This window comes from Manis javanica, chromosome 12 (genome assembly GCF_040802235.1).
Source record: "Manis javanica isolate MJ-LG chromosome 12, MJ_LKY, whole genome shotgun sequence".
NCBI classification, from domain to species: Eukaryota; Metazoa; Chordata; class Mammalia; order Pholidota; family Manidae; genus Manis; species Manis javanica.
In genome coordinates, this window is record NC_133167.1 from 26535227 (window position 1) to 26679405 (window position 144179).

Genomic DNA, 144179 nt, shown 5'->3' on the forward strand with positions numbered 1-144179 from the left:
TTACATGAAATTTCACAGGAGTTTTACATCAAAGAAGGTTTATGACACCTTACAGAAGCCTTTGGTGTGGCCTACATGGTATTTTAAAAACGTTTAAATTGGTGTGTCTGACATTCACATATTCATAGTTTTTATATAAAAATGTGGATTTTTTATTCCCTGTTCCCACATGACAATCATTTGGTAGCTGGGGAGTGACCGCCTTTGTTCAGAGAGTGGCTCTATTCATTTGTGTTATCTGCATGGTTCTGTAGGGATTGGGTTGCCAGGACTGGTCACACTTTTCATTCTCTAGGGCTCTGCTCATACATATGTGTATTCGTAAGTTAGATATTTGTAATGTAGGGAATGCCTGCATTATATATTTATATCACAGTCCTTTTGTGGACTTCTCATTACCCTAAAATGCATACTCTTCAATTTAAAAGTGACCCAGATCCATACTAAACAGGTCATAGGTAAGTGAGATAAATTAATCCCAGAAATAGAAAAAGAAATAATGAGTTTTATGGGCAAATCAAACATTACTCTCTTAATTATCACAGTTAGATGCTTAAGGAAGATCTGTTGATCACCTTTGAATAGTATTTTAGTGCATTCTTTTAAATTTATTTGATTGCTGTGGTTCTTGTGGAAAGACAAGTGTATATAATGTCAATGTAATTTTATTAGCTGCCTCCCACATAATTGCTTTAAAATAAGCTAATTCTTCATTGCTACACCTTGAGGTTCTATTATTATTATAAACATAAACAGAACATAAAACCTTTCATTTTGTATGACAGTTAACTAATTATTTTTACCATTGATCATATTACTGAGATGAAATCAATACACGCTTACATATTAGTTTTTTATTTTTCAACCAGGATAAATACTCCTTTATATTTATCTAGAAAATAAAACTGATACTAGGCTACTCTCAATATAATTATTATATCTAAAAAGTTTGCTTTGGAATTTGGCATTTTTTAATATCTGATTCTCACGGTATGTAATTTCCCCCACCCCCAAACACACAAACACTGCCCAGTTGAATAAATAATTAAAACTCTTGTTTCTGTGTTTGGCCATGGAAGGGTTTGTGTTATGTTTAAGCCTTATTTAAACAGTTCAGCATATTCCTTGATTTGTATTTAATGGATGTTCACTGCATCAAATTCACTCTATCCTGTTTCAACAACAATTGACAGCCTTGGTTTAAAGCCAGTAAGTTAAAGGCAGATTGTCTGAAGTTTAGCCACCATTCCCTATCAAGATGTGAATGGTCTATAGAAGATACACAATCCACAACCCTACAGCTTTTCAAACAGATAGTGGTAAGAGATCATAAAAATATAAATAGATGAAAACATTAATAGAATAGGTTCTTTTTGCCTTATGATTTACTTGGTTAAAAGATTATCAACACCAAATTTAGCATGAGATAATTACGTGAATTATAACTGAATTTTTACAAGACACTGTTAATTTAATATCCTACCAGACCTGGAAGCTCAATTTACTGTTCCTTTTGGTATTCTTGCTAATTAGGGGTGTTTTCAGGGTCATAATTATTCAACTCATTTTTTTCCTGCTCTCCAGCCACTCAAGTGTTATATAGATAAACATTTTTATGGATTTTAGTTGTTGATTCTCTAGCCAGTCAAAGGCCTTGTGATTTTCTATCTTCCTATCTTTCTGATATCACAGTGTATTTCCATGGAAAATAAAGTGATGTCAGAAGTAGAAGATCAAGTATATTTCCCAGAAAGGAATATCTCATACTTGCAAGCATCATCTACTCTATCTACTGCTTTTGTTGTCTCAGGACATCTTTACACGTGTTTCTTTTTAGCTTCTATCTCTGAGTTCTTGAGTCAATACCAAACTACATTAGATAAACTTCTCTTCCCTCAACAGATGCTTATTTTTCATTTTCCAAGGCTCCAGATTTTCATGATTTTAATAAGAAATTCTACTGTCATCTTTGGTAATTTTATTCATGATTATTAAATAAGTTATTGAATAGATACATGAATTGCCTCTATTTTTACCTGTAAAAATATTTCAAAAAATCATTTTCAAGGATTTTGCAGTTCAGAACCTGTAAGTGTGCATGCATGCTGCTCAGTACTGCAAATCTTCATGGCCCCAGAGACACAGCCAGCTTTGTCAGCAAGTGTGAAATAACAGGCTTCTCACATGCTCCCCTCTTTGGAAAGAGCACATAGACTGAGGGTTCAGAGAGCTGTCCTGACCTTTAGAATATAAATATTTAGTCCCCCACCTCTTACCACAAATGGTTTGGGACTATTTACAACAATATTGAAACAATAATAAAGCCACAAATGGAAGTAATAAGCTAGCACCAACAAAAGAGCTAGGAGTATGCCAAGCCTAGGGTCAACAGAGATGCAGTGGTTGAGCCTGAATCAGGACCAGGGTGCAGTCCAGGATTTGTTCCTAATCTATTGATGACCTTGAGGAAGGTGCTACATCTCTCTGGGCTGTGCCTTTTTCAGCTGGAAAGCGCAGGGATGGCATTATTAGATGATTTCTGAAATAGCATTCAGTTTTAAAATTCCAGGTTCCTAGGATTTGTGGCTTTCCTGGTTTTAGGGCTGAGGGAGTATCTTGCAAGTCTAGCCAGTTGTCTCGCAGAGGTAGGGGATACTGTTGATTGGGATGCAGACAGTGCAAGAGAATCCAGAAATGTGCAATCTGTCTCCACCGGGGAGGAGTGGAGCAGTGGGAAGGAGGCACAAAGGAAGGAGGCACAAAATTGACCAGGTCTTCATTTCCATGGGAATAACATATGCAGTTAACTCCAAGAGAACAGTTATCTTCTGCTTTGCTCTGATCTGCAAAGCCTCCTTCCAATATTACATGCAGCCAATTTTGCAGATGTATTTATTCACATACTTAGATATGAATATCTGATTTATTTCTTTTAAGGGAAATTTACTTCATAGTTTTTATACAATATACATTTTTATATTACAAAGATATTTGAAGCAATATAGAAGAATAAAGATAGAAAGTAAAAACAAAATAAAAACAGACAAGCAAAGAAAAATCACATTAAATCCTACAACCCAGGGATCCTCATCATTGATTGCTCAGGTAAAGCTACTTTAAGAGAGAATAGGTAACTGGAAATGTTTTTATAATAATACAGGGTGAATTATACTTCATATTTTAAATTGTAAGGATCTGTTTGATTTTAATTTAATTCAGATTTAAACAACAAAAAAATAAAGTTTCACTGAAGTGAAACAAAAGGAATTTCAAACTGAGTTTAAAATAAATGCTTGCTACCGAAAATCTATTGTGGGGAAGAGACCTTTGCCCTAGTTTATCCCACACACTCATGTTCACTTAGAAAGAGGTACACAGACTAAAAAATTTGATACTGACTCGTTCTCATCACTTTATTATTTTCTTTCACTGTGATACTTAAGTGTGACATACGACTATACCTTAGACTGTAATTCCAGCTCAGTGTGAGTATTTAGACCAATGGTACCATGGGGATAGGTAACCCTGCCTAACCAAAAGAAAAGAAAAAAAAGTCCATATGGTTGTGTTTAATGTCTGATCCTCAGGAAGTTTCTAGGGAGATGACACTGTGTCCCTGAGTGTCAGCAGTGCATGGCATGTGCTTCTTTGTACACACAAAATTACTTTTTAAAACTGGAGAGAGGCAGGATGATCAAATAGGTGCACTGAAGGGAATGCCCCCCACTCGCATACCCCACTCAGTAATTCAGTGGGTTCCAAAGCAGAGAGAACACAGGGTAATCCATGCAAAGAAAATCAAAATCTCTATTTTTTGGTGTATGCTTTGTAAGGTACTTAATATATTACTGCGGTGGCAGAAGTGTATCACTTACAAAGAAATGAATTAAAAGATAAACTTTGAGGGAGCAGGTTTAAAATTTTGGTAGAGGTAGGAGTGGCCACTTAAGACTTAGAGATCTGCCTTAAATGGGGGAAGCAGAGCCAGTTTTTCTTTGCACTTTTGTCTCTCCATTTGTAAAGTGAAGCTCCCCTCCCCTCCCTTTCTGCTGCCTCCCTTCCAGAGAAGTTGGGACGTCCAGAGAGAATGCTGTTGCCCTAAAGAGCAAAAATTCCATAAATATTCTGCATTAACTAGGGTAATTTAATTCAGATTAAAAAATTGTTTTATAGCACTTATTTTAGTTCATATGTTAATGGTCCCCATTTCCTATGTTTAATTCATGTTTGTGGGCATTCTACCAAATATATATTCTAAATTAAATTAAGAAGCCAAAAAAAAATGTCTTAGAGAGGCTTTTCACTTTATCTGACAGATATACTGTGTCTTACAAAACCCTGTATCTTAATATATGACTGGAGGGGAATAACATACATGGACTCTGAATTCCTCCCATGTAGCTCATTTACAAGAGTACCTCAGCTTGCTAAGAATTTGCCTCTTATTGGCCATTAGAACACTTACTAGAATATTTATTAGTTATTAACACAAAAAGTGTGTTTGCATGTGTATGTATGTACACTGAAAGAAACACAGCTCTCTAGCCTTCTTATTGTAGGGCTATTATCAATTGAAGTGTGCTATATGTGGATTTAAAAAAATCCCTAAATCCAAGAATGAATTGAGCTGAGACACAGGAGTAGAGGGCCGATTGGCTGACGGGGGTGAAAGTGGAGAGAGCCACACTGCTAACGTACCTTGTGTTTCTGAGATGCAGAGACACAATCCATGAATAAATCAAGCTGCAAAGCTGCTTATGCCTAACACTGTGGCTGCATCCGTTTGCTAGGCTGCCATACAAAGTACCATAGATTGGGTGCTTAAACAACAAAAATTTATTTTCTCACAGTTCTGGAAGCTGAAGGTCTGAGGGCAAGGGGTAACTAGGGTTGCTTTCTTCTGAGGCCTCCCTCCTTGGCGTATAGATGGCTGCCTTCTCCCTGTGTCTTCACATGGCCTTCACTGTGTGTGTCTGTGTCCTTATCTCCTCTTCCAATAAGGACATATTATATGATAAGGACATAGCAGTTGTATGGAAATAGGGTCCACCCCAGTGATTTCATTTTAACTTTCCTTTTTCCTCTTTAAAGATTCCAACTCCAAATACACTTGTTCTGAGATAGTGAGAGGAAGAACTTTAACATACAGATTTAGGGTGAGGGGCACAATTCAACCCATAAATAGTGGCATTCCCCAAGGGGACAGTCATCCTAACAGCATTCCAGCTAAGCTACAGCTAAATTCACGCTGGGCAGTAGCTTTCTTTGGCCTGGACTATCTTTACACACTATTGTGAAATGCTTTATTATATAGCTGTTAAATAAAGTTTGTTGCTTTCATGCCAGAAGTGGCTATATTCCAGGAATGAATGAAATGTTTCCTGGGGCTTTCTGTAATGAGAGAGGGAGAGAAAAGAAAATTGGAGACATTAGTATTGTCAATTACCATTATAAGGTATTTAGGAGTGCAAGATTTAATCTTATTTGTAAGTTTCATTTTCATGGAAAGAATTTATCTATTAACGTAAATTTATATTCCTTCTGATTTAATTACACTAGAAGGGACTTGAACTCTTCAGAATATAGAGGAGAGGGTCAAAATAGAATTGGTTTGCAAAACAGTCACACGAGATTCTCTTGCTAAGATCCACGGTATTTTCCTTGGCTAGCTGAGCACTTTTCTCCCTGGAAAGTAAATAGCAAACAGCTATCTATGAAATGGGTCAGAGCAAATATATTTGGTTCAGTAGCAGGATAAATAGATCATAGACTGACTAAAATAGTACAAAACAAAACAAATATCTAAGCCACACAGATCCAACCTGAAGGCTTTCAAAGGCAAACAAACAAACAAAACATTTAACGTATTCATGACTACTTCATATTTCAATAAAAGGTATGTTTCCTAGAGCTTTATTCTCACAAAAAAATATATGACCAGGGTACCAACCAACCAACCCAAATCCATAAGCCTGACAGAATTTTTACAAACTCTGATATCCCATAATGTCATAGACCAGAGAAGTGGTCTAGAGGTTCTGGAGCCCTCCAAGCCATAGAGAACATAATGGACCGATTGTTTCCTCAAGAAATAGGAAGAAAATACAAGAGGTTGATAACCAAGTCTGACATTCCAGATAATTATGAGTATTCTTTAATAACTAGGAAAGAATTTGAAGAAATACATGGACTGAATGTATAGAGAAAGAAAATATTCAACTTATAAAGCAAAACAAACAAAATCCATCACTTCCACCAAAAGTGAAACAAAATAATTTTTTATTTTGTGTTTGCAAAGACTGAGAAATTTAACTACAGTTGACCCTTGAATAAGTAGAGGTTAGGGGTGGCAACCCCCTGCAGAATTGAAAATCCATGTGTAACTTTGGACTCCCCAGAAACTTTACTAAATAGCCTACTGCTGACTGGAAATCCAATAACATAAACAGTATATTAACACATATTTTGTGTTATATGTATTATATAGTGTACTCTTACAATACAGTCACCTACAGAAAAGAAAATGTTTTTTTCAAATTGTCTCAAATCTCTAAAAATTTTTCCAATACATTTATTTATTGAAAAAAAAGATCCATGTATAACTGGGCCCACTCAGTTCAAACTTGTATTGTTCAAGGGTCAACTGTTACCTTTAGTATCACCTTCCAAGGTCTTTGGATTTCTCCATTGTATTTCAATTGTTTCAGTTCCTTAGCAAAACCTGCTATCATTACAACTGCCAACTGGGATCCAGAATTCTAGAGTTCAGATAGAAATTAGGATTTTCTTTCCTTGAAATTTCTTTGGTTTTGATGATATTACTCTATCTTGGCTTTTCTTCCACCTCTCTAATTGATTTTTCTTCATCTTCTCTGCAGTCTCTTCTTTCCATGTCCATCCTCAGATAGTGGTGGTTCAGTCCTTTATGTTCTTCTCACTCTTTTGAGTGATCTTATACACTCCCATGTCAGCTGCTGTCTTTGTGCTGATGACTCCCAGTGCACTCCTCTCTTCTGAACCACAGCCCGTCAAGACAACTTTCTAATATCCATGCCCACCTTGATACTCTATAAATACTTTATGCTCAAAACTGACCATCCCAGACTGAAGTTTTCACTGTCACCAACTGTGGTAGCCAGCCACAAGGTGACCCCCTCAGATCCCTGCCTCTTGGCTTTTATGACCTTGTATATCCCTTCCCACATCAGGTAGGGCTGACCTGTGTAACCAAAAGAACACTGTGGAAATGATGAAGCATGCCTTCCAAGGCTTAGTTGTGAAAGACATTGTGACTTCTTTCTTGCTCTTTCTTGGATCATCTGCCCTAGCAGAAGCCTGCTGCTACCTAAGGAAGATACTGAACCACCCTGTGGAGAGGACTGTGTAGTGTGGGAGATGCCACCCACCAACAAACAGTACTAACTTGCCAGGCCAGTGAGTCAGTCAGACTGGAAGCAGATCTTCAGCCCCAGTCATGCCTTCAGATGACTGCAGCCCCACCCAATATATAACCTCATGAGCTTACCCTTATGAGAGGTCCTGACTCAGAACCATCTAGCTAAGCCACACTCAAACCTTGCACCACAGAGACTATGTGAAATAATAAACTTTTCTTGTTGTTTTGGGCCACTAAATGTGGGGGTCATGAAACAAATATATTCCAATATCACAACATAACCTAAAACTCCTCCTGTGTTTTCCTTCCTTAGACATGTGCACCACAACCTAATTTCAACAACTCATGCAAGAAATTGAGGACCTTGTTTAAGGTAGTGTTGATAAATGTGGCAAGACATGAATGGACTAAATAGACAGTAGGGAAATATTTGATAAAATTGATGATAGGAGGTGGGGAGTTAGTGATAGAAATTTAAGATGAGAAGCTTGTTCACTTGGTTTTATGTTTTACTTACTGAGTCCATTTCCAAGAGGAATGAAAGAAAACTCCAGCCAAATAACTTTAAATGAGCTAGGTCTTCTTTCATAAACCTGTTTGTAAAATTTCTTCATAGGAATCAGGTTTTAAATATCATGACTGAAGAGAGAAAATAGCAAGAGGAGGTCACCTTCAAGGTAGACTGACAATAATCTTTCATGCTTTCATATTTCTATTTATACTCTTGAAATGTCCCTTATATGCATTATCTCATTTGCTGTTTACAACATTTTCTATTTGCTCAGGCAATTTTTGTCCAAATATAAGCAGTGAGAAAAAAATTAGATTGTATTACAGCTAGTGGATTTTTTTTTTTTTGAAACTGTGATAGAAGACCCAAGTCAAACCTGCTTAAGCTAAAACAAGATTTTATTAGTAAAAGTCCAGGTAGAGCTTGAGGTCAGTGTGATTCAGTCCTCAACAAGGCTGCCAGGATCCATTTCCTGGCTCTGCTTCATTTCTTCCTCTTGCCTTTAGGCTCCTAGCATAAGAACACCCAACACTCAGATTACTAGAACTAGAGCAAGTCTCTTCAGGCAGCTTCTAGAGAAATCCTGAGATTCACTCTGATTGGCTGTCCACCCCTGAATCATCCACGTAATGCAGGGAAACACGAAATGCTGATGAGCCAGGCTTTTGTTCGCCTGCTTCACTCCTGGAGCTGAGAAGGGATCACCTCCATGTTGAAGCTCATGGGCTATGACTGGAATCTCTGGTAGCTCTCAGAGGAAAATCAGAGCAGGGTTATCAAAGCAGGCAGCTCAGGGCATTAGACCAAAAGCCAGTAACTGTGCAATAGAAATATTTTATGTAAAACCTGAAAGCATATACCCATCATGTAGTCATTACCAAGAAAGTTGTTCGGTCTAAGTGCAAAAATTGAAGTAGAGAAAGGGCCTAAGCTAGAATTAGAACCCAGGGAGCCTCAGTATTATATTTATGCCACTGCTTATTGCTACTGTGAAGGTGGGAAGTCATCTGTCTCACAGGCTGCAGGTAGTGGATGGTTGCTCCCCCATCTTCACTCCCATCCACCTTCTCATTTCATGGCTGAGCTGAATCATCTTGTTTTGTAAATGCTGACTGTGGAGGTCATGGCCATACCCACATACTGCAATCTCTGAGCCTCCTGTGACTGCAAAGATCCCTGCGACTTGCAGAACAGAAGGAAAGTTGGAGGTGGGGAGGGAGTTGGCTCCAGTGAATCAGGCAGCAACCTGGAAAAAAGGGACACCTCTGTCAGAGGCAGAAGATGGGGATGGATGGCTGGGCACTGGATATACTGTGCATACTTTGTTAGTGCTGCGACCACTTCTGTTCTGGAATCCAGTGGAAGGGGACTTTCCTCTAGGCCCACAGTGAGGACCACAGTGTCAAGTGGGGCGATTGCAGCAGAGTTGTGGCAAAAACTCTGAAGTACTGTGGGAAAGTGTGTTTCCGAGGAGGGGCCAAAGTGAGTCTTCATAAGCAAAGTGCTGGAAAAATGTGAGTAAGAGGTGGATGAAACAGTCAAGGCATGATCACTTAGTCATAGAGTCATAAGGATTCTACTAAGAGTCCTTAAAAAGTTGGCCAGTAAATGCCCTGGCTCAGATAGGTCAGCTTTGAAGCCATACTAAATGCCCACTCTTCAATACTATGTTTAAATGCATTTGGAAAGGAAGATCCCTAATCTGGAAATGTGTTCTTATGTTGAAGCACTCTTTCAGTTAAAAATTCTTTCTCATGTATTACTATACTCCATTTTTGTTTTTAAAGAGAGATAAATAATTTGAATATAAGACATGAATTGAAGTACCAATTTTTCATGACTGATCTCATGTTTTGTTATGGTGCCCTGATGTTTATATCTAAAAAGCAGAAATGATAAGTAACCACCTTTATAGGAACATAAGGAAGATGAGGAGATGCAATATAAAAATATACTGAACCGAAAGACAAAAAGCACTATTTAAACAAGTGTATTGTTTTAACACAAATTATTACTAATATGATAGCTGTAGTACTAAGTCTATGCAGAAAGAAGAGAATAGAGTAATTTCTAGTTTGGGCAAAAATGTACACTTGAATGAAGAAAAAGCTGAGTTAGTGACATTTAGCTATCACTTGATTTTCCGTTTGTTATGAGAAAACAATTGAGAATTTCTATCTTTTGCAGAGCGTGTGGGTGTGTATATACTCTACAAAGAATAAGCAATATTTTGCATTCAACGCCCAAACTGGAAATCAACCTGACTTCAAGTTCTGTTCATTAATTTTCATCCCTTTCTAACAATAGCCCCTAGATATGTTAAAACCAATCTTTTACTGTCTAATTTGGGGGCATTTTCTGCTATGGCTGGTCATAAATCTCAAAAGGAATACTACTCACTTCTTGTAAGAATCGATGGTGATTCCTAGGTGGGAGCATACAGTCATGTATCATACCCACGAGGATTATGTCTCTCCCAGTAGAGATGCTCATATAGAAGTCTGGCAGCTTTTGTAGTCGCCAGCAGTTTCATGGTCACTGTCCGAAGCAGAAAGGGCGCATCATCAAATTCTTCCTTCTAATGCAATCTTGTCTTCCTGGAATTTGTAATATTTTTCTAACACAGACAGGGAATATTTTTTTGAGAGTGCACAGTCATGTTAAAGTAAATACCCTGGAGAAATACTTTCAATTAAAATCCAGAAGGTTTAAAAATCCAGGCTAGGAAGGATTTCCCTGACCTACAAAACCTAATAAGATTTTTCTTTCCTGTTTTCTCCCTCCTCACCCCCTCTACATGTATGGAGCCGTCCTGCTTTCTTACCTGGTGGCCCCATTTAGCTCTGCCCTCTGGACATTCAAGCCAGAAAATGGCTTTAAAGAATGTTTTGAAAAAACTTGACATACTGATCTACTCTCAAACTCGATTTTTCTTTAAGCTGGAAAAGAGAAAGAAACCACGAAAACAAAGCAATAATAAAAATATTTTAGTCAAGTAAGAAAAATCTGACCAGAATAGTAGAATTTGTGGCGATTAAGGGAATTAAAATAAGAAAAACTTAGAAAGCAGGAATTTTGAGGCCTGAAGGGAGGGCAGGATGCAGGCAGCAGGTGTAGAGGTGCAGCAGAGAGACTGCGGTTAGAGTGGCTGTCTTCTCTGGGGTGGGGTTGAGGAGCAGTCATTTAGTCTCTCTTGGTTTCATCCACAAAGTGGGATATGGATGCCTAGGTTGCAGAATTTCTTAGTATTGCACATAGTATAATATGTGAAATACCTATACAGTCTGAGTACATAGGTACTCAGTTCTTTACTTAACATTGTAAAAAATTAAATGCCTGGGTATGAGGGAAAAAATACTCTCTTTTTTGTGTTCTTATTAGGAGTATGGTTAAAAGTATAGTTGACCTTGAACAACATGGGTTTGAACTATGTGGGTCCACTTATATGCAGTTTTTTTGTCAATAAATGTATTGGAAAATTTTTAGTAGATTTGCCACAATCTGAAAAAGCCTGTAGACAAACCATGTAGCTTATAAATATAGGGAAAAATTGAAGAAAAACTTAGGTGTGTCATGAATGCATAAAATATATGGAGTACTATTTTATTTTTTCATTTATTATGTAAAATCAACAGTAGGCTATTAGTATTTAAGTTTTTGGGGAATCTAAAGTTATGCATGGATTTTCTACTGCACAGGATGAGTGTCCCTAACCCCCAAACCCTTTACCCCTGTTGTTCAAGGGTCAACTGGGTAGCTGTTCAGCTGAAATTAATAAAACGTAAAGGTTAGAATGAAGAAGTAGACATGTGGAGAATGAAATGAATTCAAGGGGTCAACAGTGTCCGTTAGAGATCATTAGAAGGCAGTGCTGGGAGGAGGGTGGGGCAGGAGGCGCGCCTAGGGTGAACAGTAAGATGCGCTGACCCCACACTGCACAGCACCGAGCGTGCGCACCTCCTTAAAGTTTATCCTGAGGTGCCTCTCCTGCCCTACCCTGGTCCCTGTGCCGTTCAGAGGACATCCTGCCTGGCTCACTGGCAGCAGTACCTGGCCCTCTCCTCAGTGCTTTCTTTCACACTTAAAATAGCTGGAGACACAACAGCTAGTGTAGTCAGACTTCTTTGGCTTCCTAAAGAATTCTAAAAGAGGTCATTACAGGATGCACCAATTGAAGGGAACAGAGGTGTGTTTAAGATTATAAATTTTAACTACAGAGATGATCTCATGTTCCATTGTCAAAGAAGTACACAGAGGGACTTACTAAAATTTCCACCGTTAAGGGTAACAAGTTATGAGCTCATTCTCTCACACCAGAGCCTTAGTATAAATGCTAAGAATATATAAGCAGGATCTCTTTTATTGGCTTGTCAAGAACAACATTGGAGGCTGGAAGACACCAGTCACCTTCAAGAATGAGTAACAAAGGGTAATTTGATGGGAGTTGGCAGACAGCCTCCAATATACCTATTTTTCTTAGACTGTTTTCTTAGATTATTTTTCTGTTTTCAAAATGTCCGTAAAGGTATGATATTTCATTATTCAATTCAGGCAACCCCATTCTCCATCTAAGTCATTTGTCAATGTAGCTTGATAATAACTAGCACTTTTACTCTGGATTAATTGGCATAATTTGATAAAATCATATAAAACCAGTTTTTTGAGAAGGGTAATATATCAGGAATGTGTTTGGCACTTAGGTAACAGAAAACCTAAGTGCAAGGACTTTAAGCACAGGGTTATTTTCCTGATATGACAAGACGAAGAGTTAGGCAGTTCCTAATGTTGGCTCGGTGCCTTTCCTCTTGGTCTTTCCCTCACAATGCCAATAAGCCCAGGCAGCCCAGCCATTGCGGCAGGATATAAGGCAGAATGGAGGGACAATGGAAGGACAGCACACTGGCTGTTTCCTTCCACGAGGAAGGCAAAAACTTCCCCCCAAACCCATACCTCTCCCATGCTTTGGGTTGAATTATGCCCCCACTTCTGCCCCCCAAAATGATATAGTGGGGTATTAACCTCCAGCACTTCAAAATGTGACCTTATTTGGAGAGAGGATCATTGCAGACTAATCAAGATACAATAGAGTCATAAGGTATGCCCTAACCCCAACTGACTAGTGTCTTTATGAAAAAAGGGAATTTGGACACAGATGTGCCCCTGGCATATGCAGACAGAATGCCATGTGAACAGAAGGACAGCCATTTACAAGCCAAGGAGAACTGCTTGGAACAGGTCTTTCCTTCATAGCCCTCAGAAGGAACTGAGCTTGGGAACATCTTGATTTCAGACTTCCTGCCTCCAGAGCTGTGAGATGATGTTGCTGTTGGTTAAGCCATCCAACTGGTGGTGCTTTGTCATGGCAGCCCTAGCAAATGAATGCCTCCCACTGAACTTCTACTTACATCTTACAGGCCACAACTGTGCCCCTGGCCACCCCTGACTATGAGAAAGGCTGGGCAAGGGTATATGTAGCTGAACATATCCCAACCAAAGCATTAGGATTCTGGTAGCAAATTTAAAGAGGAGATTGGGCACTGAATGGATAACCAAGAGCACCTTCCACAGGGGAGAGAGTGTTTATGCTTGATAAGTGGTGCTGGGATGGGGAACACTCTCACCAGCACTGCTGAGAGACTTGAAATAATACTTGGGACGTATAGTTGGGAAGTGGAAATAAGACAAGGGGTCTGGATACCCACACTGACATTGCCACTGGTTGCTTTATGTTTTTGTTCAAGTTGCTTTACCTCTAAACCCTAGGTTTTTTATCTGAAAAAATGGGAATAATAAAATAATAATAATCTATGCTCTGTGCAAAGGCTTAGTTATGAGGCTCAAGTAAAATAGCACATATGAAAGTACCTTTGAACATATGATAGTCTATTCAGAGGTAAAAAAGATAATTAAGGAGAAAAATGTCAGCTTCTATGTCCTGGAAATGAAGGAAAGTTGAGACAAAATAGACTCTCTTAAAAGTTAGAGGATGAAAGGGGAGCAGCAGTTCTTATAAATCTAATTCTTAGCAAGACGAAGGCACCAAGTGATGAAGCAGAAGTAACACCACAGGAACAGACCCATTATCTCAGAGGAAATAGGAGTCTAGTAGGGGGGTGTGGCCAGACAGAAGTGGCTCTAGGCTTCAGGAAGACATGTATAAAATTCATAAAAAGAGGTCATGAGCCCTTGGCCTGTAACAATGCTTCTCAAACTTTATGTGCACACAGATCACCTGGGGATTTTGTTAAAATGTATATTGTGGTCCAATAGGTCTCAGGTGTGGCTTGCCATTCTGCAGATCTAGTAAGCTCTTAGGTATTGTCAGTGCCACTGGTCTAAGGACCACACTGAGTAGCAAGGTCTACATCACTGAAAGGAAAACTGAACTCAAGAGAGATAGGAACTTTTCAAAATTGAAATTCTGACAACATATTGGTGAATGACTCTACTAAGGGAAAAATGTAAAGAATTGAACAGATTCTGCTCTGTCTTGGGGGGTGTCTTCAATAAGTTCAGCTTCTAAAAGAATGTGTAAAAGTTGGAAGGGAAGATACATAACCAAGGACAATTTCAAATAAATGATGTAGACTTACCCAGAAGGCATTAGAACAGATGAATATATTATTTTAAAAAATATAAATTTAAAAAGTAATGTTAAGGGCACCCAAGAGAGACTCATGGCCAAGTACTGTAAGTTTCCTTACCACAGTCTTTTTGGGGGCTCACTAAAATCCCCTCCTGGGTCATAGATTATATTTTGATTCTTTACATCATTTCTTCTAGAGTTAATTATTAAAGCAATGACCTGAGTGGACCCAAAAAGGGAAGCCACAGTCTCCAGGAACCAGCATCTATGCCCCAGGATGGAGTCAGGCCCAAAGAGCACAATATCCTTGTTTGAGGGATGACTTAGACAGAGGCAAAGGGATTGTGGACATGGTTTATCTAAGCAAAGCAGCCAATAAAACTTTTCATGGTAAACTTGTGGACAAGATGACAAGATATAGAATGTTACTAATCAGGCCATTTATAGGTCCCCCAAAGGGAGCCCAGATTGGAGGATCATCTTTAAAAGGGTTCAGCATTCTAGTCTAGTTTGTATAAACTGCCCTCAGGGATTTGAAGGGGCAAAGCATAGGGTAGTGACTAAGCATGCAAGCTTTGAGTTTAGATCACCTAGCCTATTACTTGGGAGCTATGTGGTCCAGGGATGGTTACTTAACCTTTCTGTGCCTTAGTTGTTTTTTTTTATATGTAGAATGGGTATGCAATTAGTACCTAACTCAGTGTTGTTGTTGTGAGTATGAAATAATAGCTGTAAAACACTCAGAACAGTGTGTAGCACATAGGAAGCTTCATACATGTTAGCTATTACTATAAGAACTATCCAATTTATAGGTGACATGGTACTGAGAAGGATAGCAAATGTGTTAGATTATAAAATCAAGAGCCCAAAAAGATTTTCGAGAGAAACAAAACTTGAGCTGAGTATAACAAATTTTTCTAGTGAGTAACCACATACTCACTATCTAGAGTCTACCATTAACATTCTACTATACTTCGTGCTTTATTATATGTCTGTCTATATATCATCTTTAAGTAGTTCAAAATGTATTTTAAAAACTTTATGGTGATATTGTCTTTAACTCACAGGCTATTTAATAGTGTATTTCCTAATTTCCAAACACATGGGGACTTTACAGCTATGTTTTTGTTAATGATTTCTGGCTTAATTCCCATTATGGTAAAATAATCTACTCTGTACAGCTTCATTCTTGGAATTTGCTGAGACTTGTATATGGCTCAATATATGGTCTGTCTTGGTAAATGTTCCACAGTCAGTTGAAAATATGTTTTCTATAGGCTTTAAGTGCCATGTTCTCTATTTGGCAAGTAGGTAGATATCTGGTTTCTCAAATCTTTTATATCTTTTCTGTCACTTTCTGTTCTATCAGTTACCAAGAAAAAATAAACTTCAGTATTATTGTAGATTTTCAGTTCCTTCTTTAGTTCTTCTAGTTTATCATTTTGAGTCTATATTAGTAGATTTAGAAGTATTATACCTTTGTGGTAGACTATTATAAAAATTTCTTTTATGTCTAATTTGTTTATTAATGTAAAGTCTAATTTGTCTGATATTCTTAGCACAAAGCAAGCCTTGTTTGATTATATTTGCATGATTTACCTTTTTATTACTTTCACTCACAATCATTCTTTTTCCTGATGTTTAATAAGTATCTCTTATAAACTGCATACACATTTCAGATTGAAATTTAAAATTATCAACATTACACCATTTCTGATCTACAAAAAATGGAAATTTCATTACACTTGAGTTTTGTTTTTTATTTATTCTGATATCTTTTAACTGGACATTTTACTCTGTTGGCAATTATTGAAATAACTGATATATTTGGGTTTAAATCTACCATCTCACTATTTTTTTCTATTTGTGCTACTTATCCTACCTCTTTTTCTCTCTTTTCCTAGATTAATAATTTTATTCCTACCCCTTTATTATCTTATTTAATATTCTTAAACTATTCCTTTAATGGTTACTTTAGAAATTATATTCCTCTTTGATTTGCTAAAGTCTAACACACATTAGTACTTTTTACATGTCCTGGGACAATGCAAGGGTATTAGAATGTTTTGACTTCATTTTCTTCCCTACTATTTTAATTCCATATCACCTAAAACCTTATAGACCTTGTAATTGCTGTTTTATAGAAACAATATCTACATTCACTCCCACCCCAAATCTCTACACCTTCATCTCCATTATCCTTCTGACTGAAGAAGTCTCCTTAGTATTAACTTAGAGTGGATCTGCCCCCAACAATTTTGAAGGTTTCCAAAACTTTCACTAGATATGGAAATCTTAGCTGCAATTATTTCTTTCAACACTTTGCCTATGTCATTCCATCATCTTCTGCTTCCAGTGTTTCTGCTGAGAATAAATTCTGTCTTATTTTGTATTCTTGAAAGTAAAATGTCTTTTATCTAAATGCTTTTCAGATTTTCTGTTTGGTTGTCAACAATTTTTCTGTGAATTGCTTAGAAATATTTTGGTGTTTTTACCCATCTTGAGTATCTATAGCTCTTTGTAGTCCATGGCTTTTGATATCTTTTGTTCAATTTTGAAAAATTCTCAGGGAGTAGTCAGGGGAACATTTATCCAGTACCAGCTAGGCCACCTTTGCTGGAAGCTGTATCACCCAATGGTATTTTTTAAGTTCTTGCAAATATACAGCTAAGGCTGGGAATATTGAGTTTAAGAATGCTCACGGCCAGAAGCAATGCTGAATCTCACTTTCATTTAGATTTTAGCCCAATAATTCCTTATTATCTTGTTAGGTCATCATTGCTTATGGCCTAGCATTTTGGTTGTTTTTACATGGAGGGAGTCTCTCCCAATAATCTAAGTCTCCCATATTACCCATGTTATTTTTTATTTAAATCTCTCTTTTTTTTAACATTTCAGTTTCAGAAGAGGAAAGTCACCTCTCATTTATCCTTATAGCTCCAGCCCCCAACCTAGTGCTTGACAGAATAAGTGCTCAGTAATTGCTGAGTAAGTGAAATTAAGTGGAATTAAACAAGACTACCTGGGCACATCTTAGTGGGGCCACCAGAACTGAAAAATATGAAACTTATTTTTCCTAGTTTAAAAGCCAAATGATTAAGTTCACAGAGGTGAGATTCTGTGCTCTAGGGGTTCACAAGGCAAGTTTACAAGGAACTAATTCATAAATAACAACATAGCTTGATCAGTGTTTAATGGGGGACACAGCTGGAATGATAATGGATACCTATTATATTTCTTCTTCCCTTATCCTTCGGTATTAGACTTCTATCTTTTATTTAACACTAATAGTTTTCTGTATTATCATTCCTGTGTTTTTATTGTCTTTATTCATACTTCCTCTCTGGTGGTAGAAGATAATAAACAAGCATGTAAATAAATAAAAATCAATAATGTGTTTACAAATGATGATCTTGTATAAGTTAAGTCCACTCAGAAGACCAAATTATAGATCAGAAGGTTGCTATGGTAAAGACAGACCAGAGAGGAGAAATTCAAGGTTGCCAAATACTTACTTTCAAGTTACTAATGTGGCTCTCTTTCTATTTGGTTTAAATGATCTGTAAAGATCATTTAGCATCAGGACATCCTTTACCCCAAGACAGTCTGAAAGAAACTCAAATTTAACAAATTCTTATTCTCCAGTTTTCTTTTTGCTAAAATTGTTACTAGTTCCCAGAAAAGTCTGTTATTACATCACTATGTGAAATGTTACAATATTCAAGATTACAGTCTCTTAAACAAATGTAACAGCAGCTGTTTCCTGATAAGACGGCGAAGTAGCTGATTTTATTTTTTTTTAGTGTTATCTCTAATTACTCTGTGAAGTGGGTTCTTTGACAATGTGTTTCATATACTTTATGCAGATTTTGGTCAATTTAATTACATAGGTTTTTGCTAGGAGCCTTAAATCTTCTATTTTCTTTCAATCACATTTGACACCATTTGAGGTAATACAATTTCCTCCCATTTAGGCCAGACCTAACGGAAGCCAGCACAAAAAATACAGTGTCCAAATAATATTGGAGAAAGACTAATATTATTTTTAAATCTCACTAAAATATTTTGTATGATCTTCTTAAGTTGGTTTTAAAAAAGTTTATGTGTACCACAACAGATACTGAATTTTCTATAAAGTGATCAGACAACATGTTCCCTAAGAATGTATAATCTCAAAAGGGCAATGAAGCACATAAAATTGTGGAAAGGATGAGAACACTCAGGAAGATTTCAACACAGACATCTCTTGAAGATCAAGAATAAATATTGCAGAAAAGCAAAGGATAGGTTAATGTGTGGCACAGAGAAAGAGCTAGGAAGAATTTCACATTTAGATAAATTGGGTGGAGGGAGTGAGCTTCTCTGAGTTATGTTGCCTTTTGACCTTCACCAAGAGTTTTCCCAAATGACCAACACTGAAAGCAAAGGAGGAAAAGAGCTTGTCATATGTGGGGCCTCGCTTGAGAGAGGCTGAAATGAAATGACCTGTGTAAAACATGACCAATTAGCTTAGAACAGTCTTTGAGCTTTGCAAAGCCTTAGGGAGAGCTGAGAGCTGGGAGAAGGTTGTGAAGCCTTCTGAATTTTTCCTCCCATTTAGAATGCAGAAACGGAAGGTTAGGGTATTTGCCTTGCTTACTTCTGAGAAAGGCAGTAACCAGTATTAGAAGCTGTGACTCAGCTAACTCTTCTAATCATTTAAATAAGCATCCTTCGGTTAAGAAAATTCAGTGAAATTCAAATGAGCAACCAGTCAGCAAAACATTGCTGCTGACATTATTAATCTTCCAAACTACCCAGATCTATCACACACATAAAAACTCATCATAGAGCACTTGTGGAATAGGTATCTCTCTCACTTAAAGGAATGGTCACTGTCAGCAAAGTTTGCTGCACAGAGCCTTTCTATCAAATCAATCTTATTTTCCCATTGATTTCCATTAGAAAATCTGAGATGCATTCTGCTGTTAAATCCCATTAAGTGTGTACCAAACCCTTTGGAAATGACATGTTTAAAAGAAAAATGATAATATTCAATAAAACATTGACAGTAATTGAATACATTAATAGCAATGCTGTGCAGTATGCAACATGTCACAACAAAAAATGCTCAGGATGAAACATAACACAGTCCTACTAACTGTCTTACACACTGTAAAGGGTAATAATCCCTAAAACCTTAAATTTAATTTTTCAGTAGCTTCACAATTGTTTTGACATATCTATCATTACATAGCCAAAGGAATTGTTCTTTTTATTATTTCAAAATATTTTCTCATTTTTCTATTGGCTTCTTTCCCAAAATCTTTGTCCAAAACCTCTGAATAGCTTACAATGCTATTCTTAGATGGAGAAAAGTAGCCAGATGGGCTCAGTCATGGTGGTTTATCCCAGTGCCTGCTGGGATTTCCCCACCATTGGAGAGAGTGGGCATCTCCTGGAAGGAATGTTCTAGAGGGAAACAGTTGGGTCTATTAAGGTTAGACTACTTCAAATGCCTTTTCTAACTTCCAAGATACAGTACTAGTATCTGACATTGGTAATGGTCTGTGTTTACTGTTCTATTTTGAAACTATGCACTTTGCATAATATATGTCAAATGACCAGATGTTTTGCATAATATATGTTGAGTGACTGAATTTAGACAACGATTTTGATTTTTCTTCTTCATTAGAGGATATTGACATGTCAGAGTACTGGTAGTCCAAGCTGGAAAAGTGACTATATATAACAATTTCCATAGGAGTTATGCACCAAAGGTCATAATGGTATTCAAGTCCAACATTCTAAGGCTTGGGTAGGACATTCCTGACAGTGAAGGAATGAATTCTGCTGAATTCTTGAATTCCTTACCTTTTTATCATTATGGTAAGTCAATTTTTGTTAAGCAATAGACTGCCTGAATCAAAGCAACATGCCCATCACCAGCAATACACCCCAAGTACCCCTTTTAGCCCCTTTTGCAAAATCCATTTCAGTGCAAATTTTAACATTCAGGGTTGGCTTTAACATTTTATTAAGAATCTATTAAATACATTTAATAAATTGTTTATTAAAAATAAAACGTTTTTATTAAACTATAACATACTCACAGACTTCTGAGAGTCAGTGGCAAGATTGGATGTTTTCTGGACATCAGCAGGTTACCTGCGAAGAGTTTTTGGTTAATTCACCAAACGCACGATTTTTTTTTTCCCACCATGTCCAAAAATCTCAGCATGTCAGTCTCAAAATTGACCACACCCAGGGCAGTCAGACCCATGGTAACTAAACTCTCAAGGAACACAAATATAACGAAAATGTCTTTGTATTAACAACAACCAGAACTGTCACAATGACTACCAAGCTCCTGTAGTTGTAACCAGCATATTCTTTCCCTGCAAACAGAACAAGTGGGAAGCCAAATAAGAGCAGAAAGTGAGTACAGAATGAAACCCAAGAGATGTGTATTCTCGAGGAAATTTTTATCCAGGACATGAAAAGCCTGATGAAGTTGCCTTCTTTTTTTTTTTAAGTCATGCAACAACTCTCTGGTTCTATGTATGTATGTATGTATGTAATTTATTGTATGTATGGTCACAAACATTTCTTCCAGATTCACATCTTGTCTCTCATAGTTTTGTTTACCTCTCTGACACTTGCTTTCTGTACCACTGAAGCATTCTCCCCAAATCCACACTTTCCTCCACTACAGTAAGATTGTGAAAGGAAGTAAGTCGTTAGTATATGCAAGTATTTATTAATGATATGGTCACTTATAAATTAGACACCCATTCAAACATCTCTTTTAAACACTTAGATCTCCTCCACATCCCCAAAGGTGGTAAACATTTACAAGACAATGCAAATGCATTCAATTCTATTGCAAAAATTGCAAAAGGTGTAAGGTTTCACAATGTCAATGAAAGTGAGCTTGTTAAGGCAACTGGCAAATGAGGATCTACAGAGTTAAACAAATGAAGGTAAAATCAACAGGAATGATGACTATACTGATGCTTCAAAAGAGAAGAGAATAGTTTAAATATCAAATAATTAATTGAGACCCTTGGGAAAACTGATGCAGTCCTCAAACATGTTTACAAAAATGATCCTCTTTTTGATTATGGTATAAAAGTCAACCATGAAATAAAGCATGCTGTAAGGCACTTCACATTTTGTAGAAAAAAATAAGCCAACAGTAATCTTCTTGGTTTATTACTTACTAATTCTATAATCAGCGAATAGTTGTACTTACAACATAAATTTTGTTCAATATAAGATAGAATATATGTATTTTAATAACGCTGAGTTTTATTTTCAAATAAAGTCTCCAGCAAACCTTTTTTCACTAGTTGATCTGAAATTTGGTCCGTTTTAAGCAGATTTACTTTAAGGAGGCTTCAGTGCTAATCACACAGTGCTAATAAGGATTTCCTGGACTGATGAAGCAGAATTTTTCTAGTAGTAATAATCTTGATTGTGTGTATTTATATGTTAAATTTTTACTATTTTGTTCATAAAATATCCTTATTTCTTTGTTCTTCAGGGGTGAGTTATTATTTATTTACTCTTAGGTGTTTCCTATAGGATCACTTCCAAGGGTGGTATCATGAAAAGGTAATATTGGTGTCTCTCCTAAAGCAACACATGTACAGGACAGAGTCTTCGGTGTCAGCCTGGAGTCACATCGATATTTGAATCTGCTTCTTCTACCTCTTATGGTAGACATATGATAATGGGCAAATTATGTGGTCTCTCTGAACTTTGGTATCCGTATCTGTGAAAATGGAGCAATAATAGCTCCCTCAGAAGACTGTGGTGAAGATCAGATGAAAACATGTGTAAAAATGCCAGGTACAGAGAAGGCATTCAGTATGTGGTAGGTAGAGCAGTGCTCTTTATTTCTGATTTGACTGCCAAAATTCCCTTGTGATCTTAATTTGTTGATTATTTTGTACATTCAGATTCTTTGCATGTGTTTTGCAATGTGAACCTTGGGTGTATAAAAAGTGGCTAAATACATGCAATATTGAAAATGTGCCTTTAGGAGCACCTTATTGCATTAAATTTGAATTATATTCTATAAAGCTTTGGGAAAAAGTCATAATGATGTTTTCAGGGTTTACACTGTAAAATTTTGTTGAGTTATTCTTTAAGTTGGATGGCTGATAGCTGCATGGGGAAACCCTCATTGGTAGCCCCCTTTTTCACACTCACACATTTCTGTAAACAAATCTTGACTTAAAACCAAAACAAACAAAAAAACTCACAATCTTTCACTGCACAGAGAACCCTGTGTAGAATATAGGTCTTGAAAGTCAGTCAGATACTTCTGAATCTGCTCAGCTGCTTCCTAATTGTGTGACCTTGAGGAACTCTATTTTTAAGCCTGGGTATCTTCATTAATAAAATTGGAGATAATAAAAACTCCTATTTGGGTTGTCATGAAATGAGACATTGCATATAAAATGCTCATGTGCCCATACAGCCCAGTACATTGAAAATGCTTAATATAGTAACTATTATTTGTAAAATTTTCAAACTTAAAACAGGCTATGACATATTTTGATTAAAAATGGTAATAGTGTAACAAAAATAAAGATAATGTTCACCCAGTCTTAAACATCAGATTTTATATTTTGGTCTTGATTTGCCTTTTGCCTTTTGAATATCCAAATTGTAAGTTCCTTTCCTTCCTCTATTACTCATGAAGGTGTTTCTGCCCCAGTACTTTTCAATGGCCTTCTCCCCACCCTAACACACAATAGGAACAGCATTTGGGACCTTATTACAAATTGATGAGGGACTTCTACTTCCCCTCCTTTTCCCAAACTCTGGTATGTCCCCCCATGGGTCTTATTAGTTCAGATATTATTTATTTTTACTCAGCTAAAGTCAGGGGATAATGATGGTGAACATTTAGTATTCACCTAATGGCACCAGATTCTATTCTCAGTGAGTTACAAACATTATTTTGATTCTTCGTAACAACCAGGCAAAATAGGTATGACTCTTCTTATTTTTGAAATGGGAAGACAGAGGGTCTGAACCAGTAAGTTGCTCAAAGTCACACAGCTAGTAAATGGCAGCACCAATAACCCATAAGGATCAAGTCAATGCATTAATGGGATGTGATAGCTCTAAGTTGTTTTCTACTTGTGGAAAAGGCCCATCTGGCCTTTCAAGGGAGGCCTTCTCACATAGGTGCTAACACATGTGTGTTAGAATATCACCTTATTCATGTATGACTTTTAACCAGTTTATACCACTTATCCCCTAGCACATGACTATACTCATACAACGGACGCTGTCGATGTGACCAACAGAATTCCAGACATCAAAAAGTAAATGAACTACTTTCCTCAATCCCCATAATTCCTGTTTAATCTCCCTTGGCAAACACTGAATTTCAAATTGAATTGGTTCTATATAGCAGAATCTTTCACATACTATGATGTGGAGTCCCACGGTCAGGAGGAAAAACTGAGAAGGGCCATGAAGGTGGACTTGTTTCTTTCCTTAGTAGAAGTTTCTCATCTCTGAATAAATAATGAATTCTGCAATGATTCCAAAAGTGGAAGTTCAGCTCACTACATTCTGGGGAAGCTTGAGCCACATTAACTATTTAAGGCCAAGCAAACAGCTGGGCAATCCTAACAACGTGCTTTGAGCAGGGTTTTCATCTGAAAGACAACAGGATCTCTATGTATCTTCTGAGGTCTGTTCTAGAACACCAGCCTTGCCGCCTCCCGCCAGCGCTGCTCAGCAGACCCCTCTCCAGAAGCCACATGGGGAGCCTCCGTTTAAGCCCCCTGGCAAGCTGCCGGCTCCCGCTGACGCCCCACGTCTACCCGGGGTCCCGCTATTGTAACACACACCCAAACGAAACGGCCCCTCCCAGTCAACTTTAGCGGGTAGTCTGACTCCCGCCCGGGGTCAGAAGGAAAGTGGGGGCGGGCGGCGCGCACGCCGGCGCTCGCGGGGCGGGGCGGGGCGGGACAGCGCGCGGGGCGGGGGACGGGCCGCTTCCTCGGTGCCGCCGCGCTTTGTTCTGCTCCATTGTGTGGGGCTTCCTCCGCTGGCGCTCCGTCTCTGCACCCTGTGGGGAATTCGCGAAGAGGCTTTTGGTGCCTTTTTCTGTGGCTATTTTTTTAGTACGGGAGGACTTCCTCGCCCTCGAGCTTAGCCCCCTTGCTTAGGAGGGAGGCGGAGTGGGCAGTGTCCCCCCACCCCAGCCCGCCCGACGGCTTTTCCGTCGGTCTCCCGTCCCGCTCTCCTCCAGGAGGCATCCTAACCCGGCCTCTGGACTTTCACCTCCTGGCCGGCCGCGCCAATGCCAGAAGGGCGGCACGCGACCCCTGCCCTCGAGGTCCGCAGGCTCCGGGCGCCCGGGGCTCCGCCAGGTACCAAAGCGACAGCCGGAAGCCGGCCCACGGCTCGACCCCGGCCGCCTCAGCGTTCGGGGAGCCGGGGCGACTGTAGCTGCGGCCCTCCCCGGCCCTCGCGCTCACCAGCCGCCGCGCGGTCGCCTCAGCGCCCTTATATACCCCTCTAAAAATAGCTCGCCTCGTACCGCCTTGTAAGGCAGCAGGGAGATCTGAAACGCACCAATCCTCGCTCGCAGCCAGGGCCAAGGCCCGCCCCAGGCCTCGCTCCGCGCTCCCCATTGGTCCTCAGTGACTTCATGAGCCCCCTGTTTACCTTACATGGTCACACGCGGTCTAATGGCCGCCCTCCTCCGAGATCCCACGGCTGCGCGGAGAGGCGGGCGGAGGGAGGGAGTTTGGGGAGGGGGAAGAGCAGGAGGAGGAGAAAAGGAGGAGGGGGGGAGAGACTACAAACTAGCGAGGATGCGGTGGGGGTTGGCGAGGGAAGGGAAGGGGGGGGAGGGAAGCGATCGCGAGAAAAAAAAATGCAACCTCCCAAAATAAAGAGCAAAGATTGCATTAGGAGCGAACAGCGCTGCAGAAATAGATGGCAGCTTCGTGTCAGTGAGTTTGCATCCCCCTTCCTGATCCACGAGCTGGAGTGATTAGAGCCCTGGAAGGGAATTGTTACTCCCGTGGAGAAGTCCCCTTTTCCGGGCAGCCGTCTGCACTTGTACACGCTGGATGCCTCTCTCCATCCACCCCACTCACTCTTTCCTCTCTCACCTCCTTTCTCCCTCTCTCCTGCATTGATTTTTTTTTCCTTTTTAGTTGACTGAAACAAAACAAAACAAAAGGGCCACTGGATGTCTGCCTTCTTGGGGGGTGAGCCAGACAGACTGACAAACAAACAGACCCAACTGTGTTCGGGGGAGGGTTTCTCCTCCCGTTTTGCCCGGCAGCAGCAGCATGGACGTGTTGGCTAGTTATAGTATATTCCAGGAGCTACAACTTGTCCACGACACCGGCTACTTCTCAGCTTTGCCATCCCTGGAGGAGACCTGGCAGCAGGTGAATGATTTAAATTACTTGTGTAAATCGTGTGGTGGCGGCGGAGACGCAGGGGCTGCGTTGGTGTGGGCTCGGGGTTGAATTTTTTGTTGTTTTATTTTTTCACCCTTTCTGGCGTGTTTGTTCTTTAAAATGTTTTCGGAAACAGTCATCTGCGCTTACCTCTCCACCCACCCGCTAACCCCTTGGTGTGCCGAGCTGAGCAGCCGGCCGAGCTGCGTGCGTTTCAGTCACCAGCACACATCCTTGCGCACACGTTGTCGGGCTCCCTGTCCGAACTTCTGGGGTTCAGAGGAGCCGGGTGGGAAGGGATTCGGGGGCTTTAGGAGCCATCGCTGACAGGACAGCGCGCCCCTACATGCACAAGCTCTACCTACTTGCTTCCTTAAACCAGGTTCAGCTCTTTCAACTGGTGCTGACGACCGTCTGATGGGGGGTGGAGGGGGCCGGAGCAAAGTGGAGTGTTTTCCCAGTAATTAGCGAGTGTCAATAAAGAATGGGAACTTGATTTTGAGATTAGAACGTGGGGCAGGAGGGAGAGGAGCCCAGTGACAAAAGGTATTCAAGGATATCCAGGAGGAGGACAGGAAGATGGATCTCTCCGAGGCTGACTGTGCCTTGTAGCTTTCCCCAAGTGCAGTGTCTCCAGAAAGAAAACACCCTCTGTGTGTGTCCTTGTTTCTTTTTTGTTTGGAGGTCCCTCTCCAGTTAGACAGCACAACTTCGGACAAAGGGTGGTGTGTGCTTCCTTGCCTCTGACTTTGTCTTAGAGGACTAGTTAAGGAACTCCTAGGATGCTGAAGGGCACCGATGCCAAGTTGGCTAGGCATCCCAGTGAGGGCGAAGTGGGGCTAGTGACAAGTTCACTGAGCTTTGTGAAGTGGAATAAAGAAAGTGCTCCTCAGTGGAAAGTGCTAGATCTGCTGTGGAAACAGTGGTTTTCTCAGCAAGGATTAGATGCTGCTGAGGGGACATTCTGCAGGAAAGATGGTGGGTTGGGGGCAGGGGAGACGGTGTTCTTCAAAAATTCCACAGTGTGCACCATGGAACATCCAAGAAGAAAGTCGGAATTTGCACATCGGAAGTGTGAACTTGCACAGTCCGTCTTGGAGAAACCTGCTTGCCCTTGGGAAGGACTGTGCGAGTCTTGGTGTGTGGCTGCTCATGTAACTTCTCCACTCTGTGACAGTAGCTTGTTAAGGCTAATAAACGGCTGAATTCTTTCTGCCAGGATCCAAAGCAGGATTTGCCAGCTTGAGGCTGGGATGTAACAGTTCTGCTTTAGTGAGCAAGGTCTGGCTTTTGGTATAAGGAGCTGTGTGGCAAAGCCGATCCTGACTGTACCTTTGTTAAACTAGTTGCTGTTTTTCCCTGATTAGAGGCTGTGAGTTTTCCTCCCGGTGTCCGGTTCTGGTGTCTCTGTGTCCACACATACATTCCTGCCCAAAGATACTGACGGATATGTTTGACTTTATTTCTGAGTGCACACACAGTTCACGTTTTTCAGCGTGAGGCATTTATTCAGTGCATCCTTCCCTCCGTCTTTGACAAGACTATCTCATGACCTGTCTCACTAGATCTTTTTCCTCCTTTTATTTTGCATGCTAATTAAACCAAAATGTTGCCAGAATTTCATTTTCTGAAATAGCCTTCATTTCACTGTCAGCCCACTGGTGTCCAATCGGTTGCGTATTAACAACTGTCTAGACAGGTTAGGGGAGGGAATCTGTAGATTTAGTCAGCCTGCCCAAGGCAGTCCTTATTTTTGACTAGCTGTTGAGCAGTGTTAGAGGGAAGAAAGTTGGCTTTATTTGTTGCAGCGTTCCCTCCTGATGAATCACCCAACTTTGTTTTGGTTCAAGTTCTCAAAGTAGTAAAGCCTGATTTGGGAGAAGGCCTCTGCAGAGGAAACCTGCTTTTCTAGATCTGGTTAGAAAGTCTAGATATGGAAAGAGACATCATTGGTCTGATAATTAGGGAATGTGTTAGATCTATTGTTTCCTCAGAAGCCTTCTCTCTTCTTTCCCCTCCTCTCCTGACTCCTCTCCATTAACCCTCTTCAAGGAACCTCTAGCTTAGTTTCTATTTGCTGGCCAAGGAATTTTCACTCCCTGGCACCTCCCTCCTCATTTCTTGCCTTAACCCTCTCCTATTGCCAATCACTCTCACCTTAAAACCCTTTGCCAAGCTATTTCAGAGGCATGCTCATAGCCCATACTGAAATGTAACTTGTGGGGAAGTACTCCTCAACAAGATATCCCTCCAAGGAGCTTTCTGCCTTGGATGCTATAGTAACAACTGCTCTGTATAAAGGTGACAGACTCTTAAGTTCATACTGATAACAAAACCTCCAATGTACATCTATTCCTTCCTCCACCTACCTGCCTCCATTATAGCTTCTGAGTGTAAGGAGGGGGATGGTTGTATGAAACTGTTGGTTCCAAATCAACCATCAGATGATTTCACTTGAGACTCCTTTGCTCCAAGAGGCTCAAGAAGGTTGCTATAAAGAATCCCAGCCAGGAGGAAGTTTCTGGATGCTTTGGGATAATCAGATTTTAGAAGTCAAGTGAAGAGCAATTACTAGATTTCTTCTGAAAGTGAATGGTATACCTGGCCTTGAGGAGATGAGCAAAATACAGATATTCCAATAATTATAGAGAAAGAGTGGTTTGGATCATAAAACCAAGAACATCTGTGAATTTGAAAATTGAGGAAGGACTATTTGGGGATTCTGTTTTAAACTATGGTTTGGGATAATTGCCCTGCTTTAATACTCAGTGAGCCTGTGATGGCCTGCCTGACATGGGGGTCCTCATTTTGACACTGGTTTTCAGGCAGTGATATCTTAGCTACTTATAGCCCTAGCTCTGAAAATCATTGCTGGTGTAATTTTTAAAATCCAGATGGACATCCTGCATTAACAGCTCTCCATTCCTGGGCTCTGACTGCATACTTAAGCCCTTGGCCCAAGTAACATCATCTCTGCCTGTCATATAACTGTAAATTACACTGTGCTTATGTGGTCTATTATTTTATGGAATTCAGCTGACACACAATTCTTAAAGACTACCAGCCTTAAGTTCTTTGGAAACTTGCAGGAAATTTTCCAAGAGCTGTCTGAGTAAAAGTAGGAAAAAGTCAAAGGTAGGACAGAAGTTGGTATAGCTTATAGGATACCACTTAATGATGAATAAAGGAAAACCCGTTCATGAGTTTTGCTGCTAAAAGAAATCATGATTTTTTCTGGACTAGCTGCCGACTTGGAAATAAAAGGATTTAATACAATACTCTTGATTGAAGCTACAAAGACTTTTAGAATATGAATATATTCTTTATACCTAGTCTGCTATTTCACGAATGCAGATCAACTAATGATGTTGTAAGTCTCATTTGCACTTAGCTTTGCTACATGCAGTTGAGGAGCATGGTATGTTTACTTGAAAAAACTCTTATGGAATTATGCTTATTATTAATGCTGATTCATAATTGGCAGATGGGGTCAGCTTCAGGCCTCTCTTTTGCTCAGAGGAAAATTTTCCACTGCTACTGGAAACAAATAAATAAATCATAGAACATTCCTCCCTCCTCCCCCATTCCCCCATTGTTTTAAACTAATGGCATACTTGGCTACTGTAAGAACTGAAGTGTCCCCATAACACTGCAATTTTCATCTTGGTTTCAGGCACCCTGAAACACTTTTTACGAGGGACTTCAGTATGAGGCATCTCTAGGGAACAACCTACAAAAATGGTTGCCTTCCAAGAACAGCCTCGTGGTAAAAGGGATGGGATTCGTTCTGTGAGCTACATTGCTTATTCCTCTTGCCTTTGCTTTGCCTTCTACAGGCCTGAGCAACCAGGTGCTGTCTCAGCCAGAAAGACAAAGCAAACTGTAGGGTCCCTGCATCTGCAGGTTTGTCTCTGTCCCCAATTTGCAGAAAACCTTGTCATGAATTAGAATTTCTTGGCAACAGCACCACCCAGGGAAATTTGTAGACACAAAGGAGCCTTGCTAACCACACTGAAAGGATAAAATAGCTGTTTTTTTTTTGTTGTTGGTATGTGATTTGTGTGCTCTTCAGTTACCATAAATCTTTTTTTTTTTAATTTAAAACTGACTTGGTAGATGATAAAAAAAATTAGAACTGCCCCTGTTATTCAGATTTGTTTGTAAGGATGCAATTGCTAAATAAATGTAGCTTTCCAAATGAAAGCACATGTGAATGCAATCACACACTTAGCCTTTCTTTAATTAATTTCCATGTTCTTTTTAATAGTTATATCTCTGTGTAGATTTAGAGACTCTCAAACATTATCGTTCAGTCTACCTGTTTGCAGTTCGGTATTTTAAAGTGGGTGAATGTTACAATGCAGGTATTTTTACTACATCTGTGTTTAGTGGGGGGATAAGGGAAGTGGTGACTTCTTTGTTCTCCATGAAACTCCCACCCTCACTCCCTATACCCTGAGGGGAATGTGATGTTGGGGTCCAATCCATTTAAAGGGCAGAACAGAAGATGCACTCTGACAGCCTCACCCTGAAATGATTTATATATGGTTATGTCAGAGACCTTCAGTGCTCAAATGTGGGTTCTTGCTCTCCCCCAGCCCATTCTAAATATAAATGCCAGTGGGGGCTATTTGCCTCTCCACTTAAGTGGGATTAGCTTAAAGAGGGTCCTAGTGGGACTTTTAGTAGCCGTTCTCTTAAAAATCTTCAGATTCTTCTCCCTTCAGAGAATTCCTGTATTTTAATTTTTTGAGAATAAAGAGGCATTGCAGTCTTTTTAAATTAGTCTGTGCCTATTGGGGAAAGAAGAATACAGTTTACTCTAGCCAGTCCCAACTTACCTCTGCAGTTTGTAGTAGCAGGCAAGTGGTTTTTATCACCTATGCTCTACCCTGTGACTGGCGAACACTGAGAACGCCTCTGTGATTCCAGTTCACTCACTGTATGGGTTGACATCTATGTTGGAATTCGGATTTGCTGAAAGTTTAGGACAGCTCCCCAACTCAACCTGAGTGATGGCAGAAGTGTAAAGGGTGCAGATTTAGTCTGCCTACTAATAAATCTCTTTGTTTTCCCAAATCAGCTGAGTACTTGCTTAGCATAAACAGGTGGAAACATACTAACTCAAATTGCCAAATGTTACGAATTACGGTGATTAAGAAGCTTTACAACTATTCATTGTGTTAAAGCCAGTGTAACAAGTATGGCATCTAATCATTAATGGTACATACAACATGGACAGGTTAAAAAACACTCCTCCACCCAATTACATTTCGTACTCAGTTTAGAATATCCACACGGGACACTGTCCTTATTCAGTTTGGTTTAAGAGTCCCAGAAATAAATATTACCATCAGTAGGACATTTACCTAAGATTGATCCTGCTCTTCCCTCTTTCCCTTCTTTGCTTTAATTTTCTGCTGCTAATTGGGAGGATTATTTCTACTGTCTTGAGTCCTTTTTGTTTTCCTCTCGGTGTTTTGTGTGACCCTGAGAACTTGGTCCTGCCAAGGGTATTATGTACATTGCACTCTCCATTAGAGCCACTTTAAGCCTCCCTGTCCACCACACATGTGATGTATAGATGTTATGGCTAAGGGGCAGCAGCAGCTTTGGACTCTGGGTCCATTATCAGCCTGCTTGAGGTGTGAACGATTTCTGATTTCATTGTGTACCATTCCAGATTGAGCTAGTAGATGTACTCTGTCATACCTTGTGGGGTTTTCTTTGTTTATATTAAAATATGGAAAATGTTTCATAGTAAATATTTTATTCCTTAATTCTAATTATGTGCAAAATATTTTTGGAGTGATGCAAAGTTGAATTCGATATAGATTTGGCCTTTTATGAATTGACTCCAGTAGAAGAGAGTAGGCATGTCCTAAATTAAGTACTAAAAAAATTAGAACACAGTCGCAAGAAAAAGAGATTGTAAGTCCTGTGAGTTTTTGAACACCAACCTGTGCCTATCTCTGTTTACCCACTTTGTTACAACCTTGCTTATAAAATGTGCTTGTGATTTACTGAGTTCTGTTGTGCTTTTAGCTAATGGCCTGTTGGGGCCAGGGGCCCTTTGAGCAGATGAATATACAGTGTGAATATACATGTCAGTCATGGCCAGGAAGCAGTCCGTGTCTGTGTCTGTGTCATTTGGAAATGATCAGAGGTAATTAAAATAATTAATGTAGAGCCATATGCGATACCTATTTCTGAATATGGGTTTATTGACATTTCCTGAGGGTCACATTGAAAGTCAGGCTCCAGGACTTGTACCACAGCTACAAGCACAGAATCTTAGAATTTCAAATCCCGGAAGGGTATGGTGGCTTCAACTCTACAACACTGGGTTTGGACCAAGTGATCGTTAAAGCCAGATGAAGCAGGGAACATCTCTGGTGGTTCCAGGGCTCAGGCCGCTCTCAACACCCACATCAATTTGCTTTCTTTTCATCACCCTGATCTGAATACACTTCTCACTGTTTTCTCCTTTCTTGTTCCCTCTCTCCCTTGAAAGGGAAGCAAGAAAATTCCCTTTCTACTCTGAACAGTATTAGAACATGGAATTTTGGAGTTGTCTGGGACCTAAACCAAGCTGTTGAATATCTTGGGGAAGGCTTATGTGTGTAATTTAATCCCTTTTCTACTTTGAATGATATGTGATAAACTGGAAAATGTATACTGTACTGAAAAAGAAAAACAAAACAGAAGCCCCCAGTTACAACTCTAGTCTTATTTTTAAAAGTACTGTCACTTAAATGATGACAAACACAGTGGGGATGAGGAGGGTGCCTTGAAGTTGACTGGGTGGGAGGAGTGGGGCTTCATGGAGAAAGCATCAGACGTGGAATGGCTTTGTCTCCCGACACTTCGCCGATGAGGGACTGCATGAAACTGACGGCAATTACATATGCATTCAGAAAACGTTTTTAAAAGTGTTTTTAAAAATGTCTTGAGAGGGTTAGATAGGCAGTAAGGTTGTAATGCTTTACAAGTTAAACAAAAAATACCTCTTATTGAGATAAGCAGTTGGGAAGAAAGACTTTTGGGGCAGGTGGCCACAGCAGGCCTAATTTCACAATATCCCTCAGGAGAAAAGGAAAGGTGTAGGGTACTCTCCACTCCCTTACCCAGTGACTTTTTGCCCTTCGCTACCCAGTCTCTGGTATTTATGATGTGAAAATTCTCTGTTGTAACTCATCTCAGGTTTGTTTCACCTCTAAGATCTCAGAAACTGAAATTTCCTTCCCATATGGAAACTAATTTATTTCCTCAAAGCTGTAATCTTCATCTACAAATCCAGTTATTTTCCTGAGATTCAGGCCCCCATTCTTGAGGTGGATACATGGGATTGACAGTCAAGGCTTTTAGGGTTGTCCCATGATCATCTTAGCAGAAATGTCCTCAAACTCGAACACCTCAACTTCTTCCCTTCGTTTCCCAGCTTCCCTATTTCTTTTATTGATACAGCCTTCTTCCCTTTGGCTCCTCTCTTTCCCTTGAATCTAATCAGTTGAAAAGTCCCACGGATTTGGCTCCCACAGTACTTTACCACATTCCTTCTGCCATTGCCCTCGGGCAGCCCCTGTCACCTCCCCTGTGCTGACTTGCTACCCTGGTGACCATGTATTCAAACTATTGATGGCTCCTTATTACACATAAGATGACGCCAAACTTCTAAGAGTCAAGATGTTCGAAGGTTAGGTCTAGGTTATAGTCACAGGTTTCCTTTCCTGTATAGTAAACACCATCCAACATGGATGACTGTGCTTTTCCTGCTTCTGCCTTTATTCATGTTGCTCCTTCAGTCCGTTCCTTCTTCTGCCCTCCACCCCTCTGATTCTCTTTGTCCAAATTCTGCCCATCCTTTAACTTTCAGATCATTGCCACATCTTCCAGGAAACCACCCCCTTTCCCTCGGCCAACAGTAATTGCTACTATTTCTACACTCTTGTGTAGAACTTTTTACTTCCTCAGATGCTTTTCAGTTTTGTCTTGTAGTGTGGTTTTCCCTTTATTCTGTTCTTCCTGTTACTTTTCCAGTTGTATGATTTAGAGCAGAGTTGATGCCTCGGTTTTAATTTTGATAAACTCTTACTATGTAGCCCTTCAGGGTCGTGGAGAGCCTTGCATACAGTAGGCATTCAACAAATATGAGACTATGATGGTTCTGTGACTTAAGATTTGTCTATGTCTGCAGTAATGGCTCTCGATGGTGGATGAATAGTTAAATCAGTACCCTGATTTAATAGTTAAATCAGTACCTTTGGGTGGAACCCAGGCATTAGTGTTTCTTAAATCTTCCAGGTGAGTCCAGTATGTAGCCAAGGCTTTGAGCCATTAATGTGTAGAGGATTAATATCAGATATAGTAGAGTGGCAGGTGCCTATTCCTTATATGGAAATCTTTCATTTATTACATAAATGGAATCTAAGTGTAGCAGAGGCTTCTAATAAAGCAGGACAGCCTTGGTAGGTGTACAGCATGCAGTGCATTGGTTAATAGTGACTGCCAAGTGTTGTTGCATCTTTCTCTTTTTGCTTTTCCTCACTCTAAAATGTCTGATGCAGTCCCATTTGGCTCACCTTTTTGATGACCCAGTAGAGGTTTACTTAACCTGGTCAAATTCCATTTCTGGTACCTTTGTGGTATTGGGCATAAACTCCAGCCACACGGTGCTTCAAATAAGGCATTCTCGGCAGGCCCTCAACCATGATTTTCCACTCACCTCTCGGCATGCTGTGTGGTTTTTAAAGGGATGGATGTGAGCATGAACGTCCCTTGGATGATGCTAGATAGACATTAGGTAGCAGCGTTCCATATTTCTACTGACTTCACTATTTGGAAGTAGACTCTGTTTATAAAGAATTTCAAAGGACCCATGTTTCTAGTATGAGGAGCAAAAATAAACTGTGGAAGAATTGCTGCTGAGGACATTCAGGCAAGGAGGCCGCTTTCCCCATCCGAAGAAGGCTTAGTTCTTGTGGCGGTGACCAAGGGCATGTGGTGATTTTCACAAAGAAGCCTTTGAATTGCCTCTATTTCAAACTGTGATGTTTGCAAAAATGTATGTACCGTAGCTTCATCCTTTCATCTATAAACTGACTTTGATGGGGGTATAGTTGGCAAGAAAGGGCATCATGAGAGGAGCTCAGAGCTTAGGGTGGAAGCATACCTTTTGGAAAGCTCAACCCAGCTGTGAAGATGGCAATTAACCGTGAAGCAATTGCTTTGCAAAGGAGTGCCTGCCTGCTCCTGACCCTGTGTCACCTTCCAGAATTGAGTTACCAGGAATTCAATGGAGTGGTCATAGTGCTGGCTCTTATTTTTGGAAAGGCAGCAAATATGCTCAGCACACAAAGACATAGAAATCGATTCCCCCACCCCTACATTTTGAACTTGTGGTGTTTGTTCATATGGCCACTATAGACCCTGTTGATAGAGCATAGTTCCTTTTTATGGTAGTGAAGGATGTCTTCTGTGAGGAAGCCCTGCATAACTGATTCTCTGGGCAGCTATTTGAGATGCTGCTCCATCTCAAACTGAGTTGCTGGCTTCACCTTTGGGTTCCAAGATTGTTCAGCCCTCACCTGTGCATTTGCCTCTGTATATCAAGGTTCTTGCTTTCTTTAATATGGACTGAGAGATGATTTCCTCCACAGTGGGGATTTTCATGTTTGCTTTTAAGAGTCTAACAGATATCCATATTGAGCATTTGTTCTGAAGGGCTCGGGATGTTTTGCTCATGATCTCTTGTCATTGGCACATTCTTTTTGTAACCTACAAAGCAGGCAGATGTTACAGAATTTCCCACTCAGAGGTGAGAAAACTGGGGCAGAGGAAGATGAAGCAAGTTGTCTTAGTGTGGCTGCAAAGCAAATGAGTTGCAAAACCAGTGGTGGAATACACTTTCCTCTTCCCTCTTTCTACTTGGCTGTTCTTCTATCACCATAGTAAGCATCAAAATAATATCTAATACATATCAAATACTTCCTAAAGATGATCTCATGTGAGCACTGAATATGTAGCACTTCAATTAATCTTCTTAACAACAGTAGGAGATATGTATTCTGCATATCCCCATTTTATAGATGTAGACATTGAGGTTAGAGGTATTGCCTAAAGTCACACAACTTGCAAGTGGTTGAACCAGGGTCCAAACCCAGGCAGTTTGCTCAACACTCTGGATTTTTACATTCACAATGACTCCTAGTTAGGCAGGAGATACCAGGACAGAAACCAAAGGCCATGACCTGGCAACCAGTGGACCTGCATGTATTTCAACAATGCTCTGGTCTCTCCCCTCTCTGGGCCTTGGTTTTCTATGCTAGATCTCTTTATTGTCACAGTTTCTTGTAGGAGTCATATTACATGGACGTTTTGAAATAAGGCAAAGCTGGAACCTTGAGAGTCACTGAATGTCTGAGTCGCATTCCACCTTGTGTGGAATGGAGTTAATGCCTACCCAACGACAGCCATGTTGGCTCCGTCGTCCAGGTCTGGCACATAGCAGCTGCTCAACAAATATTCTTTCCTTTCCCATTTTCAACTATTCTTTCTTTCCTCAATGACAGTGCAAAGTGGCACAATGCTCTTTTTCTAAAAAGAATCATTGTTCTAAGATCTCAGTGATTCTGCAGTGTCTGAGAGAAGGTGATAGAAGGTGGAGCAAGGGAGAGTGCTAGGCATGGGACATGGTATTCCTTCCCATCCCACAGGAGAAGCTCTTGTGAAGTCGCTTGTGCTTAGAACTGGGGAAAAACTAGCAATACCCATTGCCCCCAGAAACAGCCTAGTTTGATCTTTTTGGGATTTGATTGGTCTGCTTATGCAGATGTCCAACTTGGTCTCCTTTTTTTCTCTCCAGTCTTACTTATGACTTACTTCTCTTAAGTTTTTCCAGCATGTGGGTTTTTTTTTATTTTTAGAGCCAGAATTAGGCATATATAACATAATACAGTGCTGGTTACTACACCTGCCATTTCTGCCTTACCTGATGACTGAGCTTATAGCAGCTTATGAGAGTGAATCAGGTTTTATGAGATCTATAAATATCTCAGATAGGATTTTTATTTCATTTTCCTCCTTCAAATAAGACATAATGGAAGCACTCACATACACAAGGAATATTTTTTCTGTGATAAAGTAGGGTGTTTTTGAATTGGCCTCTGAAAAGCAATAATTTGCTTCGGTTGTTCATGGTGGGATTTTATGGGGGAGGGAGAAGAATCATGGGCACACTGCTATAAAACTCAAAGATTATTTCCTCATATTGAAGGTTCAGTCCAGCACCTTTGGAGAGATCTATTTCAGAGTTGCCAGCCCTGTGTGCAGACTGTATACTCTCCTCCTGAGGAGTGTGTATTTGTGTTTCTTAAATACATAGAAACCAGGGAAGGAAAGCCCCTGACTGTTAGGAGGGCGGCTCCCTGGAAGAACAGTTCCAGTTCTTTGTCTGGTTGGCTTCCAGCTATCCTAGGGGAGGATTTTCTCATCCTTCTCTCCACTTCATGGATTTCCTGGGAAGATTTCACACCTCTTAATATATCTCAATGAGCTTTTTTTTTCCCCTGGAATTTTCACTTTTAAAAAAAGACTAAAGTTTATCCAATTTAAAAAATTAATTAACCAGTACCCAGGAATGGAAAGGATTTCTGTTACCTTGCTCTTTGAGGAGTACCTTGAAGAAACCTAGAACCTTATTTTCAACAAGCATTTTAACAAACAGTGAGGGTTCTAAGTACCTACCTCACTTTTCCTGCCTGGATAATGGAAGTCAGGAGCTCCATTTGTCATATCTTATTCAGGGCCATTGTGACAAATTTAACTATTGTTTTTGAAAAATTGAATATCTGACTCTGGTTACTTAGGTGTTTTTTTTTTAACCTTTTCTTAAAAGCACATCCTCTCTACATACTTCTTCCCTAGTTCTCAGTAGCTTTGTTTTTAACTAGATAATTTAATTTATTCTAAAGGAGTAAGTCATGTGAACTTAGTATACCTGAACCAAAGGCATTTTGCCTCAGTGTCATTTAATTTTTATATTCAACCTTAGTGTGTAACACAATGCTAGTGTTTTGGCTCTGCTACATATACCCACTGTTCTGTGCTTACTATCAAACAGGGTGTCTTCTCTGGTCCTCCGTTTCCTCATGTGTGTACTGTTGGGCAGAGTTAGGAACAGTTAAATTACCAGAGATAGAGACAGGAAGTCACCAGGCTGAACTGGCTTGAAGGGGTGTTTTATTTGGCCAGCATACACACTTCAAGTTTCTTTTTAATTTGAATGTTTTTAGACTGGTCATGCACTTCTCAATTACCTTGTACCCCCTATGTTCACCTCACCACATTTCTGATCCCTGACCTGGTGAGCATGCATTTTGATATGTAACCCACAGTCTGGTAGCTCCCTATGGCACCTTCCCTCCAAAACGCTGTGATTTGGGGATAACTTTTATTTCTCCATCATAGTTTCAAGCTTGCTTCTACTCTCACCTAGACTCCATTTTCATTTCTTTTTAGATTTCTGTGTCTTGTTGAATGTCTTTATTTGGGATTCTATTTGTAAAGCAGCTTCCAAATTGCATCTCAATTTTTCCTGGTCTTCCAGGTTCTGTTGTAGATCATCGAAATCTGGGATGGAAAAGACCATCTGTTTTACCCCTCTCCCTGCCTGGGCTGAGCAGTTGCTCCAGATCATGTTCATTCCTTATTGGTATTTGCAATGTTTTCCAATTTGGAAACTGACTGTAAGTTTCCTGAGCATTCAGCCTCTTCTTGTTCTAAGTGGGAGTCAAATGGGATGATACCGAACAAAAAGTTGTTTTGGTCAGACAACCCTCAGTAACAAATGACTGCTATTGTCACAGTTTCTTTTGTCACTCGCTCCCACAGACTCAACTGGTCAGGGGTAGGAGAACTACTTTTTGTGTAAGAAAAGCATGTAGCCAGTTTTGATGTGTCTCAGTCTGACATTTGAAGCATGTTGTACAGAATCCTACTAACCACTTTAACTGCTTATTTTTTGTGGAAGTGGATTTTATATGACTTGTTTCACTAAGGAAGTGATGCTTTTTGTGTGAAGAACTCCAGGGCATTATACTCAAGCACTTTCCTGAGAATCAAGTAATTTGCTTTCTTCCTACCCTTGGCACTCATCTACTGCCAGCAAGGCACTTGGCCTTCATTTTCTAATGCTTTCAGGATGCTAGTCTACATTAGGGGTGTTTAAAAAAAATGATTATTTTATATTGGCTCCTTTATATTAATAAGGATATCATTTAGGTTGACCAGATGGTGATTTTCAGAGTCATTCTTTTCCTATTTTAAAAAAAGCTGTTCCTTTGAATTATTTGATGCTGGGTGTTTCTCCTTCTTTTCTTCCATCTCCAATTACTTTTTCTTTTTAAAAACATCTGCGTACTAAGTAAAGGTCCAGAGTCATTATCTTGTTAAGATACATATTAATTATTTTTTAAAGGTAATAACTGTTCATTTTACTATGTGAATTAGCTACTATTAAACTATTTCTGATATAACATTTCTAGGAAGAAAGAAAGAGAGAAATAAAGAAAGGCAGACATTATGTGGACTTAAAATGTCATTGCAAAGTTTTTCTGTGAAAGCGACACAGAATGCAAACCATTTGTTGTCCTACCCAAGATTTGCCTGTCCACTCACTTTTTCCTCATGCTTTTGCATCCATGATGTCTTTTTCATGCTCTCTGTTCACTGAAGCTAGGATTTTTACAAATAGGAGAACCTGAGGACCATTAGATATTGCAGTTCTTCCTCCTCTTTCTCAATTTGTTGATAACCTTCCTGAGCTTTAAAGGTCATTATTTAAGTCCAAGCCAGTATTGGACTTTCAAGAATTGTGAGCCCCTTTTCAATATTTTAAATGCATTCACATGTTAGCACAGGCATGGTGCAGTGTGGCTCAGGGCAATGATTCTCAAAGGACGGGCTGCACTCCACAGGCTTCACGAACAAAGTATTAAATAGCAGAATCACCTTGGGAGGAAATATTACTCCCCTTTCAGGTTTTTTGTGTTTTTCAGTCCTTCTGACCAACTCAAGGAGAAAGGCTCAGCTTTGTAGTAGTATGTCTTTAACCCTAAAGGCTTGATAATCTTTCCTTGTCCCCATCCTCCTCCTCCTCTGTCTTCTCTTTCTTTCTTTATTTTTTTACTTTTTTAATAAAGGGAGAGCAGATCTCAGACCCAGAGCTTTTGACAAGCAAATATCCAGCTGAAAGTTAATAATATCATTTTTGTTTTGTTTTTAATTTTATGATTGTCTTTTAGTGATGGACATTTACAGGAAAAGTATTTTATGATATATGCAGCCTTAATAGGTAATGCCTTAGTGAGGCAATTAAAAAATGGAAATAACAGGGAAGTGATTATAGAGATGGAATGCTGATTTGGTAAGAACACATGAAGGAGGAGTGAAACTGACATTTGAGAAATACTGGGGTGGTAGAAAATTCAATGGATTTGGAGTCAGAAAACCTGGAATTTAGTCCTGACTTTGTAAGTATAAACCAGGGCAAATTGCTAAGGTGCATGTCCCATCTGCAATGCGGGAATTATAATAATAGGATTGTTATAATCAAATGATAGATATATGGATATGAAAGTGATTTGTAAACTGTCACATGCATCCAGTGTCATTGTGTTCTGTTCAGTGGTAGCGGAAGCTTTTGTTTCAAGCCTTACACTAGTACTTCTTGTTGGCTGTCTTCCTGCTTTGATTTCTAATCAGTTTTCTGAGCAGAAATGTGGTGGCTTTGTATTTGTTTAAATGGGTTACTTGTGCCTTACTCATGGCTATCTCAAAATGGAGACATAAAACTTTCCAATTTTGATTGGGGTGTGTTTGTTAGCTTTTAAATATATTTTGGGAAAGTAAACCTAAGTCATAGTGTATGGTATTTTAAAACTTCTGGATAAAGATAATACATTTGGCTTATATTTTTAGAAAAATTAAAAATTTTTTTTATCACACTCATAAAAATATTGTGTGCATTTGTGTGTGTGTTGGTACCCATGAATGAAGGAATTTAGGTTTTTGTGTAGAAGTGAGAACCCTGAAGTGAAAGTCTATGTGGCTAAAATGACTCATTAACAATATACTGTCACGTGTCGTTAGGTGACATAAAGGTGGGAACTTACCTGTATGGGAAACCTGAGATTTACCAGGACCTCTCAGCCTGACTTTCAGGGAAGCCCACCTTGTTCCACATGGGGACTGGAGTGACAGAGAAGCACGTGTGCTTTCTGGGACATGGACTCTTTATCTCAGCCCAGGACAACCCAGATAGGAGGTGACTATAGATAACGGGAGGTTGATCTCTCTGACGTGAGGACCACTCTGACTGTGTTGGTCTAGCTCCATGAACTCCTTGACTAAGGATGCTGAGATCTCCATGCTGTTTAAGAGAGGTACCATATTGACAAGGATTTGGGAGCCCAGAACGTCAGGTCCAAAGGTCCACTCTCATAGTGCCTCACCTGGAACACTGCAATAAATGAGGGCACAGCTGGATCACTGTGAGAGTGCCACCAGGGTTTTAGCCCATCACTTTCTGGGGGTGGAATAGCTCTGTCTTTAAATATACATTGGAAGTTAAAGTTTGCATGTAGGATGGCCCTGGGGAGCTACCAGTGTGGTGGCTTGGTACAGACCTCTCTTGCTGTATCTGCCTGGGTCAGATCATAGACACAGTTGGATTGGATAGGATCCCTGAAGTTTTCAGCTTCCGGTTTGCTCTGGCTCCAGAATTACAAGGAGAAGTGGAGATGGAGAGGGACAAGAATGTCAGCCTCTCGACCCACTTCTGTAAGGATTTGTCAGGACATACCTTTGCCTCAACCACCCACATGAGAAATTTGATTCTGGGATTAAGAATTCGAGAAAACACTTGAGTATGCAGCTGGGTTTCTGCCATCACTGTGAATTGCAGGGAAGTGTGGCCATAAACTGCTTGAGATCATGAATTGGATGGACTCCCCATCTGGAGAGCCATACCTTTTTTTGCAAGTTTAAATATTTATGTACTTTCAAGGCTTAGTTTTCATTTTTTGAAAGAGGATAGAAATTCACTCAACTGTTTAAAAAAACACACATAAAATGCTTTGGATCCAGTGGTAACGTTTCCAAATTTATAATAAATACCTTTATTGGAAAATGTTTTGTTCTTTAAAAAAAATCAAACCTGTCCTAAAACGTTTCAAGAAACAGCTGATGCCCCAGCCGTGGCCAGCAAACACTATGGCAGTGGCAGAGGTCAGGGCGTAATGTTACAGGGAAGCTTTGTCATCATCAGTTACTCCTCCTCTTCTCATTTGGGGTTCCTCCACTGTGGCTTACCCCATCAAGCACTGACTTATTTTATTTTAAAAACATTTTTTTATTTTAAAATAGTTATAGACTCACAATAAGTTGCAAAAAACACACAGACTCCCATGCCTCCTTCTCCCAACTTCCCCCAGTGATCACCTCTTCTTATACAGCTGTCAGATGACTTACTTGATTTTGGGGCACCTGCTCTGAGGGAGTGGGGTGGGTGTGGTAGGATCACCTGGAAAGGTGGGGGGGAACCCTCACAGGGCGAAGGGACCTGTGGGCAGGGACTAGAGCAGGGAGCTAGAGGAATCTGGACCTCTCCCACCTCAGCTTCTTTGCACCTGGGGCCTCTCAGCTATGAGAATGAAAAACCAAATATCTTCTGTGTAAAAGAGAAAAAGAAGGAATCAGAATATCTATTACATATGCTGTTATGCATAACTATACATGCCTATCTATATATGTATAACTATGTATATGCTATATATATATTATGCATGACATTTCAAATAAAAGGATATATATACTTGTTGGCAGTTCGGGGGAGGAGGAGCCTGCAGATGAAAGAGTGTCACATTCAAATGATGCTGCAAAATCTTGTGTTAGGTTAGCCCCCAGTGTGGCTTTTTGGAAGTCTACACCGAACAGCTACTCTTTGCCACCCAGACCTTGCTTGGCCTGCCTGTACTTCCTTCCATTAACACAAGTCCTTGACCAAGGGCAGCATTTTTATGGCAGGCTCTCAAAATCAGGTTTCTCTGTTGAGCTTACATGTCAATGGCCTCCCCAGAGTTAAGACCATAATGGAGCATCCTTTCCCTTGGATCCAGCCTGCCTCTCCCCCATCCTCACTCTCCACTCGGGCAGAGAGCGAAACCCCCTGAAGTCAGCTGGACCTTGGTAGTCATGAGTTCATCATCCACCAACCAGGGATAAAGGCTTTGGAATAGTCACACTTGTCCATAATAAACCATCAGGATTATTCAGAAGTAGAAAATGCTTAATTTTGTAGCTATACTTATCTTCTGCGATTTTTGTTTGTTTGGTTTTGTTTCTTTCTTTAGGATTCTCTCAGCAGCGCCTTGCCCGTGAATAGTTGTTAGTTGCTCTTCTTGTTGGGGGAGTGAAGTCAGGAACCACCTATGTCGCCATCTTGGTGATGTCACTCTCCTGTTTGCCTTTTCTTTCATTCATTTATATAAGTCCTCTTGTCCCTTCCCTTCCTCCTCATCTCCTTTTTTGGGAGCTTTCAATGTGCCAGGCACTGAGCTAGGTGCTGAGGATGTGATAGTTACTCAAACAGATATTGCTTCTGCTGTCATGGAGTTTAGAGTCTAGAAGTGGACCCAGCAGATTGATAAATGTATGTGGAAGAATGCATTGTGATTGGGATACAAAGAAAAGAACAGGTGCCAGGAGAGAATACTTCCTCAGTGACTTTCCCAGTCACATTTTAAATAGTTGGATTTTCCTATTCATACCACAGTATTTTTATGAAATACTTCCTCAAAATGTTCTTCTCAAAACTTTTTCCCGGAAGTTTACAGTTACTACTCAAAAGGAATCTAAGATGGAGCAGACATTTGGGCCTAGAACACTCACAGCCTTTAGTTACCTGAACTTCATTTATTTCCAGTTCCTCTTAGGCTTGTAACTTCCCTGCTATGTATATATAGCTGGGAAATCTTGCTTAGCAAAGACATTGCCACATTCCATATTCTATTTATGTTGCTAGCATTGAGTAAATGTATCATTGTTTAAAGGTTTTTTTAACACATCAACTTCTTTTCTGAAAGGCTTATATTATTCCTTCTCCTTTGAAGAGGGAGGTAAAGAAAAGGAAAAGTTAACAGGTCCTTCTATGTCCCATAGCAAATCATGGCAGGCAGGAGATTTGAAGGCCTTAATGATAGGTTACCGCGCACTACTTCCTAACAAAGTCTGTATCCGTAGAAGCAATAGGTACTTTATGGTCATCAGTGGTGGCAGTATTTAAATATATAGATGTGATAACTGTTCCATTCTTTGAGTTCTGCCCCAGGAATGATTGGCGAGTTACCATTGTCCCTGTGGAATGATGTGAACATTATCAATAAATATATCAGGTCATATTCATCTGATTCTGGCTTAGTATGTACTTAAAGGAAAAAACCTTTCTGGGAAGAATGATGCATCTTTAACAGCAAATAGATTGAATTGATGTAAGTGTTATTTTCAGGAAGGGATATTTAACCTTCTATCTAGAATCAAATGCCAGAATCAGAGAAGCTGAAGACAACGATGACTTTACAGAGATAAAACATGGGTTTGATCTGCATGATTGGAAGAAGGATTTGGGGATTAAGATGTATCTGAAAATTTACCTTGTTTACCTTGTGTGTCTGCCAGTTTGCAGCCCTGCAATGACAGCTCCTAGTACTATTAAGGAGTGGTGGCAGGATAATGGAGAGACAAGTCTGTCTTCATATGGAGATAAACATGAAATAAGCCCTTGTTTATTGGGTGGCATGAGACTTGTTGGTGACACTGGTGATAGAAGCAGTGGGATTGGGTCATATGATCTGTGAGAGAGAAGTGGTGACCCAGCTGGGTGGGAGTCCTAGGCAAACCAGAAGGGACACAGAGGTCAGGTTTATGGTCTCATTTCCATTCAGGTAGAGCAAAGCTCTGTGTTTTCTTCTGGTGAAAACATTTGAAAGTAGTCATATGGTGACCCAAGAAAACAGAGTGAAAAATTAGCAACACTGGGCTGCTTTAAAATTTGTGGCTGCAGATGAAATGCATCACATTTGTATGATGCATGTAAAAGTTTGTTAGATTGCCCCCTGTATGACTTTTTGGAAGTCTGCAGCAAATAGCTACTGTTTGCCATCCAGACCTTGCTTGGTCTAGCTATACTTTCTTCCATTATGACAAGTCCTTGACCAAGGGCAGGATTTTTATGGCAGGCTCCCAACACCAGGCTCATCTGTTGAGCTTACATGGCAGTGGCCTCCCCAGAGTTAAGACTATAATGAAGCATCCTTTCCCTTGGAGCCAGGCTGCCTTCTGCCCTGTCTTCACTTTCCACTCAGGCAGAGAGTGAAGCCCTCTCTTATGATATTGCAGAGTTAATAATATTGCCCTATTGATTTTGTGAGCCTCAGTCATGGGAGAATTGTGGGGGTTGGTCGTAGTGCTTGCAGTGCGCTTCCTCCAACTCTCTTTCCAGCCCTGAAGTTTTTGTTTTGAATCTGGGTGCTTCCAACCAGGGCTGGATTTCCAAAGGTCAGATGTGCCTGCACATTTTGTCCTTAGTGAGTTAGCTCCGCCCTGCAGCCCTCACTGAACTTGCCAGTGTTCAACCTGAGCATTGCAGCTCCCAGATCCAACTGCTGACACTCCACCCTTGAGAAGTGCCTCAAGGAGCCACTGAGGGTTATTGGCCAGGAGAATGTGGTCATAAATGCATGTCTACAGGAATGGGTGAGGTTTCCTCTTTGCTTAGAAAGCCAGAAAAACATCAACAGAGAGACCCTACAAAGGAGAAAAACATACCCAGGCTCTGAACCTTTGATCCCCTCACCAGCCATTTAATGGCTTTTAAATGAGGGAATTCTCCTTTTCTTTTTTTAAAGGGGGAGATATGTCTTTTTAATCATCTTTCCTCCTTTTGTTCTTTCTTCTTCTCCACCTTTTCTTTTCCTTCTTCTCATCCTCTTACTTTTTAAATCTGGTGTACACAAATCAGTTGATCCCTAAGGAACTGGAATTTCCTTTATTTGATAATGAGAATTTTTTAACTCTTTGATCTTTTTGCCTCTGCTGCTAGGAAACTCAAGGCTGAATTTAATTTTTAATTCAGTAGCCTTTTTGTTTTGGTAATATTTACCTCTCTCTTCTTTTGTTCTCATTTTAAGGTTTGGTGTATGTATGTGCTTTAAATTAGGAGTGTAAATTCAAAAAGGAAAATGCTTTGGATGATTTTTCTCAAACATTTCATTGGAAGAATATTACTTGGCAACATGAGTATGACCATTGAGCCTCATCACTATATCTTTTGAGCTCTTAATCTTACCCTGAATTGCCACTGAGCATCTAGAGAAACAGCCATTACTGTTCAATAACTATACTGGTAAAGCCGAACCCTGGGCAAACCAGCAAAAAAACCCCAAAAACAAAAAACAAAACTCTCTCAGGCAAAGGCATTGTCAGCCAAAAATATTCGGCATTTTCTAGGCTCTGGGTACAAGCCCCATACCATGTACCCCATTTGTCAGAACCCCTAAACTGCTCATCCTTTCCCAAATACACAGTGAGGCTTTCATGCAGCAATTTCACTGCTAATGTCATATGCTCTTTCTAGACTGCCATCTCTCCCTTTCTCCACTTGACAAAAGCTTGCACATTTTTCAGGGCCTGGCTCAAATGTGATTTCTTCACATGGCCTTCACTGACCTCTTCAGGAGAGTGAATGGGTTTCCTCCTCTCTGTTGCCGTAATACTTTATTCGCTCTAGTTATAAGTCACACATACACCCTGTTATCTTTAATTGTACATATTTCCAGCCTTCTGTTTCTACTCTCCCATAGGCACCTTGTAGGCTGATACTGAGCTACAGAATTCTCTGAAATCTCTATCAAAATGTCTGATGTAAAATAGAAGCTGAGTAAATAATTGTTAGATTAATTTAAAAGAAGTACAAGATACAATATCTGCCCCTGAAAGGCCAAGAGTTCAAATGGGTGTAGCCTGCTTATCCTAGCAGAGTTCTTTCTTCCAGAGATCGTTATCCTGTGGGAAAAATCTGCCAGGGGGTTCGGTCACTGTATTTATTAAAATGAAATTTAAAGCTTGATGCCAAGACCTCCAGGCTCTTACAGATTTGTCATGCTCTTACTTTGACATTGCAGGTGCCATCTCCGCAGATGGCCCGTTCTTGTGTGGAGATTGTTTATGAGAGCAGGGATTTAAGGGTGCTGGGCAAGAGTAACTCAGGAGAACAATAACGCAAGTGCTGTCATTCATGATTTCCTCCAGCTGGGTCACTCCGTAAATAAGGAATTTCATAGGAAAACTGTTGAAAATGTTTACTACAGTCCCTACTAGACCCTAATATCATATTCCTTGACTTTTTCAGTAATATATATTATCATCCTGGCTCCTGTAGGTATTTGACTTTGTGAATCCTAACCTAGATTTATCAGGAAAAGCATTGTTAACTTCTGGAGTAAAGAATCCTCAGAAACAATACCTGTCTACCCCAGCACCCCAAGGACAACCATCTGGCTTTGTATCATGGGACCTCATCTAGGAGACTGTGTAGAAACTGCAGTCCAGTTTCCAAAGTTGAGAGACCTATGCACATGGCACTCCTATAAACAAGGGATCAGAATAGTAAATTCCATCTTCCTCATACCTTGCTGCCCTTTGGCAAAAGCACGATTTGGTTGTGGGAAACCAAGGACCAAATGGGAGGTGACATGAGGGAAGCCGCAAAGCTCATATGTAGGAGGAGCTGGTAGAAGCCCTCCTGACTTTGGTCTGTGTTCCCTCCGTGATGCCACATTGCCTTTGATTTTATATACCTATAAAAAAGGCTCAAAGTTGAAGGACTTTTGATGTAAGATTGATTAGGCACCCCATTCTAAGTAAGATGCTAAATTACCTGATTTTTGGTGAAGATGGTCTTCTACCTCCTCACATTTCTGAATCACAGTAAATTTCTTCACCCACTAGTCATCTTTCTTTTTAGTTTGTCACTAGCAGGTGGTTTTAGACAAAACCACTGCTCCATGTAAGGAGCAGGGCCAAGTGTCAGTTTTGCCCTTGAGCTGATCTGCTGCCCAGAGTTTGATAGCTCCCCCTGGTTACAGGTGTGTCACATGATAAGACCTATTGGCTTCCAAGACTTTTGCACAGGAATGAGATGCCTGGTAGTCATCTTTTGTCCATTGCTGTTGTTTTCCCTCCTCTTCCTCTTGCTGCTTTGATTCTTTCTGTGGCCTTTTTCAAGCTTGTACAAATTCTGACTCTTAAACAAAAGAGAAGAGTGATTGATAATACTGGTGTTGAATATGGGCCAATAACCACTATTTCGAAGAGCCCTGGTTTGGGGAAATGTTGAATGTGGGTTAGTCAAACTTGTATTTTTATGTTTATTAAAATTAGAAAATGTTTGATAACAGGTTCAAATGCTCCCCCCTTTAAAAAAGTATATCACTTCTGGTTTTTATATAATTGTTGTTAACCCAATAAACAAATAAAATTAGGTCCTCAGTAAATTGTAATAATAAGTTTTCTCAGTTTGGATCTTTAAAAATTATACTAGTTCTACTTCTGTTTCAACAATGACACTTGAAATAGGTTGGAATGACTGAAATCCTGTTTAGTTTTAACAGTCCAACAAAGATACAGAATAGCCAAGGAAACCTCTGAAATCTAGTATAGGTTGTCAAAACCACAACCACTTGTTCCAGTATCACCAGGAGAAATTACATAGGGATGTGGTTGGAAAGCACGGGAAATGACCTTTGGGATTGGGTGTTGTGTTTCCCATTCAGCAAGACCCTGTACCTTCATCAGGAATCCTTGTCCTTCAGGGTTACTGAGGGATGATAGTTTGTTGAATTTTTAGAATGTTTTGAGATCCTGGTAGAATGTTTAGCATTGGGCCAGAAAAAGCCTAATTATTAGTAGCTGAGAAACTTTTGGTTTTGTGTCTGGGCTTATTGACAGTCTGGTTGCAGAAGTGTGGAAAACCCAACTTTCCTGACTAGGTTGGGTTCCCCATAAATAGGATGGGGATTTTAATCCTTGCTGCCTGTAAAGGCGCCTAGGGGACTCCAGGGATACACTGTAAATATTGGTAAGCATTTTCAGAAGCTTTTCACAGAAGAATTCTCTGTAAACAAGTAGATGTCATTTCATATGAGTTGGATTGGAAAAGTCCCACTATCACCTGGCTGCCGTAGTTATAACTTTGTTCCTGATTTTGTCAGCCTGTTTTCTAGAGAAAATGGAAGGTTTCTAAGATCTCTGACTCAGTGAACCGTGGGTTGAGAGCTCAGACTGTGCTTTTAAGAATAGCACAGATAAAGCATCCCTACCTTAGCAAAAAATGATCCTTTCATTCACATAGTTGTTTGCAAATCCTGGCAGTGTGGATATCATTTTAATTTTCTTTTTCCAAAAGGCACATTCAAGAACTCAAGTTACTGAAGATCAAACCAAATCTGACCAAATTTCATGGCAATCACAGATAAAAACAAAACATCAAGATATCTCCTTAGTTAAGCCAGAGGCTCTGCTGGGGCCCACATTCCAGGATTCTCAGAAAACATGTTTTCTTTAGAGGGGAGTTTTATTAGCAGCAATGTTCCGGTATGTGGTTCAGGTTAATTAATGATGTAGTCACACTGGTGTCTTGCCATGAGTTTTATTCCAGTAAGTAGGGCGCTAGGAAATCTCATTGGCATATCCTCTCATGTCAAAAGGAGTCCTTGATTCGGACCATTTAAGTACATCTCAGTGAGGCCTGTTAAAAAGACAGTTTAAGAATTCTTCATGTGGTTACTGCCTTTAACTGAGAATTCACTCACCATAAACTATTAAGTAGTGTTCATTGGCTTCAATGAATATATGTTCTGAAATACTTTGTTGGCTGAGAAGATTGAGATCTCAAAGACCCAGACCACCCACCAGCTGTGGTGGAGCTGACCTTCACTGTGTGAAGAGATTTGTACCAAGAACCACCTTTTCCCCATGAGAGTTTTTATTAATTTTAAATCACGGCGGTGTTTTAAAACTTAATTTATGTTGTGCATATGTAGCAACCTTCCTTGGAGGTTGAAACAACAAAGCAACTGGATTGGAAATTAGATTTTCCCCCTTATGCTGCTAATGTAGTTCTTGTTCCATTGGGATTTCCCCTTTGCATGGGCTGATGATTTCTTTGAAACTGTATGGAAATTGGTTCAGACAGGAACAAAGGGGAGAGGGGATGGCAGTGAAGATACACATTAGCGTCTCCTCTTCAGTGAGAGTCTGGTGTGCCTGAAAGTGCATGTCATCTGATAGCAGCCGAGCCACCTAAGGTTAAGTGAGGTGCCAGAGCTACTGGCATCCAGACTGCAGGGCCTCTGCATTTGATTTTTCCCTGTCAAGTTGGGTTGAATTGTTAATTTGAAATCTGCAACATCATAATGTGGTTCAGAAATGGGCCAAGCACAATTTACTTTTCTTTACATAATGAAAAACCTTCTCTTTCTTTCTCCCTCATCTTTGTCCAGCCAGCCCGTGAAAGAGTTCCTATTGACTAACACAATGAACAAGAAAGGGAACAGCTCTGTGACTCTGCGAATGATGACAAATTCAGAAAAAGGCATCCAAAATACATTAACAAGAATCTACATTTCATTGTCAGTGACATATGTGTGCATGTGCACACATACACACACACACACACAAAACACAATCCCTGTACAGATATATTCAATATTTTTACCCTTAGCTCTTGCCTAGTTCAAACACCATACCCTCTTAATTGGATTTTGGCTCACTTCCAGGTTCAGTGTTTGAGGGCTCTATATCTGTGAAATAATGATCCTGAAATAAATAGTACCTCTCAGTAGAGATATCTTTTTATGTAAAATTCTTAAAGGGCATGCAGAAGAACGAAATGCTTCTGAGTTTAGGAATTTATGGGAAAGTCACAGAATGGGCCCAAACATATTTCCAAGGATCTCACCTATGTAAATGGATTGTGGGACTGTTTAGGATCACGGAAAATACAAGTCCTGTTGACTACTAGATATGAATGGATTTTTTCATTTTAGGGCCTTTCATTTAAGGACTGATGAATGTAGGGTTGCCAATGTTGGGACCAAATTAATGTGACTCTCAATTGCTTTGGAGACCAGTTGCCAAAATTACCTCTTTCAGGCAGGTCCTCCTAGATGATAGAAATTGGAACAGATGATATAAAGTGGATTGAGCTTTTATCTTTAATCTGTTCCCTCAGGACACAGGTTAATAAGCACTTAGGGTAGAGGCCAGGGGAGGGGTGGATTTTGTTCATCTGAATGACACTCAGAGCACATGATGCAATATGGACTGCTGAGAAGAAATGCCCTCTTTGCATCTATTTAAAATGGGCAGATTTGAGGACCCAAGACTGATTTCTTTTTTTTTTAAGAAGAGGCTCCATTTAACTGCTGTTTAATGAATATGAATCAGCAAGCGCCTTCTCAGTGCTAAAAGTTGAGCTGAGGAGGAATAAGGATGGAGCCTTTTGACCTAATAAAATGGACATTTTAGGATAGATTTCTTCGTGGATAGATCAGCTAAACTCTTCTCTAGAATTACAAGATTGATTCACTGATTTGTTCAACTAAGTGTTGACCCTTGAACAACACAGGGATTAGAGATACTGAGTCCCTGTCAAAAATCTGTGTATAACTTTTGACTCCCCCAAAACTTAACTACTAGTAGCCTACTGATGACCAGAAGCCTTACCCATAACATTAACAATTGATTAACACAAATTTTGTATATTATATGTATTATATACTGTATTCTTACAATAAAGTAACTTGAGAAGAGATGTCTTTTCAAATTGACACACATCTTCAAAAGATTTTCTAATATATTTACTGAGAAAAATCCAGGTATAAGGGGACCTGCACAGTTCAAACCCGTGTTATTCAAGGATCAACTGTAGTATGTTCTGGGTGCCTTTTCTAAGTACTGTGCTGGGTCCCACAGATTTGTGGACACATTAAACTAAAGCCCTACTCTCCTAGAACTTCCATCCTAGTAGGGAAAGATAGACAATAACATGCAAACAATTTAAATCTTTTTAGGACTTGGAAAGTCCTAAAAAGCAAATAAAACAAGGTAGTGTGATGGAGAATGAATGACATGTTTGGCCCACATTATCTGTGCAGATCAGAGAATGTCTCTCTAGTGACAGTTAGCCTGAAGCATAATAGATTAAAAGGAAGCAGGTATGTAATGACCTGGGGAGTCTTTATTCTGGGGTGCAGAAACAGAAGGCACTGTGGCTCTGAGAGAGGTAGGACCCTGGTTGGTTTGTGTGAATGGGAGAAGGATAGATGATGAGGAAAGTAAGGCCGGATCACAAAGGATTTGATTTGCCTTGTCAAGGAAGTAAGTGTAAATGGCAGGCCACTGAAGGATTATCAGTAAGAAGTTTGAGCTGGAAGGAGTTGTTGAGAGTGTGGGTCAACTCATTTTGCAGATAAGAAGTAAACTCCCTGCTCAGATGCAGTAGTTACTGGGGAGGGGAGAGGCTGTGTGGGAAATGAGGGTATTGAACCTGATTCCCATGCCAGGTTCTGTGTATCAGTTGAAACAAGAGTTGAAAATAACATCTTGTCCACTTGTATTTATTGCTTCTCTTCCTGGTGGTTTCTGGAGGTCAGAGGAGAGAGGAAGCAGCAGAAGGTAGGGGGACCTTCTCTGGGGTGAGGAAATGGCTTTTGCTTCCCATATAGGTACCTAATTTCAGGGCTGACCTATTCATGGCCTTTTAGGAACCTAAATGTGCCTCTCTTTGGAATACTGGATGTGTCCCAGACAGTAAGCATTTAAAAATTTGGTCTCAAATGAAAAACATTGAAAAGTAAATATCACCTATACCTACATCTTGAAATACTGATGTATCCTACAAGAAATGTAGGTAGTAAACACATACACATTGTTTCTGATGTTCTTTGTTCTAAGAAGGAAGAATTTTTGGCTTCTGTCAAGACTTGTGATCACTGTCAACTTTTCCATGGGATTGTTTGGGAGTTGCTGCATTCATTCATTCGACAAATGCTTGAGACAGCTATGAATCAGGGACAGGTCCCCATGTCTGTGAGGAACCTACATTCTAGTGAAGTTTACATTGAGATGCTGGCGAGGCTGATTCCCATGGTGAACCAGAGAACTAGTTTCATGGCATCTTGTAAACTTGGATCAGTCAGTGTCTTAAGCTTTCTAACTGAGGCATGAGGTCCAAAGGACCACCTTCTAGGTTCTCCAAGCTGCTTCCTTTCACTACCCATTTGGGCAGCAGAGCTGTGTCAGTTCCCTTGAACCGGTTCTGAATGAGTTTCAGTCTTTGCCCTTCTACTGTTTCACAGTGTCCTAGAGCTTGAGACAAGTAGATTCCTTAGAAATCCAACCCACTTGCCTGGTAGATGAGAACACTGAGCCCTCAGTGAGGTGAGTCACTCAGCCAGAGTCCCCTGCTTACTTAACCTTTTATACTGAACAACTTTACTGTACTCTGGTCATTGTTTGGTATTACTCATTTTCCCTTTCCATGCCCTTGATATATTTGTTTATACTTACTGTCTTCTTGGAAATGTAATGAAAATAACACTAATTATATACTAGCTACTAGTTTCAGGCCCTTCTAAGCAATGGACACATTTCAAGTGGTTAAACCCTCACACACCCCTGTGTGGTGGGTGCCATTACCTCATTTTACAGATGAGGAAACGGGCACAGAATGGTTAAGTAACTTGCCCCATAGTGGTGCAAGCTAGTAAGTAGTGTAACCTGCTTTTGGGCCCAGGCAGTCTGTCTCCAGGGCCAATACTCTTTAACTCCTCTCTTCTGTCTCTCTACGTGGGCGGATCTATTTCCTTAACAGGGATGAGCAGCACAGGGGCGCACCCAGGCAGCCATCTTAAATATTTTGAGAAGTTGATTCCATGTACCTTAAATTAAGTAAATAAATGTACAACCATCCATGTCAGAAAAGGCAGCTTAGGGCTCAGTTTCATTGTATTTTTGGTTGCCATTTTACACAGTCTGAGGAGTGGAACAAACATTCATTCCTGTCAGTGCCCTCACACTGTCTTTAGCATTCCACAGTGGAAAGTTCCTGAAAACTCTCAGTTTTGAAAATATCCTCTGTGATCACCAGCCACTAAATTACATCTGCCACCAAGAGCCCCTATGGGATCTGAACCTCTTGTTCTTGGGAAATTCAAGCTTCAAGTGGGTGTGAGAGAGAGAGAAAGCAAAAGTGTATGAGAAAGAAAGTGTGTTGCGTGCACACGTGTCTGTACATAGTACACATGTGCAATTGTGCTTTGGGGTAAAAGAAGCATATATGTATTTTTTATGGGAGTTTAGAGGAAGGGCATATTTAATTAATCCAGCTGAGAAGGATGTAGCCATGTGCCGGAAGGGAGTCAATGAAATGAATTTGCTTTAAAAAAAAAAAAAAATCCCAGTAGCTTGAGTCAGCCTGTGCAAGTGATTTGGGAGAGGCAGGGGAGATGATGTAATGTGTTCGGCATGTTCCCATCTTGGCCACTCAGCGCAAAGGGGCCCGGGGAGTTTGGAGAGTGGGTGTGCATGTGTGTGCAAAGTTAACAGGAGCGGGTGGGGGTTGAGTAAGAGAGGGTTGTAAAACAGGATTAATAACCCCTTGTCAGACCTTTCCCTGTTACTGTGTTTTTCAGTAATTTTGGTTTGAATGAAGGCTCTCTAGCCAATTAATGTTTATTTGTTTCCTTTGGCAAGACCCGTTGGGGGAAGGGATGAGATTGGCGAGTTTAAAATTTGTGTTCTGTTTTTGCATTTTAGAAGAAGAGGCAAGTAATGTGAGTTTGGGTTTTCAATGAAGGCTCCCCTACCCCTCCACTCCCACCCCACCCGCTTAAGAGGCAGGAGGCAAGACAGGGCCAGCTGGTGACTTGAACTGACACAGGTGCAGAGGCTGTGGGGGGTGGGGAGCCAAGAATAATTACAGGTTTCTGAAGCATCAGGCCCTGCCTGACACAAGCGCTCGTGGAGAAAACTGCTCTTTATGGAAAATTAATGGTGAAGCTGAAAAACTGTCAGACCATTGTTGTTGTTGGGAAGCCATCACTCCTCAGAGGGGAGGCCTTTTCTCAAGTCCTCGGCTCTCATGAGTTACCGGGATAGAGTGCCCTCCTCCCAGAGCAAGGACTGGTTGGCAAACTTGTGCAGAGTGATGCGTTTTTCCTTTACGAGTGCCACTTCTGCACTTTTTTTCTTAAACCTCACTTGCAGCCCAGATCTAGGTCTTGGCTCTAGTGTAGGATGATTTTTCATTGACCATTAAGGCATGGATTTCATTTTGTCCATGAAAGTATAATGATTGAAGCAGGGACATTTAATGAACTTATTTTCAAGCTAGAATGTAATAAATGGGGTTTCCTCCAGCATGTGTCAATCTAAATAGAGGTTTGATTTGATAGCAGCTCAAGCATCTTATGTGATGCAGCTGTGCATGAACAGTGGTGTCTCATGGCCTCAAATAAGTTTAGATTTAGTTATAGTCCTGTGGCCACATAATAATGAGGGACTCTTCTTAAAGGCTGATGGGGGTTGGTGCAGCAATTGTGGGTGGAAGCCAGAGCAATAATAGGCTTTGAATTGGTATGTTCTGATAAGTAACATCTGGAAAAACAACACTGCACCATGCTAGGAAGACCTCCCCATGCATAGGCCAACTTGTCCCTAGTGGACACTTAATTTTGAGGATCACAGACATTCTGAAGGGGGAAAATGCTTTTCCAAGTGGTTGGAGGTGTGGGGGACCCCAGAGCCTTCCCTCAAGGAGCATAAGACTTGGACCCCAGCTCTGCCCAGGTTACATGACTTCAGAACTCGCCTTAACATTTAGTTTGGATTTGAGTTGTTTGGGGGATTTCTTTCATGAGTTAAGAAATCCTTGGAAGATGAAAGGGGTATTTGAGGCTGCTTATTTCAAAGCCATCACCCTCTCCCCAGTCCTTTAATCTTGTCTCCTTCCTCCCCCTCCTCCCCAAGGAAAAATATACAAACAAATATTTTCGTTGTATGTTGAAAATAGTTTGGGGAGGAGAAGCGCTGAAAAGGTTTTGGTAGAAACTCCAAACTTTCATGTTTATTTAGGATTCAACTAATTTTCACAGCATTGTCTCTCAGAATTTACAAATTACTAGAGGGAAATATTTAATTTGGTTTCAGCTCCAGCAACCAGTTGATGTGAGAAACAGTGGGAAGGAATGTGATCTTTACACTGGTTACAGCACCGTGGTGGTTTTGTGGAGTTAGCAGTTCTGACAGAGATGTGTAATGCTGTTGTACCTCTGGGCTGTGTGTGCTATTGATGTAGGTCGTTTTTTTTTTTTAACCTAATAGCTAAAAAATTCAGTAAGAGATTTTCACTTATATGATGTAGTTGCTTACCCATGTTTTCTGGACAAAATTCATTCTCTCCTAACCTTCTACCCTAACATTTTCTGGCAGTGAAAGTCAAGAAAAAGTATTTGTTTAAAATCTTCATAGGAATCACTTTCTAGGTCTTATGAATTTTTGTCACTGGTTCATACATATTCGTTGCCATGGGTTAGGTTCAGTGTAGATTCTCCTCCTCAAACACACTTTGAAATGTTGAAACCCAGGAAAATGGGCAATAAAGTTCAAGTACTTGGTGTCTGAGGTTCTCCCATGGGCTTACCTGAGCTTGCTAATGGTCCTTCTTTTTCCTCCTCCAAACCCTGAGAAAAACGGTACCAGAGCTCTCTGGCCATACTTTCCACTTCCTTTCCCATCTTTCAACCCTGACCTAATTTTAAAAGACTAGAAATGTGTCAGAACCATTACATCATATCATCCTTTGAAGGGAAAAAATTCACAAAGTTCCCAGAAATACAAATCTTTGCAATCCTACAGAGCTTTTCAAGTTGGTTTCAGGAGACAGAGGACTCTGTGAAATGAGTGAAAAGTGTGAAGTGTAAGCATATCTAATAATAAGTTAGAGAAGAATGAGTAGTTTAGAAGGTCATTTTAAAGAAGAAGCCCAAATTACCCTACTATCAGTATTATGTTTTGTGTTACTTTGAGTTTCCATTCTCGGATGTGTGTGAGGATTTCAAAGCACAAAAAAGTAATTAAACTTTGGGGCAATCCCAGGAGAAAGGTAAGGGATTTGTCTCCCTGTTTCTTTACCTCAGACTCTTTGGGGACTGTGGCACCATGGTTAACAGCACGTGACGAAACCACACATAATGAATGTCAGGAAGGGGCTCCCATGGGCAGCCAAGCGCAGTCACTTGTGTGCACGGTTACCTGAGGGAGCACTGTTTCTGGGAATGAAAAGCACCCCGTCCTTGCTAGGAGCATCCCCACCACCATCATCACCATCAGGTCAAGGTCTGATCTCAGAAGAAGTGTGACTTAACAAGTTTCCACGAAATGGAAACCTGTTTCCCAATGTTTTTGTATCTACATTCTTTTCCTGGTTTGTCTTATCCCTTTCTACTTGCAACTCTTGGAGGATCTTCTAGGTTAGTGAAATCAGTGGAATGAGTGGGATTAAGGGCATCTGGCTAAATGGAGCACAAATGACTGATAGCTGATAGTAAACATAGGTAGTAGTAGGTGGGATTTTATTTCATGGACTATATTATTCCAGAAAAATAGCTTCTTTTATTTATTGATTTTGATCCACCAGCTTGAGTATACATGGATCCAAAGACTCCAAATAATTACTCGTGACAGTTACTGAGTTGTGGCAAAACCACTGGACCAATGGCTTTGTCTTATATTTAAAACTGGAACTTTTTATGTTCTTGGTTGTAAAGGGATGACATTGATGAGCCTAGACTACCATGGGCCCCAGCTGGACATGGATATGGAGACAACAGTGGTGGGGGATGGTTGTGAGGAGACTAACTCATTCTTTCAGAAGGTCTAACTCTTACAGCTCTGTACCACTTCAAATACTTGAACATCCCGGCCATCCAACAGAGGTAAAAGTTTGGATCCAAATGAGAATTTTTATTATTTGAAAACACATGTGGAATAGGAATATGGTCATTGCTTTTAAGAAGATGATAATCTTTTTCTAATTAATTTATTAAAATATGTTTTCCTACTTTTATTGAGAAAGTTTTGACATACATCACTGTACAGATTTAAAACATGCAGCATGATGGTTTGATTTACATATAATTCCAATGAAATGGTGAAATGATTGCCACACTAGGTACATCTGGCACTCATCTTCTCATATAGATAGAAAAAAACAGAAAAAAAAGGAAAAAAAAAGGAAAAAAAATTTTGCCCTTGTAATGAAAACTCAGGATTTACTCTCTTAACAACATTGCTGTGCATCATACAGCAGTGTTAGCTCTAGTCAGCATGTAGTACATACATCCCTAGTACTTATTTATCTTAAAACTGGAAGATTGTGCCTTTGATCACCTTCCTCCAGTTACCCCTTCCCCGACCTTCTGCCTCAGGTAACTACAAGTCTGATTTCTTTTTCTAAGAGTTTTGTTTTTTGTGGAGTCTTGGTTTTTTAAAATTTTTTTTAGATTACATACATAAGTGAGATTATACAATATTTGTTTTTCTCTGACTTATTTCACTTAGTAATACCTTCAGGGTCCAACCGTGTTGTTGCAGATGGGTTGGAGCTCCTCATTTTCTTATGGCTGAATAATATTCCATTGTGTATATGTGCTATGGCTTCCTGATCTGCTTATCCATCAGTGGACACTTAGGTTGTTCCCATGTCTGGTCTATTGTAAATAATGCTGCTGTGAACATGGGGGTGCGGATATCTTCTTGAGTTAGCGTTTTCATTTCCTTTGGCTGTATTCCCAGAAGTGGAATTGCTGGATCATATGATAGTTCTATTCTTAATTTTTTCAGGATCCTCCATCTTGTTTTCCATAGTTGCTATGCCAATTTATAATCCTACCAACAGTGCGTAAGTTTCCTTTTCTCCATATCCACACCAGCACTTGTTATCTGAGTGTTTTTGATGATGGCTGTTTTAGAAGAAGATGGGAATAAATCTCCTTGACATGGGCCTTAGTAATAATGTTTTGGATATAAGACCTAAAATACATGCAACAATATGAGAAATAAACAAATGGAACTATATCAAATTAAAAAGCTTCTGTACAGCAAAAGAAGTCATCAACAAAGTGAAAAGAAAACCTATGGAATGGGATAAAAATATTTGCAAACCATTTATCTGATAAGGAGCTAATATTCAAAATATGTAAAGAACTCATACAATTCAATAGCAAAAATAATAATAATAACCCAGTTAAAAAGTGGGCAAAGGACTTGATACTTCTCCAAGGAAGATACATGAAAGGCCAACCGGTTCAGGAGAAGATGCTTGACATTACTAGTCATTAGGGAAATAAAAATTAAAACCATAAGGAGATCATAATCATAATAAACCAGACATAACACCAATCTGTGGACTCTTAGATTCATTTTGGAGATACTGTTTAATTGCCTAGGACTGAAGAGGCATGCCTCTCAACACTTGGCAGTCAGCATATTTTCTTAACTCCCTTTTCTAGATCAGGGTTCCTGAAGGGGATAGACTTTCTGTTGAACTTTAAATGAAAGGATGGTTAGTGGGAGGGAAGATGAAAGATTGTGTCAAGCGTATGAACCTGAGGGAAAGTAAAGGGGAAAATAGGTGAAGGAAATCCTTTTGGGGGGGTTGTAGGGGAAATGGCCAAAGTGACTGGAGATGATGGTAGTCCTGAATGGCAAGTTTCATGTAATTTACAATGAGAGACAAGTTGAATGAAAACCGTTTAGTAACTTTGGCATCATCATGTGCATATATGACTAGATTTCTTACGTATTTCTTGATCCCTTGAAAATAACCACCTTGTGCCAACAATAGGGAGATTTTGGTGAACAAAATTTGTACCACAAGACATGTGTTACCCTGTTCTCTGTCAACTTCTGCCCTTGGAGCCTACCATAGATATAGTAGGCATGGTAATAATAGGTTTGAATTTTTTAAACTACGTCTTGGATAACCACTTTTAATAAGCATGTTTCAACAAGCAGTAAGGCTATGAACAGAATGGAGAGAGTATTAAAGATTTCAGGGTGATCATTTCAAAATCAAGTTCAGGTGATATTTATTAGGCAACTGGAAAAGGAAGAAGCCATGCATTTCAAATTTGGCTATCAGAGAGTCTTCACAAAGCTCATTTGTACCTCATAAATAAGAAAATCACTTTGTACTTAGGCACATTTCCTTCTCATTGCTGACTGTAGTGGATTTTTAAGGGAGTGGAGGTTGATTCAGTGGCACAAGCCTTAAGTTGTATTGTTAGGTCAGGTGGAGGAAAACCTCTTATTTCCAAGGTGAGGTGCTGACAAGGCATAATTTATGTAATTAAATTGGTATCTGCTAACTCTGTTTTGGTGTTTCCTGCCTGGAGTGTAACTTGGACAGAGTAAATCTCTGGTCCTGGTAGATAAACAAACATTTGAATTCTATATCCAAATTTACAATTGGGGAACTTTAGTTTGCTGATGGATGTTTCTTTTCCTCTCTCTCTCTCTCTCTTTCTCTCTCTCTCTCTCTTTTTGCAATTATTTGGATTTTCAGAAAAGTTGGAGAAATAGTACATAGGATTCCCATATACTTTGCCCAGCTTCCTGTAATTTATACAACCAAAGTACAATTATCAGAACTGAGAAATCAACATTGATACAATAACATTAATTAATCCATACACGTTATTAGAATTACAGTATTTTCCCCACCAATGACCTTTTTCTCACCCAGGATCCAGAACAAGATCCACTGCATTTAGTGGTTATTTTTCCTCAGTCCTCTCCAATATGCGGTAACTTCTCAACCCCCTTTTGTTCTTCATGACCTCAATACTCTTAAAGAAAACTGGCCAGTTATTTTATAGAGTAGCCCTCAGTTTGGCTTGGTCTGATGTTTTCTCATGATGAGATTGAGGTTATATATTTTTGGCAGGAATGGTGCAGAATAATGTTCTCTTTTAAGCCTCTCCTGTCAGGGGTACATGTCTTATTACTAGTGCTGCTAACTTTGGTCATATGTTTAAGGTGGTGCATCAGGTTTCTCCACTGTAAAATTATTACTTTTGTCTTTGTAATTAACAAGTATCTTGGGGGGGGTTACTCTGAGACTAGACAAATTTCTTGTTCCTCATTATACTCAGATCTACTAATTTCAGAATCCAGTCATGATTCTTGCCCATAGTCATTACTTTTTTTTTGTTTGCTTAATGGCAATTTTCTATTTCCATCATTCCTTCTATGTTTATTAATTATTATTTTACTGTGAGGAGAAGCTGACCTTTCCCCTCCATTTGTTTATTTATTCAACCATTTATATAACTATGGATTCATAGATATTTTTATAACATGGGTTAAATTCCATTATTATCATTATTCATTTTGTTGCTCAAGTTATCCAGATTTGGCCATTGAGAGATCCTTCAAGCTGGCTACTGAGTCTTTTTGACATACCTCCATCACTTTATGAACACTTGCTTAACTTCTGATACTGTTAAGATATTCTAGGCTCATCTTTTATATTCTTTGCCCCAGTCTTTGAATCAACTATTTCTTCAAGGAGCTATTTTTCCCTGTATTAGATAATGATATTTAGAAACCAAGATCTTTATGCTTAGTGCACTTACTGCTACTGGGGTATCTTTGCTTGTGGAGTTGCCCCGAAGACAGAGCTAGGATATTTATGATTATGTACTCATACATGCATATACACATTTATTTTATATATACCTTAGCATTATTCATTAAAATCTATGAGGAAATAAATGACATCTCAAATTCCAATTAAACATCATAGGTATTTTTTAAGGGAGTTCTTGTAATCATTAAAAAAAATGGAAATGAACTTCCTCTTTGGCTTGGAAATAATCTAATCTTAAAATCCTCCTCATCCTTAACATTTTAATCTCCAACACTCCTGATGAGCTTCGATTGACATCTGCTCTAAGAGGAATATTATAAGAGCTGGATTTCTCGAGACAAATATTATTTCATAATAATGTCATAGGGCTATCCAGCACATCCTGATGGCCACTCATACTTCTCTAATTCTCAGATGGAATAAGGATGCCCTGTATTAGGATTACAAGTGATAGTCTTTCTAAGGTGGTCCAGATTTTCCCACATTTTAGTGATGGGAGTTATCTCCTTCTTAGGTCATTAGTGTGACCCATGTGCTCCCGGGATTCAAGCTAGAGATTATTGGGTAGGTTCTTTCTTAGTCCTTCCAGAAATGTATGTACATATGTTTAGAATATCCCAGTTCCTCAAAACTCTGATTATGAAGTTACCTGAGCTTCCTAACAAACACAGCAATTTCTTAGTGACTTTCAAATATGAGGGTATGTCAGATGATATGGCATACACAAGCTTTATCCATAGATAGTAGTGACTGGGTGTGCAAAATAGTCCTTGCATGTGAGGCAGGGAACTGCCTTGAAGACAGTTTATAATCCATAATTCAGCTGATTCTTACCTGGAATGTATCTGTGTCTCAGAGTTCTGGTTCTGACCTTTGGGCAAAGCTGAAGAAGCATTACAATTGTGTTTCAGAAAACATGTATTGGTGGTCATTTCTAAGATTGCCATCCTCAACATGGTCCAGGATAGGGTATCAGTAGATGGCTTTTGTAGAATGAAGGAGGTAGAATGACCAAAGTAATAGTATAAAGTAGATTTTGTCATGTTTGATAGACAGTCTGTATCTGTTGGTTGTTAGGCACTTGGGCATGGTAGGTGGTGGTTTAAAAAGGGAAGGGGAAGCTTAAGGGAGGTTTCAGGAATAAGTTCTCATAATTCGCAAGTGAATTTACAGGAGCTAAGACTGAGGGTTTCAGTATTGGAGAGAAGTAAATGATAATTTCTAGCAATAAGGTGGAAAAAGGAAAGGCAAGTTTTTGAGACATGGAATTCAGAAAAAGGACAAATGAGGATAACGTAAATTTCTAGACCTGAGAAGGTGGTAGTACTAGTTTTGAATATAAAGCTACTGGAAGCTACTCAGCCAGAGCTATTATTTAATCAATACATAAAATAGAATCAAAACTTACTTTTCCAATAAGCTTTCCGTGATTAATACTTCCATATTATAGAGTATAAAATTAGTTGTTTGCTCATCCCCTTAGAAATTATCAACACACTCTATGTTATTTGGTATCACTTTGCTTTGTAAATTCATGTCATTTTTCAGTTTATGATTGTCCCTTCATCACATGGACCTATTACTCTGTCTTCCCCTTCTAACACATAGAAAGCCTTGCACCTTGCTGTGAACATAGTAGTTGAATGAACACTTGTGAGTGAGTGTTGAATGGAGACTAGAGCCATTCATTAGTTTATACTACTAAAATTTCAACAGTGAGATCCAAGGTGATTCATAGTTAAAAATACGGTTTTCTTATTAATGCAGAATTTTACCAGAAGGCTGATTAAAAAAAAAATGATCTTTTTGGTAACTAAAATCATTGTGATGGTCATTTTGCAGTGTATACAAATATCATATCATTACATTGTACACCTGAAACTAATATGTCAATTAGACCTAAATAAAAAATAATAAAACAAATAGGGGATACAAGACAGATAACTATATAACTGGTAGAAGAATATGAACAATAAGGATTTTGAAGGATTAAGGATAAGGTGGTATTTGATACTTCAGCAAATAGGAAAGAAAACCTTACAGGTAGAGCTTGAGGTACTCAGAAGGCAATGAGTGCAACAAGCAGCTGAGGAACCACAGGGCACAGGATGGCACAAGGATATGGTGGGCACTGGCAGCCATGGAGGGCAGCTTGGTGGAGAATACCAAAGGCCGTGACCATCAGTGGATCCTGATGTAGAGATCAATGACTAACTTTAGGTAGGTGGCTAGAATTTTGTCAAAATAGTGGGCATGGCATAGCTATTATATGCAGTCTAAGAAAACAGGTGAAATGCTGACATAATGCAAACATTAGAGAAGCACAGCCAACATAAAAGCAAGACAAAGCACTCTAAAACCTTACAGTTCTATGGGTATGTGCTGAGAAAATGCAAACCCCACTGACAGTGCATCTCTATTATCTCTGTTATGGGAGATTAAATGGGCCAAGAAGGAGAAAACAAAAACAAAAATAATCTTTTGAAATGTCACCAAAATAAAATCCTTGATAGGTCCAACACAACCAGGTATATCATTAAAATATATTCTTAACAGAATAAAAGGCTAGAGTCAGAACACTGGCAATGTTAAAATCATTAAAGCTTTACAGAGGTAGTAAATTAGGAGCTAGTCACATTTTAAATTTGCCATCAGTGTTTTTTTATTGAAGGCCAGGAGTCAGAGCAAATTGAGCTGATGATGCAAGTTAGCACCATAGTGGTACAGAAGATAGCGAAAGAGTAGGATTTTTAAGTAAGGAGAGAGCTTTTAGGCTACAAACTTAAAATTGCCATAAAAGTGCTTCCACCATCTTAGAAAGACTTATGAGCACCATGCATCATCTGTTGAAACTCAACTTTTCCATTCTTTCTCTCCATTTCTTTTTCAGGTGAAAACTTCATGTTGAAATATATTGGATCTTATCTTTACCAAGTCAGATAGCTGTGTTTGAACTTATTTTTATCGTCAATCAGAGGTGATGAAGCATTGTAATGGGGCTCATGTTCCTTGCCACAATATATGTAGCAGTTGTATTTTGAATAACTCGATGTAAACAAAGGGAGTTTGTCTTGTGTATCAAAGGTTTTACACGAGGCATTCTTTAGAACAACATCCATTCCTGTTGCCTAGGAACTCCAGCCATGCTCAAGGCAGAGCTTGCTGTTGGCTGATTGTGGCTGAGGTCACCTCTTGGTTTGGGTGGGCATGGTTTGTTCTTCAGAGCAAGTTGGAAAATGATTTATTTTTGTGACTTGCTCAAGCCTATTTGGAAAACAATGTTGGAGTATGAAAAGTCTTGTCCTGGTATGAAAACTTTGATTCTTTTTGCTTCTTGTTTACATGGGAACTCCTAAGGGTGCTTGGAGCATCTTACCTGCTGAATTGAATTGTGGGGCAGGAGATAATTTTAACATTCAGTGTTCTCTGGGGTCATGTGATAGTGTGAGATAGCCCTTCTGGGCCTCTAGTTCTGTGCAGCTATAGTCATACAACTGATATGATGTGACCCTTATGAACCCTTCAGAAGTGTTCAGGGAGTAAAAAACAAGGTTAGACCTTTCAACAAGAGAATTTCAGGTATCAGCCACAAAACCATTCTCTGTCTTCCTCCTCTGCCTGCCACTATGTGGCCTCATGTTGTTCTTTGCCTCTGATGGCTGTTTCTTTCCCTCCCTCCTCCTCTCTGCAGACATGCCTTGAATTGGAACGCTACCTACAGACCGAGCCTCGGAGGATCTCAGAGACCTTTGGTGAAGACTTGGACTGTTTCCTCCGTGCTTCTCCTCCCCCGTGCATTGAGGAAAGCTTCCGGCGCTTAGACCCCCTGCTGCTCCCTGTGGAAGCCACCATCTGTGAGAAGAGCTCAGCAGTGGACATTTTGCTCTCTCGGGACAAGTTGCTATCTGAGACCTGCCTCAGCCTCCAGCCGACCAGCTCTTCTCTAGACAGCTACACAGCCGTCAACCAGGCCCAGCTCAACGCAGTGACCTCATTAACGCCCCCATCGTCCCCAGAGCTCAGTCGCCATCTGGTCAAAACTTCACAGACTCTCTCAGCCGTGGATGGCACGGTGACGTTGAAACTGGTGGCCAAGAAGGCTGCCCTCGGCTCAGTAAAGGTGGGCGGGGTGGCACCAGCAGCAGCTGTGGCGGCCGGGACGGTTAAGAGTGGACAGAGCGACAGTGAGCAAGGAGGGCCAGGGGCTGAGGCATGCCCCGAAAACAAGAAGAGGGTTCACCGCTGTCAGTTTAACGGGTGCCGCAAAGTTTATACAAAAAGCTCCCACTTAAAGGCCCACCAGAGGACTCACACAGGTAGTGGTACAAGTTGGCCGCACGTGGTTTCTGCTGCTTTTTTGTCCTCTAGCCTCGCGGTGGGAAGGGCTCCTCTCTGTCCCGAGAAGGGGAATCTGGGCTGACTGGGAGGCGGTAGAGAAGCAGGAGGACCTGGGCGGGAAGTGGAGTGACTGACTGGTTACCTTGAGCTCTCCAGATGTCCCAAGCACAGGACAGGACTTTGTCGCTTGCGGGCTATGGGATAACTTTCAGAGGCAGTGCCAGCCAGAACGTAGAACCTAGCAGCTCTGGGGACTCCTGAATGGGGCTGTGGTCGTGGGACTCACAGCTACATACGACACACGTGCTTGTCACGTTCCTGACACTTTTCATTGTTTATGAGTATAGTTTACAGTTCTGATTGATGCTGGAATCTGAGGAGGTATACTTGAAAGAACTCACAGTTAAACAAGGTAGTTAGGGTGTCCCTGTTCACTCTTTTCCCAGCATCTCTGATTTTTCATCAAAGTCACCAACAGCAGGAGGGTTTCAGAGTTCATTAGATGTGATCATTCTATAATTAATCGTCATCTCCTCTCTTGCATTGCTCTCTGGCGCGTGCTTTATGGAGAGATGGCAGAACTGCTTTTTAATGAGCTTGTTACTGAGAAGTTGCTAAAGTGATTACATTGCTATGTGTGTGGTACAGGGTGGTGGGAACCAATGGGGACTGTATATTTTATTCAGGATTTCTGTGGTAACTCCCAGGAATCATGTCGATCTTTGGAGCAATGGGATGATTTGGAAGACTGGTGTTTATAGAGAAAAGAGTAAGACTGGCATTTTCCTTGAAACTGGTCATTGTTCTCTGCTTTGAGGTAGAAGCTTAGGGCTGGTGTCTCTTCCTCATGTGAGCATACTAGAAGCAATTACTGTCATTGGTGGTTTTTAAGTGAGTTTCTGACAGTGTATTGCCAGTATGGTTTTTGCATACTGCTTGCACAGTGTCAGCTGAATAGGGAAATGCTGCAAAGGTATATGCTACAGAATAAGAGCATAGTCGGAGAGCAGTGGGTGACTGGCTCTGAGTTTAGGGAGTGTCTGATGAGAGGTCTTTCTGGGCTCACTGCTTGTCTTCTGGGTGCTCTGTAGTGGTTTGTGGAAAACCACAGCAAAAATTATTGGCTGGCAAATCAGAAAAACCTGGGTTCTAGTTCTGACTCTGCCACTAACTGGCTCTGTGGCCTTGAGTGTGTCTCTGCCTCCCTGGGCCTCATTTTCCACATCTGTCAGACAATCCAGCTCTTAAGGGCCCTTTTAGCTCTAAGGTTCTGGGAGGATGAGGGGTGGTCTGTGATATGTCTTTGTGCAGTACAGAAGAACTTTCCTGAGGTAGGATGCATAATATGTGAGTAGAAGACATAACATGTCACCTTTTGGAACCTCAAAGTTATTCCCACGGGAGGCTGAGAGGTGACATTGCTTCTTTGCAGTGCAGGAGTTAGGCATACATTACTCTAATTCTGAACTTAATTTCCCATGTGGCTCTTGCTTGGTTCAGGGGAAGGTCTCCCAACATAACTTTTGAACTGCATGGCTCAGGTGCAGAGACCCACTTACGGTTTCCCAGGAGTTTGGATTCAAGTTCCACCCTCTACAGACACCACAGCTAATGCTTCCTGCTACTGTCAGCTTTTTTCTGTGTTTGACACTGTCCGGAATGTCATTTTTCTTTCTTTCTTTCTCAAGTCAATGAGTAAGGACAAGGCATTGCAGTGCTCCCAGGCTTCAGTCATGACTCATCTCCTGTTGTGCCCAGGAAACCAGAGAAAGCTGGATGAGGCAAGAATGTTGAGCTTTGTTGGGGGTGTGCAATTCATGATATGGACACATTCCTGAATTATTGACGCTAAGACAGGCAACATCCTGCCTAGTGTGGGGGCTGGACAGCTCTGGGAAAGCAGAGGTCCTTTTGTGTATGTGTGTGGTGGGGGCAGGGAGGGAGTCCAGAGCGTTTTCTTTTCTTTCCTCTCCTCCTGACCGGCGTCAGAAGGAAAGCTCGTAGGAGTCCTCCTTCATGTGGTGCTGTGTTTTTTGGGCTTTGTCCACTCAGTGATGATCAAGGTGGAGCTCATCATGTTCCCCAGCCCCTGCAGCCACTGCCTGTGGTGGGCTGAAGTGGAGAGACTTCTCCCATAGGGAATTTACTCGAGGAGGCACGGTGCCCTATTAGCAAAAGAAGTAGCACAGAGGGGCTGTGAGTAGGGCTTTATGGTCAGGTGGGCCTGGTTTGAGTTCTGGCTCTACCTCTTACTTGATTTATGACCTGGTTAGGTTGTCTGTTTTCCCTGAGTTTCCATTTCCTCATTTGTAAAATAAGGGTAATTTTGTCTACCTCCTAGATTGTTTTGAAGAGCAGATGAGTAAAAATATGTCAGATACTTGGCAGGTCATAAGAGCTCATTACAGACCGTGGTGGAGTTAATGGTAGTTACCATTGTTGTGGATCTTGATTAGGGATGAGCATGTGTAAAGGTGTAAACTAGAGAGAAGCCAGGTAGCCAGTTTGGTACCCGAAAGCAAGACGCTTTTCTCTCCTCACTCCTGTGCTGTCAGTGTGGGGATTATGATGCTTACGGACGGCAGGACTGTGTGCAGGCTCTGGCTCGTGGAGGCTGGGAGTACGGTAGAGCACAGCCTCCCAAAGACAACACAGGCAGCAATGGCCTTGTATGCTCCAGAGGCGTTTTGCCTGTGAAACCTTTCTTGGAGACAAGCATGGGAGGAAAAGTAGGTGCTGTGAGAAAGAAGCAGACAGGAGGGGAGGCAGAGGTGAGGATGGAGGATGGGGAGAAGGAATATGAATTAATTTGGATTAAATGGATGAGAATCAGAAGTATTTATTTGGAATTGGTGTGAATGGGGCACATGGGGAACTGAAAACAAAGGTGATAATTTATGTGGTGTGGATGAACTAAGAATAATGAAAAAAGCATGAAGGATGGAATCAAATTAAGTGCAAACATATAAAGGAAATGGACTAGTAAAAGCTTGAGGGCAAAGGTAAATGGTGATGGGAATTCAGGTTCAAGAACGGTTTAGTAATAAGAGCGAGTGGAGTGGGGAGGCTGCTGCCCAACTGTTGAAATGAGGTTTAAGGAAACAGGCTCTAGATGGATTCAGGCAAGCCACTTTACCAGAGGGCTCACTTCAATTCAGTGAAAATACTTCCTTGTCTTTCTGTTGGGGCAGTGCTTCGGGACAGGAAAAAAAATGAGAAAACCATCCAGCACAAAGAGGAAATATTGCCTTTTTTTTCTCCAGTTATATATATGCTATATTTCTTCCAAATGGTAATATGCTGAAAAAGAGGCATAGTTGCAAAAATGAAATAAAGGAAAATGTGTGGGTCTTCCTCTATGCATAAGAAGGACAATACACAGTTGGTAACAGGGATTTGCTTGCATTCAAGAATTTTTGAAGTGTTACTTATTTAAACTTTTTATAGATAGAATTTATTAAGCTGGGAAAGATATCCTTTTTGGCTTTTGTTTTTTTCCTTCTGTAGCTTTTTTTTGAGGATGCTAAATCCTTCAAAGTTTTTGCCCTGAAGGATGTTAGGCAATGAGGCGATTTTTTTTTTTTGAAGGTAGCAGATGTTCAGGTTTGTAGCTGGAGCACAAATACTGGTTGCCCACAGAGGTGAAGTTAGGGATGGGAGAACTAAGGGTGGGGAGTGGTGGAAGAGGATGAGGGAGAGACCAGGACAAAGGGAATATTGTGAAATAGCAGGATCTCAGTGAAAGGAAGCATATAAAAATGGGCATATGGTTTATTCATTGGGAAGAGCACTTTGTGCTGGCATGAGTATAAAAATGTCCTTTAGCAGCCAGGCCATTACAGATCTTTCTCTCCCACTCTGTTTTCTCGTCTTTATATTTTTCTTTCCCAGTAGTTCAACCATTATGATAAGTTTTATTCATCTTCTCGGAGTCAGCTTAATAATCCTTTATATTTTGATGTCTGGGAAACCTTCACTTGCAGTTTTTAAAGCATCACTTTATTATGCCCATTTTCAGCACAAATCATTTGTTAAAATGTTAGTAGTTAACTGTGCAAAAAGAGAGAATTACTTTCTACATTTCTTCTTGATCACTTCTGAGATAGAAAAAAAGCCTGTGATTAAAATGGTGCTTTGTGTAAAGTGAGCAGACTTTTTTCATACACGGAAATTCCTATAAAAGCATGTCCACATTTTTACTATTAAGAGTGAGTCATTTTGGTTAAGTCAGGACAAAGGCCAGCAGTGAAGTCTGGTTGTTGGTCACATGAAGAGGGAGAAAAGAGGCCGTGTTCTTTCATGTGCTGCGTGGAGAATTCTCCCCGTGGGCCAGGGTTGCTTTCGCCTGATTCTTGGGTGGGGATAAGGACAGTCTAGATTTTGTACCAAAGGACGTAAAGGGATGCTTTTCAGGTGGAAAGATGAAATATAAGTGTGTGATATACTTAGCATTTTATATCTTCTTTGGGGCAGGTCTTACTGAATCAAGAGGTGACACCATTTCTAAGTTTAATTAGGACTTAGGGCAATAGTTTATTTTCAAATGAAAAGGTGGCTAAAAATATTACAAACAAAAAGATGAGTGTCATGTTTGAGGCAAACAGAAGTGCTCATTTGGTACATATAATGAAAGTTCTTTAAAGTTTGAAAAATAATTTTATTTTACTTATTCAACAAATGCTTACAAAATACTTGTTTTATGCCAGGCATTGTTCTACGTCTTATACAAATGTTAACCCTTTTAATTCTGTATAAGTCTAATGACATACGTACTATTCTTATTTTATAGATGAGGAAAATGAGGCCCAGAGAGGTCAAATAACTTGCCCAACATTACACAGCAGGGGTAGCTGGGCCAGGATCAAAACCAAACTGTATTGCTTCAGTCCAAGCTTTTAACTTCCATGCTACTAATGAGGGGAAAAGAAGTCAAGTACATATTTTTCTTAATAACCCATTTTTAAGAGGAAATGAGAAACATAGTTTAAATACAAATTGACAATGAAAACTACTTTAAATCTTTTCTAAATAGATCAAAGTTGGGAGGATCCTTAAATATATTGCCTCATCAACTGACTAAGAACCAGAATGAGAAAATTACAGAGGAATGGTCTTCCGTTTCCAGGCCCATTATTGTTACTGCTATAGTTACTATTATTATGGTCATTACTATTAAACCATTTTTTTTAAACTTCAGGATTAAAGAGAGACTTTTCTTGTAACAGTCCCAATTCATTCATTAAAATGACAAATGGTAAAAACACTCTTATCTCTATGAAAAAGGCATATCATATATACTGAAAACTGAAAACCAAAGAAGTAAAAATGCCTTAGCCCAGGTTATACAGAATAAAAATTTGACCCACATCTCCTGTCCCTTAGGCTTGTATCCTGTTTCATTGATCATCTTCATATTTACTTTGTTCTCTCAGTCATTCCATGAATAAGTACTGTGTGTCCGTAGGTGTCAGGTTTTGTGCCACTGAGTGACTGCTGGTTGGAAAAGGAAGACTCGTTCAGAGAAGCCCAGAGGAAGACCGAGTATTACATAAGAGAAGGGGAGCAAAGCGAAGCAGCGGTCAGAAGCAGCATGGATGGTTCAGAGAAAAGAAAGTTGCTTTTTTTCTTTTTGAACAGTGTGTTTATTGATGATGGTCATCGTTTTAAATGATGCCAATGTGATAATACACTAATTTATATAAATAGATGCCCTAATTCAAGGTCAGGCATATTCGCAGGACAAAATTAAATACCTCAGTCTGAAACGGTAGGGGGCCAATCGACCACTTTCCACCTCCTCAGTGCCATAGATAAGAATTCTTTGAATTTATGCAATAACAACTGAAACAGGGCAATTTTAAGACATTAAAGGACCTTTAATATGCTGAGACACATGGCTGCTAATGAAGTTTATCCATGTGTTGAGGCAGAAACTCATTAAAACCATATTATGGGATGGAAATTGGAATAAGGGTTAACTGTTCCATTCACAAGGTACAGAGTTTAATAGGTTAGATAGTTTGGATTTAGCATTTCAAGAGTTTAAGAGGAAGAGTTTGAAAAGAAGGGGTATGAATGAGGTGGTGGAAAACAAGTGATGGGAGAATCTTATGATTCAGGAAAATCTTTGGGTTCACCACATGCTAATTTAGCAATATGCTAGCCCTTAACATTTATGAAGATTAATGTAGGTAAATATGTATTGGGGAGAATGGCTTAACCTCAGCATATACACAAGCACATTTATTTTATTATTATAATATAGCAATAAATGTAGGCTTTGTGGGGTGCCAATTCCAGATGTCCTTTCAATGGATAGTTGGTAGTCATAAAGTAAATAAACATGGGCATGAAATTAAATAAATATTTCATCGTAAGCCATATTTATTGAACACTCACTATACTAGACACTATCCCTTCCCCCATCTCTGAGGATCTTACTTTCTAATGCAAAAGCCTGAAATATAGTTTAATGAAGATATTTGGAACCTGATTTGAAAAGAGAATAGAGCATGGATTGTGGGTGGGAGGTAGGAAGGAAGGAAGAGAAAAGAGGAATCTCGTTTCGGAAAAGGCAGTGGAGGTAATAGAATTTAAGAAATTCTAACATTTAAAAGTTAGGTCAGCTCTGTTTGATAGGGAATAAAAAGATCATGAAGGGATGCAATTGGGAAGGCCAAGTGTGAACTTAAAAAAAAAACCTGTTCACTTTAATAAATAATGTACAGAAGCTGTTTCTGTTATAATAAGAGTGTTAATGATGATGATTTTGGTTATCCTGTACATATTATACTAGGAGGTGTGAGGAGAGCTAAATGGAGCTTGGTAAAGAGATGATATTATAAAAACTAATTGGTGGCAGGCAGTATTTTCCTTATGCTTTCTTAAGTTGAAATAGCAGTGGAGTTTCTATTTGAATAAAAAAAAAGGAGTTAAAGTCCTGTGTAATAAAAAGCAAACATAAAACCTTTTTTTAAAAAAAAATTTGGAATGATCCTTTAAAAAAATAGTTAAACAGTAAGGACAAATGAAAAAATGTTTGTGAAATGATGTATCTTTCTTTGAAAAATATCCAGTTTGAATTTCATACGAATTGTAGTGAAACCTTGCAAATGGATCAAGAGGAAACAAACTTTTCATACAATGAAGTTAATTCTAAAAAGCAAATGGAACTCTTTGGGAATCCTGCCCACCAGGGGTGTAATGGGACTCGAGCTCTGCCAGGGTGCCCAGGGCCATGTGGAGAAGCCTCGCCTCCCTAGCCAGGTAATTTCAATTTGTCCCGAGCCTGATGGAGGTGATCTGGATGGCCCTCGGCAGACTGTTTCCTAAAATCTCAGTTCCTTCTTCATGCCCGGCTTAGGAGCCCTATATGATGCTGTCCTGTGCTGAGTCACTTCCTGCCTTAGAAGACTTCCTCTACCCTCCTTACATCAGAAAAGACGGGTAGTGATATGCTGTTGATTGATAGAGTATGCATCCATCTTTGAACTCTTTTATTATTTTTTTAAAATCTTCAATAACGGGAGACTGTTATAGAATTCAGGAATCTGCAAGCAAGTAGGGAGACAAGCTGGGGGTGTGCTGGAAGCTGGAGCAGCATTCCCCACCTCTTCTCCCAGCCCTCCTCCTCCCCTGCTGCTGAATTTTCTGCATTTTTTAAGAGTAACTTCTTTTCAACCATTTAAAAATGTTGGTGGAAGCAAGACCATTCAAGGCAATCAAAAGTTTTTGAGATGCTAGTTATTTGACCAACCAGTGGCAGAGTTACTCCCCAATCCCTGCAGTGTCCCCATGTTTGGTTGTCAATGTTAGGACCTGACTAGCTTATATAATGCAGCTCAACTCACCTAAATTATTTACAAGTGTCTTCAGTGAGAATAAGCTTTCTGTGGTCTGTTCCCTGTTTCTTTTCACCTTACTTCTCCTTCACCATCTGTGCTTATTGAGGTAGGTTTGGTGGGGACTGACCCAAGTTGGACCCCGTAAGTTTTTCGGGGTGGAAAGCCAGGGCATTCAATTATGGGTTCCTTGTGGAGCCTAGGTCCAGCTTGGACCTCAACCAGGCTGACTTGGTAGATAGCCTTCCTTTTTGGACCCTGTATCTTCTGCTTCTTCCCTTCACAAGTTACCTGCTTTCAGGTTAGACCCCTGTTATTTTCTTTGCAAAATGAAATACATTCTAATTTAAAATGCATTTTATGTTATAAACCATATCATGAAATGCATACTTGGGCTTTTGCTCTTTCTGCCTTCAGAACATGTTCTCTTTCCATTACTATAATTGACAGTGAATTTATGGAATTCAGTAAAGTAAAATAATTACCTGAATTGTTTTCAGGAAAACAGTATAAAATCTTTTCAAATCCCAAGTTTGTTGTAATAGAATTGTTTCTGTTTGACAAAGTGAGCAAAACATGATACAAGCCATCAGTTCTTTTATTGAGGGCAGAAAGCCAGACGCAATCTTCAGTTGAGAAAGTCCTTTTCTTTCGTGGTAAAGTATTGCCCAGTTAGGGATGTTATGGTGTCTAATGTCTTCCGAGTCCTTTCCATTTGCATATCTGGGAAATTTTGTAAGAAGGACTATAGATTGTCCCAAAACTGAAGCCGCTATTAAGTGACAGAGGTCTTAGGAGTCTAATGGGTGCCCTAAAAACTGTAGCTATATGATCTGCTCCCTGATTAATAGAACCCAAGACAAATGTTCACTGTGGCACATAATCTACTTTACAAGATGCAGGATGGACTTTTTTAGAATAGCAGTGCAACAATCATGTTTAAAAATTTTTTGTCTTTATTTTGTGTGTTCATGTAGTTTAACGTCACCTCACTGGAATTCATTACTGTGATTATGAACTTACAAAATGGTGTTTGAATCCTTTTACTATGGGATACGCACACTCTTCAACTGTACTCAACTTCTGTTATAGAAAGGAAATAATGGTTGTTCATATTGTATTTTCAGTTGGTCATGAGCCTCTTGAAACACTAGTATTGGTATTTTAAAAAGAGCAACAAAAGATACATCTCCCTCCTTTGATATAGGTAATAAGACATTTTATGTTCCTTGTGTTCAGGAGAGAGTGTCAGAAAATCGATATGAATAAATTCAAGTACACAGAGGATTCAACCTATTGAAAATGTAGTGTATGGCAAAATGACAGTGTATTATTAAATATTTTCTGCTTCACCCACATAAATATTGGCATGTAGAAAAGGTACCATAGACTACTGACAAGTTTAGGGAGAAGGTGATTTGCTGGCTTTTTTGTTTTTTTCATTCTTTGTTGTTGTTTAGTGTCTCAAGACTTACAGCTAATCTAAATTTGAAACTAAATACTGTCATTACAGAAGATTTTTTTCTGAGTTCTTCCAATTTCTCTGGGGACAAAATAATGGCCGCTTGAAGCAGAGGAGAAACAGTAATTAGGGCAAATAGTAATACTGTGCATGATTGAGGAAAATGTGAGAAAAGGAGGGAGAAAATGCAACAGACAGACTTGTACAGCCTGTTACTAGGAAACCACATCAGCATTAAATACAGTGTGCTAATTGGCTATCCTGTTTCTGCCTGGGTACCAGCCTGGGCCTGCTGCACAGCTGTTTCTGCTCTTTCTGGTTGCTAGGTAACTGCATCATTTCCCCGCCACCCCCCTTTTGTATTCTGGAGGCTAATTGGCTACTTCTGCTCTCGGTGTTGCTGCTGGGTACCAGTCCGGGCCTGCTGCTCTGCTGTTTTCCAAAGGGATTTAATGGGGGAAGGGGAGGGAGGAGGGAAAGGAAGATATGCTGGCAATTAATGGAGCATAAGTGCAAATTCTACACAGTGTCTGGCACCTGCGTCCCCTCATCCTGCTTTCTCAACTAAATCCTTTAACTATGAAAACACATTAGAACTTGAAGTCTTTCTTTTCTCTGCGTACCTTTCGAATGTAGTTCAAAAGAACCAAGACATTTGAAGATTTATTACTTAAATGATGGATTCAGTCTTCTTACAAAAGAACTGACAAATCATTACACATCTACATTTGATATGGGCCCTAATAGAATTTGCACAAACATTAAAATAAATAACAAAGCAACATCTTTAACATCTTCATGATAGTGACACTTTATCTCTTAAATGGACCAAATTCTTATGAAAGCCATTTTTCTTAATATCATACAGAATAAAAAACAAGAAATAAATTGGACTAAAAGCAATTATGGGATTTTCCTAACTGTTTTAGTCATTAAGAAGGAGTAAAGGGAAGCTTCTAGACTGATGCCCTTCCATTATGGATTTAATTTCTCTGATGTGCACTGCTCATGTCTCAGGTACTTTTGAGGAATGCATTGCATTCACACAGAAATAATACATGCACACCTTATTTTCTTTCCTTATAGCAAATTAATAAATGTGGACAAAGTAAACCTAAAATCAGTTTTGTGATTTTAAAAATGTATAATTACTTTCCATGTAGGTGTGTGTCCTAAGTAGAGATTTCCATTTCATCATGATTGAAATTCATTGGAAGTGTGGGGAGGAAAGTTCTTCAGAAGTGAAGTGATGCATCAAGGAGGTTTCACTTTAAATGATTGAGAAAGTGTATGTAAATTCGGGGCCCTTGAAGAGGCAACTTCATCTCCCTGGGAAGGACCACTTTACTGAGATAACTCAGAGCATGTTTTGTGACCGTGCACAGAAATAGTTAGCAAAGGCAACTCTTATTTGATGCTAATGGCTGGTACTGGTTTCCCATACTAATGAGATTTCCTGTTGCTCATGGAAAGTGAAGCAGGCAGAGCTCTCTTCTGAGCACCAAGCCCTGCCACTGTGAGATCAGATCAGGTTCTGAGAAGCATTTCTGCTTAGGTATCCTTAAAATAGGTAGAAGGCCTCAAACAAAGCTAGGATGATGGAGAGAACATTACAGGTTCCATAAATCTTAAGGAAACCAGCTTGCCATTAGTAGTATTCAAACTGAAAAAGGAAAACCCTGTTATAAAAGGATAACCTCAGAACAGGTGTAATACAATTTCTGCTACCCTATTGAAAGGACCAATTGGGAATCACTCACAAGTATTTGTCCATTGAAAAGACAACCATTTGATCATGAGAAGCCATCAGAGGCTGAATGATCCTTCATTGCTTGATACGTTTTATATTCTGACTTTGTGAGGGGGTGGTTTTGATTGAGTGTTTAGTCTTTGTTGATGGCAGATTGTCAGAGCAACAACTTTCTGTGTATATTACGGATTGTCCCTAGTAGACCAGTGCAGGACCTGGAGTGAAGAGTCCAAAGAATTTCTGGGTCTGTCTTGCCCACCACTTTTCACCCTTCCATTGGGTGTGGTTGCAGGTCTGCATTCCAGCTCTGGGAAGACCTGAGAAACCCGAGGCAGGGGTCTTTGAAGGCTGCAGCAGCCGTGGTTAGCCCCAGTTGCAGACACATCAGCACCAACTGCCCAGCATGTTCTCTTCATGTTCTTTGGACAGGCAGGTTTTTATTCTTTGACTGTCCCCTTGTTTAAAGCAACAGTGGGAGCACAGAAATGCCTGGGGGTTGAGGAAAGGAGATTCTCTACGTAGCTGCTTCAGCCTTTCAATTCTCCACAGTGGTGAAACCTGCTTTGTTAATTCTCATCTCCACACAAGGCTGTTGTTACCTTTTACATGAGGTCAGTCAGTTGGCTAACCTGGAAAAGAAGAATCTGATGGCTGCTAGCTGCCCAGTAGAACTGCTGCTGATACATATTATGCCTTTGTGCAAATCAGAAAGGGGTTCCCCTTCCCTGGGGCAGGTGCAGCCTTGTGCTTAGGAGCGGAGCTGGATTCAGCACCCCCAGCCCTTCAGCGGGACACCCTGTGCTCACAAACTCCTGTGGTTGCCCGCTCACCACCAGGCTGATCCCCTCCACGAGACTCCCCTGACCCTTCAAGAAGTTGTGAGGCTAATGAGGTTCCGGGGGAACATGGAAGTCACATGACTGTTCAAGGGCATATGTATGGGGGCCTTCTCTCAGTGCCTAAAGAGGCCATTATGTGTGACAGCAAACCTTTTAGCCCAGCCATTCTCCTCCACTGTGAGATCATTAGTTGCCTAATGCAGTGATTCTCAGCTTGGGCCGATTTTGCCCTGAGGGGACATTTGGCAATGTCTGGAGACATTTCTGGTTGTCACATCCTGGGGAGGGGGTTGCTACTGGCATCTGGTGAGTGGAGGGCAGGGATGCCTCTAAACATCCTATAATCTACAGGACAGTCTCCACGACAAAGAACCTTGGGGCCCCAAATGTCAGCAGTGAGGTTGAGAAACTGTCCTAATGCAACCTCGGTTGTCCTTGGCTGCTTCTCTTTGCGTCACTCTGCACTGCTTGCAGAATATTTCCCCATCCTTTTAAGACTCCCAACCAGATCTTGCCTTGACTTTTTTATGATTGTTTAAAAATTGACAAAATATAAATATTGTACAATTTATTATTTCTGTCCGGACTTAGAAGATGTGCTGTTTCCCCCCTGACCACATGAGGCACATCTCTCCATCTCTGCTAGAAGCTTCACTTTCTAGGTTTAACATTCATGATTGTGACTCTTCACAAGAGACATCCCTCTCCTTTCACTGAAGGCTCCGAACCTGTAATAATTTGAGATTTTGCTGAGGCAGAGATTTGAATGGTGTGAGCTGCCAGGCTGGTGTGTGAGAGGGAAGCTTTCAGTCAGAAAATGGGCCTCACTGACTGGGCTCTCACGATCATCTTCTACCTGTCCTCTCCTGTGCCGCAGCCTCACTGAAATACAACAATCATGTCCTTGTTATCAAAATGAAGGTACAGAAATAAGACTGAGAATAAGCGTTTTTAGTCAGAAAATAGGACTTTCATTGGGAATTGCATTGCCCTGCTGTGTGCTGCATCAGTGCATTTCCTAACATTCACTATTCCCTTTCACACCAGCAGCATGAGGGAAGCAAAGCATTCTGAGTTCTCAGGGAGAAAGGTGCTATCTCAGGTAGAAGGATTTAAATGGCATTCTCTAATGGACACAGCCTTTACACTTGCGTTTTGTTAGAGGATGTGAATTATGCATTGGCCTTTCACCACATTCACATGCATAGAAAATAACATTGTCAGACGTGTCATCCCCAGACACAACAGACAAGATGCTGTTATAATTGTGTGGCATTGTCCTTGCTGTTTGGAGATAATGCTGCTGACATTATTCCTCTCAAACATGTGAATGTGGCTGTAGGGAGTGCGTGACATCTGTGTCTTTCACACCGGTTAGCTTATCCCTTGCCACTTGGAGAGGTTGCGATTAGTGAGCTGGCCTCCTGGGTCACGGGAAGTGCCATGTTTTGGATCATAGTGGTTATCAGACCTTAGTTTTAGGCCCCTTAGGGAATTAGTAATATTTTATCTTGATGACCTAAAGATACAGTGGTTATTTAGTTAGCTCCCCAGAGCAGATGTGCTAAAGACAGGGTAGGCTGAGGCATTCCTGCTCAGATTGGCTTCAGGAATGAGAAGGATGAGAAGGCAATTGGGTACCAAGCCTGGGAATGGCTGCCTCCACATTATTGCTAAAACCAAGTAAGTAAACAATAATAGTATTACTTTATTTATCTTTCTAACCTACGAAGTGGTTTGTCATACCTCATTTCATTTAATCCTCACTTACTGTGGGGTAAGTATTCTCAGTGTTCCCGTTTTATAGATGAGGAAACACTCAAGAGAATGATTTTTCAGTTTTCTCCATTGAACTATAGAAGCTACTTCATTCTGTTTTTCCTTTAGAAATCAGTACTTTTGGGGGCCTAAATTAAAACAAGATATAAATGAATGTATTTATATGTATGGTTCACCAAGTTAAATGGCTTAATATTTGCATTCTACTTATTTCATAGATATGCCCAATAACGTTACTGTCTTACTTGCCCAGTAGAACCACACACTCAGAATAAGAACATGGAATCATTGTCTTGTGTATTCTGATTGTCTATTTTAATTGGACTTAAGAACTCTTGGTCTTGTTCTTTTTTTCTAATTTAAGAAAGAAAGCTAATTTTGAAGATGCAAATAAATGCCACATATTGATTCTTAAAATGATATCTCAGTATTGGTGGATTTTCATATTTCAGAAAATTTATGGAGAGAAATCGTACATAGAAACTTTTCCCTGCACCTTTAACAGAATGCACCTTAGCAGTGCTCATTTATTAGTAACCTGGAAAATCCAAATGGTGGTGCCTTAGAGAAGTTGGGAAAATCTATGGATAAATGGATCTTGGTATATGTTGCATGTTGCTATCTTAGGTATACCAGAGATTTACTAGGGGATTTTGAACAAGTAAATTGTGCTTTTATTTTTATTTGTATGATACATGTGGAGTTAAAGATAATCCTGTTTTATCCCTATTTTTGCCCCACTCTTTTGGAGGATGTTTGTGGATGTGTTAAGTATCTTATGGAGAGAAATGCTTGTTCAATATGTGAATTATAAAACCCCTAATAGGCAAAGATTGCAAACTCAGGGTAAGATTCCACTGCTATGTGCAGCAATCTCTCCTCTGTATTCACAAAAGCACCCAGTGAAGAGGAATGGCTGCTTGCTAACATTCTGCCAAAAAGATCTACAGGAACCTCCAGGGGAATAGCGGGAACCTTGCTATTGTCTTCCAGAGATCTAAAGAAAGAAAATATTTTAACACTAAGAGACACATTCCTACAAGGTGGAAGGAACCTTTCATATGACCTCTGAAGGCTCCACTTTCAAGAACTGTTGGCTTGTAGGTTTTTCTTTGTCGGATCTTGTATTCCTGTGCATCTTTGTATTTTCAAATTTACTTCCCCCTTTTATTCTATCCGACAGAGAAAAAACCTTGATAAATTGTTATAATTGGCAGGGCTCCCAGCTCCCATTTGATATTTGCCTTTTGCTTGCTAGAATTTGTCGCTAAGCATTTAGAACACTTTCTGACCCACCTGTGTGTCTCCCCTGCCCCACCCCCAGTCAGATCTTGAAGTTTTTCTGTGCTTTTCCTTGGTGTCCATCTTCTACACAAAAAATGTTTAATAAGCAAAGGCAGGGACTGGAAAGAATCTTTTCAGCAAAGGAACATTCTTCATATATTCTTCCCTAGAGCTAGTGTTACTGCACAAGTTAGAAGGACCATGGGCACAAAGCTTATGGGATCAATTACCACGAGCTCCCTGTTAAACATTGCTTTTTTTTCTCTGTTGTGAGAAGAATAAAGCAATAATTAAAATTAACTGAACAGCTTTTGCTCTATTGAGGCGTTAAATCTTTGTGTAAACACAATCACATTGAGCAAACATAGGTCTTTTCAGCTGGCTGTTTGAGACAGTGAAACCACTGAAGTTTTGAGGTCTCTGGGTCAAGGGCCCGTTTGGACACGGTTTGAAAGGTCACCTGCTCATTTGCGTGTCTGCTGTGCTGTGCTGTGCTGCACAGAGGGCCATGAGCCAGTGTGATTCCTTGCCTGCTAAGGCGCAGGAGCTGGCTGGCTCTTGGCAGATAGCGGTCTGAGACAAGGGGGTAAGGAAATTGCATATCATACAAGGCTGCAGTGGGGGTGCCGGCGAGTCCCTGGAGCCCAGACAGTGAGACAACTTGAAGGTGGAGAAAACAGCAGTTATAAAATATAAATGTGTTTATTATTACACTGGGCCCATGCTATATAATTTTACACACACTCATATTTGTGATTTACAGCTGCAGCTCCATACGGAGAAGAAGCTTGCTAATTTACCCAAATTGATAGGGAAGCCTCTGAAGATACCAAATTGGAAGGAGCAGTAACAGAAAAAATGGTCTCCTAAAACAACGAAAAGGAAAAACCGTGGCTGCTATGTCAGCGGCATCCTTTGTTGATTTATTTTGATAAGCAGACCTTCGCTTTAATTATTCATAGTAATGCTTGCCCTGGAAGGAGCAGGTCTCCCATGTCTTGGCTTGGTGTTTGGTTCTCTGTGCTACTAACACTGAAACTGCCTGCCCGGCTTTTCTTGAGATTTGTCATGCTTTTTACCTGTGAGAGGTGAGACAACTAAAGGTTGGAAGGTCTATGCACACCTGCCACTGCTTTCTGGGGAGCGGGTGTTGAGTGGGTTGGAGCAAGAAGAAAGGTAGAGAACGATGGAATGGTCCTTATCAGGCAGTGTGCTTGTGCTGCACCTATGTTATTGTCCTGAATCCTTCCAAGGTAGGTTGTGATTTTCCCATCTTAGGGAGTGGGAATGGAAGCCTAGAGATAATACGCAGTTAATAAAGGGCTGACCCGACTTTTTAAGTCCAGGTTCACTCCAAGCCCTCTCTCCTGCAATATTCTTTTGTAATTTCCTAGGAATGAGAAGGGGCACAGGAGCACAGACCCCACCCTGTTTCCACCGCAGCCCATCCCATCTGTTGTGCTTTTAGCCCATTTCCTGGTTTTAGCTGCAATTACCATCATCATTTCCCACAGCTTTCCAAACTGTTTTTTGTCTTGGCAGAATCTTGAGTTACTTGTCTGGGAGCTCTTCAGCATGCACTGGTTGCAGAGTACCCAGGGGATCCATGATTCATGCCCCTCGTGGGGGAACTTCATGCAGACAGGCTGTTGCAACCCCAGGATAACTTGATGGGCCATTTCTACCTGGGTGCATAATTACTAGAAAGCAGAGGCTAAATGGCCACCCTCTCTTCATGGCAGAACCCTGGGAGCATGCCTGATACACATCCTTTTGATTCCCCCTTATTCAATCAATTTCCATGTCTTGTTGGCACTACTTTCTGACTGTTTCGCACTTGTCTGCTTCTCTCCATCTCTGCTGCTAGGTGCAGTGCCATCCACATCCCAGCCACTATCTTCTCTCTCCCAGGCTGTTGTAGAGCCTCCTAGAGGGTCTCCCATATCAGCTTATTTCCCTCTGCAGCCTTTTCTCCATTTTGTAGCTAGAGTGATATTTTTAAAATTCATATCTGATTGTTATTATTCTGCTTAAAAGCTCAGTGGCTGCCATTGTTCTTAGGATAAAGTCCAAATTCTTAAACATGGTCTATAAGAGCACTACCCAGTAGAAATATATAACGTGAGCCACATGTATATTTGTATATAAATTTTCTAGCAGCTTTATTTTTAAAGTAATTAGTTGTACCAATTAATTGATTATAATGCTGACTTTATTTAACTCAGTATATCCAAACTTATCATTTCAACATATAATCAATATAAACAATTACTAATGAGCTATTTCACATTCTTTTTTTTTCTTGCCAAGTCTTTGAAATCTGGCCTGTATTTTACATGTAAAGCACATTTCAGCTCAGAGTGCTCATATTTCAAGTGCTCAGGAGCCTCATGTGGCTGGAGGCCACCAGATGGGACAGTGCAAATCTTTAAGCCCCTGCAGTCTGGCCTCTGCCTGATTTTCCTGTCCCATTGTGTCTCTCTCCCTGTGGGACACACACCCCAGATCCTCTGCGCCAAGCTTCTGGGCTGGGTGTGGGAGAAGACGTGACAAGGGTGGGGAAACGTAGCCCTGCTGATAAGGAGCTTGAGGAAATTGCCCAACACTGAGCCATCTTCATTCTACTCTCCTGCCCCTGCAGGGCTTTTAGCCAGTCTAAGGGTTGAGTTAGGAATGAAGCTATTGCTTAGCTATTGGCCTTGGGGCGGTTGAGGGGGGTTCCATTTTTGGTCTATCTAGGACTGTGTCAGGCTAACCAGATGTTTTTTGAGAAAGTAAAGGGAATTAAATGGAAAAACACTGGTAAATTTGGTATGTGGTATTCTCTTCTGAGGAAAATTGGCTGCCTGTCCCACACAGAGGTCCTGTGATGAGTAGTCCTGTGGAATAAGATAAAGGTGAGACCATGGGACCTGGGAGAGGGTGAGCAAGTTGTAATTCACACCCCAGCTTCTCATCTCAAGTCAGTTACCTTCCATCATTTATGGATTTTTTTAAAGTTAGAACAGCTATTACATGGGTGCATTTAAGTATTTTTGGCATTCTTTCCAGTTGAAATATTTATTTTATCAAAATATTTTGGAAGGGAATGTAAACATTTATTCTATTCTAATTGTTAGTATTTCAGTAAGAGTCAGAGTCAGGTCATGGGTAAGCACATAGACCTTGAAGGTGAGACTGCCTGGGTTTAAATCTTGACTGTACCACTTACAAGCCGGTAAACTTGGTGAGTTGCTTAATTTCTCTGACCTCAGTTTCCTCATCTATAAAAAGGGGGGCACATAATAGTATGTGTCTTACGGAGCTTTGAGAATAGAGATAAAGCCCTTAGTTTCCTGTAGTGCCCAGCACATAGTGAGTGCTCAATAAATATTAGCCAGTAGCCCATTCCCGCAGGATTTGTAGAACACTAATATCAATCGAGGATGAGCAGAACTGGGCTGTAAGTCTTGGCTTAGGATGATCTCTCAAGGTGCTTTCTCTGGAAAGATAGATTTATTATCTGGTTAGTTTGTGAATAAGGTTTTGAGTCTCTCTCCCACCTTAGTTTTCTACTGTAAGTATTATCTGTGTGAGGAAGGAAATAAAGACATCCCTTCAGGGTTTAAGTCAACCAGCCATATATTCAATAGAAAAAGCCAAATGTATTTCAGTGGATGACATTGGAGGCATGGTGACATACATACCATATTTCAGTGTGCACAAGCTTTGGACTATTTTTCTGTGTGTTGAATGGAATTTGTACTATTTGGTCTAAACCCTTTGGCTTTCTAATCAATGACACAGTGTCAGTTGAGGCCCTATGGCTCGGGGTATTTCATTAAATCTAAGGCCAGCTGCAGGGTTTGGTCTGTTCCTGACACCTTAACACGGATCTCTAACCATCTCAGCTAAAACAGGTGATTACAGGCCCTCTCTTCACCAGGAAGGTATATCTGGGTGCTGCCTGTAGAGCCACCTTGCAAAAAGAAGGATTTTTGTTTGGAATATTTTAATAATCTACTTGCCTATGTAGCACTTCACAGTGTACAAGCACAGATATCTCTCTTCATACTTCACTACAGTCCTGTGAAGCCAGAGTCAAAGAAGGGGCTAGCCCCATTTTTCAGAGAAGGAAAGGAAGACTCAAAAAGTATGTAATGTAACTTTTCTAAGATCACATAGTAATAGGTAAGAGCTAGAACTAAAGCCCAGGTCACCGGATTGTGAGTCGTGTGTGTGTGTGTTCTAAGCTGTACTGGCACACAAGACACCATTTTCAGAGGCACTGGCAACCTTTCTGAATAAAAGAGGTGAGATTGAGACAAGAAATAATATTTGACTGCAAGTTTTGGCCATTTAAGCATGTATCATTTTCATTCATCAGTTTCTTTTACCCTTTGAATTAATAAGAACATAAATGAAACTATTCCTGAAAGAGACCCGAGCTAGCAAAGGCTTAAGGAAGATGTCAGATTTTTTTCTCTCTCACATAGAAGTCCAGAATCACAGGCAGCTGTGCTCTGAGAAGTTGTTCAGAAGCCCAGACTCCTTCCATCCTGTTGCTCCCCAATCCCTAGGGCTTCCATCCTGAGGGAATTGCCCAAGTCCACACAACTCAAGATGGCTTCCTCAGGCTTGCTTTCCAGGAACATAGTTTTCACGCAGCTATTTTGAAAGTGGGAAGGGGAGAGGATGTCCCAACCTTTAGTACAGCTTGAAATTGCACTTGTCACTTCCACTCACATCTCATCAGCCAGACTTAGTCATATGTCAACACATAACTGCAGAGGAGCTGCGAAATAGTCTTTGTTCTGGGTGGCAAGGAGCCCAACTAAAATTTGGGGATTCTCTTATAATAGAAGACAGGAGAATGAATATAGAAGGTCAACTGGCAGTCGCACTTAGTCTTAAGATTAGTTTCTTTTTAGCCTGATTGCAGACATTTTATGAAACACTTGAGTTCTCAAGTTCTAATGTACAACATGGCAAGGGAAAAATCCTTATACCTTCTAGTTTGTGGCATATTGCAAAATCGAAATAGCAGCATGAAAACTAGATTCCTGTGAATGCCAGAAGTTCTGAATGATAACTTAATTTACATTTTGTATCATATGAGAATAGTGCATTATGAAATAATATGAAGTGACTGGGAAATTAATAACTTGAGAGAGAAGCCTATAGGGCCAAATTAACCATTTCTTGTACTTTTTCCTCCCTCCAAAGAGTAAAGTCACATTGCATTGACACTTTCATCCTAGGATAAAAACTTAGTAGGAGAATGAAGAGAAAGTATTTTGTAGCTGTGGGTTTAGCACAGATAAAATTAAGGCTGTTGAGGTTAGAGGAATACAGGCTGACAGATTGTGTGGGGGTGCTTCTGCATATGTGGGTGTCAATATGTTTGTGCTGAATTGTTTGCAGATTTGGGGGAAGGGCAATGCCGTGTGTGTGTGTGTGTGTGTGTGTGTGTGTGTGTGAATATAGATTCTCTGAGTAGTTTCAATCATTGGTTTCTTTCTAACCCTATTACATAGCAGCAGGTATAGGCTACAGTGCTTAGAGGAAGCTTGAAGAAAGATTGGTAATATATGCATATGTTCGTTCCATCAAGTTAATGAACACATGTGTCCAGTGTTCTAAGTCTTGGCAATACTAAGGTAAATAAACCTGGCCTCTGCCCTTGAAGGAACTGTTTGGTTGTGTGAGGCTACAGCCTGTAAACAAATTACTCAAGCAACAAGAAGACTCTTCTGCAGGAAGTTACAGGAGCGGCGGGGAGGAGCACCTGACTCCTCCAGAGTTGGTCTGGATTCACTTCCCAGAGAATATGCTTTTTAAGGTACTAGTGCCAGACATCGGGCTAGGCTCTGCAGATACAAACATGCAGAGACAAGCTCTGACCTCATAGCATTCAGTCTTCCTCAGGGTGTAGCTTATCATCAAAGCCCCTCAGCGTCTGCCTCTTACCAGCCTCCCATCCATTCCTGAAATTCCTCCTTGTATCCTTCACCTCAGTTATGACAGACTGCCGCCTGTTATCTCTGGGCCTTTGCACATGCTGTTCCTTCTCCCTGAAATATCTACGGCCTTTGTCCCTGGCATCCTTTAAGTTTCAGTGAGGCTATCTTCCCTGGGATTTTTACACACCTTTTTAAGGTGGTGATCCCAGCTATGAGAAGGTAACCTAAATGAGGCCAGCTGTTGTTCTTTAGTTGTTTTAAGAATTAAAAAAAATATAGAGTAAATATTTGTATGCTCTTTAGAATGAGTGGTGCTTTGTGCAAATGGACCTGTAATGGTCCTTCAGAATCTCCAGGATTCCCTCTTCCATATGCATTTACCAAACACATTAGGCCTTGTGTTGTTCATATGTATATGTGGGGCTTCCCCACCTGGGAACTCCTATAATGCAGAGACCCTTTCTTTTTTAGCCTTCATCTCCAGCAGCATCATTGCTTGGCACATATTTGAACCAACAATTAATGTAGGTTGAGTTCAACTTATTACACTATATTTTCACCAACAGTGAATTAGACCAGAAGTGTAAATACTTAACTTTGCCCGCTCACCCACAGACAGAGAGGAGGTATTTCAGAGGTAATGCGTGTTAGGGCTTATGAAATTGGAAGGCAAGGTAGTAATGAAGCTTTTTGTACTGTTGATTTTTGATTGATCACCAATCTGTTGAATTAGCAAATGTCATATTGCATGCATATATGTTGTGTTCCTGAACCTGTGCTAGACATTGTGGGTGATGACAGAGAGGCAGGAGAGGAGGCATTTGGTGCTGTGCCTGGACACATATTGGGTAGTTGCTAATATTTGTTGAATTGGAAGTGTAAAATGTCCCAGTTTTAAAAGCACTTTCCATGTCATGTGAGTGGGAAAAAGCTGGGCCAAGTGATCAAGGCATAAATAGTTAAGTATCTACAGGAAACAGTGAATAAGTCACAAAGAGTGAAAACTCAAACAAGGCTATATTTTCTGAGCAGGAGAAATACTTCTAGCATGGTGACATGTGGAAGATGGATACATTCTGAGTAGAGAACATCCTATAAAGTGGGAAAGGCAGGCGGGCTGCCTAGAGATGCCAGAGAGTGAGGGGTTTATTTAAGAATCCGTGGGTAGAGAAGGGTAGGAAAATAAATGAGAGGCTTCTGTGGGAATCTCCTCTGAGTACAGAGGCAGTGATATGTGAAAGGCATCTGCCTTAGGTTAGTCTTTGTCAAAATAAGACATCGAAATTTTTCTTTGGGATTCTCTTTTCTTAGACCTCATACTTGGGTAAGGTACATATTTGGGTTGCTTTAACTAATGAGGAAATTCAGTCTCCAAAAAAAAAAGATTATCCTGGAGGAGAGTTATGTGGATGAATTGATGTTTTAAAGCTTGACGGATTTCATATCTGCCTCTAAAAATCTCTAGAGAATTGGATCCGTATCTATTCAATTCGTATAGTAACTGGTCCAGGGGAGGGCCCATCTCTCCATTACCTATATATAGATTATTCAATTTGGGCTTCTTGAGGTTTGATAAAGTTACCTTTTTTTGCTTTTTAATTTCAGGGCACATTGCTATGTAAAATACTGGTATTCTTAAGCCGGTACTTCACCGTTTGCATTTGTATGTCAGGGAAAACACTATTAGCTTTAGCTTAATCAGAACAAATTCAAGATGCTGGAGCCAATCATTTGATAACTTCTGAGGTGGTTTTTGGATTATCCACGTTCATGGATTTTCTATACCACTGATCCATCTCTTCATATATATCAGATATGTGGCAGAAAGTTAATTTTACATTCTAATAGTAAATGATTCAGGCTTAAATGAGTCTAATGCTCAACAGAAAGAAAAAATTCTAGGACAGTAAATTAGGCATAATCAACTAATGTGATAAGAGCCTACTGACTACCACTGGCCTTGGATCTGATGAAATGTTTCAGCTCCCCCTCTCCCCCTCCCCGTACAGGACCTCCACGCTGCTCCCTTTTCCATGACTCCCAGGTTCCCAACCCTTGCACACTGCCATCAGGCGCCCATAAGTCCTTCCCAGGAGGCGTCAGGTAGGCTTACCTTCCCTCAAAGCTGGGCACTCCACACTTAATACTTTTTTTACTACCACCCTCCATGCAGTAAGAATACATCCCTTGCTATACCCACTTGGAGTTGTCCACCTGAGTTGCCAACCTCTGCAATCAGTTGGTTCTTTGGGGGAAGGGTTCCTGTTCTGTGTTACTTCTGAAGAGTGCACTTCTGCATTAGGGACATCATCGCTTTCAGAGTGGCTCTGTACACATTAGAACCAACAATTAATGTAGGTTGAATCCACCTTGTCACCCTGAAGAGGCTGCATTTTCACCATCAGTGAATTAGACCAGAAGTCTTACGTATTTGACTTTGCTTGTCCACCTGTAGACAGAGATGAGGTATTTTGGAGATAATTCATGTCAGGGTTTATGGATCTGGAAAGCAAGGTTGTAACAAAGCTTTTTGGGGAAAAGTTTAGGAAGGATGAGCCCTTTTGAGGTGATGCTGGGATTTCCACATAGAAAATATATTTTAGACTCATTCTGTTCAGAATAGAAATATATGTGAGCCAAATAAATTTTCTAGTAAGCACATTTTTTTTTAAGTGAAAAGAAGTAGGGATAATAAATTTTAATAGTTTATTTTACCTAAACCAGTCTATCTCAAATATGATCACTTCAACATAAAATCAGTATGAAAAAGTTATTAATGAGATATATTTTACATTCTTTTCTTATACTAAGTCTTTGAACTCCAGTGTGTATTATATACTTACTCATTATATAATTTGGGTATATATCCCTTATATAATTATATACTTATATCTAAATCCATATGCTAGGTTTTCAGTAGTTAAAGTTAAATGTAGTCCTGCCAAAACAAAAGTATAAAATATTCTTCGTGCTGCCTCAGTTTTTAAATTTTAGTTAAAATTCTATTAGAAGTTCAGTTCTTCAGTCACCTTAACCACATTTCATGGCCATATGTGGCTAGGGAAGCCTGTGTCCCTACTACTGCAGTCATCAGTAGTTGGGGCATTATGTCGAGATCCTCTCTCCCTCTCTCCATGTTCTGAAATAGGAGCTGTACCTCATTGAAGATACAGTTTAAATGTTAGAGTATGGATTTTTACACATCTTTTTAAGGTGGTGATCCCAGCTACGAGAAGGTAACCTAAACGAGGCCAGCTGTTGTTCTTTACTTGTTTTAAGAATTAAAAAAAAAAATAGAGTAAATATTTGTATGCTCTTTAGAATGAGTGGTACTTTGTGCAAATTCAACAATTCAGGTCCTAGCACCTAGAGGGCCTTTGGGTGAGTAAGTAATGGATGAATGAAAAAATGAATGTGGAACATAAGTGAGTATGCATTTTACTTTAGGTAGTTAAAAATGCTTTTGAAATTCTGGAAAATAAAGCTTTTGTCTCGTTTTCCAACAATCACCTAATCTAAAAGCCTTGAAAGAGAAATAAGATTCAGCCACAATCTATGAAGAATGCTGAGCCAGTTTTCCAAAGCAGAGTTAATAACTTGGGGTATTTTTCAGTTGCAACACATACACCTTGAGAAGGGAGTGCCAAGCTATGGAGTGATGTTTACTGCTTACTCTTCTTCCAGAGTTGAGAAAGCTTAGTGACATTTTCTCTTTCAACGTCCTTATTCCCCAGGTGGCTTAAATTATCTGTGCTGTTGAGTATGATGTGAAAGCAATTGATGGGTCTTGGCTGATGTCCTCTAGATGTAAAGGGTGGCAACATAAGCCTGTTACAAAGTATTCTTTCCATCACCTGATCTTTAAAATTTCAAGTTTCTAATCCAAACCCTAAAGAGACTAGGACCTCAGCATGGCCAGATAACAGAAATCTAGTAACTACATTTTAAAAAACTAAAAAGAAATAGGTAAAACTAGTTTTAACAGAGATCTGGGCATGTCCTAGTCTCCTTAGTTAGGAATTGGATTAGGAACTGAAAATTGAACATGTCAGGAAATGAATGGAGAAAATTTGCATTTGCAATGTTTATTTTCAAGGGACTTTTAAACCTGGAAAGCAAGGTTCTGACATGTTGCTATTTCATGCTGCAATCTGTACATTAAAGGCAAATTTACAGTGCAGTGCCTCTGACATAGGACTTGTGCCTTCCCAGCGCACCTTCAGTGAGAACCTTTACAAGTGAGCTCTATAAAATGACGCACTTGGTTCCCCAGAGGGGGTGTTGCTCAGGAGACCGGGGTCCCAGGCGTGAGATGGAGATTACCAGAAGATTGCATTTTTAGGCTTGGGCAGATGGGAAGAAGTGGAAGTAATCTTTGATGGTGAAGGAATACCTAATCTGTTGTAGAGTTCCACATTTTAGTCCCTGTCACAGAAGAGTGACCAGCAAACAACTATTTTCTACCCTTAAACCAATTCAGTACATAGAGAGGGACAGAAATCACACAGGCTGTCCTGCCTCTCTGTGTGTACTTGGGTCTTTGTTGTGAATCAGGATGCTTTTATGCATTTAATGTGTATCACAGGATTGAGCCAGGCCCTGCTTTAGTGCTGTTGGTATCACAGGGAACAAAGCAGATGCCTGCACAAAGCTTTTGCTCTAGTAGAAGAAGCAGACAATCTTACAAACAACATGCAATCTGATTAAGTGCTGCAGAGAAGGTGATAGACTCTGCTCTTGACAGATGGTGAGGGTAGGTCTCTCCGAGGTGAAGACATTTGAGCAGTGACCTGAAAGAGGTGAGGGAACCAAGAGTGTTTCAGGCAGCAGAAGTAGTAAGTGCAAAGGCCCTGAGGTCATTTTGCATGAAACCTGCTCCAGTTCCAACTGAACTGCCTCTTTCATTTCTTTTTCCCCCCTTCCCTCTGTTCCCTTTCCTTCTTTCCCTCCCTCCCTCCCAACAGCTTGTGAGACTGCATGGTGATTCGGAGTTGGGGGTGGGGGTAGGAGATTAAGTTAGAAAAATGCCAGATCGTGTAGACTCTACACTATAGGGCCTAATGGGCTTTTGAGTTTTATTCTGAGAGCATAGGAAACCATTGCTGCATTTACAATTTAATCCCTTCTTAATCTTTTTTGGGTCATGGACTTCATGGAAGTCTGGTGAAGCCTGTAGAACACTTTGCAGAATAATGTTTAAATGAATAAAATAAAATCCAGGGGTTGTCAGAGAAACCAATTATATGGAAATATAAAGCTTGAAGTCCCCTGTAAGGGGCACACATGCTCTGATTTATATTTTCAAACGATTGCTCTGACTGCTGGAGGGAGAATAGTCAGTGGGGGTTAAGAACAGAAGCACTGAGACCAGTGAGTGTAGAGTCAAGCTATTTTCTTTTCTCCTGTGGCGCAGTGGTCTCCAAAGTAGGGCTGTGCAACATAGTCTTTTTTGAGTGCAGGGAGAAACTTTACCACCTATATTTATATTAAATTTACTCTCATCCTTTGAAATTTCTATATTGAGGTGCATTTTATAATATCATAACATATTAGGACATTGACACATTTATATAGTTCATGAGTAAATCTGCATTTATTGAAGGTGCATGGTCAAAAGGTATTCAGGTGGTTTTTTGACCAATCAAATTTGATGATCATGATGTAAGGAAAGTTACTCTGTAAGAAACTAAAAAAATGCCATACTGGCTTAGACCACATTCCATTTCAGAGGCCATTTGGTGGGAGAGTATGAATTCTTGCCATGATTCAACCTTGCTAAATGTCATTCCTGTTTCTCAAGCATCCTTAACTGTCTTCAGAGCCCTAGTATGGCTGCAAATCTGTTGAGACTTGGTTATATCTGCTGTCACCTGTGAAGGGAACAAGTTTCCTGGGTTTGATTTCCAGAGAGTTCCTGATATTCCCCCTAAAATTCAGGGTGTTCTGAAGGGTGTCCTTTCTACTTAAGGCACTGTGAAGTGTGCGGCTACCACCACAGTCCCTCGCCCACCCTGTTGGTAACGCACTGCCTTCACTCACGCACCCCTTCCAGACACTTGAGTCCTAGTGTGTTAAGCCTCGCTCCCATCTACCTGTCTCTTACAGACCTCTTACACCTTTTTGTTCATTCTTGGGGTGAGTGAACTGAATGGCAGGCATAATTGCAGGTGCTGTAACATTGATAGTATTGTGCAGGGCTATGACATGTTCTGTTTTATACCCAGGAATAGTATCTGGAATGGAGCAAGGAAAGAAAAGGGGGTGAAAGGGAGGGCAGAGTGAGGGAGATGAGCCGATTTTGCATGAAATCTGCTCCAGTTCCAACTGAATTGCCTCTTTCTTTTCTTTTACCCCCCTTCCCTCTGTTTCCTCTCCTTCCTTACCTCTCTCCCTCCCTCTCTTTCTCCTTTCTCTCTTCCTTTCTTTCTTTTGTTTTAAAAAGAAAGTTACTCTTTTATAAAGAAAAAACCCAAGCCTTTTATAAAGTGAGCAGAAATCTTCAAATAGGTTGTTAGGATGAAAACTAAAGTACTGTGGATAGCGGTGGTTCCTCCCCCAGGATGAAGCAGTGGGTGCTGAGATCTGGGGACATGTAATCTTGGCCATGCAAAGACTGATAGGAGACTTGCACTAACCTGTCTTGCAAGATACTGGTTTATAGAAATGGGCATGGAACCCAGAAATGAGGCCAGCCTGACCCCACTGTTTCTGAGCCCTAAATAGGTGGTCTTGCTCCAATTGTTTATAATTTTTTTCTGTTTCTATGGTGAACTCTGCGTGTTTCAGGCATTGCTCCTTCATTTGGCTAAGTTCTTTCTTGGTTATTTTTAATTTCTTATTAGTATTTGTAGAAATGGCAACTTATAGGTAAATTAATCAGAACCCTGGAAAAACAACTTGATAAATCATAATATAACTTGGCTAAAGGGTCAGAGCCCATATATTGTTCTGTATAGCACCTAGTCACAAGCTGGTGACGTGAGATGTCACAATTCAGAGCCAAGTCAAGACATCTGTAGTTTCTATTTAGTGGCAAAGGGACACTGAAATCACTACTGGATAGGACAGTTGGTTGGCCAGAAGTAACTAAGAATCTACTTTATTTTCTGGGCAATAACTGAATCTTTGATATTATTAGTCAAATATAAAACAAAACAAAACTATTCACCACGGTGAAAAAATTCACCAAGGAGAGAAACGAACTGTTTGAAGTTTTTAAAAAAGCACCCAAAGACATCCACTTTAGTCTCTATTTTCCGTCTGTCCTTCCTGTGTCCTTCAGAATGTGGTTTCCCGTGATGGTCGGGTCGATTCGATTGTGGGATTGATTTTGGGGACTGGGTGTCCCTTCTTGTTGCTGTAGATCAGCTTGGGCATTTCTATAGCCTCTCTGCCTTTGAGGTACATTTGCTCCCCAGGGCTTCAGAACCCTCCAGTTCTACGTGCATTTGAAGGCCTTGGGGGTGAAGGGTATTTGAATTTCTGAAATCTGTGGTGCCGCATGCTCCTCATCTTGTTTGTTTGTTTGCGCCAGATTTTCTTGAAGTAGCAGCCTACTTCAAGTAGTAATAGTGATCGGATAATCACTAACTTCGAGTAAATGATGCCAACGCTGCTCTCTGAGAGGGTGCATCTCTGCAACTGGAGTCTCATTTCCCCCTCAGCGTCCCACTCATTCAGAGAAGACTAAAGAACCCTCAGACTTTCTGGCCCATAATCCACCAATATACTGAGAAAATATTTGAAACGTAAAAAGACTCTCTGTTTTCCAATATTTAGGTTGTCCCGAGTGACTCCAGACCCCAAAGTCTGGGCAGGTTAGTGCAAGTCTCCTATGAGTCCTTGCATGGCCAAGATTACATGTCCCCAGATCTCAGCACCCACTGCTTCATCCTGGGGGAGGGACCACCGCTATCTGCAGTGCATTAGTTTTCATCCTCTAACAGCCTAAAGACTTCTGCTCCTTTTAGGAGGCCTGGCCTATACTCTGAATGTTTTTATTGACAGTTAGACCTGTCTCGTCAGCAGCCTCTGAAGATGCAGGTGAAGGTAAGAGGAAAGGGAGTTCAAATTAACTGAATATTTACCTTCCAGGCCCCAGAATCGTGTCCCATGCATGACAGCTTCTTTACACCTCACAGTAAACATGGGAGGCTCACCCGCATTTGATAGACAAGAACACTGAGGCCAGGAGTCTGTAGTGAACCCAGAAAGGTGCCGGGTGTGCTAACTGCAAAGTTGATTTGCGGCCTCCACTCTGCTACCTTCTCTTCAGCAGGCACAATTTTCTAAAATTCTGGCTTTAAGGATCCAGAGGGTGAATTTATAACAACGCTCACTGATTCTTTCTTTTTTTTTGGTTTCCAAAACTGAATGGATTTCCTCCTGTGCTTCCGGCCCGCCTTTATGTCCTCTCGGCCCCCTTTAAAAGAAGCGCCTCGTTTCTCATTCCTCTTCTCTGTGGGTCTGAGAGCAGTGGCTCACTAGGGCACCAATTTAATGAAATAAAATTTTCAATCATGTTTGGTTCGATTCTAGGTGATACAAATAAAGAATTGTGAACTCTTTGTAGTCAGGCTTAAAGGGAAGGAAAAAGGTGGAAAGAAGAAAGTGGTTCAACTATAGTACCTGGGCAATGTCTCCTTAAGTGCTGCCCTGTGAAGGTTTTGCTACTAAAAATGGAGAAATAATGGGACAACCACAGCTCTCTGGCACTGTGGATCCTAAGGTTTGGGGTTTGGTAGTTTATAATAATTACCAGTTATGTGAATCTGATGTATGCCAGACACTATTGTAATTAATACGTAATATTAATTTATCCTCTCTGAACACTTTGAGGTGCATACTAGCTCTAGAAAAACAGAGGTACAGAGAGGTTTGTTAGCTGGCCCAAGGTTGGACAGTCAGGGGCATAACCAAAAGCTGAACCCAGGAAAGCTGGCTTCAAGAACTCATGACCGTGGTGCTGAACCTGCCTCTCAGTTACTAGGGCTCAGTAACTCATGATTTCATGGGGTCTTTAAGATTAATTTTTTTCTTAGTCAGAACCAGCTCACCATATAGTTGGAGGGTAAATATTTGTCATGTTCAGTGACAGATGTTGATGGGTTAAAATTTCAAAAGGGCCAAGGAAAAGTCATGTACTTTCTCTTACATCTCCCTCCATCTATATCTGCTGCACAAAAAGGTCACTTGAGCACAAGAGCTTAAATTTTGTGCTTATAAGCAGCTTCACTGTGGCAAAAACCTTGCTCTACAAATTGACTTTAAAAATATTTGTAATAATGTGTATCTCCCTCTCATATGAACACATGGGAGTCATTCAGTTATGGGCTTCTTAAGGAGGACTTTGGCGACTGTATTTTAAATGAACGCCAGGAATCATCACATGATTTTTGTTTTACCCTCAAATTGTAGTCCTTTCGCGTGACTGTCTGTCTGCATTTACTGGAAGCAACAGTGGTTCTGGCAGACCTGAGCTGTTTGCCTTGTCAGTCAGCTACCTGGCTCCAGTTTGTGGTAGGAGGGAAGAGGAGGGAGAAGACTAAAAAGGCTGAAATGGTAAATTACTGTAGGTTCTGGAGAAAAACAGAATTAGAAGCATTTGTGGTTCAGATGAAAATAGCACATTTCCTTTCTGCTTGGATGGTGGGGGTCAAAGTGGTCCATGGAATAGGAAATAAATACAAATTGATTCCTCACCAGTCAAAGGAAATGCTCTGACTCCAGGAACTGAAATGACAGCTCCAGATCTGAGGAGCTTGTGAACCACTTTTGAAGGTTAAACACCAGCAGCAAAACACTAGGAGACTACAGTAATGTGACACACTGTGTCAGAAATATAGTCTTTCAAAAATGATCTCTAGAGCTCTTTTCCAAGACTGATGGATAGGAATCAGAACCTGATAAGTTGTGTGGCCATTTTGTCCTGTTCCTGACCATGATCATCCCATCTCCCCTGCAGGTGAGAAGCCTTACAAGTGCTCATGGGAAGGGTGTGAGTGGCGTTTTGCACGAAGCGATGAGCTCACGAGGCACTACAGGAAACACACAGGTGCAAAGCCCTTTAAATGCAACCACTGCGACAGGTAAGGAAACTTAGAAGCTGCTGGGATGGGCAGGGGAGATGGGAGGTGGGCTGGGGAGGGTCTGTCCATGTATGTGCTCTTGGATCCATCACAGAGACTCAGGCCCTAGACTACTTTCAACTTCTCCACTGAGAAAACTAATGAGATAAAGGTGCTTTCTTGGGTCTAATCAAGAGATGATATGAATTCTCTGTTCAGTTACACAAGTATTTACTGGACACCGGCTTTGGACTAGGAACCATGTTAGTCACTAGATATCAATAAGACACAGTTCTTACCTTCAAAGCGGTGATGTGACAGACAATTTTGGTATAATATGAAAAGTAATAGAGAGAATGGTTACCTGAAGCTACTTCTTCAGGCCTTTTTATTAACATCAATACCATTTTCTCTTATCCTTAATAACATGAAAGAATAGAAAGCTTCTTAACTGAAAGAAGGGTAGTTACAAGGCTTTCCTTTGAAGTATTATTAGAAGTGAATTTGCTGAAGAGAGTTCCCATTCTTTGGGCACCCAAACCTTTCTTTCTCCTTAGAAAATAGGTGCAGGGGTCGAAAAGATGGCGAGGCTTTGAGAACTTATCCTATAATTCAATTTCAAACCTGGAGCATTTGATAGTGGAAGAAAGAGCACGTAGCAACAGATACCACACAAGTAATAGTATCTGACAGCCCTGGCATTATCAACCAATAAACCCCAAAATGGAGACTCTGCAGGCCAAGGTGAAGGCAGGATTAGGTTTAGACATAATCAAATAATGGGCTTGCATCTGAGCATGTTATCCTTCTAATCCTATTTCTGTGTTTAAAAGGAAGCTTAAGAAAATTAACCATCTTTTTAATGCAATATTAAAGGTCTCAGTTATGATGAGAGAAATGCTTCTAATACGATAAAAGCTCTGAAAGCCCCAGGGTTCCCCAGCACGTAGGACGGCAGGAGGGGTGTGCAGGAAGTCCACAGAGGCCTGGCTCTCGCTGGGAGGAAGTGGGATCGCTTTTGCATCCTGCCTCCTGGTTCCCCTGCCGGCGCCTCCCCTCGCCAGGCCTGCCTCTGGAGCCCAGGCCTGCCTCTGGAGCAGTGTGCGTCTATTTGGAGAGCAGAGCGGGAGTGGCCAAGTCTCTTGGGGGACCAGTGGGGTTGGAGCTCCTTTAAGATGCTTATAAAGGAGTATTCGTGTTGTTCCTCCTTTTTTTTTTTCCTTCTTCCTGAAGAGGCTATTTTCCTCTTATCTTCATTCTTTCAGAACTAAATAAAGCTCCCCACGCCTGCTGGAGTCCAGAGATAACCCCCCACCCCAGGGCCAAGGAAGTAGTCCTCTCGAAGCTATTGTCTCTCTCAGCCTCAGAGCTCTCTTCTGCTCCCGAACAACACAACCTGTTTTTTCATTTTTATCCCCTTACTTCATAGTCCCCCTGAATTTACATGAATCAGTGGTTGTTCTTCTATATATCATACTTCAATAATTTTTCTCTATATTCGGCATCTTCCCTCAACTGCCGTCTCAAGTTCATTGTTCTCTAACCCTGGCTACTAATAAAGAAGCTACATAGCTGGTGACTCTTTGCCCAGAGTCCTTTGAGGAAGAGCATTATATCAACTGGAATCCTTTGTGAGTTTTCAAAATATAGTGGTGGTAAAAACACACACAAGTCACCCATTGCTGACGGATGGTGAGGCTACTACTTGGACATTGTGCATTATGGATCCCCATATTCCTTAGAAATTGACAAAAGAGTTGTTATGGAGAAACTGCCAGAGTTAGTCTCAAATCGACTGCGTAGTGAGGAATTTACAGCTGTCCGGCAGTTGATATACCTGGATTAAATCTGACCGTTTGTATGGTTTATATGGAGAAATATTTCAAACCAACAGGGTGTTTTGGTGAAGGAGATATCAGAGATGGGTCATTTCATTAGTCTTTTGCTTTACTTTCTTCATCAAAATATACCATGATTGCTGAAGCTAGAAATTTGCTGAGCAGTGGTACGAATTCTGTGCCATAGTATTTGAGGGAGATTGTGGTTTGGGGGAGGTTTATGTTAAGGTCCTATGGCACTGGCCGATCATAGCACATTTCCAACAATGTCAGGTAGAGGGGCTGGACTGTCATTAGTGTCTCATGACAGGGAGCACCTTGCGCTTCAATTGCAGGGATTGTGCTAAAAGTGCAGGTCTAGGAGGCAGCCTGAGGACTTGGAGGGGTCCCAGAGCAGATGAAAGGAAAGTCTGGAGTGACCAGGGAGTTAGCATTCCTTAGAAGACTTTTATCTTCAGGACCAGAGAGCGTCTGTAGCCATTAGTAGGACACTGAATCCTATTGGTACCACAATGTATGTGAGTGTAAGAAACCTACCTCTTGCCTCTTCTGATATGAGTAATCAGACTACTCTATTTTGAGGCTAAGCTAGGACTGGGGCTTCCTTTCTTTAAAACATGTACCAAGTCTAACTTTTATTTTGCCTATTAGATAGATTGAAAAAATACATGAGTTCTTCGGTTGTTTTGCTAACATTTAAAATTGCTAGATGCCACAAGAATGTCTGTATTTCTGGCCACGTCTAGAAAAAAAAGTCAGAAGAGCTGGTAACATGGGGCTCACACTCTTATATGGCCATTGTTTTCTGGAGTGGAAAACAATGATGGCTATGGAATTACTAATTTCCCTCTGTTCCCACCACTTCCCATGGTGTCCCCAATAGGAAGGCAGACCGCCAGTAGCCATGTACCGTCATGCTTGCTGTGTACAGAAGAGCCGTACCTCTTCATAGCCATGCCTTACTGAAAGAGGAATCGGAGTCCAGAAGTGTCTGTGTTCCTTCTGCTTGACCCATTGCGCTCATTTACTTCATCTGTCTGGCCCAGGAAGAAACTGGGTTTTGTGACCTCTGGCTTCAAGTTTAGGTCGGAAGAGAGAGCAGTGAGTGCTCTGCCATTTCCTTACACAAGCCTGAGTAGCGCAGCCCATGGAGTGACCGTCTGCTGTAGGGATGAGTCTTGTTTCTCAGCGCATGAGGCTGTGGATGGTGGTAAACAGGCATCTTCTTTCCCTAGAGATGACACGCAGGCCATGTCCTGCCCACTCAGCAGAGGTACGACCCAGGGGGGCTGCTACCAGGGTGATCTCCTAGTTCTTGGACAGTGAGAGTAGTAGGTATTTTGGTTTTGATCTTTGAGTCAGCCACTTATAGATAATAAATATTAACCTGTCTCTAGCCCTTGGTTCCTTAGAGGGCTGCTGTTAGCTTAATGCCCACATGACTGGAGTGTGCCTTTCTCAGGGAAGCAAGAGAAATGACAACAGGGGTTTTACTAGTTCTCTGTAATGAACAAATTTCAATCGTTAAGGCCCTTGTTATTTAGGGTCGTCTGACTCCTGTGAAGCTGTAAATACCCTCTGGGGGTATATTACCCTAAGAATTATTTGATTTTGCATTTCTAGATGCTGAGTTTATCTATTACCTTTTACTAGTCCTGTGTGGAGCCCAGGAAGTATAAATTAATAAATACAAATTAATCATGACCAAGTATCTTGTTGGTATATTGAATTTAAATAAAAATCCCAGTGGTGAGGGACCTCATCTAAATCTAAGCCATTATATACTTCTGAGAATGTGAACAAATAACGAAGCTAGTTTCATTCAGGAGGGGTGCAATTACATGTCATACCTTGTTAAAGATTCTGTTCATTTTTTTACTTCTTTTTCCCCTGGAAGAACTTGAGGTGTAAAGATAGGTGCTCGTACATGTATTGCTAGATACCTAGCACAGAGTAGGCAACCAGGAAAGGCACAATAAAAGTCTGGAACACATACATTACTGAATATTATTTTCAAATGAAGTTCTGTATCAAGAATACTATTTTCTTGATAAAGGAAAAGAAACGGATTTTTTTTCCACTGCCAAAACCTTTCCTTCTCTTCTTACCATCTCAAGTCCCACATCCCTCCTTTGGTTGGACAGGCAGGATTCCTGGTGCCTGCTCTAATGTTTTCTCACAGGACTTTACTGCTTGGGCCTGACCAGAATAATTTCTGGGTTAGTTTTCTAGTTGCTGCCATTATCAATTGCCATAGACTTAGTATCATCTTCATTTATCTTTACAAATCTGTTGTCTTATAGTTCTATAAGGTTAGAAGTCCAACAGAGGTCTCACTGGGCTAAAATCAAGGAATTGGCTGGGCTGCATCTTTGCTTAGAAGTTCTAAGAGGCACAAAATCTCAATCATAAATTAGTCATGGGGATGAAAGTACACCGTAGAGAATATAGTCAATAGCACTGTATCTTTCTATATTGACAGATGGTAACCACACTTATTGGGGTGAACATTTAATAACAGAGATAACTGTCGAATCTCGAATCACTGTGTTGTACACTTGAAACCAATATAATATTGTATATCAGCTATACTTCAGTAACTAAAAGGAGAGGAAGAGGGAAAAAAAAAAGCTGTAAGGGAGAATCCATTTTCTTGTGTTCTTGTAATCATTCTAATTACACCCACTTATTTCAGGCCCTGATTTGGTATGAACAAGATATTTAGATAATCTCTTAGAATGTTATCTAAAAGGGATTTGATTCACTATAAAACAGTGGTAAATATTCTTTAAGCAAATACTTAATGTGGCGGGTACACAGAAAAGCAATGCAGCCTGTAGCTTCTAGAGGTTGCCCTCATTTCCTTGCCTCCTGACCCCATTGCTTTGTCACTCGATCCGCTGAGTCCTTCTTATGCTGCCCTCTCTCTGGTTTTATCTTTTAATTTCCTCTTCCATTTTTAAAGACCTTTGTGATGGCATTGGCCTTACCCAGATAATCAAGAATAATCTCTCCCTATTTTCAGGTCAGCTGCTTAGCGAATCACTTCTATCCATAACCTGACTCCTCTTTGCCTTGTAACCTAACATACTCAGCTTCCAGGGATTAGGTGTAGACATATTTTGGCAGGGGCCACCCATTATTCTTCCTACTACAGACACCTTAAACTGACAGCCCAGCTCTCACTCTTCTCAGCTTAAAAAGCAAGTGTGACTGAGAAGAGCCTGTGCTCTGGAGTCAGACTACCTCCGGTCAAATTTTGGCTTTACCTCTTTATGATAAACATTCATCTGGTAGCGGAGATAAGAATGGTAGCTTCTTTATAGAGTTCTTACAAGGATGTTAACTTTAAAAAGGAAGTACCTACAGAAAGAACTTCCCAACTTAAATCTTCTTTCTCTGGGTTGTGTGGATAAAGGAAGGAGGGAAAGAAGGAAGGAGGGCAGGAGGCAGTGGGGGAGGGAACAAAGAAAGAGGACAGGCAGAGGGCAATACTGAAGGTGCCCTTCGAACGGGACTCAGTTATGCATATTAAATGCCAAATTCCCTACAGGCTGCATTGCTTTTCTGTGTACCCGCCACATCAAGTATTTGCTTAAAGAATATTTACCACTGTTTTATAGTGAATCAAATCCCTTTTAGATAACATTCTAAGAGATTATCTAAATATCTTGTTCATACCAAATCAGGGCCTGAAATAAGTGGGTGTAATTAGAATGATTATTGTTCAGTATGTTATTGGATTTGGTTGTTTTCTACTGTACTTTCCCTATTCCTACATGGTTTTTTGTTTTGTTTTGTTTTGTTTTTTCATTTTTCTTTGGTCTGTTTTGCTTCATTTCCCTAGGGTTCTAGCCTGGACATGTACCTATTTAAGAAATAAACACAGAGGCTGTGGACAATGTTGGGTTCAGGGTATATAGTATGGGTTTGTTTGTTTGTTTGAAGAATGAACAAACATAGGGAAATCCTGCACTAAACAGGAAGCCTTGCTAACCTGGACAGAGCTGCCTGCTAACATCCTAACAGGAATTTGGGACTGCGAGGGTATCTTAAAACTCAAGGGAGCCTGGGAACATTCTCACAGGTAGGAGGATGGCCAGTTTCCAGAGAAGGATGCAGAGGGAAAACACACACCCAGAGCTAAGAATGACTGCTGCCTGATGCAGCAGCTTCACAGGGATTCTAGCCAGAACCTTAGCTTGTAAGCTGCAGAGGTATGGAAATGCACACTGTGTTAGTTACACGATGCAGAGACCTGACAGACTGTGTTAGCTTCAACCAGTATTTATTAGCTCAGGTCACTAAGAACAGAATTGGATTTGTCTTTAGGTTTCGTTGGGTCCAGGTCCTCAGATGTTGGCCTTGGGACCCTTCTCTCTCTTTCTATCTGCCGGCCCATTTTTCGGTGTTGACTTCCTCCTCAAGCAGGCTCTTTCCCATGTGGCCATATGGACACCAGCAACTCCAGGCTTCAATCTTAGCAGCTTAGCGGCCCTAGTGGAAAGAGAGCTTCTCGCTGGCAACAGTTTCAGCAGATGACCAGGACTGGTGCTCATTAACCTTTATGACTCACATGGCTGTCACTTAGCAGATCACTGTGGCCATAACTTCAGTCTTAGGGGGAGGGTCAGCCCCAGACAGCTGAGAACGCAGAATGGTTGCTACCCAAAGGAAAATTAAGTTGCTGGTGCCAGAGGGAAGAGGGAGGACTGCGGGCGACCACTGCATCTGCTTTGAGGCAGATGGAGGCAGGAGCTCAGAGCTGGACCTCAGGCACCAGGAAGCAGTTAGAAAGAGTGGGTATTTGATGGAGTGGGCTTACAGATCAGTCTGTGCTGTAATCCCAAGTCTGCCACCCAGTAGCTGTCTGACCCTAGCCTCAGTTTCCTTACCACACACACACAAAAGGTATCTGAATTCTTATCCTGGGAGGTTACTGAGGATGTTACTATGCTTGTATATTATACCATACTCAATACATGTGAGCTCCCTTTTCTGTTCTTTTTATGGACTTGAATATAGGAGTGTCTCTGTAGACCTGTAGATATCACAGGCAGCATTTCTGGGCTTCCATGGTGAAGCTCAAGACTGAAATCTGGATGTTGAAATGTTAGAATTCCACCACTTGATGATAATAAGACTAATCATTCTTTACCATATGTATTGCATACGGGCATGACACATTTCCAAAGCATTTTTCCATCTGTCTCTTCCTTAGTGAGGATAATTAGAGCACTAACAGTTAGCTTTCATTGACCTCTCACTATGTTCCAGGCCATATTCTAAGCACTTTACATAGATCATCTCACTTAATACAACTTTGAGGTCAGTGCTATAATTATCCTATTTTACTGAAGGGGGGGATTAAGGTACAGAGAGGTTAATGTGCTCAGAGCCACACAGCTCATGGAAGAGCTGGGATTTGAACCCTGAGCTCACCTTCCGAACACACCGCCTTGCTTCTCAACACATATATTATGTGTTGCCTCTTAAAGATAGGGTTCATCATTTTCCAAGGGGTGATAGAAGCTGAGTTCTCTAATATCCCTGTTGTTTTTATTTCCTAGGTGTTTTTCCAGGTCTGACCATCTTGCCCTCCATATGAAGAGACATATCTAAAAAAACCCTAAAGGCCAGAGTTGCCATAGCATCGGCCGTTGTCTGAAGGAAATGCCGTGAGGCAGGGGGCTGGACTTCAGGCGGGACCCACTGCTTCGCAGAAGAAAGTTCTCACTTATAAACCTCTGTGTACACGCCCACACAGATATAGCCACGCACTCACACACACACCCTCCCACACACACCATCATGCACTCAGCTATATTGAAAATATATACGTCTGTTCTTTAAGCCCTGCCCTAGCTGGATGGCAGAAGGCGAAGATGACCAGGTGAGCTCAGCAAGGCAGACTGGCTGCTTACTTCAGCACTATTGGAATTATTTCCCGCTGTTGCCAATGGAAATCAAAGAAAATGGATGTGACGTCTCTGCGGGAGGACAGCAGTAAGAGGGGCTTATTTAACTTGCTTCTCAGTGCGACTTGATAGGAGAACACAACAACGGCTTAAAGTTGCAATTGTGTAGCACTAATGTTTCCTTTTAAATAGTTGGGGGAAAATGACTTAGAAAACCAAATTGCAGTTTGGTAGCCAAAATTAACTCTTGATTTATTTGTCCTTTGTGTGTGAAAAGTCCTACTATTCTGTGCGTCCAACTTCCTCACAGAACTGTTGATCGGTTTTGGTTCTTAGTACTGTTGAGATCTTTCCAGTCGATACCAACGGCCTTAGCGGCGGCAGACTCCGGAGTAACACCTTTCACCTTCCTGGCCTGCATTTCTCTAGACTTCACTCGCAAGGGAGGAGTTTTCTTTTCTTACCTTTTGACTCTTGCACACCATATGCACTAGGGATTCTGGAAACTTCTAGCATGACTGCAAAGTGGCCAAGAGAATAAAGTCCTTGATGATAAATCACAGTATATCCCTTGAGCCTCACCTTATTGCCAGTGCTAGATTTTTTCTTTTTAATCTCTGTTTTTGCTAACGAAAACTTGAAAAGCTTATTTGGAAGCTTAAATGTTTTATCTTTCCTCCATGGACTAAACCTCTCCAGGACTCTCTCGGCACTTGGATGTCCAGCTCTCGAAGCAGCCAATCAGATGGGACATCACAGTTCTCTCATCCCCATGAGGCATCATGACCTCAGCTCATAGTGACCAACCCTGTGCTGTGTGTCATTGCTACCCTCTAACCAGTCTCAGCATAGATGCTGCTAGTCTCAAAGGGCAGCTGCACATTTAACCTAACTCTGGGTTCTGACCTGACAAAAAGCCAAAAAATATCACTCTTTCCAAGAGCGGGGAAAACTGAGGATGCCTCCCAAGTCTAGTGGCTTCAGAAAATATCGTCCTATCCTCTCTCATCCCCACTGAGCTCATATTACCCCACTTGCTAAAACACACAATTCAGAATGCCATTGTGGGCATGAAGGGTGGAGATTTAAAGGAAGGGTTGAGATGTTTCTCTCATGGTCTGCTCAGCAGGAGAGACATATTTCTAATCTTTGTTTGGCTAGACCCCCATGACTTGTGACCTAGCGCGCCCAGGATGAACAGAGGCCTCACGTTTACGCGGCAAGCTGACTCCCAGGGGGTTTACATTCCTTACTTCTCATCCCCCACACACATCCAATATCGGTCGCTCTCTACCCGCATTCTTAGCTAGCTGGCACTGGCCTCAACTCCAAAGACTGCCTTTAGGACCATTAAATGGCCTATGCAAGCAAGTGGGGTGGTTATTAGGACAGATTGTATATTTTGTATATTCTGGGACCATCCCTTCAAGACACGTCTAAAAAACAAAAGTGGCATTTGGTCCGCACATGGTTGCTGCTCCTTCATACCATCTGGCTCCCCTTCTGCCCTCCTTTGACTGTTTGACTCATTGACTGTTAAAATGCCACCCCATACCTATTTGGGATGCAAAACTGAAGTCTTTAAAAGGAAATAATATATAGGAAACAAAAATCCATTTATGACAGCAACCTTCAAGATCCTTGGCATTTGGTTTCTCAGCTTTCTGCAAACTTTGAATTCACTGAAACGTTGAAACTACTCGTCTAAGGGTAAAGGAGCCTCCTTATCATAAATGCTATAGCTGCCAATTGGACACTTCGGGCATTCTGAGGTCTGGCCCTTAAAGTTTTCTTTCTCTTCTTCCTTTTTTTCAGTTTAGACCAAAAAAAAAAAAATCCACAAAAAAACAAAAACAAAAAAAGAAAGAAAAAGAAAAACCACTGTAACACACACATACAATATCTGCCCATTTGCCGGAGGCAATTATGTATATGTTAGTTGGAGGGTATTTTTTAAAAATCAGTTTTATTCCAAAGATTTAAAACTAGACATGACCTAGAAACAATTTCTGGAGCACTGCTTGCTGACAATCTCATAGTTCTCTACTGCATTTGAGTGCATTTTGTGGCCAGTCCATCAGGGCGTACCATGGGATAATATTTGAATGTGTGATGCATCCTTTCTGGATGAAGGATGTGTGAGGGACCTTGAACCTCAGCTGTATTAAAACTGTAGCGCCTCCAGTCAGTACACTAGATGAAACTTTAGACACCCCCAGATTCTGTTGGTTCGTTGATTTCCCTTTCTCTCGCAGCCTCCAGCACAGATGCACGCACACACCAGTGATGGCATTAGCCGTGGCTGCCACTACTTACAAATGTTCTCTCCTCAGCTGGAGCTGCTCTTGCCTCTCGAAATGCTATTAAGGGTTTATCATCCTTAATTTAATTTTTGAACTGACCAATGCAAGGTTCTATTAAAAAGAAAGTTTTTTTAAAAAAAGAAAAAAAGAATGAAAAAGAGTAATCATTGTTTGCTCGCTCCCTGTTGTCATCTGTGGTCTTGAAAAGATCTCATTTGAATATGGCAGAACAAAGGCCCCTTGGTCCTCATCAGTGTCTGAAATGTTCCGTAATTCCTCCCTCTTTTGTATCACTGAGGTTCTTTGTGATCTGCTCCTAACTGTTCTCAGAGCAGGGTGTGCGGGGCCTGCTTGCTTCAGTCACTGATGACTGTGAGAAATGGCGTGAGAATTTGGTGGGTGCTAAGTGTATGGCTTTGAAACTATTCTTCTCTAGCCCGATTGACACCTGTGAAGGATAACCAGTCCTATCCATGGGAGTGAGGGTAGCCCCCATCATATTGGAAACAGATCTGTGATAAAATGTCCATTGTCTCTGACATGGCAGAGATGGTTGGGAAGAGCCTACCAAAGTGAGCAGGCTTTCCAAGAAAAAACCTGAAGATACTTTGCTCCCAAGAGGACAGGTTATTTAAAACAGTGCTTTAATGGACATTTGAAACACATCAAACCGCTTTCTCATTTAAATTGTTACCTCCGGACATTCCAGGGGATCCCAAATTTGAAAGGAAAAGCCTGGCAGGGTGTTTCTGGCGGTTGTCCTCCCAAGCACACTTTATCTGGGGTTCAGAGTTTGATGTACAGAAAAAGAATGTTTCTAAGCCATTGACAATTTTCTTTATTTCAAGTTGTACTTCTTTCTCCTACCACCTGGCTGTAAGTCAAAGATGTGGAAACATGATACTATAATGCTGCTCCTAGCTACTGGCCTCCAGCCCCACTAATGGTTAATTGGCCCAGCTTAATGCCTGGTGGTGATGAGTATTATGTCCAGAAAAAGAAACGTTCAGATTCCATGACAAAGCTGCATTTTATATACGAATATCGGAGACCCCAAGATGATTCACGTGACCATTTCCTCCCCCTCTCTGTGCTTCCCCTGCGAAGCCCTTCAAATGTCCCACCTCTTCCCCTCCTGCACCTCTCGTGCCCTTTTTACATCTCTGATTGCCTGATTATAACAGGGTAAAAAGACACTCAACCTCACGAATGGTTAGCAGAACTGATTCCTATTTTTAAAAGATCTTCTTTGAATCTAGGAACCAGAGAAGATTTTTTTAAAGACTCTAGTTTGGGATAAGCTTCCAGATTAGCCATGTCTGTGTGTGTCAAAGGGAAAATAGATGGGACTTTCAGGCCTGCGCATCCAGTGCATTTCGAACATTCTGCCTGTTCTGAATTCAGCCCCACTCCTGCATGCTATGGCAAAATCAAAAGAAATGAACTCAAATGGCAAGAACAACAAAAACCTAGTGATTTAGTCTTATTGGTTCACAGTGGTTTCCTCTATGGAAGTCACTTTATAAAATATAAAATACAGTGCAGAGTGCTTCTGTCTTCTCTTTTGCGTGATTTGGTTTTAGGAGAAGGAGGAAGGGAGGGAAAGTCAGAGAGATGCAACACATGTAAGTACAGTAATCAGGTTCATTATTTCTTTCTTTCTTACAAATCTTATGAGGGCCAGCATTTTTGGCCACAATTTTGCACCCATATCTTTACCAAAGTGAAAATTCATTCAGTAGAACCTGGTTGAAATGTACCTGCGGAAGCTTTCCCTGGCACCTTCCAGAAATAGCCACCTGCCAAGCGTGGGGTGGGGGCAGGAGGAGATAATTAGAATGCTGGGTCTGGATTACATTTCGGTAAACACGGTGGTATCTCAGTCTGAAAAAGAGACGGCTGGCTTGATTATACATCAATGCCTCTTTGATGGCCTACTTTCCTCAATGAGGATCTTTGGGAATACTTGAGATGGAACAACAAAAATGTGTGGAAGGAAGCAAAAACTGCTTTTAAATGTGAGATCCCATGACTAACTGCCTGAGGCTTCAGGGTTTTCTCTTGCTTTTTAACACTTCTTAAATCTCCTCTGTTGGTTCCTAATAGATTCCAGCAAAGGGAAAAATAAAGCTGCAATTAACCTTCTTATGTGCACCCTTCCAATAGAGTACTGTATTCTTCAGGTGTTTTGCATTTACATATAAGTCCTCGGGAAACAGGTATCAAAAATGGAGAGAGAAATCCTAGGCCATCACTTCAGACATCTCCCAAACAAGATACACTTTTCAAACAGGGCTCCCTCTCAGCAGTCATGAGGGAAGGTTGATATGTTCTTTGTTGGGGACTGTTTATACAATTTTTTTTAACTGTGAGCTTTGGAATCGTAAATTGCTTTGACTCCAGCTTCTGTCTACTGCCATAAAATGGACCCCATGTCAGAATAATGAGGGTGGTATGCATGCACACACCTGGACATGTGTGCATATGTACCTATTGTACCTTCACAGAAGGAAAATAGGCTACTGACGTTTGAGAGGAGTAGCCACCAGTGCCTAATATCTCTTGGGGGGGAATGGATGCTTATAATTGCCAGTATATTGAAACCACATTGGGAGTTCCACATAGAGGGGAGGGGTGGAGGGTGGGGAGAGGGACATTTTAATCTTAGGCCTTCGGACCAGGGGCAGAATGTTTTCTGCAAATCTAGGTCCTGAAAGGCTTTTGGGCTCATTGGCTGGTTCTCAACCTTTTTGTTTTTGTTTTTCCCAGCATGCATTTCCTATCTAAACGCAGACTTAGTTTAACTATTTCCTTATCTTTCACTTCTGCTTCATTCCAGGGAGGAAAAATACACCTGTTACGGCCAACATCACCTTGCTAACACAGAGGCAAAAATAAATGTTTAATGTTTTTGAAGCCTCCCCTTCCCTTCCACAAATCCCCACAAATCCCCCCAAATCCCTGCTCTCATCACCCTTCCCCACTCCCATCACACAGCTTCCTAGCCACCACCACTTTTCTTTCAAATCTCTGTTACCCTCTTTAACAGTTGCTTGAAGAAGTTTAGTTTTTGCACTATACATTTTCTTTTTGCCAGATGTGTCTAACAAGTGTGTTTGGAGAGACCTACTCCCAGCCCCTCCCCTCCCCCACCTCTCCCGGTCACATTCTCTCAGGCCTTCTCTGGTATTTATAATATATCACAGAAGTACCCAGTCTTATAGCCCTTGGTTATGCCTTTTTTTGACATTTTATTTTTTTTAAGCTTTTTATATATATATATATATATATATAAATATATTACTTTGTCAAGTTTTTTTGCTGTACAAAAGTCTTAAGATTTAAAACTATTATTTGTATTATATGATGGTGGTATGTTAATGTTACAAAATTATTAATGAAGAAAAAATTTATTTTTGTTACTGGTCTGTTTCATAATTCTTTTTTAAATTGGTATATTGTAAGATATCTATGCAAAAAATGTTATGTGACGCATTTTTATTTAAGAATGTAATATGTGTAATAAACAGTAGAATGTGCTCGGCCTTGGAATGCCTTCCTGTATCTCTCCTTAGCTTATTTCATCAGAAAGAAGAAAATCCTTGAACACGGATGGGTCCTTACATACCTCACGAGAGTTTTCTTTCTCAGAGGAAGGGAAGGTGAAAGACAGTATTAGGTCATATTCCTTTGTTCGGGAGGTTGTTAGTTGTGTGTGTACGTGTGTGTATTTTAGGGTTTCAGTGAGGTAGCTCAGCGCCCAGAGAAGACGAAACACTGAAGACGGTTTATTTCTTTGAGGGGAGGAAGAGAGCAAATGGTTGCAGGTTATGAAAAGCAATATTTTAGAACAAGGTGGATTATGGGATGTTAGTTGTTTAGGGGGTTCGCAGAGGCTTATTGAAGCAGTTTATTTGGAGAGAGAAGGGGAAAGTTTGTTCTGGGATAGTGTTAAATAGGAGGAATTTGGAAAGGAGAACTTGAAGCAGTTTGTGGAGGTGGGAAAAGGGCAAAAGTTGGAATAATTTAGGTGAAGGGTGGGAGGTGTCCATTGACAGGAGATGGTTGATAACAGTGGGGAAGAGATGGCTAACCAGAAGCAGAGAAATTTGGGAGGCTACACAAAGTACAATACGGTAAATGCAAATATAAGCAGCCATGTTCCCTAATAGGGGACTTGAAAAGCCGAGGGAAAATCCTCAGAACCGAAAAGGTATTAAAATCTCTTCCACATGCAATTTCCAGGAAAGAACAGCAAGGAAGGAATCTAACTGGTGTTATTGTCCCAGCCTCCCTCACACAGTGATTCCCTAAGAAAAATGGGGTCATTAGCTGGAAACAGCACGATTGCCACTTACACGGACAGAACACTGCTCATGCTTTCCTTTCACGCTTTGATTTATGGAAACAGAATAGTGAATAACTTATTCCTCAACAGTGAATCTGACAAGAAACCTTTCAATACATTTTCGTATTAAAAGCCAGGGCTACAGTGACCGAACTTGGTGCACAGGCACAGACATGTCAGTCTCTGAGCAGCGCTACCGTGGGTTTGGAAAGGAAGCTGAGTCATTGTGTCTTCACCCTAATAAAATTTAAGGAAGAAGAACCGTAGATGCTCCAATGGCCAGGAAAATGTTTTTGTAAACTCCAAATGTCAGCTGCCACATGTCCTGAGCAGGCAAGTGAGCTGGGAAACAGGGCAGCAGGAAAAGCACTGGTTCTGAGTCTAATGACCTGCCTCCCTGCCTCTGGTCATTCAGTAGCTCAAAGGTGAAATGAGTGATTAAATTCTCACAACCAAAATCATTTGCCTTTATAAATTTTTTTGCATGAGGAAGGATAAGATAACTTTTGCAGTATTACTTAAAACAAGGTTTGTTATTGTGTTATAATAAGTCTGACTTGTAAAAGGATATCAAACTGGACACTTCTGGTGGGGAACAACCTGCCCTGTGCTGAAATGATAAGGGTAGTAGGTCTAATCTATTTAATATAAGGAAATGAGATGGTGTACACATGTGAATATTCTAGATGACTGCAGCTTCCATATTTAGTAGTGTAACGTTTGCTTAAAATATGTCTAAAAATACACTACCCAATTCACAACCTTTTTTGGCATCCATTTTTGCAATATACTAAAAATTCAGGGATGACTAGACTGTGGAGCTGCTTGACCCCACCCTAAATGACTCCATAGTTCATCCTGAATGATTCCACTTTCTCTTCTGTGTCTTCCTTGTTTGGAAGTTGCAAAGTTCTCTGTGTTCCCTTCTAACAATTTTTATCTCCTCAACTAGCAGATCAGAGCAGCATGCTTGGCAACTTTGTAAGTGCAAAAATTCAACAGGCTGTATGTAGTCTGAATATGTAACTTGGCTATCCTAGGGAAGTAAAGAGCATAAACCTTGTGACAGCTATAATCTGAAGTTGCATATCCAACTGGGAATACTGTGCTAATGGAAGGAACCTCATAAAAAGCAGAGCTCGGTGGAATTGATAAATAATTTAGCATATCTAGCTCATCTTCCACTTAAGACTATAGGTTTGGAGGAGATGGCTTAAATTTTTAACTGAAACAAGATTTTGAGGTGACTGTGAGGTGGTGGTTTTCTGGGTTATCCATGATGAGACAATTCATGATTCCTTCTCCAACATGAAACATTTTATCTGAACGATTAAAAACTATCAATATTGACTGGCTCGAACGTCACTGGTTTACTTTAAAAAAATTCTTCCTGATCATCATATAGTTATACATACCACCACACTCTATTTAAAAATAATGAAATGACAATGACAGTTACAAAAGGATGGGGAGAACAAATATATGTTTGTATAGAATTTTCCACTTACATCCACTGCATCTGAGCTCTCCAACAAAACTGCATGGAATGAAATAGGGATCATTTGCCACCATAACTTTAGCCCTCACAAATAGAGAAACTGAGGTTCAGAGAGGGCATGTGAACTTTGTGAAGGTGCAGGGGATACAGCAAGTGGCAGAGATGGCTCCCAGGTCTTCTGACTCTCAAACCAGTGGCCCTTCATCTGTAATTCTCTGCTTATGGGTAACCCAGAAGCTAACGATGCATATGTGTGTCCAGCCATGACCTCACCATTGGCAACACTGACTTTAATTTTCCCATTTCCTTCCTATTTGTCACAGAAGGTAACCTATAATACAGATAAATTATCACATTCTAGAATTGGGGCACATCTGGCAGATCTCCTTCAGTGCCACCGTTGTACTGGAGTAAACTAAGGCTCAGCGAAGTTGCAACTTGCCCAAGGTCATACAGCACTTCCACTGCAGAACAGGAGTTAGCCCAGGGTTGTTGACGTGCAAAAGCTCTACTAGTCTTAGCAGTGTTTCTTAAACTTCGGTCACTTGAGTCCAACCTTCAGGATGCTCATGATATTCTTACACTATTACTTCCTTAGTACTTTTTTTAAATCGACCCACTTTTTAAAACCTTAAATACATGTTTTAGTTTTGTCCAAAGCAAAAATATTCCTGAAACTGCTGATGTGACTTGTTTCACTTTTAAATACAAATGAAAATTTAAAAAAAATACAACTCAAAGTGAAAATGTTCATCTTTCTATTACACTAAAAGACTCCATTACTACTGGTGATTATGGAGAGGCACTGATTTGTGCTATTCTCTAAAATCTATGCTGTACCATTTCCCTTGAGCTAATTATTTAGTCCACATGATGTTCCTTGGAGCACATTTCAAATTGAATCTAAAACTAAGTGCATGTGAAAATTTAATAAAGACTGATTTGATGACTGGGAAGTTACTTAAGGACCCAGAGGTCTCTTAGGAGGAAAAAGATCATGTGGCCATGAGTGAAGTGAGTGTGCATTTTCTGCCTTCCTTTCTCATCCTTGAAACACCCACTTTCCCTCAGGGAAAGGCATGCTCAGTGGATGGGCTCATGACCAGGTCATGCCATTATTCTGGGAATGGAGCCTCAAATGTTAGGGATTGACTTCATCAAGGAAATGGCCCTTTGCTGGTGTGCCCCAGTCAACAGTCAATGCCTAGAAACAAATGTGTGCTATGACACCCGGCTTCAAAAACTGCTCACCATCATGGCCTGTTCCCAGGCCACTGCCCTTACATGCACACATACATACAACTTAGCCCTTAAAATATTTTCCACCAGCTTCCAGGCACCTGATACTCTGCTATTCCTAAAAATTTCCTTCTTTTTAAACTACATCTAGCTAGAACAGGCATAACTATGATAAGTTTTACCCGTCACATGTACCTTAATGTAAATGAGTGTATTCCATCCTTTCACAAGAAAAGACTTTAAGTGCAAGGAGGATGAGACATGCAGGGATTATGAATAGGAAAAGAAAGGAGCAGGTGTCTAACTTTGGGACTCAGGAAGTGGGGAGGGGTAAGCAGTCAGGCAGGCAGTTCTTTGCCCATCACTGTGGAGCCAGTCAAATGCTTCCTAAAAGGACTGAGGCAGTATTCTGTTGCCAGTAAACTCTCCTATGTGATCAAAATAAGAGTCTACAAGAACCTGATTCTGCACAGCTTATCAGAGGAAACAGTGACCAGTGAAGGGTTGGCCACTAGTTAAATAATAATGGCAATGCCAGGTTCCTGGTTGCTAGACTGGATTCTGTTCCCTGAAGCAACAACTTCCCTTGTCCTGGTTTTGTGAGCAGAAAGTCAAGGTCCCTTCATAAAGACGGGAATGTACTTGAGTCACTGGGGGAATATTAAAGGATCATTGCTCATAGGCTCTAAATAACATCAGAGCCAAGGCAATGATGATATATTTTCTGTGACTCCACAACATGCTATTTCTGGGGGTTTAGGTCTGCAGACTAAGCTGGGATTATGGCATTGCCAGTCAAAGAACCCTGGCTGTAAGAAATAAACACGGTGATCTTATGTATATGCCCCAGTGAACTCCTGGAAACAAAGACTGAAAGATTTGTCATTTGAAACTTTAAATCAATCGACTCACTATCAGATTTGTTGCAATGATTTTCCACCCCTGCTTAGAAATATCTAACCACACTCTAATGCACATATTATATGATGACAATATTAATGACTGGGCAGATTTGAACTCTGTCTTTGGTTCTGGGAACTTTTAACCCTTTTCTGTTCCCAATCTTGACCTTTTTGTTTTCATTTTTGGTCCCACTTACTCTCTTTTCCTCTTTCTTTTCTCCCTCGTCTCTGCCTCCTGATATCTGCAAACTCACAGGGAAGAGCTGACTCCAAAGTGCATGTCGGGTTTCCCTCTCTGGTGTTGTCCCAGTGGCCTGGCTCCGTCCTCCCAGGGGCCCCTCCTTCGTCCTGCCCTCCTTCTTCACTGTGCCGTTACAGTGTAACTCTCCCAGTTAGAGGGTGCCCATTTTCAGCATAATCTAAAATGCTGCTACTAAGGGAATGGCTTTGGTTGTTTCCCTGGTTTCCTTAGGTACAGTTAGAAACAGAAAACGGCAGGCAGGAGGACCTGAAGGATTCCGACTGTGGACTCATCCCTGGTCACATTCGTTAAACATGGTGATCTGCCAGGCAGTGAGTCACTCACTTGGGATATGTGTGTTGTATAAGATGTGTCAGCCATGTCCATTTCTTAACAAGACCCACATGCAATAATCAAATAATACTAATGTAACCACTGAATGAATCTTAGCATAATAAAATATCAAATATAAATTTTCTCCCTCAGCTTACAGTCCCATCCATTACAATATAGGTGGGTTTTAATTTATGCAACATAATTATCCCCCAAATAGAAATTGATTTCCATTTAAATGGGTGCAGAAGGCAACTGTATGTGGTGTTTTCCAGGGTGCTGACTAATGACCACCTCTGTCAGAATCATCTAGGATTCTTTTCCAAAAATGCAATTTTCTGGGTCTCATCCCAAACCTGAATCAGATTCTTGGGGAGTTGAACCTAGATATCTGCATTTTAATAGGTTTTCTCAGGGGTATTTTCAGAGCACCCTGGAGCCTGAGAAAGACTCATATATAAAGCAAAGTAACATTTTTAATGGCAAAGAAGTGTTCTCTAGTGTTTATTCTAAAAGTATGAATTTTCATACGTACTTTGAAATTGCCCAGAGTGTGGTATGTCTATTCACAGCACTGCATTTGTCTGGGATCTATCACAGTGAGAATCGTCCTACTACTGTTACCACCAGGCAACGTCCAAGGAGGTAGCTGATTGGGAGAAGTCTCAGGAAACTCCTTCTGAAAGCATGCAGAATGGACCTTCTCTGGCTCTTTTCTTATAGGAAACCTCTGGTGGTAACTCTGAGGGGAGAGTGAGTTTTTATTTCATTGGTTTTCATTCAGTGCTCTTATTTGGCCTTGGTGGCTCATGCTCTGTGCTGAGTCGGTGTCTTGCAGAGGCCCTAACTGGGGCATAGGGATGCCAGCCTGCCACCCAGCCTGCGCTGCTCGCCTGCTTTGGGCAGACGGCAGCCTGGGCTCTGTGCCTGGCTTCTGAGACACCAGCAGCACCCTCTCTGTGCCCAGTCCTGTTTGTTTGTTAAAGCCTTGCCTCCTTATGCCACTGAGGTTCACCTTTTAAGCAGGAATGACGCGGGACAAAGAGCTTGGAGGACCCCCACATGGGTCTGCTGCCATCAACAAAGCCCTTTAAGCTAAGCCCAGGGTCACATCCAGATTGTATCAACTAAACTAGAGAAACTCCATGTCACAGTTAGAGAATATGGGCTTTTCTATATACTGAGAAAGTTATTCTAAAGATAGGCCTGTGGAAGAACTAACAGAAGCAAAAGAAGAATTTTCTAAATGACTGGGAAAGCTCTTCCTGGAAATGTAGGAATACAGGTTCCTGCTGATCTCCTTGCACAGAGATGAGGTGGCTGGTGCAGAGAACAGGAAGGGAATTGCCATAAATCTGAGCTAATTTGGAAAGGGAAGGACGAAGCAGATACTCGGCAATCAATAGAGCGACGTCTTGTTTTGTGGTAAATGTTTACGGCTCTGTTGCTGGAATGTAATCCTGCCGCATCAGAACATGGGCCATTAGAGGTGAAATGAGCTCACCTGATGGCCTCCGTGTAATTGGTATGCATCACTCCTCAAGGTGCAGGAGTCCGAGTCCCTTGCTTCCGACTAGAGGAAAGGCTTTGAATGATTTCCTACATCGTCTTTATCTTTTATTACTTCACGACTCCCAAAAGAGAAAAGTAACCGATTTCTCTCTCCTCAGCTCATGTTTGCAGGACGGGATGTACAAACACCGCGGAACGTTTTCTCTCAGTCCTGAAAGCACTGTTGGGAGAGCAAAGGAGGAAAGGCAGCCACAATGGGAACAGGGACTAGATTGTTCCTTCTCTGACGGAGCTCAAGAAGGGAGGCCTTGCTCAGCAGCTGGAGGCAGAAAGAAGCAAAGTACGTGTCTCCTTGTCATGGAAAAAGGAGAGGGTATAAAAAATACTTTGACTGAAAAGCTGGTTCACTAATTGATTGTTAATGACTACGCAGCCCTAAATGTCTGGAATTTGGTTTAGATTCAATGTAATTTAACATTTGCCAACCATTATTAAATCCCTTTGATCTCTTCCCGTGCAGCAGCGACGAGCAGCTGACTGGCCCAGGGGGAGGGAAAATGAGACTGGCTGGGCACCCAGTCAGCGGGGTGGTCTCTGGAAGGCAGCCACGGGCACCCAGCTCGCCTCAGCTTCACCCATCGCACTGGCTCCCAGCATCCAACACCATGGTCCTCTCTGGCCCCCTCCCCTGTTTCTGCAGGCTCTCTTCTGCTTCCCTTATGCTCCACATCGCAGTCCCTTCACCTGCCCTTTTAAAAGCAAAGCATAGCCTTTGCCTGTTGGTTTCTCTAACTCAAAAGTCAAACATCTATTTCCAAAGAACAAAAATCTCTACAATAGTTTCAAGATAAAAAGATTAATAAAAAGGTGCAGGGGTTTTCATGAAAACTCATTGTGGGAAGGATAGTCTCTGAGGATCTTGAGAGTCACTGGGCCTCCTCTCCCTCTCTCATTCGCTCATGTTTCATTTCTGTTTTCCTTTGCCTACTGCTCTGCCCTTCTTCTGCCAACAAACTGATTTGCTTCCTCATCCACTGCGTATAGTCCAGTGTATCTTCCCCCTGACCTGCCCCCAAATAACTGCCTTAGTTCCAGCCTCCACAGGACTTGTCACTGGGCTACCACAGGAACTGACACAGTCTCTGGGTCCCAATTCTACTTTCCCATAGGAAAGAATTTAATTGGCCAGGCTTGAGACCAGGGCTCATCCCTGGCTCAATCAGCTGTTGCTGGGAGTCGGTGGGAAGCAAGGGTTAGTCACACAGTGTCCATCCTTCCAGCTCTAAGAGTCACTATAGTCAAGGAGGATAGAAGGGCATCCCTGACACCCTTCCTCAGGGCAAGGTGCAGGAGTCTGCCTCTTCCCCTTGGAGTCGAGCACTCCAGGATACCCAACACAGCCTTGCAGATAGTTCTGGTTTTTATGTTCACAATTTACAATATACTCCAGCACTGCACAGGCTCATTCATTTTACCAGAGCCGCTAATTCCTTCTCACCCACACTTCTGCTGCATCTCCTTTCAAAAAACTTAGTAGGAAAAAAAAATTCCAAGAACCTTTCAAGACAGTTCCATGAGAATCAAGAGAAAAGCTGCAGCAGTAGAGGTAACACACATAATCCAGTTACAGTAAAGACAAAGATGAATTTCCTTGTTTATTCATGTGTGAGGCCATCAAGGGTACAGGCAGAAAGGATGGGGGATAAGAAGGCAAGAAATGTTTACCTCATTTAACTATGCTTCTGGTGAGCTGTGTGACTCAAGGTAAATCACTCAACCTTTCTGGGCCTTGTTTTTCCTTTCCTGAAAAATAAAGAAATAGATTAGATGAATCTTTAAGTCCTTTCTATTTTTAAACACTATAATAATATAATTTTAAGAAATACTTGATCTGAAAATTGTAGAATAGCCATATAAAATGGTTCCAGAGAGTGGTTCATCTTTTCATTCATTAAAAAAAAAGTTACTGAGAATATTTTACTACTAGCTGATCTCTGTGCTAGGCTTTGGATATGCAAATAGCAACAAATGATACGATTCCTACACTCTCAAAGGTACAATTCAGGATATTACAGAAAATATCTTTATCATCTATGTTGCAGTATCTCTGAGGTAAGCCTTCATTTTATGTTTAATGCTATTTTCTCCTATAGAATTCTGCAGTCATTGATGACATATGGCTTCTTTCTTTTTCCTAAGCGGATTGCAGCCTTCACACTTTGAAACCTTAACATTTAATGGCTACAGGAAAACATGAATATGGCTAGAAAGAGAAACTGGCCAGCTTTTCCACTGCCTTCTGTGTCTGGTCTTTTTGAAGGGGCTTCCTCTTTAGGTTTAGAATAAGTTCCAAACACATCAGAAGCCTCTATCTTCAAGGATAAATGTACAAACACTGTGAAACACAATCTGATATTAATTATGAGTTATCCCCCATTTTGACTGTCTGAGCCTTTATTAGCAACTTGAAGGTGGTTTTAAGAATTACATTAATTAGTGGATGGAAATGTGGGTGTTGGGCCTGGCACACACTCCATGCCTAGTAAGCGCTGGCTGTCATTATCATTACCAATAGAAAGCCTGAACAGTTCCGAAACAGTTTCCTAGATCTGACTCTGACCCTAGTCCTTGAGAAAAAGGACATGCTGCTCACACTCACTCCCAAGCTTGGGCTGGTGGCTTCTGCTTTGGGCTCAGGGAAGAAAGCCCTATTCATGGTGCACAGCCTCTCTCTTTCCCCTCCCCTCCTGCAGCCACCCCAAGCACCGTGACCCCCAACTCCTTGGCCAGCTCAGTCTCCTTAACGTCCAGTCACCAGAGAAGCTGCGGGGCTGTGGGCTCCCCAGGTTCAACCCTGCTCTTTCTCCAAAGACCTTACCCGTGAAAAGCTAACCAGTGCATTCTCAGACAACTTAACCCTGGTGGAAATGTTTGCCATTCTCCTTGCTAAGTGTTATTTTTTCCACATTCGAGGTCTGATTTCCTGCAATTCTTGGAGAGTACCAAGAGGAAGAAGGGTCAGGAAACTCGGCACAGAGGGGAGCCGTGATTAAGCACCCACTTATTTCCGTCCTTTTCCTTCACAACTGTGGGGGAGAAAGAGTTTCGAGGTGTTCCTGCATCAGTTATTTTTGAACAGAAAGAACAGTGTCTTTGTTAGTGGATCCTAGATGATATGAGCAGAAGAGTCAGCATTTTCCTTTCAGTCTGTTACTCACCAGCCTCGTGGCTTTCCGGGAGCCTGTCTCACTGGGCCAGTTTCTTCAATCCTTAAAAGGAGACAATACTTGCTTGTTGAAAGATTTGGATTTCCTTCCAAATAAAATGTCAGGCAACTCTGACTTACTATTATTATTGTAAAAGGCTTCTCTATGGGGAAATAGCACTCACTGAGAGGTGAAGAAAAGAAAAGGAAAACTCGAAAAGGGAAAGGAACCAAACAGTGTTACAGAAGAATATTCTGAGATATGCCAGCCCCCCCACCTCTCTAAAAGGGGAACTGATAATGCTTGTCGCCAACCACTCACAGGTTACAGTACTTATAACAGTAAAGCTATTATAAGGATGTAGGACTGATTCATTATTGAGATTTTTATTAATATCTCTCCATAGGTACAAAATGAAAACTACTCATTAAAGTATTTTTCAAGAGTGATCTAATAGGATAATAGCAAAATTTATATGCCTTTTGGTTTTGCTTTAATAGCTTGCCTATAGCAAAATATATTATTTAATATTCACAATAATGTGTGAGGTCAAGAGGAAAGATATTACCTAAACCCAATTTTCTACCCCCTCTTTGTCTTTGAATGAGGAAACTGAAGCCTAGAGAGGGTGAGTGACTTGCCCAAGGTCGTAAAAGTGCTAAGCAATAGAGCTGGGGTGAAAACATCGCTCTTCAATTAATTCTCTTTCCTGCCTACCATGTGCTGATCAGCAGAGCATGAAGAAAATTGTACCCTCCTGTGATGAGATGTCCACAGATGTGGTTCTTTTTAGTAGATGTTTATGTTTATAATTGAGTCACTATAGTATTCTGGCAGTTTGTTCAAAAAGTGGGTTTTACCATATTTTTATTAAAGTAACTAGTCAATGTTTAAGTTTAAAAATACAATTACATCGTTGCATTTGGTCATTGATAAGATCAGGCTTTTTTATTTAGTATTGTGAAAACTGTATGACACAGAAATGGGGATAAGGATGAATTAATTTGCCAACTTATCTAATGTGTGCAGTAAGCTAAAGACTGTTTTCAACACTGGGATTCAAAGATGCCCAAAGCAATTATATTAGTTAGAACTGTAGACTTATGTTTACTTATTTATTCTTGGTGCTGACAGAAATTCCACTTGAGGTATGCCAGAGTATTGTTGTGAAAACCATGGAAATGGAATATGGCTTCTAGAGCCACTAGAAATGGGGGTTTGAGTGCTCAGGACCCTTGTTCTGGGCTCTGTTTACCTCTCTCTCTCTCTCTCTCTCTCTCACTCACTCACTCATTTTCATTCTTCTCTTTGGAAAGACTTCCTCTTATTTTGCTCATGACAAAAAACATGGCTGCCAATGACTGAAGTTTATTGCTTTAAAACCAAGAGATTAAGTTCCTTTTCTCAGTTCCAATTCCCAAATTGGACCAGGAGCTCACCTTAGGCCAAATAACTGTGTTCTTTGGGGTGGAATACTCGGCTGTCAGGCACTAACCTGAAACAATTAGTGGGGGTGAGGGGTGAAATTACATTGGCCTAACATGGTGGATCCTTCGTAACCCCTTGGGTATAGGTGGAAATGAGCGGCTCCTAGAAGGGGGATGTGGAGAAGACAATCCCATGAAAGATGGATAGTCCCTACTCCCAAGAAGGTCTCAATCTTGTAATCTATAAATAGACAATGCTATAAGTACATGAGCTCAGTTGAGAAATATGGCAGATTGCTGTAAAAAAATACAGAAGAAGTGAAAATCATCAGTGAGGAAAGGGCATTCCAGACAGAGGGAACAGCATGTGCAAAGGCTCAGTGATGGAACTTTGATGGGGGAGGAGTGAAAAGAAGAAAGGGAAATAGCACTCTATGTCCTATGTGTACCTATGACCCATCCACCTTCCCATCCTCTAAGAAGGAAATGAGGTCCTAAAATGATAGAAACACATTGTCTAGTACTTTGGGCTTCTCAGAATGCTTTCACATAAACGCTTTCATTAGATTCATACAATTTTGCCATGATGTAGGTAGAGCACATTTCTTTCCCCATTTTACTGATGAGGAAAAAAATTTTAAAGGACTTGACTTGGCTAAGGCTTTTTAGGGACAGAACTGGGACTAGAACCCAGGTTTTCAATTCCCAACTCAGTGGTCTTTCTCCCTTCCTTGGAGTTTTCCTTTGATATCGACATAAGGAATCACATCTGTGTCACTAATAATTCAGTCTACCAAGTGACAAACCACTTGGGTGGTTCCAGATAATTATGTATGTTGTATTTTGGTCAGTTACTAAAATATCTTGCAAAACCTCCATTCCAAAGAGATTTTTGTCTCCAGGCATAGGAGGGGAGAGAGTCAGAGAAGTGGCCTCTTAAGAATTTCTCTGTTCTCATGATTCTCTTGTTATAACCAATACATGCAGATTTAAGTAGATCACATACATATGCAAAATGAACTGGGGATCATTTTTTACTTTACAAAAGAATCATCTGTTAAGTTTTAAGCCACAAAGAGAGGGCCAGAATTTGCCCAATGTGGCCTGTTTGGCCTGGCACTTACTTTGTTTGATGTATGAATGAATGAACTCAGAGAATTTTTTAAATAAGGACATAACATAGATCTATGATTAATAGCAGGCTTTCATGTTTTGGGATCAATTTTTGGCTGTACCACCTACTAAATGTGAAATAATTGGTAAGTTATTACCTAAGCCTCCATTAACTTAGTTAAAAAATTAAAAGAATAACAGAACTTACTCCCAAGGCTGTTGAGTTAGTGAATAAAAATTTATTGAGCACCTACTATTTACGAGGCACTGTGCAAGGATCAGGAAGATATTTCAGAAAGCACAGGTGGCATGGGCCTTAAACAATGAGCAAGGAAATAAGGAAGTGGATGAGTTCATTAAAATTGTGTTGCAGTGCTATGAAGAAAGTAAAGAGGTTAATGTATAGACTTGATCTTGGACATTCGGGCTACTTTGATAGAATGGTAACAAAAGGACTGTCTGAGGAAGTGACATTTGAACTAAGACCTGGGGAGAAGAGAGTGAGCTAAGAAGAATGTGTAGAGCTAAGGAAGAGCTTTCTGGGCATAAGATGCAAGAAGAAAGCTGAGGGAGGGCGCAGGATTGCAGAACTGGAGGAACAAAAAGGAAGCCCCTGGGGCTGGATTCCAGGGAGCAAAGGTGTATGAGACAGGACAGAGGCTGGAAAATGGCCAGGTCCTGAAGTGCCTCATGAGGCAAGGTCAAGGACTGGGGCTTTGCTCTAAGAGCAATGGGGAACCACTCATGAATTTAAACAGAGGGGTACCCTTATCTGATTTACATTTCTAAGCAAGCCCTATGCCTCAGTAGGGAGCATCAACATCCATTTAAATTGTTTATGTGAAAAACCCGAGTCCTTCTTGGTTTCTCATTTTCCCTCTCCCTTCCCATCAACAAATTCAGTGAATTTACTCTCTAAACTATACCACAAGCATCTTGAATTCTTTCCACCTCCACTAAAACCACCTTCATCTAAGCTACTATACCCCTTGTCTAGGCTATTGCAATGTTGCTTTAGCTACTGCAAGTTTGAAAATTTATCAGACTCTCAAGGGGAGAGATCAAGTAGGCAGTTGGGCATTTAAAACTGCATGAGATAATGCACATAAACTCTTGGCACAACACCTGGCTTCTAGAATGTTCTTAATACAGATGATTTTTTTTAAAGTAATACCCGTCCTCCTGGTACTTCTCAACATGATGAAAAGATCAAGGGATTCAGAGCAGAAGACTTGGGTTTATGCCTTAGTTTCAAGAAGTGTGGCTTTAGACAAGTGCTAATTTCTCTGACCTGCTGTTTCCTCTGAGAAACGAAGATGTGAACACCTGTCCTTTTTATCATACAGAGCTGTTGTGAACTTCAAATATGATGATAGATGTGAAAATGCTTTGTAAACTGAAAACAGCATCTTTTCATGAACGATTGACTATATGAAATTATATTTAATCCAATTTCCCCTTTGTACGTGACCTCTCAGGTTCCTATACTGTAAGACAACATTACAAATAAATTTTATTACAGGGCAATGAGGTCTTCAGCCTACAGGAAGACTGAGTCCCAGATTCTTGAACCTCTGCCTTGTAATAATCTCAACCAGTGCTGTCCAACAGACTTTTCTGCTGAAATGGAAATGTGTATCTGGCCTGACCAATATAGTAGCCATGTGGTTATTGAGCACTTGAAATATTGGCTAGTGTGATGAAGGGACACTACATTTAAATTTTTTAAAATTAATTTAGATTTAAATAGTGGCATGTGACTAGTGCCTACTGTACTGGACAGCATGTGTCCAAGTGTTCCACTTTCTCAGGGTCCTCATCTATAAAATGAGGACCCATTAAGGTCTTTTCTCATTCTGACAATGCTACATACATAATTCCAAAGCAGATAAGCCAATTTGGATAAATTAAGGGCTGAATCCTGAGTTACTTTTCTTGTTCTTGAGTCTAATATAATCCTAGATATATTTTTTTAAGTTCATAGCTGGTTTATTTATCAACAAGAGGAAAGACTTTAAAGCAAGGACAACACAGTCTTAAGTAAAAGGCGATCTTGGAAAATGAAGTACTTAAAAATCAGTCTTCTGGGTGTGTATTTTGGTATCAAGTCAACTAGTTGTTCCAAAGTTAACATTTTCCATTTCTCATTGAGAAAAATCGCTAGGGAAAAATTATTTGGAATTGAATAAACAAAGGGATGGCTACAGCAGCATTTGTTCATATGAGGCTGACAGGTGCAAGGTCATAAGGGGTTTCCATGATGAAGCTGGCATTAATTTTGTCTCTTTCTATAAGGGCTTTGTTCCTATTACTGGATATTTAGAACATGGGTGAAATATATAAGCAGACCGAAAAGGAAGGTAACATGATTGAATTGTTTGTGGGAAAAATGAGAGCTCAGCAGAAAAGAAGCCCACGATGACTAAAAAGACAGAGAAGGGACATGGCAAGAAGTGACTAAAGCTTTTGAACGGGAGAAATGAATATGGAACTAAAATCAAGAGACAGAGAAGGAACAGATTGGGGTAGGTGGGGTGAGGATCAGAGAAGAAATTCCTGATTCATTTGTAACGACACCGGGAGCTAAGCTTGTCTGTAGGGGAAAAAAAATAAGGAGCAAAAATGAGGAAGACCAGACCAAAAAAATTACATTGGAAAGAAAGAGAGTGACAAGGTAGTGAGGATAAGGAGGGACAGCTGTCATCTCCTTTAATTAAGAAATTATTAATTGAACAGACGGCACAGCCACAATGAGCCTTTACTGACGAGACGCTACTAAAATTCCAGATAATAGGAGCTAAAAAGTTATTGAGACCGAAAGTGGTAAGAATGCTGAATTAATCGATAATAACATTATGCTTAGCACAATGCTTAGGAATTTAAAAATCAGACATTAAATAAATGTAAATGACTCTAATTATCCTCTAATTATGGTTGTTTAAATAATGTAATAGAATTAGATATAAAAAAATAAAATGCCCTAATAATTTTCAGTGATCACTGTCATGTTCAGAATTCCCCTTTTAAGCAATTTCTGTTCAATCCTGCAACCCTGGTGGAGGTAATATTACCCTGATGGACAAATTTTTACCAAGTGTCTTGTACTTGCTGGGTCAGAAGATAAATGGCAAACTTAGCTCCTCAATGCCTTATTTTTTCTCCTCTTTCCCTTATTTTTCCACTATCAGAATAGGTAGCTTCTCTCAAACAACCAACCACTTTACCTTTTTCTCCTCCCTCCCCACCCCTGCCAAGTTTCCCTGACAGGACCTCTCTGCCTTCATCATAAGAAAACACGGCACCAATCCTGTTAGGTTAAATGTAATACAGGTCATATAGGAGCTCAGCCATGCAAGTTCACTTCAAAAAATGCTCTCTGGATTGTGTATTCAGAGCCAAGAGCCACAGGCTTGCAGCCATGACCATATTGCTGACTGGTTGGAGGAGAGAAAGACAACATTTGCTCACCTGACTCCTCTACAGGAAGGAATCCTGAAATTCCTCTCACTCAGATTAATGGCCTCATGAAGGCTGGGGGGGAAAAAACTAACAACTGATTTATTTGAAAATACCTTTATTTTTCCTAATAAAACATGAATGCTGTAAATCATTTGAACAAATACAGTGAAAGTGAAAGCTTTTTATAACCCTACCCAAATAATCACTATCAAGAATTTGATGCATGTTTCCAAAAATCAATATGCATATTATCATAAGCAGGATCTTACCTATGTAGTGTTCTGTAGGAGCTTTTTTAAACTTAATGTATGATGGCCATATTTCTAAGCCAATAAGCTATACCTCATTGAATGAGAGATGCTTGTGATTGCAGGATTATGTACCTGTACGAAGGAAAAAATGCTGCTGGTTATAATTGGCAGGCTCTGTAGACTATATGACACATCTTAATTTCAGAGGTGTTAAAATATTAAGAAGGCACCTTATAAATGATGAAATACAGTGTTAAAAAATTATCTTGACCTTTTTGACAGCTACATAATATTGCACTTTACAGTCCTATCATAAATTACTCAACAAATCTCTGTTTGTTTCCAGTACTTCCAAGTTTTCATGAACTTTCATAATGTATATCTTTGCATACTTGTCATATTACATTATCAGGTTAAATTCCTAGAAGTAGAATTGATGGATTATGTAAGTGTGTGAATCCTGTTTACACTAGGTGATACTGTTGTACACTCTTACCAGTTATGTTTCAGAATGCTCACTTCCTCAGGCCCTCATCAATGGATATATCATCCATTTAAACCTAGCCTGGAACTCAATTAAGAAAACATCCAAAGTCATACACCTCATTTGCCATCCACTATGATTTTTGTCTTTCTTTTTGGTGTTTTCAGTATTTAAGAAACTTCAGGAACTTGAAATGGTGATGTCCATAGATGACTCCCTGGTAATAGACAAAGCCCAGGTCTGTTTATTTGCAAAGAGCCACCCTTAACAACAGGGGTATATTCAATGATCTACTATATTATTGCTTTTCCTCTTTCTGCCAGTTAAGAATGAGGCCTAAGGAGCACACCTTTGGATGTAACAATATTAATAGCACGAATTATATTGGGCCTCCCTTCTACAACTTTTTTCTTAATTTGATGTGAAATCGGTGAACCCGTACTGTGGGATGTGGCGATGCAAAGATGACAACTTACAGTTGCCTGAGAAACCTACAGTCTAATTGGGGAAGATGAGAGGCACTCAGATGAAGTTACAGAATGACAGAAGACAAGATCATCGATTTCCTGAGAGAGGGTACAATTTAGTGTCAAATGTGCAGACATTAAGTCCAGAATTTGAATGAAATCTGGAGACAGAATGCCCTGCCCCTCTGAGAGGCACCAAGACCAAGCTAATGTGCCGTGACCCTCTGGAAGCATAAAGATGACACATGGTCGATCCTTCCCTGGGCAGCATCTGTGTCCCGTGCTGTCCCTCAGGAGTCTAAGGCACATCAACAAATGCTCAGCCTTTTCCTGCAGCACCAGAGACCAGCTGTCCCAGCATCCTGTGTGTCCTGGAGCGGGAGACCAGACCCTTTGACTTCAGCCACTCTTGAGGAAGAGTGCCCCAAGGACAAGAAGACACAGAGTCCCCGGGCACTGAGAGCACAGGACCTCACGGCTGCTATGCTAAGAGTGGGAATTCACCCATCACATCTGCATGCCCCGTGGCATAGGATCTGAAGTCCAGCTCATAAAGCAAGCTTCCTATTTAATTGGTAATTCAGGTTTGGGAACATATGCCTCCCAAACCAAATTTCGTGAGAAAGAAAGAGGAAGAAAGAGATGGCTCTTTTCTTTTATTGTTTCTGAAGCCAGATACACATGGCTTTTAAGAGGCACCACATCGTGTCCTGCTTCAGGGCTCTGATTTAATAAGGATGGCAAGAAACAAACGACTCACTAGCTAATATTGAAAAGAGAGCAAACACACCTGCCCCAGGCCCTCTAGGTCAGGATGTATGTTTGTTAATGACATGTGGACTGTGAACTGGTGGGAGGAGCCCGGGATGGGAGCACCTGACAGTGGATCTTAATCAGAACCATGGGTCAGAAGTCCTGGGAGCACTTCAGAATAGATGCAGGTCTGGACACAGCCTGGAACTCCTGAATCACACTCTTGGAGTGGGTGGGGCATTGTTTTTCAGGAAATTCCACCAGTAACTCAGATGTGCTCCTCTGATTTTTAGTTTAAAGTCACTAAACTAGGTAATCTCTTGCCAGGAACTCTCAGGCTCATTTCTGATGTTTTTAGGGCATCCATGTAATAAGAAAAATAAAAATGAGGCTTAAAGATCATTTTTTGCTAGCACGTTATATTAGCACATTTTGAATCCCATAACTTGTATTTACATTTAACCTAATAACACTTAATATAAGGTTGCAGTGCAGTTTAATCCCACAAGATAGTTAAAGAGTTATGACAAATGTCCATTCTTAGGAAACCACAGGCAATCTGATCTAAAAATAGGTCCCAAGTTTAAGGTTGTATGATGAATGGTTTCTATCAGTCCTGCCGAGGTAATTCTGAGACTGAAGATAAAACCTCATTTGGTGAAATGATTAAAGCATAAATTTGACCCTCTTCATTAGTGAGAAGCCCAGGCCGGTGGTTGTCTGGCCTCGTCTTCCTCCCACCACCATGAAAGTCCCCGGCTTCAGCTGTAAAGATCAATGACTCCTCGGTCTAATGCTGGTCATTGGTTATAATGTTTCTAGGCTGACTGCTTTACCCCAAGGGGAGGGTCGTTAATGATAATATTAATAAGAGTAGCTAACATCTGCTAAGCTTTTCCTAACGTTTCAGGCTCTATGCTCTGGGCAGAAAATAGCTTTTCCTTTCTCCTAGGAATCCAGGTCCCAAAGAGTTTACAATTCAAGAGAGTTGACAATTCTTTCCCCCAACAGTCTCCAAACGAATCGTATTACAACTACAAGTGCTGAGATATGTTCTTTTCTACTCTTTCAGCCAGTATATAGGCTTTCACATAATTATCACCTCTTTTTAGAATACTCACGCACCATTCAGGTGCTAGACCTTGGACACAGTCTTATGATTTGGTGACCAAGAAATACATCAAGCTGGTGAAGCAAGACTTAGATACATGAACAGGAGGCTCCAGATGAAATGAGAGTGATGGGAGAGAGCTTGTGAGAACGCAGCCTGAAGGGTGAATCTGGTCCTGCTGGGGTCACATCTCTGCCACCTGCTCCTGGGTGACACCTTTCTCCCATCCCACATCGCCTGCCTCTCTTGGAGTCGAAGCAGGGTTACATGTTCCTTCACTAACGTCTCATATGAAGAGTCCCTGTAGACAGGGCGGCATCCTTAACCCATGTCCTTCATACCATCCTCTCTCAGGTTCTCCTCCAGACATTTCACATTCCTTATTCCTTCTTTCTCACCGCTTCTGTAGGATCCTCCTTGCTACTTCCACATTCCCTCAAGATGTCTCTTTCCTCTGTGACTCTCTCTAGCCACTGGCATAGCGTTCAACCTTTCACTGCAACGTTTTGTCATGTGGGGACCTGGGGGTGGAAAGGATTCTTCAATTACTGACCCCATATACTGCCATGCCACCAGTGTGCAATTTGGTTTGTACTTTCACTGTGCCCTGGTGTACCACTTGCGTCAGCACCAGCATGTTCCCTGACCTTCCCTGACCTTGCCCAAGTCCTTCCTTCCTGGTCCCCTCACAAGATCTGGGGCACTTGGTTCCTGGGTTCTCAGTGCCTGTCAGAGTCTATTCTTCTTCCTAATCTCAAAAATGCTGTGATTTCAAAAGGTTCTGCCCATTTGTTCTCTCTCCATCTCCTTATCAACTTCATCTACTCCCACAGCATTACCTACTCATTGTAAACAAATGACCCCTATACTTACACATCACATCCCCAACCTGGCCCTAAACTCTCTGGGCTAGCTTTTCCAACTTCTCTGGAGACATCTTCAATGGAATACTTTTCTGAAACTTCACACTCCGCTTTCTGAAATCAAATTTGTCACTGTTTCCCACATCCAAACCTAAGCCATTTTTCTCCTAAATCTCCTATTTGTATTCATTTCTTGATTTAGGAACATTTCATGACCTAGCAATAGGTCAAGGTAGAAGCATTCCCCTGTCCCCCAGAGATGAAGGAAGGGTGAGCTCTGCTCTGTCATTCAGGAACCAGGCAAATAGAGGTTCTGCCATCTTCAATGTATGGCTTCCAAGGAAGTCTCAGTGCTGACCCTGGATGGCAAAGGCATGGAGAGTCTTGTGGGAGGTTTACATAGGCCACGTCCAGAAATGACACACCTCGTTTTGTTCACATTCACTGGTTAGAACTTGGTCATGTAGCCTAATTGCAAAGGAGGCTGGGAAATGTTTTCTAGCTGTGTGCCTGGAAGGAGACGGGTTTTAAGGAGTGGCTAGCTATCTGGATTCTCCCTGTAACCTGTGTTCAAAGACTTGAAGGAGATATCCCTTCTTCTTCTGCTGCTGCTGATCTCCTTTCCTTTCCACTTCACCACATACCTGTCAATCTTCCCTCTATGGTTCTGCTGAACATACCCAGCCTCTTTCTATCCCTGGTGCCCCACTTAGCTCAGTCCTCCATAAGCTCTAACTGGGTGATGATAATGTTCTTCTAAATCAAGTCTTTTCCCTTCTACTCTCTCATTTAGTCAACAAATACTTATTACATACTATATTCTAGGCATCACGTAAAGCATCCAGGAGAAAATGAGGAAATGGGTAGATCTTGCTTCTGTGCTTATAATCTCCTAGGGAATATAGATGAACAAATGGTTCTCACCATTTGATAACAGTGGGGTGTTATTACCTGTGATAGGGAAAAGCTGGATGTGCAAGAAACATGTGGGACAGGCCCCAAACCACCGTGGCCATTCCATGTAAGTAGGACACTACTTACTGACCCCTTCACTGCTCTGTCGGCCCTTGGCCCACCATCCTAGCCACTGGCACAGTTTTCAACCTTTCACTTTCCATCATAGTCTTAATACCGTCTGAAATGATCATGAATATTTATGTGTTTATTTTCTGGTTTTGTGTCTTCTCCCATCAGAATGGGAGTTCCACCAAGAGCAGGGGCCATGTCTAATTTGTGGGCAACCTATCCACTGGGTCCAGAAAAGTGCTGACATGTAGCAGGAAGGGGCCTAGTCTAGGGGAGTCAGATTAGTTTCTGGAAGCAATGATCTTTAGGTGGAGGCCTGAAGGATGCTTAGGAGTTACCCTAGTTTTCCGGGGGTAAGGAAGGTAGTGGGGGTGGGAGGAGGTATTGTTCAAAGCTGAGAGGAGAGAGCATGGCTCAAGGAAGGGAGAGGTGGGGATGGAGGTGTGAGCATGGCCATGGAAGCTGCACGTGTGGGTTTGGATTTTACCCTAAAACCAATGAGGAGCTGTAAAGATTTTTAACTGGTAGAGCCACATAGGATCCAACAAGAGTTTCAGAGCCCTCAGCAGTACTTTGTGGAATAGACGAGAGGAGAACAGGACAGAGGGCAGGGTGACCTTTGAGAACCCAGAAGAAGATGCTGATAACACGAGCCAGAAGGGGTGCAGTGCATTTCAGATAAATTTTTCCAAAGTATCAGCTCAGACAATACCTTTCTTTTAAAGAAAAGTCTCCAAATGATGAATGTTGCAAAATGTTTCATTTTTTTCTACTTCTCTTTTATCTTCCCTTCCAACTCAAGTCCCACCTCCTCCGTGAAGCTTCCCATAAATTTACCCCTGTCCTGGATTATTGTAAAATTTCATATTTACCCAATTCTTTTGGCATGGAAGCACTGTCCTATATTTTCCATAATTTTTACATTCATCCCCAGCCTTCGCCCAATAGATTGCCAGAAATTTAAAAAAGTGACCTCTGTATGTTATTTCATAAAAATGTGCTTACAGAAATGAAATTTGAAAAAACTGGTTCATGGTAGGGTGCTTGTCACTAATTATGACACCTTCCTCTCTGATACTGGAATCTTAAAAGAGGAAAACTAGTTCTTGGGGAAGGAGGAACATTTAGCCTAGTCTTTCTGATATCATATCTCCTTCAATGCTCCGAACTGCAAATACAGCCCATTGCTTTACCCCAATGCTACAAATCAATCTTCATGGAATTTCTGGCACCCTTGGGAACTGATGTTTGGTGCAGGCTCCCTACAAACAGTGCCTTCACGGAGACCCTGAAGCCAGCACTTGCCTGGAGATCCTTCTTGCCTTGGGAATATTCTCATGCCGACCACCAGGCTCTCCAGCAGGCCCAAAGTGGCTCAAGATAGCATATGACCTTTTTCTGGGTCTTCTGTTGACAAGCTCACAGAGCAGGGGAATATGTTTTAATTTCAGGTGATGTTGGAGGGCCACCTGGTTCCAATAAGCAGATTTCCTCTTAAAGGCAGCCTTTTTTTGCAATTTTCATCCTCCAAAATCTAAGTGCATCAAGGCCAGACTTGCAATTCAGAGAAACAGGAGCACTGGAGGACCCAGGGTTTTTTTTAATTTCTTAAGTGCTTAGGCTACAAGGGGTTGCAGGGGTAGGGAAGGGTGTTTGGAGGAGGCAGAGCAATTGCCACTTGGGAACCAGTTGTTCGCAAACTCTAGGAAGTAAAAATGAAAAAGCCCTTTCATATCAACCCATGTCTCCCCTTGTCAGGACAGAATATGCCAGTGATCAGTGCAGCCGAGTCAAATGTCTCAACGTTAAGACATCATTTGTTCCCCATTCCTTTGTCTTTCTTTTCACACGGATGCTTCTTCCACTTTCTGCATCTGCTATTTTTCCTCTTTCTATTTAATCACAATCGAAAAAGCAGGGACTTACCTTTTATATGATCTATCTTTGGATTTTTTTTGCAGTTTTCATTTCACACCATCCTTTTATTTATATAAAAGTGTCCCCTTTTCACAAAACTGCATTTTCAATGGCTCCTGTGACTACAGTGTGACACCATTGCAGCATTTGTTGGCTGTGGGTATAAAACAATGTGAGCCTGCAGCCACTTGAGCACTAACACACATGTACCATTCACCGGTTTTGCAAGAAGATAAACAGGAATGTCTTGTTTTTTCCCTTCACACAGTCAGATTGAAAGTATGGAATCCTTTAGATAAAGAGATCAAAACTGGAATTTATTGCAGGATCATCTATATCTCCTGATTTTTTTGATATTCAAACACAACTTTATGTGCACTCAAAAAAAAAAAGAGAGAAAGAAAAGACATGAGGAAAAGGACATCTAACAGCTAACCAGGTGGCACCTGCGTTGCTTAAAAGTGAACAACCGGGGGAAAGGCGGGAGCCAAGATGGCGGCGTGAGTAGAGCAGTGGAAATCTCCTCCCAAAAACACATAGAGCTATGAAAATATAACAAAGAAAAATCTTCCTAAAATAGAAACCACAGGACACAGGACAACATCCAGACCACATCCACACCTGCAAGAACCCAGCGCCTTGTGAAGGGGGTAAGATACAAGCCCCAGCCCGGCGGGACCCGAGCGCCCCTCCCCCCGGCTCCCGGCGGGTGGAGAGAAACCGGAGCAGTTTTTTTTTTTTGGCGAGCGCTTTTTGGAAGCCTTAGAGGGACGGGCCCCCGTTGCTGGGGAGGCAGGGTGGCGGGACCGGTGAGGAGGTGCCTGGGAACGGCGCCGGAGGACAAAGAATATCCCGCGTTTCTCCCTGCGAGACCTGGGGGCGGGTGCCTGAGACCGGTGCCTGAGGACGGAAGAGGTCGCGCGTTTTTCCCCTTTTTTTTTTTTCTCTTTTTGGCAAGCGCTTTTTGGAAGCCTTGAAGGGACGGGGACCCCAGTGCTAGGGAGGCAGGGTGGCGGGACTGGTGAGCGGGTGGCTGGGACCGGCGCCTGAGGACAAAGAATATCCCCCATTTTTCCCTGCGGGACCGGTGGGCGGGTGCCTGAGACCGGCACTTGAGGACAGAGGAAATCGCGCGTTTTTCCCCTTTTTTTTTCTCTTTTCTGCGAGTGCTTTTTGGAAGCCTAAAAGGGACAGGGACCCCGGTGCTAGGGAGGCAGGGCGGCGGGACTGGTGAGCGGGTGCCTGGGACCGGCACCTGAGGACAAAGAATATCCCGCATTTTTCCCTGTGGGACCGGTGGGTGGGTGCCTGAGACCAGCACCTGAGGACGGAAGAAATCGCGCGTTTTTCCCCTTTTTTTTCTCTCTTTTTGCCAAGTGCTTTTTGGAAGCCTTGAAGGGACAGGGACCCCGGTGCTAGGGAGGCAGGGCGGCGGGACTGGTGAGCGGGTGCGTGGGACCAGTGCCTGAGGACCAAGAATATTGAGCGTTCCTTCCCTGCGGGACCGGTGGGTGGGTGCTTTTTGGAAGCCTTGAAAGGACAGGGACCCTGGTGCTAGGGAGACAGGGCAGCAGGACCAGTGCGCGGGTGCCTGGGACCGGCACCTGAGGAAAAAAAAAAAAAAAAATCGCGTGTTTTTTCTTTTTTTTTTTCCTTTCTGTTCCCTCTCTCATTGTTGCTGTTGTTGTTTTGGTTTGGAGAGTGCTTTTTGGAAATCTTAAAGGGGCAGGACAGGTCACTTAGACCAGAAGCAGGGAATCTGGGGATCTCTGGGCACTCTAACCCCCTGGGCAGCAGGGAGCACAGAGGCCCCTTACGGAGATAAATAGTCTCCTGGCTGCTCCCCCTCCAACGGGGCTCCACCATTTTGGAGGAACAGCCCCAGCCAGGCCAAGCCCACAGCAACAGCGGAGATAAACCCCAAAGCAACTGGGCAGGAAGCAGAAGCCCTGTCTGCGCACAGCTGCCCAGCACAAGCCACTAGAGGTCGCTATTCTCCCAGGAAAAGGCTACAAACCAACAAGAAGGGAAGCTCTTCCAGCGGTCACTTGTACCAGCTCTGCAGACTATCTCTATCACCATGAAAAGGCAAAACTACAGGCAGACAAAGATCACAGAGACAACACCTGAGAAGGAGACAGACCTAACTAGTCCTCCTGAAAAAGAATTCAAAATAAAAATCATGAACATGCTGACAGAGATGCAGAAAAAAATGCAAGAGCAATGGGATGAGATGCAGAGAAAAATGCAAGAGCAGTGGGATGAGATGCAGAGAAAAATGCAAGAGCAGTGGGATGAAGTCCGGAAGGAGATCACAGATGTCAGGAAAGAGATCACAGAAGTGAAACAATCCCTGGAAGGATTTATAAGCAGAATGGATAAGATGCAAGAGGCCATTGAAGGAATAGAAGCCAGAGAACAGGAACGTATAGAAGCTGACATAGAGAGAGATAAAAGGATCTCCAGGAATGAAACAACACTAAGAGAAATATGTGACCAATACAAAAGGAAAAACATTCGTATTATAGGGATACCAGAAGAGGAAGAAAGAGGAAAAGGGATAGAAAGTGTCTTTGAAGAAATAATTGCTGAAAACTTCCCCAAACTGGGGGAGGAAATAATCGAACAGACCATGGAATTATACAGAACCCCCAACAGAAAGGATCCAAGGAGGACAACACCAAGACACATAATAATTAAAATGGCAAGGATCAAGGACAAGGAAAGAGTTTTAAAGGCAGCTAGAGAGAAAAAGGTCACCTATAAAGGAAAACCAATCAGGCTAACATCAGACTTCTCAACAGAAACCCTACAGGCCAGAAGAGAATGGCATGATATACTTAATGCAATGAAACAGAAGGGCCTTGAACCAAGGATACTGTATCCAGCACGACTATCATTTAAATATGATGGTGGGATCAAACAATTCCCAGACAAGCAAAAGCTGAGGGAATTTGCTTCCCACAAACCACCTCTACAGGGCATCCTACAGGGACTGCTCTAGATGGGAGCACCCCTAAAAAGAGCACAGAACAAAACACACAACATATGAAGAATGGAGGAGGAGGAATAAGAAGGGAGAGAAGAAAATACTCTCCAGACAGTGTATATAACAGCTCAATAAGTGAGCTAAGTTAGGCAGTAAGATACTAAAGAAGCTAACCTTGAACCTTTGGTAACCACGAATCTAAAGCCTGCAATGGCAATAAGTACATATCTTTCAATAGTCACCCTAAATGTAAATGGACTTAATGCACCAATCAAAAGACATAGAGTAATAGAATGGATAAAAAAGCAAGACCCATCTATATGCTGCTTACAAGAAACTCACCTTAAACCCAAAGATAAGCATAGACTAAAAGTCAAGGGATGGAAAAACATATTTCAGGCAAACAACAGTGAGAAGAAAGCAGGGGTTGCAGTACTAATATCAGACAAAATAGACTTCAAAACAAAGAAAGTAACAAGAGATAAAGAAGGCCACTACATAATGATAAAGGGCTTAGTCCAACAAGAGGATATAACCATTCTAAATATATATGCACCCAATACAGGAGCACCAGCATATGTGAAGCAAATACTAACAGAACTAAAGAGGGAAATAGACTGCAATGCATTCATTGTAGGAGACTTCAACACACCACTCACCCCAAAGGATAGATCCACCGGGCAGAAAATAAGTAAAGACACACAGGCACTGAACAACACACTAGAACAGATGGACCTAATAGACATCTATAGAACTTTACATCCAAAAGCAACAGGATATACATTCTTCTCAAGTGCACATGGAACATTCTCCAGAATAGACCACATACTAGCTCACAAAAAGAGCCTCAGTAAATTCCACAATATTGAAATTCTACCAACCAATTTTTCAGACCACAAAGGTATGAAAGTAGAAATAAATTCTACAAAGAAAACAAAAAGGCTCACAAACACATGGAGGCTTAACAACATGCTACTAAATAATCAATGGATCAATGAACAAATCAAAATAGAGATCAAGGAATATATAGAAACAAATGACAACAACAACACTAAGCCCCAACTTCTGTGGGATGCAGCGAAAGCAGTCTTAAGAGGAAAGTATATAGCAATCCAGGCACACTTGAAGAAGGAAGAACAATCCCAAATGAATAGTCTAACATCACAATTATTAAAACTGGAAAAAGAAGAACAAATGAGGCCTAAAGTCAGCAGAAGGAGGGACATAATAAAGATCAGAGAAGAAATAAACAAAATTGAGAAGAATAAAACAATAGCAAAAATCAACGAAACCAAGAGCTGGTTCTTTGAGAAAATAAACAAAATAGATAAGCCTCTAGCCCAACTTATTAAGAGAAAAAGAGAGTCAACACAAATCAACATAATCAGAAATGAGAATGGAAAAATCACGACAGACTCCACAGAAATACAAAGAATTATTAAAGACTACTATGAAAACCTATATGCCAACAAGCTGGAAAACCTAGAAGAAATGGACAACTTCCTAGAAAAATACAACCTCCCAAGACTGACCAAGGAAGAAACACAAAAGTTAAACAAACCAATTACAAGCAAAGAAATTGAAACAGTAATCAAAAAACTACCCAAGAACAAAACCCCGGGGCCGGACGGATTTACCTCGGAATTTTATCAGACACACAGAGAAGACATAATACCCATTCTCCTTAAAGTGTTCCACAAAATAGAAGAAGAGGGAATACTCCCAAACTCATTCTATGAAGCCAACATCACCCTAATACCAAAACCAGGCAAAGACCCCACCAAAAAAGAAAATTACAGACCAATATCCCTGATGAACGTAGATGCAAAAATACTCAATAAAATATTAGCAAACAGAATTCAACAGTATATCAAAAGGATCATACACCATGACCAAGTGGGGTTCATCCCAGGGATGCAAGGATGGTACAACATTCGAAAATCCATCAACATCATCCACCACATCAACAAAAAGAAAGACAAAAACCACATGATCATCTCCATAGATGCTGAAAAAGCATTTGACAAAATTCAACATCCATTCATGATAAAAACTCTCAGCAAAATGGGAATAGAGGGCAAGTACCTCAACATAATAAAGGCCATATATGATAAACCCACAGCCAGCATTATACTGAACAGCGAGAAGCTGAAAGCATTTCCACTGAGATCGGGAACCAGACAGGGATGCCCACTCTCCCCACTGTTATTTAACATAGTACTGGAGGTCCTAGCCACGGCAATCAGACAAAACAAAGAAATACAAGGAATCCAGATTGGTAAAGAAGAAGTTAAACTGTCACTATTTGCAGATGATATGATACTGTACATAAAAAACCCTAAAGACTCCACTCCAAAACTACTAGAACTGATATCGGAATACAGCAAAGTTGCAGGATACAAAATTAACACACAGAAATCTGTAGCTTTCCTATACACTAACAACGAATCAATAGAAAGAGAAATCAGGAAAACAATTCCATTCACCGTTGCATCAAAAAGAATAAAATACCTAGGAATAAACCTAACCAAAGAAGTGAAAGACTTATACTCTGAAAACTACAAGTCACTCTTAAGAGAAATTAAAGAGGACACTAATAAATGGAAACTCATCCCATGCTCATGGCTAGGAAGAATTAATATCGTCAAAATGGCCATCCTGCCGAAAGCAATATACAAATTTGATGCAATCCCTCTCAAATTACCAGCAACATTCTTCAATGAATTGGAACAAATAATTCAAAAATTCATATGGAAACACCAAAGACCCCGAATAGCCAAAGCAATCCTGAAAAAGAAGAATAAAGTAGGGGGGATCTCACTCCCCAACTTCAAGCTCTACTACAAAGCCATAGTAATCAAGACAATTTGGTACTGGCACAAGAACAGAGCCACAGACCAGTGGAACAGATTAGAGACCCCAGAAATTAACCCAAACATATATGGTCAATTAATATTTGATAAAGGAGCCATGGACATACAATGGCAAAATGACAGTCTCTTCAACAGATGGTGCTGGCAAAACTGGACAGCTACATGTAGGAGAATGAAACTGGACCATTGTCTAACCCCATATACAAAGGTAAACTCAAAATGGATCAAAGACCTGAATGTAAGTCACGAAACCATTAAACTCTTGGAAAAAAACATAGGCAAAAACCTCTTAGACATAAACATGAGTGATCTCTTCTTGAACATATCTCCCCGGGCAAGGAAAACAACAGCAAAAATGAGCAAGTGGGACTACATTAAGCTGAAAAGCTTCTGTACAGCGAAAGACACCATCAATAGAACAAAAAGGAACCCTACAGTATGGGAGAATATATTTGAAAATGACAGATCTGATAAAGGCTTGACGTCCAGAATATATAAAGAGCTCACACGCCTCAACAAACAAAAAACAAATAACCCAATTAAAAAATGGGCAGAGGAACTGAACAGACAGTTCTCCAAAAAAGAAATACAGATGGCCAAGAGACACATGAAAAGATGCTCCACATCGCTAATTATCAGAGAAATGCAAATTAAAACTACAATGAGGTATCACCTCACACCAGTAAGGATAGCTGCCATCCAAAAGACAAACAACAACAAATGTTGGCGAGGCTGTGGAGAAAGGGGAACCCTCCTACACTGCTGGTGGGAATGTAAATTAGTTCAACCATTGTGGAAAGCAGTATGGAGGTGCATCAAAATGCTCAAAACAGACCTACCATTTGACCCAGGAATTCCACTCCTAGGAATTTACCCTAAGAACGCAGCAATCAAGTTTGAGAAAGACAGATGCACTCCTATGTTTATCGCAGCACTATTTACAATAGCCAAGAATTGGAAGCAACCTAAATGTCCATCTGTAGATGAATGGATAAAGAAGATGTGGTACATATACACAATGGAATACTACTCAGCCATAAGAAGTGGAAAAATCCAACCATTTGTAGCAACATGGATGGAGCTGGAGAGTATTATGCTCAGTGAAATAAGCCAAGCGGAGAAAGAGAAATACCAAATGATTTCACTCATCTGAGGAGTATAGGAACAAAGGAAAAACTGAAGGAACAAAACAGCAGCAGAATTACAGAACCCAAAAATGGACTAACAGGTACCAAAGGGAAAGGAACTGGGGAGGATGGGTGGGCAGGGAGGGATAAGGGGGGGGAAGAAGAAGGGGGGTATTAAGATTAGCATGCATGGGGGGGAGGGAGATAGGAGAGGGTGGGCTGCACAACACAGAGAGGACAAGTAGTGACTCTACAACATTTTGCTAAGCTGATGGACAGTAACCGTAATGTGGTTGTTAGGGGGGACCTGATATAGGGGAGAGCATAGTAAACATAGTATTCTTCAGGTAAGTGTAGATTAAAAATTCAAAAAAAAAAAAAGAAAGAAAGAAAGAAAAGGGGGATTACTCCTTAACAGGATAAAACTATTGGTAAATCAAAGATCAACGCATGCTTTAAATATCCTTAATGTTGATCACTTAAAGGGTGTCAGATGATCAGCTATGGAGGTACTCTTTTCTGATAATATTCCTTTCTCTTAATTAAAAAAAAAAAAAAAAAGCAGTTACTGTGTGCTGACCTCCAATGAGTTCTGCACAGTGGTATAGAGGGCATGTCAAAGTGTGGGCAAAGGGTCTGTTTGTTTCTACGCAGAAGATCAAGGCCTAGCTTGGATACCCAGAAAATGAACTAAGATACGATATGAGGAGGAGCTTCCGGCATCAGCACTCTCTGGAGGACTCGTGCCGGGGGATGATCATCAAAAAGCCTCCACAGGGATCCGGACGATGCTGCGGTTGTGGCTGCATCCAGCCCACCATCTCCTGGACTTGCCATGAGAAGGAGGAGGGAGATGTCTAGGCTGGCATGTGCATACAGTGAGACAACGAATTTGACTGGATCTGTACTGTTGGAACTCAACCAGGAGTTGGGAGGGGTGCAAGTTGTAGCACCCCAAAATCTCATGACTATAGACTATCTATGGTTAAAAGAACATATGGGATGTGAACAGATCCCAGAAATGGGCTGCTTTAATTTGTCTGATGATTCAAGTACAGTTGGAAAATATCCATCATATCATAGATAAATTTTCACAAATGCCTAGGGTGCCTAAATGGTTTTCTTGGCTTCACTGGAGATGGCTGGTAATTATAGATTTGCTTTGTTTATGTCACCGTATTCCTATTATGTTAATATGTGTGTGCAAATTAGTTAGTAGTTTAAAACCTATACATACTTAAGGTACTATACAAGAAGATATGTCAAAGAAATAATCAATCCTCCCAAGTTTCCTTCATATGCTACATCTATAGCTTTTCTTCTTCCTTCCTAATTACAAACTTTAAATAGAATTCGTGCCTCATATCGAATTTACCGAGTATCATAATTCCTCCAGGTGGTAAAGATACCTCGAGACAAGTGCTGGGCATAGAAGCCACAGGGCATAAATCTGCAAAGAAGTAAAAAGCTAACCTTTGCAAACAATATGGCTTCTCTCTCACTTACCAACTTTACATTTCCCTGTATGGCCCCGGAAGATGACTGGTTAGCCAGAGACGGGTAAGATTCCTCAAGGGAGGAACAACCTAAGACAGGCACAGTCGCAGGGGGGCCATCAGGTGAGAATTTGGGGATCAACAGGGGTGAGGCTCAGAACCTCACCCCCCCTGCTTTGAGAGAAATCTTCTGCATCCGTGGATGTCTTGCTGCCCTTGTCTAGCCTGGATTAATACTTAGTCCATAGGCACACACCTGATCATCTGATCATCTACATTTGCCTTCTTACAGCACTAAACTATGTTTTCTACCTTTATCTTGCATCTACCTACCACTTCAGCATTTTATTAAAAATAAAAATAATAATAATAATAGGAGAAATGTGGGATCAACATATAAATCAAGTACAAAAATCAAATGAATATTCATATTTGACCTGATGGTTTATAGGTCATATTGCATGATCAAAACCGAAAGTTTCTGTGATGACTGCCCTTGTACTGTTCACCATGTAAGAATTTATTCACTCTGTAAGAATTCGTTCACCATGTAAGAACTTGTTCGTTATGCTTCAGAAGATTGGAGACTGACGAGAATTAGGCTTGAGATGGATTAATGATTGTACATTGAGCATTGACCCCCCTATACTGAATTTTATTGTTGTTAACAACCATTTGATCAATAAATATGAGAGATGCCCTCTCAAAAAAAAAAAAAATAAATAAAATAAAGTGTGGGAAATACCAAAAAAAAAAAAAAAAAGTGAACAACCGTAGGCGACTAATCTGCTAGATCCTCAGTCTCTTCCCACTGCCCACCTCTTTGGAAGGTGTGTTGAGGCAAGTAGCTAGTAGAACAGGAAAATCAAAGACCCAAGACATCTGTCCACTTTAAAGTAAGCTATGGGCTCGCAGGTTCTCTCTGACGTCCGTTTCCCAGAAGCCACAGGGGCTTGCTCATACACTGCATGACCATTTGGGACTTCTTACTTGGCAGGCTGTCATTGCTTTTGCTCATAACCAGTCCCTGAGAGGAACATGAATTTTATCCATGCAAAAAATCAAGTTCTAGTACAGGCCGATAGTCTCCCAGTGCCTCTCCTGTGGTGCTCCTCCACATGCCTCCAATGCTATGAAATGCTTCAGAGAGCTGAAACCGGGCTCTTATTTTGCCACGCAGTCCCAAAGGTGAAATGTTTGGCTAATTGGGTTCTTATTCCGAAACCCTGCCCCCCATATTTAGACATGGAAGAGGAAGGAATGCAAAGGCAAATCAGGTTGAAAACAAAGCTCAGAAAAAAATGGAAAAAGAAAGGGGTGGAGGGAAGCCAGCAGAAAGGATGTAGCACGTGTCTAGACAACCCCCCTTTGTTTTCAGGAGCCTCCCCTCCTCCTCCTCCTATGACTGTTTCTTCCTTCACTCTTATTAATTTTTCTCTGCAGCTTATCTCTTTGCCCTTAGGTAAGGAAAGATCAGAGCCGAGTACTCTCGGCAGGTCAAACCTGCAGGGAACTCAGAGAACACACCAGGCCCCTGCGCGCCCAGCAGGCATCCAGCAGGTGTCCCAGCTGCCTGTCTTGAGCAGGAGATGGTTTTCTTATTCCCCACAAGCACCCTGAGGGAGATTAACAGTTGTCCTCAGCTTTGGGTGTTTTTTCTTTCCCCCCTCGTGTCCTTTACACATAGAAAATATCCATTTTAATGCCTCTAAGCAGAAGGAATAACCCCAAAAGGCTATATGAAGATACACTGCTTGGAACCCTTACTGATTACACTCTGGAGTTGCCTTGCCTTTGAAGTGTGGTGCTGACTGCCGTCAGAATTCTTGGGAGGGTTAAAAACTAGGGGCTTGAAATAAACATAATTTCAAATCAGTGTTCTGCTACTTGTTATCTGCGTAACCTTGATCAGGTATTTAAACTCTCTCAGCCTCAGTCTCCTCATCTAGAAAATGGGACGATCATAATACTGACTGCAGAACGCTTGGAGAGAATTAGATGAAATGTGAACAACATGCTTACAGTATAGTACTGGCAGCAGATAAGGACATCGCAAACTTTCTGAGTAATGAGAGCTGTTATTATTACTGTGATTGTATGATGAATTTTAATGGTTGATGAGACGACCTGAAATTTGAATAGAGGTGTAACCTGTGTCTGTACCCAATGGAGAGTCTCAGAGAGGAACAGAATGGGTTGTGATAGAGTCAAGTCAGGAAAACAGAAACCATTCTAAGTATTTAAATAGAGGGTATTTAATACAAGAACTGACTGCAGGTGACAGAAGGGATGAGAAACCAAACAGGAGATGGTGAAGCAACCCTAAGATCAGCAGCAGCAGGAAGCTGCTGCCTGCCTCAGGCTGAAGAAATACAGGGAAATGGTGATGTTATAGAGGCCGGAAGCCGGGGGCTACCTGGAGGAAGCTGGG

The 144179-nt window shown here is 40.9% G+C and overlaps 1 protein-coding gene and 1 long non-coding RNA gene across 13 annotated transcripts; one reads left to right on the forward strand and one right to left on the reverse strand.

Moving 5' to 3' along the window:
* Nucleotides 1–4744: 4744 nt before the first annotated feature.
* LOC108396159 (uncharacterized) lies at nt 4745–25009 on the reverse strand. 10 transcript variants are annotated; one of them, XR_012123577.1, is made up of 5 exons: nt 24351–25009; nt 23923–24029; nt 20586–20640; nt 10308–10524; nt 8288–9153 (listed from the first exon to the last, which is right to left on the reverse strand). It is a non-coding gene; the product is annotated as an uncharacterized lncRNA (long non-coding RNA). The 10 variants fall into 10 exon arrangements; XR_012123573.1 differs by adding an exon at nt 18009–18099 and having other exon boundaries at nt 10308–10445; nt 23923–25009; XR_012123569.1 differs by adding an exon at nt 18009–18099 and having other exon boundaries at nt 23923–25009.
* A 337-nt stretch (nt 25010–25346) lies between these two features.
* On the forward strand, nt 25347–110652 carry KLF7 (KLF transcription factor 7). Of its 3 annotated transcripts, none has more exons than XM_073218228.1 (4): nt 25347–25910; nt 65444–65872; nt 96952–97075; nt 104463–110652. In XM_073218228.1, exons 1-4 carry the CDS (start codon nt 25809–25811, stop codon nt 104498–104500), a joined length of 693 nt encoding a protein of 230 aa, XP_073074329.1. In that variant the 5' UTR covers nt 25347–25808; the 3' UTR covers nt 104501–110652. The 3 variants fall into 3 exon arrangements, with proteins under 3 accessions (XP_073074329.1, XP_017514384.1, XP_017514383.1); XM_017658894.3 differs by having other exon boundaries at nt 25349–25910; nt 65444–66068; XM_017658895.3 differs by lacking the exons at nt 96952–97075; nt 104463–110652 and adding an exon at nt 71555–96945 and having other exon boundaries at nt 25348–25910; nt 65444–66068.
* The last annotated feature ends 33527 nt before the right edge of the window (nt 110653–144179 follow it).

Excerpts from the sequence above, each read along its gene's own strand:
- KLF7 (XM_017658894.3), top strand. The coding sequence starts at position 25,809 with ATGGACGTGTTGGCTAGTTATAGTATATTCCAGGAGCTACAACTTGTC. Across the intron at positions 66,069-96,951 it reads CCACCAGAGGACTCACACAG|GTGAGAAGCCTTACAAGTGC; the intron begins GTAGTGGTACAA and ends TCTCCCCTGCAG. Across the intron at positions 97,076-104,462 it reads AAATGCAACCACTGCGACAG|GTGTTTTTCCAGGTCTGACC; the intron begins GTAAGGAAACTT and ends TTTATTTCCTAG.